Source organism: Vicia villosa, linkage group LG4, assembly GCF_029867415.1.
Source record: "Vicia villosa cultivar HV-30 ecotype Madison, WI linkage group LG4, Vvil1.0, whole genome shotgun sequence".
Classification (NCBI taxonomy): Eukaryota; Viridiplantae; Streptophyta; class Magnoliopsida; order Fabales; family Fabaceae; genus Vicia; species Vicia villosa.
Genome location: NC_081183.1, coordinates 186,270,782 through 186,414,960, shown reverse-complemented (window position 1 = coordinate 186,414,960; position 144,179 = coordinate 186,270,782). Strand labels below are relative to the sequence as shown.

Genomic DNA, 144,179 nt, shown 5'->3' with positions numbered 1-144,179 from the left:
AATTAACTATCATTTAAACAAATGTTAATGTGACTAGTCTGGTAAGAGAATTTCTGCAAATATCAACCAGCTAAAACAAAATAGTGTACTTCATTAAATATCAAGATAGAGATAGCAGCACGTGTGGAAGACAAATTGACGGCATGGCACTCATAACTAACAAGCTTATTGCTTATATAAGTTACTATATGGATACACTTTTCAATTCGTGCGTTTGATACAATGAGATGTGATTTGACTTAAAAGTACCATGTTTAGTTTCAACTTTCAATGCTACTGAATTGATTCAACCCTCAAACTCAAGTTCAACTTTAAGCTAATATTCCAAACTATACTACGGTCAACCAAAATCAATTCTCAGATTTTATTTTGCAAGAGATACAAAGGATTGAATTTAAGCCTTTTTTTTCTTCTTACTATTTTTAATTATAAGCTTGAACATGCATGTATATGCTTTTTTAATTACTGTTTGTGCACAATATTGAACTTTTTATATTATACTAATTTTTACTATGTTTATTTTAAGTTTAAATTTTTAACTGGGAAAAGTATAATATTTAAGTAAGATAAAATTAAGGATCGTTTTATAGTTGTGTTTGAGTAATTAACTTTGATATTAATAATTCAAAATTATAAAATTAAATATTTACTATTAAACTAAAACTCTCAAGTGTAGTCTAATGTTTTCACATTCAAATATCAATGTGTAATTTTTGCAAAACATAATCTAATGTATTGTGCTTTTACTTTTAAAAGTTTCATATTCTATAAACAAATTAAATTTAATAATACAACATAAATGTTTATAGTTATATTAAAGAAAAATAAAACGTAATATATATATATATATATATATATATATATATATATATATATATATATATATATATATATATAAAATATTTATTTCAAGAGAAATTTAAAAGATTTATTCCAAATTTTATTAAGTTTAATCTAACGGTCTAAATTAAATACTCAATTGAGATTATTGATATTATTTTAATTTAATTTTTTTACATTCTCTTTCTAAAATAGATCTTAGAAAACATTTATATTATTTTCTATATCAAAAAAGTATTTTTTTTCTAGAATTTTTAAATATTGCATAATACAAATTTTAATTTTAATTATAATTTTTTTTGATAAAAGGTAATATGTATTAAAAATAGATTAATATAAAAAAAAAAGGGACTAGACCAAAAACTCACTCAAAAGTAAATCTGTAGGCAACTAAAATTATTTTTTTACATAGTCACTTCTAATTTAGATTATTAAATTTAATCCTTAAACTAAAAAATATTGAATCATTCCAATTTTTTTTATAAAGAGAATCATTCGTTCAACCTTTTTAACCATATAGATTACTAAAATAAATAAATAAATTCATAAGTATAAAAAATAAAATAAAATTATGTTTTCAAAAATAAAATAAATAATATTTTGAAATATAAAATAAATAAATAAGAAAAAATGGTAGTAATTAAAAATTAAAGTATCGCCAAAAAAGTTGTAGAGTAAAAACTTTGTTGGAATTAATTAAATTTTATTGTTAACAAATATAAATAGAATTTAAATTAAACTTTGTATATAAAAAATATAATATATAATTTTAATTGATAGAAAAATTTATAATTAAAACAATTATTCATTTTAAATTGATAGAAAATGTAACATGTAATTTAAGTTAAACGGGACAAAGTTTTGATTCTCCAATTTATTTGGGGAATTTATTTTATTTTAGATATCAAAAAATAATCTATTGCATTTTTATATGCTTGCAATTTTTTTTATCTTAATAACTAAATTCTATCGTTAAAGAGGTTAATGAGTGGTTCTTTTCAAGAAATAAAAAGTGGAACGATTCAAAAATTTAGAGAAAACATATTTTTTATATAGAAAAAAATAAAAAATAAAAAAAATTTCTATGATTTATTTTAGAAAGAGTATCTAAAAGAATAAAATGAAAAAAATATATTTATAATTTCAAATTAATATTTAATTTAGACCGTTGAATTAAATTAAAATAAATGATCAAGATTTTGAATAACTCTTTTAAATTACTAAGTAAATATTCATTGTGTGGATATATATAATGAATTTAATTGGAATACACTGACGGTGTAAAGAAGTTTTACACCGTCAGTGAATCACAACCGTTCATTTATTGAAAGTGTTTGACTTTTATTTTAATTTTTTTAAAAGTAATATAATTGAGTGGTTGTGATGTATTGATAGTGTAAAAAGTTTTACACAGACGGTGCATAATAATTAAACTCATATATAATTCAATTTTAGTAATTAAAACTAAAAGAAATCAAGATTCAAACTATGCAATCAATTTGAAGTGGCATATAAGTGTTTTAATAAAGAAATTGCTCTATCTTATTTTAAAAAATGTTGTTACATAATACATAAAATAATTCCAATATATTCTCATTTCATAACTTTTTTAAAATCAGTAAAACTAGTAACAATTTTAATTTATGTCATACTTACTTAAATAATTTAGATTGTAAAAAAAAAAAAATATCTAAAATATAATGCGTGTTTAGGTCTGCAGTGCTAAAAATTAATTTTAATTGAACTAATTCTAATTAAATTTGAGTTGAACGTAAAATTATTTATATTTAAATATTAATCTTAAGAGTAAAAATTATTTATAGAACTAAAAGCATAAATTTTTAACTTATTGTGTGTGAGAATCTATTCTAAAAAATGTTAATTGTACTCAAGAATAATTGAACATGCCATATCCATTTTATTTCCTCTAAATGTAGAACCAAGCATATGCATATTAATATACCCTATTCCTTTTTAAATGAATGAACGTGTCTAAAAAAAATTATACACAAATAAAATTTTTCTAAAGCGACATTCATTGTAAAGAGACTAGTAAAGATACTAAAAAAATATCTATAACAAAAAGGAAATAAGAATGTGGTTTGGTGAGCACCAAGCAAGCAGCACTAAGGAAGTAGCAGCAGCCAGCATAGGATAAAGCAATAATAGTTTGTCGCTATATATGTTGATGTTGTGCGCATTTTGTGTCTTTTGTTTGTCTTTTTTTTTAACAAGGAGGAAAATAAGATAGGGAAAACAATTGGCAGTGGAGACAGGTAAGGAACATAGTGGTCAGACAGCTCACCAGGCAGTAACCAGTACGCACCAAGCACGCTTGCTCTTGATACATCCATATGCTCCATTTTTGTTACATACTCATCAATGGTTTTATTGTTAAAAGTATGTTCTTTTATTTTAAAATTGTTCATTTATATTGTGTTTGCCATTAAGCATATTCTTATAAATCCTTTGAATATTTGAAGAATCAGATAAAAAGTGAACTATGTAGCGATAACATATTCGGGTGACCCAATCAATCTAATTGACTTAGTGACACTCAATTTCAATTTTATTATTATTTTTTTAAGTTAAGATTTAATATGAACCCATCTATTTCAACCCAACAAGTGAACTACGGATAATAGATTCGTGTGACCCAATCAATCTAATGACTCAATCACACTCGACTCCTATTTTATTGTTATATGTTTACGTTAAGTTTTAATACGAATCAATCCGTTTCAACCCAATAAGTGAACTATGAATAACATATTTACGTGACCCGATCAATTTAATGACTTAATCACACCATATTTAAACAAACTTCTTGTGGAAGGCTCCCCTTGGCCTCCTCATTGTTGTTCTCAGGGACTTTCATTTTCTCAATCTCATGAGTTTTTTTTTGTGGAACTCCTTTCGCTTGCGAGGGAATTGTGGTTGCTCGATTTCAGAAACTCTAGATCGACTATGGAGTTTATCTATGAGCCAACTACATGAAAAGAAGGTGTCGAGGCAGAAGGAACTATATGTGATGCTCTTAGGTTTGGGGTTGGAGCTTCAAGTTGATATGCTTGTTTTTGAAAGTCCATTTCCAAGCTTGCCTTTTCGGCCAACAAACACTTCAAATCTCTATCAACACGAATCAAATATGTAGACAAGTTGATCCTTCACCCGTTGGCCGGCTTTAAATTCTTGTCTAACCCTAACGTCCACTATTTCCATAGATTTTCAAGTAAGTGTGTCAATATTCCATGATCCAAAGTGAATCCTCCTCTCATAAACTAATTTAATTATCCATACCTGTTCATTACAATATGGGAACCCTTGCTTATTTTTCACTACATCCTGAAGACGATGCAACGACTCTTGCTCTTTTGAAACTATACTCTAGCCACACAACGCGTTGCTTACAGGAAACGACCTAACATTCACATAATTTCGTAGTTGATCCATGTCAAAGAGATTCGACAAAGTTTTACATTGGCTGTCGGGTGTCTAACACAACCCTCTCCTTTAATTTAGGCTTGAGACCGACTATGTATAACAAAGCTAATCTAGGCAGAATTATCTGCACAAATAATATTAATCTGTAATTTAATGACAAAAAGAAAAGAAAGTTAGGAAAGTCAACTGACCAAATAAAAAGAATGCATCTTGGTAATGCAAATTAGTTAGCAAAGTCGAGGTATCCATAGAACCCTTGACTTTCATAATATCAACGGACTTCCCATATTTAAGATCCATTTTGTTCAAATAATCGACGAACTTATTCATTACATCTAGATAAGCTAAGTTCAACCCAGATAGGTTTACATCCTCAAAGTTATAATCTGACAGGATCTCCCAAAATGATCCCTAAACCATCATTGAGGGAGCCTTGGCTCGTAGGGAAAAACATGTTACAAACAAAGCTTTAAGACTCAGGTCGAACACAAACTGTCTCTTTGGATGTCGATGTTAAAGGTCTGACAATTACATACCAATACTTGAACTCTGGAAAGGTAATAGATAATAGTTTGAAGACTTTCAAGGGTCTATGAAACGAAGCCAAACCCTGACAATGCTCGTATATTGGTCCTTTGACGAGCTTTTGAATTCTCGTGTGTTGTTTGTTGGATCTGACCCATTAAAATTCTTCGTCTTGTTACTTAACATATATAAAAGAGGATTGTATTTCTTCCTTTGTCTTTTTCATCGCTCAAACTTGCCAGTCTCATGAGTTTCTCTTCTAAAGCTAAGTCTTTTATCATGCTATGATTTATTAATTCCATTGATTATACGTCGTATGTCATCATTGTCATAAATCATAACCATCAAAGAGTCATCATCGTAAAGGTTTTAAGAACATCATTAAAAACATAATACTACTAAAACAACCAAACTTTATCCCACTAAGTGTGAGGTCGGCTACATGAATTAACTCTCGACATAATGTTTTATTCAGGACCGTGCTTCTATCCAAATCATTAATCATGAGATATTTCTTAATATTTTTTCTAGATTTTCTTTCTTTACATTTCGATGTTTGACTTCTCTATATATGATCTACTCTCCATAGCACATAATCTATGAGTCTTCTCTTTATATGTCAAAACCACATAATTATATTTCCACCATTTTTTTCTACTATATCCGCTACCCCAACACTTTCTATAATATTGCCATTTATAATTTTAACATGTTTAGTCTTACCACATAACTAAAACATTATCATAATTTTTGTCGTATTTATTTTATTTTCATGTTAATTCTTAACCCTCCAATATTTTATCTCGTGTAACATCGTATATCTTACATTAAAACATTAGAGCAGTGTGATAAAATTTTTCTCTTCAATAGCTAATTAAACTAAATAGAAATATACTGATTCAATTAATTATAAGTTCTCTATCTTAAATAGATTCTAATTACTCCCTCAGTTAAAATTAGATTTCTTTTAAAAAAAACTCCAATCAAAAGAAGGTTTGACTTAGCATTGAGATCCTATATTTGCTCCATTGACTTAATGGAGACACACAGTAAAAGTTCATCTAGATAGAAATTTGCATAAAAGTTTTCGAAAATGATTCTGGGGCCATCCTATAAAGTTAATCACCCTTTAGATAAACCACACTTTGTGGGTATATCTATTGAAAGGACTATGCACTCTCTGTCACCTCATTACCAAGAAAAAGAACATCTCATTACATTTATATTTAACGGATTACCTTTCTATTTTTTTATTTATTTAATGAATTTACAATAACTATTCAATAAATATGCGCACATTGTAAAGGTTTGGATTCAAATCCAAAGTAATAATTTCAGGATAATAGTAAATATCTTTAATATAATGTATGAGATCCAAACACAGAAAAAATAATTTTTTTAAATTATTTATATTATTAAAATTTTTATTTTAAATTTTTTTTTTAATTTAAAATACAATATTTTTCAAGAAAATGTATGAAAAAATAAGTTATATATATTAGTGTAAATAAAAGCAATATATATATATATATATATATATATATATATATATATATATATATATATATATATATATATATATATATATATGGAAAATATATGTTTTTTATTAATTAATTTAAAATATTTTTTAAATTAATGAGTGAATCTTAATATATTTTATCAAATAGAATAACTTTTTTATTGAATTAATTTTTTTATAAATAATGTCAAAATGGAATTAATAATTACATACGAAAAAATATACGGGTAATTCAACTATTTTTGTATATGGAAAAATTATATGTATAATCCAAATATAAATAAAAATATATATTTCATTTAAAAATATATAATCCTTTTGTTTACGCAAATTTATTTTTATTTATTTTTATTACAAATGTGCACAACACATTATTACCTGTACGAACGCACGAATATCCCACTAATTACATTTATATTTAACAGATTTTCTTTTAAATTTTTTTATTAAACGAATTTGCTATAACTATTCAAAAAAATATGGGCACATTGTAAAATTTTGGATTCTAATCCAAAGTAATATATTCTGTATAATAGTATTGATATTTATCTATTAAATTTAATTTTTCAAACCATTATCTCTATTTAAATTAAGAGATCATAGGAATCAACTTACTCTAGATGTATCCATGAAATATTAGTTTTATATATTCAGTATAATAGTTTGATATTTGTCTGTTAAATTTTATTATTTAGATGAGTATATCTCTATTTAAATTAAGGGATAATAGGAATTAGCTTATTCCATAATTATTCATGAGATATTATTTTAATATATTTAGAATAATAACATTGATATTTGTTTATTAAACTCCATTTTTCTTACGGTTATCTCTCTATTTAAATTAAGGAATTATATAAATCAACTTACTCCATTAGTATTTATGAGATATTAATTTAATATGTTAAATATAATAGTATTAATATTTGTCTATATTTTTCTGAGATTATCTCTATTTATAGTAGGAATCAACTTACTCTATAAATAGTCAGGAGATATTAGTTTAATATATTTAGTATAAAAATACTAATATTTGTCTATTAAATTTTATTCTTAGATGAATATTATCTTCTATTTAAATTAAGGGATAATATGTGAATTGAGTAACTCAATTGAAATATCTTAATTAAGTTAAATTAGTTAATTTTTTGATTTAGAGTTCAACTCTAACTACAACATTTACTTATATTTATATATAATTTATAAATAAATATGTCATATGTATAAATCAAAATTTTTTTTAAGAAAATAATATCAATATTTGCTTATTAAACTACATTTTAAAAACAATTATCTCTTATTTAAATTAAAGAATAATAAGAATCTATTATAAATTGAATAATTATATATGTCTATTAATGATTGCATTCTATATTGATTCTTCATTCATTAGATTAGGGGTGTTTAAAATATGATGAGTTTTGTTGTTATTTGGTAGTGTATGAATGACTCAATAAAATATTATAAAAAACCTAACCAACCAAACCGAACCCAACCGCATTGGTTTGGTTTGATTTGGTTCAGTTTTTTTCTAAAAGCCAACTGAACCAAACCAAACCACACGTTTTTTCTCTAGCGGTTCGGATGACTTTTAGCGTCAAAACCGTCAAGACCGCACCGCAAACACCCCTACATTACATATATCATTTAAATAAGACTTATATTGTATTTGACTTATAATGAGAATAATTCAATATACTTCTTCTTCTCTTTTTCTCGGCTCTATTATTTTGTTTAGTTTCATAATACGTTATCAACACGAAACTCTATCAAATTTAAAAATGACAAAAATTAAAGCTATTACTATTGAAGGTAATATTGATCTTTTATTATTTTATTTTACATTACTCATTTTGAATTTTGATATTATATTATATCTTATTAAATTATCAAGTATCCTTGAAGTATACGAATGTAATACTGATCTTTTATTCTTTTATTTTACATTACTTGTTTTAAATTTTAATATTATATTATATCTTATTAAATTATCAAGTATCTCTGAAGGATAAAAACTTTATACTATTTTTGAAAAACATATGAAGCATCCTTGAAAGATACAAAATAATGATTTTCTTATATAGTTTCTAAAGAACTTATAAAACATCTCTCAAGAATAGCAAAATAATAAATTTCTTATTTAGTTCCTGAAGAACATATAAAATACCCTAAAGAATAGAAAAATAATAAATTTGTTATATAGTTTCTGAAGAACTTATCAAACATCCTTGAAAAATTGTAAATATTATTATTTTTATCAATAAAAAGATTTGTAATTGAGTTTCTAAAGAATTTCATAAAAATATTGTGAATGAGTTCACAAAGAATCACAAAAAAAAATTATGATTGAGTTCTTGAAGAACTACACAAAAAATTGTTATTGAATTCATGAAAAATTAGGCCTTTATACCCTACATTAGTTTCTATGAATATTTTAAAATATTCTAGAAGGATTGTACAATGAATAATATTTTAAATCATGAATTATAAAGAACATGTATGAAAAAAATCATAATAAAAATAATATTTAAGCATTCTGAAGAATTACATATATTCACGAAGGATTAATTTGTCAATAATTATATTTTTATTGTGATTCATTTATATGTTTAAAGAAGTTTGTCTATTCTTGAATAATTCCTGAAGAATTCATAGGATTGTGCAAATTATGATGTTTTAATTTTGATTTATTAGATTATATAGTTCTTGTAGAACTACATAAAAAATACAAAAATAAAAAATTCCTAAAGAATGACGATGAAAAAAAATTAAAAGATAATATATAGAACGAAATTTTTGATATCTTTTTTGCATAATAAATGTATAATTTTTGAAAAACTATTAATTTGATATGAAACATCCGTATATGATTTTAAAAATGTATTAAAATATATCAATGTGGTTTTATACACCAATTATGTTGACCATTTAAATATTTTTATGATATTAATTGTTGCATCGATTAAAAGATCATGCATACATTTGTTGTCTACTCACAATTAGAAATTTGTGAACTTGTTTTCTCAACTAAAAGATCACAAATATGTATCATGAAGCGAAAAATAGTATTGAAGAATCAGGAATTTATTCAATCCAATAAATTTTGTGTGTTTCTAAAGGAAATTAAAAATATGAGAAATTGAGTTTTTTATGACATTAATTATTGTATCGACTAACATATCATACAAATGTTTATTATCTAATCACAACCAAAAGTTTGTGAAATTGTTTTCTCAGACTAAGATTTCAATTTATGAAATTTTCAAAACTTTCTTGATAAGTATCACATATATTTTTAAACTTGATACTGAATATCTTGTAGCATAATTTCTTTAAAAAAATGGACTTGAAGATAAATTCTTTGGACGTCTAAAGTTAATTGTATGATTGATACTTTTGAACATTATTATCTGTTTCTCCTCCCTTGATGTATCATTTAATTTAGGTTAATTACTTGATACTTCTCTTCTAAGTGAACTTCTGAATATGTTGTGTATTTTCCAATTGCTCCAATTTTTTACACTAAGACGAGTCTTGGAAGAATATTGGAAAAACATATTTGATTTGAATTTCATTTTTGAGATGTAATTTGAGAAAATAATTAGATACTTGATTGCAGTCCGGTAGGTTGATTGTTGATTAATTTTTTTTTTCAATATTAGGGGGGTGATTAAGCGGCTGAATAGTGAATCAGAAATTCAAATGAACAATTTAAAATAAATTTTTATCTTGATCCTCGTATAAACGTATATGAACTAGAAGTTCAATATATTTGTCATTTGCAAGGTTAAAAAAAAAAAACTAGTTATTAGCTGCTATTACTCCAATCAAAGTAGATTCTCTTGTTGGATAATCTAATATTGCAAATGAGTTGAAACTGCAAATGAAGCGTGTTAGAAAATTTGGTTCTAATATTAACATTCCTTCACAAGAAAAAGAGATGATTTAGAGATTACTCAAGTGAGGATATGAAAATTTTAAGAGTACTTTTACATAATTTATTTTTGAGTTTTAGAAGAACTAACTAGGTACCTTGAATTTATGAAAATAAAGAGATCTCGATATATTATGCCTTGATTGGAATATGATGGAACTAAAATAAAGTCGAATTAAACTCACTTTACATGCGACTCACTTTTGGACCTGTAGTCTGGACACCTTAAGGTATGAAACCAATTGGATATAAATGAGGTTTTATGAAAAAGCAAAATATGAATGGTGAAATTGTGAAATACAGAACTGGATTTGTTGCTCAATGAATTTCGCAAGGGCCGGATTGATTTTGACGATATATATATATATATATATATATATATATATATATATATATATATATATATATATATATATATATATATATATATATATATATATATATATATATATATCCCTGTAGTGAAAGCAATTCAATTTTTAATATTTAAATATCCTAGTAGCACATGAAAGACTTAATTTGAGTATGATGGATGTTGTAATAACTTATTTGTATGACTCACTTGATAGTTACATTTACATAAAACTCTACAAAGGGTTTAATATATCAAAGATACATGGTTTTGGATCTCGAGAAAACTACTCTATCAAATTGAAAAAGTATTTCTATGAGATGAAACAATATGGACACATTTGATATAGTAGTCTAAGTGAATATTTGCTAATAGGGCGATAACAAATAACTCCATATATCCTTGTATTTTTATGAAAAGATCTAGAAAAGAATTTGCTATAATAGTTATTTATGTGGATGATTTTGCTCTAATTTAATCTAGTTTATTCAGTATGATATTTGCTCGTTTTGAGTTGATTTGATACAAATTAATTTGATTTGATATAATTTATTGATTTAGTTTCGTTTGACTCTTTAAATACTCGTTCTCTCGGTATGTTTATTTCTTTTTTATTTGGTTGCTGTTCCTCTATGATAATTCTTCTTATTGGTTGCTATTTTCATTGATTATGATATTAGTTAGTTTGTTTCAATCTCTGTTTTTTTTTTAGAATTAATTTGTGAAAAGTTTAAAGTTTAACAAATTTTAACTTAATTAAAATATTAGAGTTTCAAATTTATATCTTTTATTATTGAGTATGCTTTTGTTTGTCAAACTCCAAATGTTTAATGTTAATGCATAGAGAATGAAATGATTTTTTTATTTATTTTAAAAGTTGCATAATATGTAATGCTCTATGGACTATGATATATATATATATATATATATATATATATATATATATATATATATATATATATATATATATATATATATATATATATATATATATATATATATATATATATATATATATATATATATATATATATATATATATATAATGTAATAGTTGAATCTTATATTGGATTTTGTTATATTAGGCGTATGAGGAGAAATATTCTTACTCCAAGAGTAAATCTTAAGATTTTTGGTGGAGACTCGTACATGTGAGAAAATGATCTATGTACATAATATTTTGATATTTTTGGTGGAGATGTGAAACTTCTCTTTTGTGGTCCTGAAACATTTGGTCTGTAGTTGCTCTTGACTTCTTAAGTTTCTTTAATATTTAAAATTAGAGTTTTTTATTCGATCTGAATATAGAGTTGTTAATATACTTTATGGTTACACAATTGTCTAACATTCAATATATATATATATATATATATATATATATATATATATATATATATATATATATATATATATCATGTTACTCATTCAAAAAGTCACTACAAAAAATGTTCTCTCCAGCGACGTGATTCCCACGCCACAAAAAGGAATATCACGTCACCCCACATAATTTGCGACGTGAAAGAATACGTCGCAGGGGGAAAGGTGGTAAACTAGTAGTGTCATGGCATTCACGTCACTATTCAGTAACATGTAATTCACGTCGCTATATCCTACACACAATCCAACTCACAATTCTGGCACAGCAGACATGTAGCAGGTTTGCAGGGATGGCACAAGTAACGGAGAAAGTTTGTGGCGTGTTTTTCATGCCACTGATTAGTGACGTGGGAAACATGCCACTACAAAACAAACTTTTTTTTTTTAATATGCATCTAGCGACGTGATAAGCATGTCACAAATATAGTGACATGTATATCACGTCACAAAGCATAATTCTTTTTAATAATTTTTTTTTAATTATTATTATTAAAAAAGGTTTTTATTATTAATAATGAATTATAATTAATATAATAAAATATAAAATATAATTAATAAATAATTTGAATATTAATATTAATAAAATATATTTATTGAATAATATAATAAAATTTAAAATATAAGTAATAAACAAAATATAAATTAAAATTTATCATACATCAATTAAAATTTAATATGTTTCATACATTAAAATTAAAATTAAAATTAAAATTAAAACTAAAACTAAAATATAATTAATATTACATAATAATTAAGTATCTCCTGGATCGGGAAAATCATCAAGGTTTAAATCTTCATCATTATCTTGTTGATTTGTCGAGGCACCACCAACTCCAACGTTTCCACCAAACATTTGATTACCGCTTCCCTGGAATTGCATAAATAGCCGCATTTGCTCCTCCATCTCCGCTTGCCTCTTGGCCATTCTCTCTATTAGGCTTTGTTGCCCCTCCATCTCCGTTTGCCTCTTCGTCATTGCCTCTATTTGCCGTTGTTGCTCCTCTAATTGGGCTTTTAACGCCATCTCACGTTGCTCTGACTCGCGTCTCGCCTCACTTACCGCCAATTGTCTTATTGTTTCCATCATTTGCGGGGACAATTGTGCTGGGCGTGACGTTCCTTCCCCATCTCTTACTCTTTCAAATAAATTTCTATCACCACTTCTCAAGCATCTCGCCATACTTCCACCACCAAAAAAACATCCATTAGGACCTTTTCCGCCAATGACTTCATTCCAAATATGAAAATCAACATCTGGATGAAGCGGCTGTCCTTCTCTAGGAGTAAATTGCGGATTAGTGACCAAAAATCGTACAAGCCTTTCTTGATAATCCTCCTACACATACAATAAAAATATTAAATATAAAACTTAAATTAAATTAACTTAAATAAAATAAAAATCAGTTGTCACGTGATTCTCATGCCACAACCTCAGTTGCCACATGTAAATCATGCTGCAACTTCTTAGTTGCCACATGAAAATCACGTCACAAAGTTGTCATTAAAATTAAAAAAAATATTCATAATGTAAATTGAATAACTTACCAAAGCTTGCCGTGTACGCTCATCAACATACTCTCCCGACTTTTTCGTTCGAGTCTCCTTAACTAACTCAACCATGAGTGGTTTTCTCCCCAACCTCTTTTCCTAAATAATAAAATGAACTTTATTTAAATACATATATAATAATTAATCAAAACATAACTTCAATATATAAGTGGTAGTAATTACCATGCGTCGCATATGTTCGTAGGTGCTTATACTTCCACCAGCATTAACGTGCCCACCTTTTTCAGATGCCCTCATTTTTTTGCCACTTTCAGATTTAGCTTTAAATTGAGGTGAATCCCAATAGACCAGAAGTTTATCAAGAGTGTCTTTGCCCATCCAAGCGGGATAACTACTATCACGTTCCCAACGCTTTCTAACACGTCGTAAGGTGTCAGAAAGTCTTTTTGATGCTCTAGTAAAAAAGACTTTCTTAACAGCCTTCTCGCTCAAAACATCCCATGTGCACTTTTCCTGTTGACATTAAGATAAACAGTTAGAAAATTATAATATTTTTTTAAATAAATAATAATTCAAAAACAAATTAATTATACCTTAAATTTTTTAAACCAATCATCCCTATTTGGAACTTCTCCAAATCTCGTCCAAGCATCTTTATACATTTGCTGAATCACATAGCTCACACACTTTGCAGCTGTCCGACTCGGAGTAAAACTAAACAACAATAATTTGAATTAGCATGCGTTAAATATAAATTTATATTAATAAAAAATTTATATTAATTAAAAAATTATAAATAAGATACTTACTTATGTCCGACAGGCGTAAGTAGACATCAATTCCAGCTTTTGGACTCGACGGGCCTGGAATGATACATGTCAGAAACATGTATGGTTTTGTCATGCACATCTCGGGAGGGAGGTTGTAAGGGGTTACAATAACTGGCCAACAAGAATATACAGTTCCCGACCCTTGGACATACGGAGTAAATCCATCAGAGCATAATCCCAGCCTGACATTTCTAGGTTCTGCGGCAAAATCAGGATGCATCCGATCAAAGTGCTTCCATGCCTCGCCATCAGATGTATGTCGCATAATGCCTGGAATTGTTTTGTTTGTATGATGCCACGTCATATGACTTGCACTATGCATTGAAGCAAACATTCTTTTTAACCTTGGTATAATCGGGAGATAAAACATGGACCTCACTGCTACACGTGTTTGTTGACGGTTAATGGCTTTACTTTGGACTTGATATCTTGGACTTTCACAGAACTTACATTCCTCCAACAATCCATCATTAGTACCAAACTCATTGTCATAAAACAACATGCAACCATTAGTGCAACAATCAATTTTTCTTGCACTTAAACCCAACCTCGACACTAACTTCTTTGCTTCATAAAAAGTTTTAGGCAAGTTGTCTTTCGTTGCAGTTGAGTCCAACATCATTTTTATGAAGAATTCCAAACACCTATCAGGGACATTCCAATTTGCCTTGGCAGCCAATAATCTCACACACATTGATAACTTTGAATCTGACGACCCCTCAAACAACGGTATATTCATCTCATTCAACAACTGATAAAATCTTTGTGCTTCCTCATTCGGCAACTCTTCCCCATCAAAATCTTCAGGTTGATCATAGGTCACGTTCACACCGAAAGCATCCTCAACCATGTCACCAATCAGATTAAAATTTTCCTCGTATTCCATAGTCGGACGACTGCTTGAAGCATGCGTATTGCTAGTCTCTGGCACATTCATCGGCAGTTGTTCACCATTAGACGTCCAAACCCAATAATTCTCAATGAAACCTCTTCTATACAAATGACGTTCTACTTCCTCTGGGTTACTAATTATACATCTACAGTCACATTTAAGACAAGGGCACCTAACTCCCCCTTCGCTTCGACAACATTCCTGAGCAAACGCCCACTTTATAAACCCATTAACTCCTTCTATAAAATTGGGTTTAAGTCCACTTCTTCCTGGATACAATCTATCGTACATCCAACTACGATAGTACAAATAATATTCCATACTGCACATATTCAATCATTATCTTTTTAGTAACTATAATTAAAATTTAACTATATTAAATCATTCAACCTACTACATCACATCATGTAACTAAACAAATTTTAAAACAATATCATTTTAAAAGAAGATAGGTATTAAAAAAAAATACTACATCACATTGTTTACATCTATTAAAATTTGTATTATTTATTTGATTACATCTCTAGTTTACATAGATATTAATTATTATAAAAAACATTTCATTTTTAATAATTATTAAAATTTTAATACATATTAATTATTATAAAAAACATTTCATTTTTTAAATATAAATACTTTTTAGTAAAAAAAAAAGTAACAAATAAATAACCTTTTAAAAAGAAAGTTCCTTATTTATTTTTAAATATAATAACAGCTTAAAAAAAAGTAACATATAATATTCAGCTTTTTATTTATAATTCTTTAAAAAAACTTATTTTTTTAAGACATATAATATTGTGTTATATATATATATAATAAATTTTTTAATACATATAGACAATTTTTAAGTAAAATTATATATAACAATCAATTTTAAAAATATTTCAACATAAATTAAGATTTTATAATCTATTACTATAAAATCTTTCAACATGTTTTTTTTACTCATGTTAAATAACTAATCTATTTATATAAATATCTTTTTCAAAATAATTTAATTTCTAACTTTTTTTAATTTTTTAATAGATATTAATTATTATAATAAACATTTCATTTTTTAAATATAAATACTTTTTAGTAAAAAAAAAGTAACAAATAAATAACCTTTTAAAAAGAAAGTTCCTTATTTATTTTTAAATATAATAACAGTTTAAAAACCTTTAACCTCATTCATTGTATATATATATTCTGTTTTTATTAAAACCAATATTTTTTTTCAATAAAATATATATATATTATTTTAAAAATTATATTTACAAATTATTTCTATCTTCCTAATAACACATACAAAATATCTAACAGATTTAATAAAAAATAACAAAACAACAATTAATACCCACAAATACAAAACAAATAAAATGTATAACAAATTTAATGTATATTTTATTAAACTGTATAATAAAACAAATAATACCTACAAATACAAAAACTATAGCTAATACCAATTAAATTAAAAGTAAATGCTAAAAATACCTCTATCTTCCTCTATTATTCCTTCAAAAGTTCCTCTAGAAGCTCCTCCAAACACAGTAAAAATACCTACAACAAACAGATTTTTATTAACAAAATTATAGCAAAACAAATTTTATTAAATGAGGTAAGAAATTAAAAGGGTTTGGAGAAATACCTTATGAAATTATAGAAATGAAATGGGGAAGAAATGAAATGGGGAAGGAGTTTGGGAGAAATGAAATGGAGAAGGAGTTTGGGAGAAATGAAATGGTGAAGGGTTTGGCAAGACGAAGCAAATGAAATGGTGAAGGGATTCTGGAAAACATATAATAGAACCAGCGACATGAATGCCACGTCGCTAATTTGCCAAATGCAAATCACGTCGCTAGTTTGCCAACGGTCACCTGCTCTGCAAAACGCTGCAAATGTCTGCCAATCAGAGGCGTGTATTTCACGTCGCTAGTTTCACACGTGGAATACACGTCGCTAGTCAGCCAACGGTCAACAACAGACTGCACAATGTCTGTTTGAGTCAGGCTACTTTATTAGCGACGTGAATATCATGTCTCTAGTTTGAATTTGAAAATTTTCAAACTCCCCCCATTTGAAATCCACCGCCCATTTTTATTTTATTTTATTTTTTCAAGTAGCGACGTGATGATAATGCCACTATTTTTTTTTTTAAATTAAATATGCTGACACACCCATTTAATATGTAACTTGTAATACTTTACTAATATATTATGTAGTGACGTGATTATCACGTCGGAACAGCCATTATTATAACACGTGATAATCACGTCACTATATTAAGTAGCTAGGGAGTTTGTTTCTTGTAGTGAGTGACGTAAAACTTAACTATTGACAATTGAATCCATCATTACTTTGAATAGAATAATTAGCATCAATTTTTTTTGACATATTTGATTGTATAAGATTTTATAAAATAAAATATAAATATGACTTCATATAAGTCAATATTATACGGAAAAAAAGTTTTAATTGTTGTTTTAGATTTTCTATTTTACCTTATTCATGCCATTAGTCTCAATATTTTAAATTCAAATAATTTTAGTTCTTCTCTCATTTTTTTATATTTAAAATTGATGATGTGTCCATTTTTAACTTATATTTTTTATATATAAAATTCCACAAAAAATTCATTTATAATAATTTGTCACATTTAACAAGTGACATGTCATTTAAAAATGGACACGTAGTTGATTTTAAGTTGAAAAATATGAAAACGAGATCAAATTACTTATATTTAAAATAGAGAGATTAATTATATGAATCCGGTAAAATATTTCAATGACCTATTAATGTATTAATTTATTTAAAAACGAGTGAAAATTCTTTGACACTTGAACTAATTATGAGATATATTATTTTACTTTTTAAGTCTTTATAAACAATTAATTTAACTAATCTAACCGTCAAAGTAAAAAAATCTCATCGAATATATTAACTCCAAAATTTTTATAAAATTAATTGATATTGCATTAAATAATTTCAAATGTTTGTATAATTTTTTTAAAAACATATCAATGGTTAAATTGCCTAGCTATTAATTGTTATATTTATTATAAAATTGTATATGTTTGGTCATTAATTTATTATTAAAGAAAATAATTCATCTCAAAGTTAGTCTTAGAATAAACAAGTCTTCACTCATTTTATACACATCACAATAAAATAGTTAATGTATTAAATTTGTTATTTTCTATATAGATCTTCACATTAATGTTTCAGTTTTAAAATACTACCAAGAAATGAGTACTCGGAAAAAATTATTATTAAATTTAAATTAATTACAATTGTATAAATATTTTCAAAAACATTTGAATTATATATCTTAAAATTATAGTGTGAACATTAAACTAATCTCTCATGAATATTTATCATGCAAGTTGATTCCTATTAGCTTTTTTTAGGAATTAACCTTCACTATTTGTTGCTGTACAATTAATCTTCACTATTGATTCCACAATATCCCACACTTTCTACCACTATTTACAAAACGTGTACAAGAGAGATTCTTCAAATATATGATATTCAAAGATAATAATAATCAATTGAAATATGAGAACCACTAGATAAAGAAGGAAGTCACGTATCATCTTTTTCCTTCTCGTGTGTATCTCCTTTTAATTAACAAAATCAAGGTAAATAAAAAGAATTGCTATTCATCATGAAGAATAAGGACACTACAGAAGTGAGTAAGTAAACACTATGACATGCAAATTTAAAGAGTGGATTCTCCACAAAATTCTTTAGTGGAGTTAACCCACGCTCAACTCAACCACAAAAGTTTTTCCTTCCTCAATTTGCAACTCCAACAATTTCATGGCCCCACACATGATACATTTCATGCTCATTTTTAACATTGATGGATAATTCTCACATACGTAAACAAGTATACTACTTTATATGCCCATATTGTTACTTTCCAATTCAATGATTAATAATTTGTTTAGTTGGAATTTCTATTTTCATTGCGATCCATCTCTAGTCACCTAACTTGAAGTATTTAGGGTGTGTTTGTTTCAAGTTATAAAATTACATTCTTTGGAATTATATTTCCGGGATTATTATTCCTAGGAAAAAGATTCCTATGTATGTGTTTGGCCAAAAGTTAGATTTCCAAGGAATGTTTATAAATTTAATTTAATTAAAAATTTATAAAAAATAAATATTAAATTAAATGTGAGTGTTAGTGAGAAGTTAGAGTTAGTTGGACTTTATTTCCATGGGAATGTTGGATTCCCACCATTTGACATGGGAATAAGTAAGGAAGAAATCATGTGTAAAATAAGTTTCTGGGAATAAAAAATACCCAGGAATAATTTTCAAAAATTTGAAACAAACATGGGATTATTACATTTCCAAAATCATATTCCCAGAAATCTTATCTTATTTTGTAACTTGAAACAAACACACCCTTAGTTTATTTTTATTACATTGTTCGACATTTTTATTGTGTTAGTCTCACATTATTTTAAAATATAATTCTTATTATGTTTATAATGAGAGTCACCTTATAAGTTAGTTTTTTAAAACATATTCTAATACATAGTATCTCAAAATTATTCTTTTTCTCATCCTACTTCAAACTTCAATGGCAATTGAGAGTGTCTTGCTTTTGGATTGGATCACAATGAATTATGTTATAGTATATACATAGATCAATTTATAATTTAATTATAAGTTGTCATATAAAATAATCTATAATTATCATAATTATAAGCTTTAATGACTCTAAGATTAGAAGTTTGTGATTACTGACTTCGTGCCGCTGCAACATCTTCTTCAAAGCAATTATCCCTAAAGAAGGTTCGAGTATTATAAAACTTAAGGTAGATCTTCCCTATAAAACCTAAGATAAATTTTCCCTAAAAGACCACCTGATAAGTGAAGAGATCATCTTCTTCATCAACTCAATCATCATTAATGGAGTAAATTTTATTTTATAAATCTTTATTTATTTTTGCATGTTTTATTAACAAACTCAGTTTTTGTTTTTATGTTTTTCAGTTTCACTCTTCACCGATGTTTACTTTCGCTCATTCATCTTTCGGATCTAAAACGACTTATGGTGGAAGCACTAGATCTCAAATCCGAATCCACTGGATTTGAAATCAAAAAGGTCTGCTGATTATATATTTTGAGTTTCGATTTTCATACAGGTTTTATGCTATTTATGGAAGATATTGTTCATCTTCTTCATCCAACTTTAAAAGGTATTTTTAACTTCTTGGTAAAAATCACTTCTTATTGTTATATACTAGTCAAATCTTGTCTTTATTTTCTCTTTTTCACCTTATTTTGAACTTAATTTTCCTCTTATTTTATTTTAGGCGGTGAACAGAACTGGAGATTTGAAAAACAAAATGGGTCTTGAAAATCTGAAGTTTAGGACAAGTTTAGTATTTATGACATATGTTGTTCTTCTTATGGAGGATATTGTTCATCTTCTTCATCCAACTCCGAGAGATATGTTTATATTTTTTTATAAAAAATCACATCTTTTTGTTTTATATTAGTCAAATCTTGTATTTAAAAGTTGTTCTATGGTTAATTTATAAAAGATAAAAATAGGGTTTACACATTTAGTTAAATGTTTTTCTTTCTGGATTCACATAAAAGTGTTAATTTTTTTTTTTTATTTTTTCACCATCCTCTGTATTTTGATGCTATTTTTTAATGTTATTTTTTATGGATTTACATATAATTTTAATTTTTTTCCTAATCTATTGAAGGTTCATCCATGGAGGTTTGTTTGAAAAGCGAGAAGAAAGACAAATAAATTGATAGTTTCCTACTTTTTCTCTGAATTTTTTCCAACACAGGACATTACACATCTATTCCAACCTGTATGAAGTTTGATAACCTGACAAAAAAATTAATAGCTGCTTGCTTTTTTGAAAATTCTGCAAACAAGGGTTAAATTATAATTAAATGTGTCATGCTACCTTTATCAGCTATGACAGTCTTCTGCTGCTTTTTGCACGATTTGAGGTCTGTTTCACGACAATTGAGGACTGTTTTGCTACAGGACATGATGTAAAGCAACAATACCAAAAGTCACTCTTAAATTGTTTATAGTCTTCCTTCTAATATGTAAATATTTAGTTCAACTATTCCTTGGAGGTAGCAGGTAGAACATGTAAAAGTCTTTTTTATAGTTTAAGAAAGTTCTACGTGCAATTCATATAAAAAAAAGTTCTTTGTGTAATTTAAATTTAAAATATGTCGTCTAAAATTTCCTTTTTTTCACTTAATGATCTTAATGATTTGTGTAAGTATTGTCTTTAATGTATTCCCTATTAGTATAAAATAATTATCTTATTATTAAAAGACTAAATTAATAATTATTTAATACAACATTAAATAATTTTTAATTACTCTACTCATTTCCATTTATTTAAGGTGAATTCTTATCTACCCAACTCAAAAAGTTGGGTAAGATTACCTCCAGTGTAAAATGCCTTGAAAACAAAAATCAATTGTAATATTTAATAAATAATTATTGTGTTAAAATTAAATGGCATTATATGATTAGTTGAATGTACACTACCCAACTTTTAGTGATGGGCAAAGAAGTTGTCCCCTTTATTTAATTTCATTGAATGATGTTTCATGTATTTGTAGTGGAGTATTTTGTACGTTACTTTTCATGAGATAAGAGAAGACAATATTTTCACTTTTCAAAGCATTGAAGAGACAATTTTTGTTAATAGTTGATTGATTTTAAAAGATCACACCTTATCAATCCAATGATGCCTAGGTTGAACCTACAGCTATTTATTTATTTTAATTTTAATTATTTTTTACATCATTAAACTTTTAAAAATATTATCTCTACAAATTGAATTAAAAAATTGCAATTAAATCGCTGAAGTAATATTTTTTTTTATATTAATTAATAGTTCTTAATTTAAATATATAATTTAATACCTATACTTTTATTCCTACAAAGATTAACAAATATATGACTAACACATGTACTCTATTTTTTTTAAAATCTAATATATTAATTACAATAACATATATGAATACATATTAAAATATAATTAATGATATGAAAATTTGAAATTATGGTAAGTTAATAATTTTATGATTGGAAACTATTTATATATGTTACAATATAAAAAAAAAATGGTGTTTGTTTAATTTTTTTTAGTTAAGTTAAACATTTACGATAGTAACTTCACAAATTACTACAATAAATTCACTTTTATGTTATACCAACAAAGGAGAGAAAAATTTATATTTAAATTTATCCCCATATCGAGTTCGACTCCTGGTGGGAATAATACTTGGCCAGAGTCATGACCTCTCGACACGAACTCTAGATTATTATGTATAGAAATTAATTATTAATGTTTGTATAATTGATGTATATATAAAAAATGTACACTTCATATATAGTTAAACGTGCTTATAAAAATATATGTTATTTTAGTTAATTTTCTAAGTTTTTTATCTATAAAATTATCTTATAGATCTAAATATTTTTACGGGTGCCAGACATTTTTCTACACATTCAATTATTAATTTTTCACGGGTGCCAGACATTTTTCTATACATTCTATTATTAATTTTTCACGGGTATCAGACATTTTTCTATACATTCAATTATTATTTTTTGACGGGTACCAGACATTTTTCTATACATTCAATTATTATTTTTTTCACAGGTACCAGACATTTTTCTACCAGACATTTTTCTATACATTCAATTATTTTTTTTTTACGGATATCAAACATTTTTTATTAAAAAATATATATCTGAAACAAATGCACGTCCCATACCAGAACCCGTGCGAACGCACGAGTTTGTTACTAATTTTCCCTAAAAGATCACCTGATAAGAGTAGTCATAAGACGAATAACCACCAGATTTACTTGTAAGAGTTCTGACATTTGTCTTCTCATACAATAGCTTTAAGAAGCAGATGAGCTAAATGACTCTGAAAACCTTATAAACCCCTATTTAAAAACTAACAAAGTTCCCATACTCAAGTAGACACTATTATATCCCTCAATACCTCTCACTTTCAATCGTCATCAACTCAGACTAAAGTATTTGCAAATACCTAATTGGACCGAAGCATCAAGATGTAGAAACACACAACCTAGTTTTCATCTGAATCTTGGTTCACCTTGTCACTTGTGTAATAGATATATATTTTCAAGATCAATTTGAGCCATATGTGGGAACACTTTTCAACCTTCCCACGACATTACTTAAAAACAAGATCTAGGAGAAAAAGATTAAAATGGTGTCGCTGACTAGGCCACAATGTTTCTAGCCAGTGAGATCGTCAAAATCACTCATGAGCCATTAAATTTGACAAAAATAATCTTAGTCACCTCAAAGAATATTAACTTCACCACCCCCACCATCAATGACTTCAAAGTTTTTATAAATTCCTTTACTAGTCGAGGAAATTACGCGTCTAGTGATTTCTTTTCTAATCAAGGAATTTTAACAACCACCTCCAAATATAGATAAACGATTATATTCCACAATCATCAACTCCCACATCCAAATAAAATATTTTGTATGGGTTTATGTGAAGTGAAATGTGTTTAATGAAAATGAAAAGTCACACACAAAAAGAAAAATTATGAAAGGGCGAATTAAGGACTTGTGATTCGAATCAAGTGATTCAAATTTAATTCAAAACACACTCTAATCCGAATCAAATAAGGGAACGATCCGAATCAAATTTCCAGTGGCTAATTCAAATATAATATTGCCAAGCTTGATTCGAGTCAAAGGTCTTGTGATTCGAATAGCAAATCAAATTGTAAAAGAAAATTGATAATAAAAAAGTTTAATGCATGTAACTCGTGATAATTTTTAATGATAAAACATTTTAATGTATATGCAAAAAGATTAATGCCAATTGAAAAACAATCTTAATGATGCATAAATGAATTAAAAATGTTATGCACAGATGAAAGGAAAATATCTATACACTAATGAATAAGAATAATATGATGCATGATATGCTCAGATCAATTATTTATATTATGCACATGAGAATATAAAACATATTTCAAACAAACAACACACCAAGTACATACCAAACACGTAAAATTAAGTACACTACAAGAAGATAAAGGAGATTGGAAAAATCATACCAATTTTAATCATCTAGGTGTTAACTTGTTGCACACAAAAAGATTAGTAAATGGAAATAATAATATCAAAAGTAAATTATGATCAATCATTGATGATTGGATACAATTCCATTTGTACATATGGAAATTATCATCAATCACTCATTCACAAGATATCAGATGACTTGAAATGACAAATGTTCTGATTATTTGTGAGGTGAAGGATAATATGGTGAAGTTAAGTTATTTCTCCATCATGGAGAACAACTAAAATAACCATAGATTTAATAATAAACAAATTCAATGGTTAAGATTTGTTATGGGTGACCTACTATTCAAGTAGTGTAAAGAAACAACTATTTACACTTTCATATTAACATATATTTTTAACTAGACCCTAATATTTATCACAAATTATATTTATAATTCCATTAATTAAAATTTTCAAATATCATATATAGTTAATTGATACAAACAAGTTTTGTAAAACTGTTAATTTTTAAATTTTAAGGATAATAGTCCCTTGTAAGTTGTAACTCTCTTTAAGGATAATAGTTAATTGATACAAATATCATATATATCACTCTCTTTTGCAAAGCCAAATGCTAATGTAAGGATAATAGTCCCTTGTAAGTTGTAACTGCTATTTAATTAATAAGTCAACTCAATCTATCAATCTAAACAGATGTCCAGCAAAATAAAAAGTGGAACTTTATGAATAATAAAAATAAAGGTAAGTTATCTCTTTTAAGATGCACAACAAAAGAATCAACCAAAACAACAAAACATGATTATTCATTAAAAAGTACCATATTTATGAATAGATAAAATAATGAATGAATGTAAAAAAAAATTATAATACTCATTTAGACAAATAAATAATTTTATAACTTTTGGGGTGTTTATGTAAATTATAGAAAATGCAAATGTAATTATTGAATCTATTGGCTAATTGTAGAAATTACTAGAAAACTTACTAACCTATTATAATATGTATTTTAATTGTTCATCATGATGGACTAGAAAGTTAACTTCACCATGTTAACCTTCACCTATTTGTGATCATCCTAATATTAAGTAGATGATTAGTTACTTCATTGCTTTATGTGTGTATTGATAATTTAAGATAATTGATTCAAGAATTTCACAATGATATGGTCTATCAAAACATGATGCTTTAAACTTCTTAGATGTTTGTTGAACGATAAGTGAATATGCCAATCTTCATGAAACTATCTTTGCCTTTTTTTATGATGATCTTGAAGAGTTGGTCAACAAGGAGATGCTTCTTCTTCCTTTCCACAATTCTTTCACAAAAATCAAACATGTACACACGATATGGTGAAATTCATTATCTTTACGTAATCATGAAATAGGAACAAACATTTTAAGTTATACTATTAAGTTTCTGATTACCTGGATGCAACTCAAAACTTTGTTAGCTTAATCCTATATGGATCTAATTTAAAAGAAATTTTAACTCACAATTAAAGACTAATTAGCACACTAGTAGTGGATTACTTCAGATATTTGTAGGTCATTCAAATAATGAAGTAAATCAAACACTCAAATGACAATGAATCATATTGAATCCGCTTAAAGGAGAAAAAACTCTTTTCAAATAAAAATACCCTTTAGATAAAATTACCCATATCCTCAACTTTTATAGTTGCTTAAACTTAATTAAAAAACCAGTCTCAGATACCAATTATTAGGCTAGAATATGGGGATGAGACTGTCTAGAAAAAGCATATGGGGGGAGTTGAATAAGCATTCCCCTTAAACCATTTTCAAAAACTTTTTCATTTACGAAATAAGATTTTAAAGCTCGGAAGCAATATATGATAGGAAGAAGAGAAAATACAATGGATGGATTCAAAATCTATATGTTTCATTGAATTTCAAAAGAAGAATGATTCAATCAATATCACAAATAACTAGAGAAAAAGAAGTTTCTTTGATAAGAAATTTAAATCCAACAACTTAGGTACAATCAATTCTTGATTGAAGTAGAAAATTTCAATGAATTATAGGCATCTCACGCCTAAACTTATATGATAAACACTATAAGCACGATCTAAATTTAGATGACATTTTAATGATGAATAATATCTAACATACAAGATAATATATAGAAAATTAAAAGAGATTGAGAAACAAAATTGTACATCGAATATATAGTGGTTCGACATTTAGTCCTTGATATTCCTACTCCATTCTTCAATAGTTTTTACCATTGGAAATTGTAATGTCTCCCACTAATTTTAAAGTTTAAGATACAAGTATTTTGGTACTATGAATTGTCATCAACCTGAAAACTAACAACCTAATAATTTAGCCAACACAGTTTGAAAATGATAATTCGTTCTACTGATGCATATTACTCAACTTATAATACTCAATATCTTCAATAATCTTGATCCATTAAACTTGATAGACACAATAATCTTTCTCTATGCTTCAGTTCTGCAACACCCTTTACTCAAATCTGACGAAGACTTGTCTGAACGATTGTTATCACAAAGAATGATTGGTCAAATCCCAAATATTTTCTACGGAAATATTTAATTTGATCCACCAAAGTCTTCCTTGGAGTATTGATAAAACTCTTCCCTTGCTAGATAAGCACCAATCGATAATTTGAACAAGAAGCAAGCCTTTTCTCTGGTACACACAATAAAACTTCAAAAAAAAATGAGATTCCTTAATGTACCCTTAATCTACCTCTCACACCCAGTCTTTAAAAATGAGCACCACAATAATAAGTTCTTTGTATAAGGTTGAAAATGATGAATAATATCTAAAGGATATCACACAATACAGTTTCAAAATTCTCACAATCTCAACATTCTAGGAAGTTTTTTACAGGGTTGATTCAAGGAGGTACTGTGTTTATGAATGAAGAAACTCACATGGTTTTTCTCAATATTCTTGTCAAAGAAGTATTGGGTTCTTTGATGAATATCATGGGTTCTTACCCTGGATGATTTAATAGTTTATCAAAAGAGTTATCTTTAAACATCACTTCAATGAATGAACTAATGAATTATTTTTGTTAGTGAGACAAGGAGAAGATTTAAATAGGTGCTAGATATAAGGCACAAAAGGTAGGGAAAATACAACATGATTTAAGTCAAATCATTAGTTTGTGATTTGAATCAAATAAAGAATGAATTGAATCAAAGGTAGTAAAGTGAAGAATTTATTATTTTTCATTTGAATAACGCGTCTCTAGTTGTGATTTGAGTCACGCAAAGTATGATTCAAATCATAGTTCATTTTGAAGAGCATTTTAAGTTTCATGTTTCGAATCATATTACGTGTGATTCAAATCAAAAAGTGTTGTGATTCAAATCACGCACTTTCATTATTCGACTCAGGTTGGTATTGGCAAATTCAAAACTTCCAAGCAAATGTTTGATTCGAATCATAACTTGTCTTAATCGAATCAAGCCTCATAAAAACCTTAATTTAAGTATTCTAACTTCTAATTTAATCTCCACTCGATATTTTAATTTGTATAAAATTACAATGCTAAAAAAACACATTATCATGGGTTCAAATATAATATATTAAATGTATAGGTGTTTCAAGGTACATGTCTAAGCAAATGAAGCGATAAAATTACAATCATATTACATATAAATTACACATTCGCGATAAATCAAATTACACACACATCAAATATGAACAAAGCATCAAAATAAAATGATACCCACTACAATGCAATTTTTGTTTAACCTTGGAGCGGTTGTAGAGAAGGTTGAGAGGTTGGAAGATTTTGGAAGGTACATTGCCTAACTATTAGATGTGCTAAATTTGCAGTGTATAAATTATAGGAGAAGTGACTAAGACCGGGACATCTTCAGTTGATGGAGGAAGTGAAACTTCCCTTAATGGATCAATAACATTGGTTGCAACAATAGTTCTACATTGGCATTGCATGCGATGATTGAACCAGTGGCTTTCATTGCATCTATGGTAGTAGGAATGAGTTCAACAGTTTGGAGGAGGAAAGATCAATGACTTGAACGAGAGATAGTGCATCTTCGTGGAGATTCAAATCACGAATGACGTAATTGTTCCAAACGGGAAGCATAAATTGGTAGAGGTCGAATGGAATGGAATTATGGTGTGGTGGAACAACTTTTTGGTACAATAGAGCGGAGGTGGATCTGCAAAGTTAGCAGTCCAACACCTAAATCAGTGAGTGAGAAAGTAGTATAAGTGTATGAATGAGAAAATACCTGAAACGATACACGTTGGACTTTTTATAGTGTGTGCGGTTAAAACTTTCGTCGTAAGATGCGGCGCCTCACATGGATTATCGTCTTATCAAATCTTACGATAAGAAATACGTTGAAAGCCAAAATCACATACTTCTTTCTATGTGATTCTTATAGTTAGGTCTTCCACTATAGATTTGATGAATGACATATAATATTGTTTACCTTGAAAATTGGTAAACAAGCGCTAGTCTTCCAAAATAAATTGTTTTTAGGTTACTCACAGGATTGAATAGATTGATCCTAGGACATGTGTTTTTTATTTTAAATTTTGTTCTTGAGAATGAAGAACATTTCGACAATGATTATGTTCTTATGATAACATTTGTTTTGATCTAAATGATTCTTAAAAGTGATATCATAAAGCATTATTACCATTTTTGTCCCCTGCCATATGGACGAATTTTGGTTTACCTCCCTGTAATTTTTTGTAAAACTAACCTTGCTAAATGAAGATTTTGTCTTTTAGACCTTTCCAGAAAATGGCAGATGCCATTTGCTTATGTGACGCGCTGATTGTGTATTCTTAAAAAATTTTAATTCAAATATGCTGATGTGGCTTTATTATACTTATTTTGAATTATTTTAATTGTCACGTAGACATTTTATTTATTATTATTTTAAGTTTTCAAAATTTAAAAGATGGAAACTATAAAATTTTGTGGCCAGTGGGTGTTGAGCCCAAGACCTCCCCACACCAAGTAGAAGGCACTACTACAAGGACACCTTGTTCTATATGATTTGTATTGCTGCTGAAATGTGTATATTACATATTTGATATATTTCATATTTCCATTCTAATTTTTGTTTAAACTAATTAATTTTACATGTAAATAATAAAGTAATATGAAATATATATATATATATATATATATATATATATATATATATATATATATGTATTAATAATAATAATAATAATAATGTAATTCATAATGAACAATTTAGAATATTAATAAATATGAATTATTACAATTCTCAAATATTAATTATTAACAACATAATATATACTGAAATTAAAATAAATAGCATAATTTATTATTAAAATGTATCAAATAATAAAAAAAATTATTTTAAGAAAATATTAAAATTAAATTTTTTTTTAAAATAAACTGGACATTTTAATATTTTAAAATATTATATATACATTTATTAATAACTTATTTTAAGATAATATTTATCCCTCAGTAACTTATTTTTGAAAACACATTTATTTGTTAAAATCAATTGTATTATTTTAAAATTTAATACATTTTAATAGATATTAATTTTATTTGAAAAATTATTATTACAATATATCAAATATTAATTAATAACAACATAATATATACTTAAATTAAAATTAACATCATAACTTATTGTTAAAATGTATCAAATAATAAATTTTTAATGTATCTTATAATTAAATTTTAATGTATCAAATAATTTTTTTAATAAAATATTAAAATTATTTTTTTTTAGAATAAACAGGAAATTTTTAAGTTTTTATAACATAATATATTCATTTATTAATAATTTATTTTAAAATAATATTGATCTATTAGTAACTTATTTTTAAAAACACGTTTATTTTTTGATTCAACGTAATTTTAATATATTTATCATTATATATATATATATATATATATATATATATATATATATATATATATATATATCATATTACTTTATATTAACATCTAAAATTAATATTCAATGTTACAAATAATTAATTAAAAATTTTAAGGTTGAATAAAAAATATTAAATAAAATATAAAATAATATTCATAGAAAATAGTTTAAACAAAAAGTATAATGGAAATATAAAATATAGCAAATATGTAATATATACATTTGCGTAGCAATAGTGATAGTCCTTCTACTTAGTGTGGAGAAGTCATGGGTTCAACACCCACTATCCACAAAATTTCAGAATTTCTATCTTTTAAATTTTTAAAACTTAAAATAAAAGCAATTGAAAGTAAATTGCAAAAAATAAAATTTTGGAAATAATGTTACAAAATTGTAAAAATAAAAATGGTGTTTACACGTACATTTTCAAGAGACTATTTTCTCTTCACGCAGATACTTTGAGTTTTAAATGAGATTTTGCACAAATGGATGAACTTACTGAATCCTAACACTAAGACTCCTATGTATACTACTTCGAAATAACCGTTTTCAACGGCCTTTCATTTAGAACACGCCACGTTTCGCTTGGCATGTCTTCCTTTTGCCCGGAAGCTTCACGCGTCCTCTGGAGAAAAGAATAAGGACGAAAGTCAGTTATCCTTTATTCAACTTCAAACTTCCTCGTCGAATATCGCTCCCCATTGTCGAACCCATATAAATCTTAGCAAATATTTCTAAGTCCATGTCCAACACTTTCTCCTTACCAAGAGAGACTTCGACGGGATTTCAACATACATGCTATTTTGTCGAAAAGTTTACAATATCTTAAAAAATATTTTCCTTCCTTTATTAATAACTTGGCGTCGAAAACTTCAGCTAACAAATATAATCAATACTCTTTTATTATATAATATGGTTCTTTTGGATTGAGTATACCAAAAATTTACAAAATAAAAATATAATGAACTCAGAAAGAATTTTTAAAAAAATAATAATTTAATACCCTTATTACAAAGAATCTTCAAAATATTCATTAAAAATTCTTTCTTTTTGAAGATTGATGATAAATGGATTCTTATAAGAAATAGTAGATCCATATCCACTTTGACTACCCCCACAGACAGCACAAGAACACATTGTAGGTGGCATTATCAAAGATTGGCTTGACAACAACCTAGTAAAAGATATGTTAATGGGTGGTCTCCCAAATAATAATAATAAAATAAAATTGCCAAACATGATAAATGGATAAAAGTCCCCACCATATAGTATTTTTCATTGAAAACAATAAAAAACAACTCTACAATAACAACAACTTTTTATGCCCTCATTTACGTGTCACCACAACCCCAACTTTCCGCGCGTGCTTGTAGTCACGAAAAAAAACTTTTATCCTACTCATTAAATAAATAACTAAATGATTAGAGATAAAGAACTCTCATTAGATTTATAATGGTCAAATACATCACAATTTATTCATAAACAATGTCAATTTATATTCTTTAAATAGTTAATATTTATTAATAATTGACCATAATTTAAATTTATAATTTAAATTTATAATAAATTACTATTATCAATCTATAATTAATTTAATAAGTAATTAAACTAACATTCTTTCACTTAGGCTATGTTCGTGAGTTTGGAGGGGAAGAGAGAGGAGAGCTTGGGAAAATAGGAGGAATTTAGTGAAAAGAATAAAAAGATTTTGGGTAGGAGAATTTTTGGAGAGTTTGATTTTATTCATAACACCAAAAATCCTATAAAATGGAGGAACTCAAAAATTATACTGTAGGAAGGTTTTGGAGGGCTTACATAAATTTTCTAAACATCTTTTAGATTGTCATACTATTCTGAAAATTAAAAATTTTGTAATGATATTGACTCTTTTATCATTTTAAACAAAATCATTTTTTTTTAAATGTCAAATATTTTCTAATATTTTTTAAAAAAATTATTTTCGAAATCCTTCCTTTTTTTTCTTCCCTCCAAACTGACAAACATAACCTAGACAACCATACTCAATTACTAAAGAATTATGAATTCGATACAGCATGAATTATGGTCAAAATATTTGTCTTTAAAGAGAGACAATTTCAATACTCCAAAATTTGTATTCAATGGAGAAAATAACTCATGTGTCGAAAAATATATTTAATATAAATAGTAATATAATGTATTTAAATTTAGAGAGATTTGTTATTAAAAGATGACATACTATAAAACTGTTTTAATAAACTAATCTACCAAAAAATCTCAAAAAACAACAAATAAGAGTTATTGTAGGTTAGGAATAGCAAAACGGGTCGGGGTTGGGTCTCTCGGGCCGGCCCACACACCTGCCAAAAATAATAGATTAGATTTAAATTTTGAACTCACCAACCGTTAAAGTCCGCCACTCGCCAAACTCAACTTCGTCTATCCATTCAACTCGTCCTATCTTAAGCCCACATTTTTTAGTCAATTCTAATTATTCTAATTTTTTATAGTTTTATTTTTTATATTTATCTATGAATATTTGTAATATTTTTTTAAGTAAAATTTGTTAAAAAGATGTTTTATAAACAAAATTTTTAAAAATAAGTAAAAATTTAATTTAAATGAAAATAATTTGTCTATGAATCAATTAAAAAAATGAAAAAAAAAAAAAAAACAGACATGCTCGCTGCACGTCAATCCGTTATCTTGACAAAGTGGACTAAATTTTAATACCTATTTTTATTTGACATATTTGTCCATCGCTTTTTTTTTTTTTTGAACTAACTTAAAGGTTAAAATATTTTTTTTGTGATTTTTGATAGGAACTGGTTGGTGTATACTTTAAAGAATTTAAAACGTGCTTTTTAAATTCTTGGAACTTAGATCATTTAGCTTGTATTTTCAGAGCTTGTAATTCTTTACGTAATGGTTAAAGTATTCTTTGTACTCTCTTAATTTCAATTTGCTTATAGAAAAAGTACGTTTAAAAAAACATAAGTTTTTGATAATAAATTTCGAAATTCATAAAAATCATACAACATACACACACCCATAATATTGTTAGATAAAAGGTATGATAATCCTGGATATCTTCAAGAATCGTGTTCGTTCACTTTCCGAACAAAGTATTTCGACCCTATACTTGTCTGGGTTCACGAAATCTTTGCGGGGATAATTCTTGAAGAATCAATCTGTTTCTGACAATGGAGAACAGATCAGAATGTAGAGGAAGTATATGATTTCGTATTCCAAATCGAGACCAAAAGACTCCTTATATAGGAGACCAATAATAGAAACGAACAGACGCACCTTTTCGGAAAACAGTTATGTCTGTTGGAATGGGTGCAACTATTTAAACGAATCGTTATGTCCGTTGGGAACGGGTGCAACTATTCAAACGAAACGTTATGCTCGTCTCTATTATTCATATTCAACTACGCGTTTGGCTCGACGAGCGTGCACTCCGCACTACCCTAACTCGTTTCAAACTTAACGCATAATTGCATTGGCCTATAGCAAATCACATTACTACCAAAATGCATTGATGATACTAAAATCACCAACAAACTCCCCCCATTTTAGTATAATCCTTGATTTACTTTACAAGTATAACGATCAAACAAATGCATAGAAGAAAATGTCTTACGATTGAATTTTCATCTTAGTACAAATACACATTCCAAATATTCGAAAATCGGGGTGTCATAATGATTGAACCCGTCAATCCATTTGAATATCTAAAGATATAGTACACATATGTTTCTTACAATACTCTACTATTCATACTTGACACTTTACAAGCCATGTGTCCTTATCCATTAATAAGCATATAGGAAGCCAAGTCCAAGCTTCTTGAAGCGGCAAAACTTCATGCTCACATAGGTGATCCTTTTAATCTTGCACCTGCATTAGCAATTTTTCAAAAGAACCATTAAGAAGATATACTTCAACCTAGCCATCACTTGCAGGTCTGAGCACATACCTTGGGAAGATAAACACAATTGCTCCAATCTTTAACTATGATCTTTCCACATTGAATTCTGCTTCTAACGTTGTATTAGAAGGGAATTGGGTATACCATAGTTAATGGATTTAAATGGACTTTAATCCCATCTCAATTACCGACTTCTTCACTAAGTCTCTAGCTAACCCCTTCGTCAAGTGGTCAGCTAAGTTTTGTTGCGACCGAACAAACTCAATAGATATCACCCCATTCATGATTAATTCCCTAATCATACTATGTCTAATACCCAAATGTCTAGACTTTCCATTGTATATTTGACTATATGATTTAGCCAGTGTGGCACTACTATCACAACGGATAGAAATTGGTGATATCAGTTTAGGTCATATCGGAATCTCATATACCAAGTTCCTTAGTCATTCTGCTTCTTTACCAGCAGCACCTAATGCTACAAACTCAGATTCCATTGTGGAACTAGTTATACATGTTTGCTTCTTGGAAGCCCATGAGATGGCACCTCCCCCAAGCAAGAACACACATCCACTTGTAGAGGATGAATCTTCAAAATTATTTATCTAACTAGCATCCAAATAACCCTCTAACACCGAAGGAAATCCCATATATGACAATCCATAATTCATAGTACCCTTCAAGTACTTGAATACCCTAGTTGTCGCATGCCAATGATGTCTACTAGGATTACTAGTAAATCTGCTCAACTTTCCAACCGCATAAGCAATATCCGGTCTAGTGCTAAGCATAGCATACATCAAAGAGCCTATAGCTCTTGAGTATTCGAGTTGATCCACAAGTTTACCTGTATTTGGCATAAGCTTTTCTCCCGGATCCATAGGAGTACTTACTGGAAAACAATTTTCATAATTGAACTTCTTGAGTATTTTCTCAATGTAATGAGATTGCGTAATTACAATCCCCTTATTCTCCCGTTTAATCTTAATACCAAGAATAACGTCCGCTTCTCCCATATCTTTCATGGAGAGCTTTGATGACAAGAAATTCTTTGTTTTATCAACTTGATTTTGGTCGGTGCCAAAGATCCTTAGCCTTTCAGACTTTCTGCTTATTCTAAGTTCGATTTGTTTTTCAACAATCATTGACGAACTTTCGATTTATTTTTCAATAAATCCGTAGAGAACCTTCCTCACGAGGTTTTAATTTGTGGGAATCTTGAATTCCTTATCTTCCGCGATAAGATTCTCAAATTCCACATCTCGGAATTCAATAGTTATATTCAACTCCACATTCATATATAAGTCATGATCCATTTTTATATGTCTTACAATAATAAATCTCATTGAACACAAACATGTTATTCACATAAAATCCAAATCAAAACTCAATTGTAAAGTTTTCTACCATACAAACAAGTCATCACCATGCAAATTTCTTATTGTGAACAATGCAACTAATTTTCTATGTGCAAAGAATTTATACCTTTCAAATAGATATGAAGAGTACATGATGATGATACCTTTTCAAAATATATGCTCCTGTTTTATGCTGTAATATGATATAACCTCATATCATAGTTATGTAAATATGTTAATTAATAGAGCAAAACAACCGTAGTTGATTTATAAGTCTGCAATTTTATGGTTCAATATTGCTGTGATGTAATAAGTCTGAAGTTACAGTATAACATGCATATTGAAAAGAACCCGCACAATATCAATATCAATATCATATTAATTTATAGAATTGTTACATCATTTTCTGCTCGTACCGTATATCCATTAAAGTACCAACCGGTATAAGACAATTACATATTTTAATATATCCATACCACCGTTTCAACATTTGTAAAAGACAAATATTATACACAGCATCTGAGACTACTAAAACACTGTATACAATTTAGACTTTTTAGGGTAACAATAGATTTAAATTCACAATATGGAATTCAGTTTTAATTTGGATGCTGTTTGTGAATCTTTAATTCTAATTATATAAAATCATGCAATGAACGACAATTAATAAAATAACATGACACATTATAACGTTTTACATATTCATAGTACAATTCAGTAAAATATATATATATGATTCATTCTTTTTGTCAATATTCAACACAAATATATATACATCAAACTCGTATCAAAATATTTACCCAAAAATCGTAATATCAATAACCAACAATTTAATACTAATTGTTAGAAAATTTCATGTTGTGGATCAAAATTTCATAATTTTTACGGAGCTTTAATTTTTATAAGAAATAATAAGGCGTACCCGGTTTATGATGTAAATTTTTCGTGTGTTCACCATATGTAAATTGTCCTTGAAACTTGTCCAATTTTTTCGAAACTTTTAGTCATCTCCTTGACGGTGCTTCCTCCTCCAGCCATGATTATCAGAAAGAATACTTTGTTCGTTTGTTAGATAAAAGGTATGATAATCCTGGATATCTTCAAGAATCGTGTTCGTTCACTTTCCGAACAAAGTATTTCGACCCTATACTTGTCTGGGTTCACGAAATCTTTGCGGGGATAATTCTTGAAGAATCAATCTGTTTCTGACAATGGAGAACAGATCAGAATGTAGAGGAAGTATATGATTTCGTATTCCAAATCGAGACCAAAAGACTCCTTATATAGGAGACCAATAATAGAAACGAACAGACGCACCTTTTCGGAAAACAGTTATGTCTGTTGGAATGGGTGCAACTATTTAAACGAATCGTTATGTCCGTTGGGAACGGGTGCAACTATTCAAACGAAACGTTATGCTCGTCTCTATTATTCATATTCAACTACGCGTTTGGCTCGACGAGCGTGCACTCCGCACTACCCTAACTCGTTTCAAACTTAACGCATAATTGCATTGGCCTATAGCAAATCACATTACTACCAAAATGCATTGATGATACTAAAATCACCAACAAATATCACTACAAAAATAATTATATTGAAAACATAATATCATATTCGACATGAATATTAATATTACAATTATATTTGCATGCTTATAACTTCACAAAATATGAAAAGATAGTAAAAGAGTAGCACAATAAAATTGCATTCTATAGAATTTGTGAAGGCTTAGTGAAGCATGCAATCGTTGTAAAATTTTTTCTTCCATAAAATTAAAAATAGCAGGTATTTTATTTTGTTCATAACACACAGAAGTGCCCTAACGAACGAGACGACAAGCCCAAGTTCACTCGACCGCCTCCACCTTATCCTCTCCACCCACTTTCTTTTCTCGGTTCTGCTCCCTGCTAATACTCTTTCTTAAAATATGATGGAGAACAACGACTGCCTTCTCTCTCTCTTGTTGGAGACAATTCGAGATGGGGTCAACGAGGGAGCACACCACATATTCACCCAAAAGTATTAAAGAGGCTCATGATACCACTGTCTGAAAATATGAATGGAGAACAACGTCTGTCTTCTCTCTCTCTCTTGTTGGAGACAACTCGGGATGGGGTCAACGAGGGAACACACCACATATTCATCCAAAAGTGTTAAAGAGGCTCATGATACCACTGTCTGAAAATATGAATGGAGAACAACGCCTGCCTTCTCTCTCTCTTGTTGGAGACAACTCGGGATGGGGTCAATGAGGGAGCACACCACATATTCACCCAAAAGTGTTACAGTTGGGGCACACTTTGTGAGAGACACACCACATATTCACCCAAAACTTAAGGTGATACGTGTGTGGGTTCTCTCACTTATAAAGTGTTAATTCTTCTCTTTTCTAACCAATGTGAAACTTTTTCCTCACACTTGATTCTCAACATCACTCGTTTTTTTATAAATTAATTTTATATAAAAATAGTTTTTGGAGACTGATTTTATTTTGTGATCGATTTAGTGACATCTAAAACTTTACTCAAAGATATTAAATTTTGGTTGTTAATTCGGTGGTCATAAGTCTTGTCAATAACCCAGTGCTCCATGAAAGAAGCAAGCACATTGACACGAAGTTCCATTTTCTGCACAATTAGGTTAAGAATGGAATGATTGAAGTTGTTCATTGTAGCACTCAGAAGCAATTTACAGATGTGTTGACCAAAACTATCAAGACTAAACACTTTATCCACTTGAGAGATATAATTGGTGTTGCCGATTTTAGTCTTGAATGTGTATTAAGGGATGATGTTGAAGTGTAATCTAAATTCAACACATTATTAGATTTTTATTTTAGTTTAATTTAAATTGCATTTAAGCTTGGTAATATAAATACTGAACTTTAAGTTTCAATTAAAAAAAAAGAATTAGTTTGTAGCCGTTTTCTGTTTTGAGTAAGAAAATTAGTTAGAATTTTCTCTCTCTGCCTATATTTTCATCTTCATCTTCAACTTTATGCATGTAACACTTAGAAAATAACAAACTTATTGATGCATGTAACACTTAGAAAATAACAAACTTATTGATATGGTCATCTTGCAGCTCACCTAGGCAAGCCAAATGAGAAGCTTAATGATCTGGCATGTAGGCAAAGCACTGTAATATAATAGAAAATTATTTTTGAGATATCAAATTACATAGGTGTGATGAAAATTTTAGCAATTATTCATGTTTTTGATGATATTGATTCATCAAAGAGATTAAGTTTTGGTGTTAGATAAAGGGGACTTTGAGCAAATAAATTTATATTTGTCTATTTTGCTAAATTATTATAATCAAAGGTTATTCCAATATTATGATTAGAACAACTATTATGAAGTAGTGACGAATAGGAGATTTAAAAGTTTTAATCCCTATTTCATATAAACAATTCTAGTGAGTTTACATTCAATTTTGCAAACTCAATCATATGAAAATTTCCCTATTTGTGGAGGAAGTTTTTTATTATTTGACGATAATTTGGTATACTTTAGAAATATCCATCAAATTTTTGACAAAGCAAATATCCATCTAAAGAAAAAAGTTGAAATATAAATGTTTTTAATAACTTATTATCCATCCTAACTTAAATGTTGAGATGTTAAGTTAATGATTTAAAATAGTTTTTTTTATAAGGTACAACTCATTGGAGTAGTTTATCTTACTTAATTTTAATAGATAAATGATAATAGACGTGTTATATTTTAAATTAGTTCTTATTAATTATTTTTTGTGTGGGCTTTTGAGTCCTTTGTATTTGTATTTGTTTACGATCAAATAAATGGAAATGAGTTGTGCTTGAAATTTTTATTCTTATACTTTGTGATATTCCTTCTATTAAGTGTGCTTTCCTCTTTTGATAAATAGTTGATTTCAAAATTAAGAAGTAATCTTAGGAAGTGGAAGTTAGTTTGTGTTGTCTTGAAAGTTCAAAAAGACCTAATTGAAGTGTAAGTGAGAGGGATCATTCACAATACATTTACAACTCATCTCTTAGACATCCCAACCGATAATTTAATTCTCTTACTTTGTGAATATACATATATATACTAGTGTTTATCCTTCATACTCTTATTGATTAATTGATTGAAAATTTTACACTCACTAATGCAATTTTATTGGTTCCTAGAGGCTTTTCAAGTTCTATTATATCCTTTAACATACCCATTTCAGCCTTAATCTTTTCTTTTCCAATAAATAGTCATATTTTAATTCATTGGCTTAATATCTTGATTTTCCACCTATTTGAAGTTAGATAAAATTTAATCTCTTGATCATAAAAAATGTTTAAATTTGAGGTTATTCTTCGTATTAACAAATTATTGTGCTGATGTGTTAGCTAATATATATAGAAGTCATAAAAAATATAAAATTAGAAATTTATAATTTGTATCCTAGAGATGCATATAAATTGATTGTTAAGGATATTTTAGATTACTCGGTTGAATAATGTGTTTTGAGTTAGACCCTCTTGCATTATGAAAAAAAATTATAACTTTAAGTGAGAGTAAAAGAAACTCAAATTATTCTTTATCAAATATTTAAAAAAAATATTAATCTAAAATAAAAAAAAAAATTAGTACATGAATATAAATAAATATTATCGTTAGATATTGAATATTGACCAACCATTTATATTTATTTAAATCAATTAGCACATAGTAATTGAGTTATCTGATTTAAGTGGTAGTTATGGCATATTACACTCATACAAAAAGAAAAAAAAAAGAAACAAAATAACTCAATAACTTCATTAGCTCAATAACTTCATTTCAAAAAAAAATTTAATCAATTGTTGGATTGAAACATAATACTGTATCATATAGATCATATCTATAAAATTTGAGATTAATCTATAATGATTTATTATACCATCAACAAATCTGAAGATTAACCTCAAAATGATCTTTCATATAATAATATATTTAATTCTAACAATTAAGGAGATATTTTTTTGGATTTGTTATGGAATTGTTGGATTTTGCCTATTATAAATATGTATCTCTTCTGATATTATAGTGTGACAATCTTAGAGCTTATAGCGACAAGTGAGAATAAGTGTTTAGGGAATTCCAAGGGAAAACTTAGAAAGGCAAAGGTTTTTGTGAAACCTATGGAGTTATCTTAGGGTATTGAGAAATACTTCTAAACACCTTGGGTTTTAGTGATTCTTATATTGAGAGTTATAGAGGTTGGGAAACACTTGGGTAGAAAATAGGGTTTGTTCTTTGAGAGCTTTGAAGGCTATTTTCTTGTAACTCATCTAATCTCTTGTAAAAACTTTCTAAGTATAGTGAATTGGAGAGTTGTTCTCTCTCCTAGAGTAGATCGTTTGATCGAACTGGGTAAACAAATCTTCATGTTTTTCTCGCATTATTTTGTTATATGATCGGTGTACGAATTATTATTGTTGTAAACCATTTATTTTGGTTGCTACTATTCTATATTTCACAAATTGATATTGAATTTTGTTGTAATTCACAATAATAAAATATCTTTGTTCTTTAGAGACAATGGTATGAAGGATGACAAGACATTGACGTTCTAAGAGTAAGTTTATTAGTCAGCAAGATTCGGAAACAATATTATCAACACCCTATGTTAGGATGCAAATTCAAGAACCCTAACAAAGCTAATAAAAGCTCTAAAACTACAAGAAAAATAAAACTAAGTCAAGAAAATAAAGATAAAACATAACTTTTGATTTCATTGATTCCTTCCAAATGTCTCTATGAGACTACATTATATAATACTCTTAATGGGTAATAAACTAAGGGCCCAAATATTAATAAGAGCCCACTAAATAACAATACATAAAAATATCAATATAAATACTAAATTAACTTAAATAATATAATTCTACTCTCTATCATTACTCATCCCTTAAAGAACAACCTTGTCCTCAAGGTTGTAGACAACTAACATCCTTAAATAAAGGATATTAGCAAAATACTGCACTGCCAACTTCCATTCTGATTGCAGCTAGCTCAAAGTTCCTTACTAACACCTTGTAAAATTCCATGAAACTGTGTAGGAAATGTGATATTTCAGCTTGCACTTGTGGCACTAGAGGTTCCACTTTCTCAATATGCTGATGTTTAGCCACTAGAGCTACCTGAACATGTCCTTTAGGAGGAACAAGAATACTAATTCTAGTAGTAGGATTTGCATTTGATTGTTGGATTTTCCTCCTTTCTTCAAAAGTATTCTCTACATCATAATTATGCCCAACTCTTTCAACAGATTTTTGCCATTGTGAATGACTTTTCTCTTCTGGCAGTCTAGAAGGTGATGTTGGCTTAGTATCCTTTGCAGCCCATCTCTTGTCTTTATACTTTGCACGAATGAAGTTATCAATACCAACTCTGTCATAATTTGAAGGTAATTCTACTTCCCAATAACTATTTGCTTTCTCATTTCCCATAGATTAAATAAATGCTACCTGCTCTGGGAGCCAAGTGTCGCCAATTTTGTATGCAGCTCTTAAAGTCGTCATGGCTTCATCATGTTGCCAAAAGTAGTGAGCAGAAACATCATCATCCATAAGAAAATATCTGGTAGCATTACTTTCATCACAGTTTTGAAGCTCATTTGCAAATGAATTCAGCATATCGACTAACCGAGCAATACAATGCAATCGGTTCTCATCAGGATACTCTTTAAATTCACCCATCAGAATAGTCTTTCTTAGAGAATCTCTTGAAAGAGAAACAATTTGCAAAAAAACAGACCTTGCATCAGCCAATAAGGACAAATAAGCAGGCAAATTTTCCATCTCGCGTAAACTATAAACAAGCTTCTCATTGATGCTCTTAATAATTTTAGGCAAAGTTTTTGAAATTATCATAGCTTCAACCTGAACAAGATTTTGAGCCAATATAGGAATTCCAACAATAGACTTGTCTATTTTGGACAGAAGTGAATGAGGCCCAAACAACTTATGCTCTTCATCTCTGGCCTCTTCATAAGAGGCATCGCCGCTTCGATTCCTTACACAAACATAACCAAGACCTATGTTAACATCATCTACAGTAACCTTCTCCAACAAACCTGCAGGAGATTTATCAGATTTTGTCACAATAACAAGTGTTCTCAAACTGGTTTTATCAACAGTTTGTGACATCCTAATGGGCTCACAAGTAGTAAAATCAACATTAGCATGAATAACATTCAAAACAGTATTCATGAGAAGGTATCCTTTTGTATACAAGGCCTTCCTTGAAAGTGCCACTTCAACCATTTCTTGATTGTAAAATGAATAAACAATCTTGTCAATTGCATTTCTGAAAATCGAATCCAAATTACTCACCAGTAACTCCTCAAGTTTAGTCGCCATAGAATCCTTCCAATCCTCAACCTCGAACACACGTAAATACGGCTCATCTATAGAACAATCTAAATTCAATTCCGAAGAATCAAATTCATGGAAGTCAGGTAGATTTGTAAATTCATAAAGAGGAAAATCACCATCGACATCCGACAAACGGTCATCTAGAACCATAGAGTACTCATGATTTAACTTTATCTTGCAATTACTACCTTGTTCATAATCAAAGGAAATTAAAATAAATTCAAGTTCCCGAGCAAAAAATGTATCAAAAGCTCCATAAACTTCCTCTTTGACATTTGAAAGTTCCTTAATAGACTTGACAAGCTTAACAGCCTTGGAAAAGGTTGGAAGGGGTATTTCAACAAACACATTGTGGGTAACATATGAGAGTCCAATTTCATTAGATTTTCTTGACTCACCTATTGCATAATACAAAGACCCAAAACCAATCGGATCTGGTGGTTTCGGAGGAATCGCAAAATCGAACCAAGAAAGGGATTGATTATTATTTTGTGCCGGAATGGACAATGATGAAGGATCGTTGTATCCCCCTGATTCATTCAGAATGAGTTTCTTTGATTGTTTTTCTGATTTTACTCGTGGGGTTTCTTCAACAATAACCGATATATTGTTTACAGAGCTATCAAGGAAAAAAGTTACCTCTTTGGACTTCAATGATTCATCTTTCGTATCTAACACCGAGTCATCAATCTCTCTGAGAATATGATGATTAACAGCAGCCTTAACATTAATTTCCTCACCTTCATAACTCCTTTCAAACATTATTATCTGTTGTCCAGGACTATCAATTGTCTTAAACAGAAAATTACTCAGAACCTCCTCAGCATCGCCGAATTCATCCATTTCCTGAGCACATGTGATTTCTGATTCAATGACACGAAGAAGATTCTCATCGGAGGAAGGCTTTATTTTGACATCTATGGAAGAAACGTTGGACCTAGGAACAAAGGAATCGTCGAACCTGTTGACGGCGGCGGAGAGAGCGGCGCGATGACCCGGTTGGGTTTTTCTGATTAATTGACCCACAGAAGCAAAAGTCTTCAAGAAAGTGATCGACTTGTTGCAAAGAATTGAATTGAACACCGTTTTTGCTTGGTTTCGAGAAAACAACAGAGAAATGGTTTTACTAGGGTTTTGGAAAGAGCGTTTCTTAAAACCAGGATGAGAGACTTGCAAATGCTTCTCAAAATCTCTTCTATTATTAGAGTGGTTTTGATATTTATGATTAATTGTGAAGGTATTTGTTGGTTGGAGTTGTTGGTGATAATTGTTGTGGTGGTATGAATAATGAGATGTTGAATAGGATGAATATGAGTTAGAATTAGGTGTATGGGGTGAATATCCATGATTTAGATACAAATTTGGTGATGATGATCCATGAATGTAACAAGGTGTAAAAAGTTCTCATGGAAATGATGGAAAGGATGGCGTGGTAGGAGTGGTGTCTATGGTGGAGTAGTATAGAAATGAAGGTGTGTGATAAGAATAATTCATAGGAGGATTTGAGTACATGGATGAAAGCACCAATTGTTAGGATGCAAATTCAAGAACCCTAACAAAGCTAGAGAAAGGCTCTAAAACTACAAGACAAATAAAACTAAGCTAAGAAAAATAAAGATAAGCATAACTTTTGATTTCATTGATTTCTTTGATTGATTTTCACTTTCTCAATAAGAGTACATATATAGTGATAACAATAGTGGGTAGTAAAATAAAGGCCCAATAACTAAAATACCAACTAAATAATATCTAAGACAAGTCCAACTAACATAAATTATTTTAAATAACTTAAAGCTCAATTTCATACTCTATCACCCTAACACTATGATTCAACACTAGAATGAGATAAAATTGGTTATCATTTTGTAGATCAAAAAATTAACTTATCCGCATACATGTACCTTCTAGTGTTCAATGATAGATTTGATACTTATGTAACATGTGTCGAGGATGTAGAGAAATGCTAAATATAGTTTTAATTTCTAAATGTGTTAGACGTTTAGAAGCGACAATTAGACTCACTAACTCTATATATATATATATATATATATATATATATATATATATATATATATATATATATATATATATATATATATATATATATATATATATATATATATATATATATATATATATATATAGGGGACGACTCAAGTGAGAACACTTGGTTATTATGAGAAATGAGAACAATGAATCACGATCATTAAATTTTGATTTTGTTGATTTTAATAGACTGGATTGGTTTCTCTTTCTATGTTGATTTAAAATAAATACTAAGGATCATAGAAAAAGAAACCATCCATTCAAGAGGATTATCGTACATCATAAGGGTCACAACATGGCTTTTAAGTTTTTTACTTGAGAATTTCTCAACCAACCCCGTGTCTCTTTTACGTACCACCGAATTGTTCATTTTACCCTCATGCTTCCGTAGATGCATCTCCGGAAGCACCCCTTTTTTTTGTTTAACGTTGTTCTATTCTGTAGATGCACCAATGGAAACTCCAAATTTCAAACTTCACATTTATTTCTCCTGAGCTCGGCCTACATTGTCAACATCAAGTATCAAGACATTCCATCAAGTTCAAATTTCTATTTAATCGGTAAGTTTTCGATATTTCGAGTTATTTTAGAGTATTTGTGAAATCGAATTAGAATTCGATATTTAGGTGTAGAAATGATTTGATAGGTTTAGAAATAGTGTTTATAGACAATGTAGGTAATGTTTTAGGTTTAAAACGTACGATCAAGTCACAAAAATGGTCATTTTGGTGATTGAACAGTGGAGTCACGCCATTGTTGCGTTTTCTGGTTTCAGTGGCTTCCGTAGATCCATCTACGGAAGAGATGAACGTAAGGGCATTCCGTAGATGCACCTACGGAAGCACCCAATGTTTTTGAAATAAAAGTACTTCCGTAGATGCATCTACGGAAGCACCCAGTGTTTTTGAAAATAAAGTACTTCCGTAGATGCATCTACAGAAGAGTAATTTTCTGTTTTTATTTTGATGTTTATTTATAAATACGCAGTATCTAACTCGAGCTTTTTTGTATCATAATGTAGACATCATGACCCACGGCCCGGATAGAGACAATCATGGGAGGACCGCACAACACACATCCGTCCGACCAGAACGGATCCGTGTAGCATCTCAGGTCACTGATGGAGCATCTATTCCACCTGAGGGTTCCTCACAGATGCCACCACCCCACAGACGTTGTCGTGGCACTACTTCTACTTCTACTCTTGTGCCTGTGGCAGTACGCGTAATGCAGGATCTGTTGTGCCACTTACGCAGGAGGAGTCGGTGCCGGAGTCTATTTGATACCCTGGGGATCCTGTAGACACATCTCTTTTAACAGGGTATGACGAGCATGCAACTAGACGTATATGGGATGGAGAGGTACATTTTATCTATTAATTACTTTTCATTTGCGTTATTTTTTACCTTGCTTATTACTAACCGTTTGAATTTTTAAAAAATTTCAGAGTAGGGATCCTCAAAAGTTCTACAACCATAGGCGGAAGATTAAAGATCTCGTGCAGCCTGACGAGCCATGGTTTCAGGAGGTACTGGCAGCTTTAGGCACGAGGGACCTCTGTATGCTCGGCTACGATACCATACATAATGGTATGCTTGCAGCCTTTGCGGAGAGATGGTATCCTAAGACATCCTCATTTCATCTACCCCACGGTGAGATTACCATCACCCTAGATAATGTGGCATGCCTATTTCATCTACCTATCAGGGGTACCCTCATTTGTCACAGCAGGCTGACGAAGGCGGAAGCTCAGGAGGCACGGGCAACGCTAGCAGAGCACGACTGAAGCTGTGCCGAGTGGTACATCACATGGTACTATAGAGTCTCACATCCATACATGCTTCCAGCTGCAGAGGGAGATCCTCCCAGACCAGCCCACGAGGAGATTCTCCATGCGCATCGGGCTCAATTGGACCACACTCAGGATCTTCTTCCTTTGTGTCGTCAGATAGCTGACAGGGGCATCAGAGCCATTGTAAAGGGTTTATTCCCTGAGGGGACAGGCTTATGCTGGATGATATGATCAGAATGGCAGAGAGTGCATTTCTGTACCGTCGACATCGTGCCAGGATCCGTGGGACACTTGATGTTAGGGATAGAGCCAGCAGATCCCTTCGTGGTACGCAGGAGGACGCCCGACATACTTAGTAGTTATATTTGATGATGTATTTATATTTTATTTTTGTTTGTATTTGATGATGTGCTCGACACTTTGATCGACATTATTTATATATTGTATTTTTATTGGTCTATCTATTGTTTTCTTTAAATTGCATTACTGAATTAAAAAATGCATGTCTTTAAAAATGGAGTTTTGTCATGAAAATGACATGAATTCAAAATAAAAAAAGCAGAGTGTTCCATAGATGCATCTACGGAACACTCTATTTTCACTACATTCCGTGGATGCATCTACGGATGTATTTTTAAAATAAAAATAAGATGAAATTAACTGTGTTTTCTTTTATTTTATACGCTTCCGTGTATGCATCTACGGAAGAAATCAATTTTTTTTTAAAAATATGGTGCTTTCGGATGTGCATCTACGGAAGCAGAGACAAAAATGAAAATTTGCGTGATGTATAAGAGACCTATAAGATGCGTTGAGAAAGTTTATTTTACTTTGTCATCCTCTATATAATATATTTTTTATAATAGTGGGGACTATCTTGGTATTATCAACAATATTTCCAAAAACTATACTATTCCTATAATGCCAAACACTATATATAGCCTCAACCGCCATCAATTTAAGGAGGTCGACACGCCATCCTTTTCCTTTTGTTTTCTCAATTAATCTAGCCAACTCCTCCTCCCATTGCTTTGGTTCATGAGTTTCCTCCACCCACTACAGGATTTCACACCAGATGGGCTTAGTTTTTTCACCGCAGAACTATAAGAAACCTTCAAATGAAAATAGATTAATTGATAAAAAGTAAAAGCAACAAAAGAGAGAAAAAGTTAAAAAAAAAAAATATTTTTTATATAACTTTAGAAAACCATTGTTGTTAAAAAAAAGTATTTAATAGATATATCTTTTTTTAAAAAATCATAAAAGTTAAATAAAATAAATTGTGATAATTTTTTTAAAATATTTAAATTAATTTTGTGGATAAATATTCTTTAAAAAATTATTAATGGATGAATTATTTTATACTTAATTGATAAATTGTGTGGATTTTATTTTGATGTATAGTTCAAAAATAACAAGTTAAACACGTCAGTTCATTGAGCCATGTCTAATTTACCGTCCTACTATTTTATCACCTCTAACGACGATATAGTTACTATAAAATATATCAAAATTATAAATATATTTTTAAATGCTTGCATTTTTAGAAATATTAATATGTTGATTAACGAAAAATTTATTTAATGACTAAAAACTCACTTTGGATCCGCTCTTTAGAAAAAAGGGATATAAATGAAAAAAAAATAGAAGGAGAGATGCAAGTCACTCAAAACTACTTTTTAATCTCAATTTTTAATTTTTCTAGGTTTGAATATACATATTAAAAAATAATAAAGTTATATCAACTTATATCCTTTTGTCTTTAATTTATTTGTTACAAGTAAAATTAACTTAAAATGTTTTAAATTATTTTTAAGGATACAATGAAAAACAACATAATTGTTTTTCGATTTTCAAAAACTTTTGAGATAAAAGTAAAAAAAGGTTAAAGAACAAAATTAGGGGCATAAGTATCTAATTAAAAATAAATTTAAATGCACTTTTTATTTTTTATTTTAATTTTATTACTAATATATTAGTTCTCTTTTAAATAAAATTTGCTTTTTAGTTCCTCTATTTAATATTTATGATTTTTTTATCTCTCGTCACATTTGATTAGTCGATTCTTTATTTTAAGACGTGACATTGATTTGACAGTATCTATGTGGCGTCACGTCAAATAATTTTATCATGTCATATTAATTTTTTTATTATTTTTAAATATAAGAATACATATTATAATTAAATAATATGATAAATTAATTTTTTATTTTTTAAATATATAACATGACAAAATTATATGATACGGTGCTACATGAGCTCTATCGACTTAATGCTATCTTAAAACAAGATGTCAACTAGTCAAATATAAAGAAGAATAATAAACAAATTATAAAATATTGAATAGAGGGACTACTAAAATTGATTTTTTAGAGTGGATAAAATATTAACAAAATTAAAATAAAGTGATAAAAAATACATTTAAACCTTAAAAATATATTTTAGAAAAAAAAGACATTTATATATATTTTTTTAATTTTGTAATTTTAGATTTTCAAGACAATAAAATACCATTGTAGTAGAGTTTTTTTAAGACTAAACGACAATTTATTCAATAAAACTAACATGTCATATTATCCTTATCAATTGTACATAATTCGATCATTAACAATAATATTTATTTATTTATACATAAATATTATTGTTTTTATTCTTTTATTTTACTACAATTATAAAAATAGTCATTATATTTTAAATTCAAGTTATTTTAATCTTATTATCATATTTTTGCATTGAAAACATATACCGTTTTCATTTTTTAATTACATCTATTTATATTTTTCATCTTTAAAGATTCTTAAAAGATTTTTTATTTTCTTCTCACATTTTTAAATAATAATTAATGACATTTATTTTTTAATTTTAATTTTATAAAAATTTATATTGGATAATTTGTCATGTTAAACCATTTTTAAAGTGACTCGTTACATGGATTGGAAAATATAAGATAATATTAAGAGACCAAAATTATTATTGAACCAAAACTAAAAGTAAATAATCAATATAAGACTTTTTAAATGAATATACTTCCCTTTATAAATTATCAATTTTGCTTAAAATTTTATTTTTACTTATTTATTATTTTAAAAGTTTGATAAAAGAATAATTATCAATTTTTCATTATTATTCTTAGATTTTATTTGCTAGTTTAAAAGAGAGAGAAATAGGCTTTGGATGGATAAGAATAGATAAAAAAAGTTAAATTATTTTATAGAGAAGAATAAATTTTAATTAAACTCAATTGATATTTGTTACCTAAATTAAATAAATGTGAATTGTTAATCTAATTTTAACTCTAGACAGACAGTACTTTCTTTCTCTCTCTTTTTTTCTTCTTCTTATTATATCATATAATGAAATAGTTGTTGATATATATTGGGTGTGTTTGATTTGCTAAAAAACGAGGTACTGGACAAGACAACTATTTTTGTACTCTGTTTGATGCAGAAACTAATCATGGTATTGGACAAAAAATATCACAAGGTACTGGACAAAATCATAATTTCTTGTCCCCCACTAAATCATGGGACAACTTTTTGTCCCAAGCACTAATTATCAACAAAAGATCAAAAAATTAATTTTTACTCTCTTTCTTATTATTTAATATTTTTATTCATAAATATAATATTAATATGTTATATATCAAAAAAATGTTATAATAAAAATTATACTATTTTTATTCGGTTCATTGACATGTCAAATAAAGTAGAGAAAAAAAAACTCAATTTATTATTTTTCTTCTCTTCTCATTATTTAATATTATATTTAATATTTAATTCAAAAATATTAATAAAAAAATATTATATAAAAAATTATATTATTTTGTCTGCTGCATAAACACATTAAACAAAGTAGAGTAAACAAATTATTTCTTCATCTTTTTTCCTCCTTATTATTTAATATTTTGATTTATAAATATTATATTTTATATATCAATAAATAATATTATATTAAAAATTATATTATTTTGTCTGGTGCATGGACATATCAAGCAAAATCGAGAAAATAGTTGTCCAGTTCAATAACCATCAAACACAGTACAATACAAAAAGTTGTCTTGTATTGTTCTGTACTGTCTAGTACTGTTCTGTCCAATACTTCATAATTTACAAATCAAACGCACCCATCAATCAATATTTTTTTAGAAAAAAATTACCAAAAAAAAATATAAAAGAAATTATTAATTTTAATGGATATGTGTATGTGTAAAGAGTAAAAAAATACTAAAATTAAAATAGATATTATCCACTTTTGATTTTCCCTGTTGCTATAAAAGCAAGTGCTACCCACTCTTGCCACAATCCACACTGCACTTCCTCATTTGTTTCTCTCATTCATTCATTCATCTTTCTTTTATTTTCCAACCATGGGAGTGGTTTTTTCAAAGACAAAAACCATGGGAGAACTAAAACAAAACCATGTCAACAACAACAACAACGTTGTTGATCATGATGATGATGATTCCACATGGTACGAGGAAGTTATTGATGAAGATCTCAAATGGTCTTTTAAACTCAACAGGTTCAACACATTCTTTTCAATTAATTTCCTCTGTTTTTATATATATTTTTTTTAATCACATCAATTAATTAATTTCATTTTCATTTATTTTATTTTATTTTCAACAGTGTGCTGCATAAAGCTATTAGTGAATACCAGGACATTGCTCTGATAGATACAAAGCGTTTTGGAAAGGTTTGCAAGTACTAAAATATGAACAAAAATAAAATACCATAGAAAATTAAAGTGGCCCACTAAATATGAAAAAAAATGCCATAGAAAACTAAAGTGGCCACTAAATATGAAATTGGTCTGAATTTTTCTATTAAATTTGTGAAATTGTGTTATATGATTTGTTATTTATAGGCTTTGATGCTTGATGGGAAGATGCAGAGTTCTGAAGCTGATGAATTTATTTATCATGAATGCTTGATTCATCCTCCTCTTTTATGTCATCCCAAGTAAGTTTCAATATAACAGAGGAAGACATTATAAGAAAATTTATATTTAAAAAGAACAATTTTAATTAGTATCTTTTGGTTCACCAACCAACTGGAACCAAAGTCGGTCGAGTTAAGATTTTAAACCTCAAAATTTAATCAGTGTCTTTTTTTTTTTTTTTGAATTAATAACTTTCATTAAATCAAAAAACGGTTATAAACATGGCGATCAACGATCCAGCTCATCATAAGAAACTTACATCATCAAAAAAGCTACGTGTGCTCTAAACATCTTACTATACCAGCCTCTATACGTGATTGTGTCTATAATATTTTTGACTATAGTATCTCTATTCTGTCGAGCCCCTAAACAAGCATCATTATTGTGCCGCCACACACCATATTTTTTGAATTTAATCAGTGTCTTTGACTTTAACAAAATTTAACTTTTTAAATTTATTTTTTAAAAAAATTCTTAAATTTTTCAATATGTTTACACTCTTTATAACTATTTTAAATATATTTTTACATTTATTTATTTATTTTTATATAAAATTGATATGGCCTCACATTTTAGAAATGGATTCGCATAGAATGGTAGAAATTATATGAATTTCATCTAATAAAAATGTTAAGAAGATAGTGTTTTTAAAATATTCCATACAATAATTTATGTGTACATATTCAAATTCCTTTTTCTTTATTTTATGCACTCTCTTATTCCTTGATGTAATATTCTCTTCTCTTTTTTTAATTTTTTATTTCTGGTTCTTTATAGCATTATAATATCTTGTAACAAGGAAATAAACAATCAACCACTTCAATCATTTTATAATTCAAGTGTATTTTTGGAATATACTCATTAGTTAACCAATATTTAACAACTCATATAAAAACTACATTGTTATACTCCTTAATATTTTTTATTTACTTTTTTAATGAAATTTATTTTTTTAATAGTAAAATTCATGAAAGTTTATTTTTTTATAGAGTTGGTTGAAAATTTATTTGGTGAAACTTTTAACTAATATGAAGAGGTAATAAAATGGCAGCCCCAAAATAGTGTATATTATGGGAGGTGGTGAAGGTTCTTCAGCTAGGGAAGCTCTGAAACACAAGTCAATGGAGAAAGTGGTTATGTGTGATATTGACAAGGTTAGACTATTAATATTTGTAACTCATATTTTTTTTAGCCGTCCCTCAAATTGAAAAAATAATAATTTCAAGGTTTATATTGGCAGTGTATTTTTTAATTAAAAAACAAAGTCACTCTTTTTTTTTTTTCCGAAATAAACAAGGACAATTCTCTAAAAAAATATATAAACAAGGATACTCAACTATATAATATTAATGTTGACTGTCAACTTCATAATAAATTTTAGAATTTTATAAAAAAGAGGTTACAATTTACAATTCATATTATAGTTGATTCTTAAATATTTTACAAATTACATAGTACGATATGATTAGATAAATGTCTAAAATATTTTATATTTATAGTGCATAAAAATTAAATTATTACTAAAAAATATAGAAGTTTGACATTAATTTTTGTCTCATTTGATTTGTTATTTTTAAAGTTATGATATATTAATTTTTGAACTTTTTATAGCCTTATAATATACTTTTGAGTATATTTTATTTTTTATAAAAAAATATATTTGAACTCGGATCACTGAATTTATCTTGGTCTTAGACCAAATTTTTCAAAGTAAAAAAATTTGTATACATTAATTATAAAAGTGTAGATTATAATATTTAGAAAAATATTATGTATTTTCCAAATATTATCTTTACATCTCTCAAATTATCTTTTTATTCTTGCAGGAAGTGGTAGATTTCTGTAAAAAATACCTTGTTGCAAATAGGGAGGCATTTGCTGACAATAAGCTTGATCTTGTCATCAATTGTGCCAAGTAAGAAACTACTTCCTCTTCTATTGTTCTTTATTTATTATGAATTAAGTAAATTATTTTAAGTAAAACTTCATCTTTTAAAATTAATATGTTAAACTACTAAAACTATTTTTGTTGTTGTTGTTGTTGAAGAGCTGAGTTGGAGAAGAGAAATGAAAAGTATGATGTAATTGTTGGAGATTTGGCTGACCCACTTGAAGATGGGCCTTGCTATCAACTCTATACTAAGGACTTTTATGAGAATGTGGTGAAGCCCAAACTCAATAAAAATGGAATTTTTGTGACTCAGGTAGACTTCTAAATAACACTTACTCATGTTCAACCCTAATTTGGAGGTGGTAAAACGAATCCGGTTCACCCGACATTTCATTTTTTTTCATATTTTTTCTCAAGACAGATCAAAATTTTTGAAATGTATTTTCTAATATGTCTGCTTCGCTCCATTTTTTTACAAATTTTAGTCTTCATAAATGCAATATTTGCATGCCCGCTCAGTGTCGCCCTCATTTTTAGTCATTAACAAATAATTGTGATGTAGGCTGGACCAGCAGGTATCTTCTCACACAAAGAGGTCTTCACCTCTATTCATAACACCATAAAACAGGTCTTCAAATGTAAGAATATATCTAATTTATTCTAAAATTCTCACTTTAATCAATTTTGATGTTTATATTTTGAGATATATAGACTCTTTAATTTGACTAAGTATTTTATGACATATAGAGACTGTTTAATTTGACTAAGATATGTTTTTCTTATGTGTAGATGTGGTGGCATATTCAACTCATGTACCATCATTTGCTGATTCATGGGGATGGGTTATGGTATGCCAAAAATCACATACGTTCTTTATTTATTGCACTTATATTTTGAATTCTTTTTATTTTATATAAATTTCTATGCTTTGAGTTTAGGCTTCAGACCAACCAATATTGATTGATGCTGTGGAAATGGACAAAAGAATTGAAACAAGAATCAATGGAAAATTGCTCTATTTAGATGGTGTTTGGTTCCATTCATCTACCATCATGAATAAGACCGTCTCCAAATCGTAAGTACTCTCATTTCAAAAAAACTTTATCTATAGACGAAATGACAATAATCACTATGAATTAATACACACAATTTTGAGGTCTTAAATTCAAATCGGAAATGTTGAACTTAACAATATCAACATATGTAGTTGAACTGTGTTTTGCTGAATCTCACAATCTCACATACACATTCAATTTTAAAGCCGAAATTTCCACATAAATTAATTCAAATCCAATTCATAGAATTTGACATCAATTTTTTTTTTTCAGGCTGCAGAATGAAACTCATGTGTACACTGAAGATAATGCTAGATTTATTCCTGGACATGGCATAGCTGTTCGTAACTAAAAGAAATGAAATCACTCTTGCATGCTCTCACCTCAAAAGTGTTGCACAACATCATAGTACAGATTTGACTCTAAAGTTTAATCTGTAGGATGATTCAGTTTATGTAATACATGCATGTTTTCTTTAATTTGCATATGGTGTCAGAGTGTGTGTATATGAATTTTCTGTACAGTTCAGACTCAATAAAGCATGACTACATAGTTAGATTGCTATATCAAGTAATTAATAAAATAGTTCCCAATTGTTTCATCAACTTGGCTTCAATTTGCTTTATTTAATTCTCATGGATTCAAAGTGTTATGTTTTAAAAATCGAACCCTACATATTTATTTGAATGGCGAACCCTACATTAAACCGATTAAACTTCCTAACCACTCCAATTAGTTTAAATTCAACCTTAGTAATGAAACTTTTGAATCACTTCAAGTAGCTTAATAGAATCCTACTAATAAAATTTTTTAGTCACTCCAACTAGTTTAAATCGAACCTACCTATGAAACTTTCGAATCACTCCAACTAGTTTAAATCAAACCTTACCGATGAAATTTCCAAGTACCTCTAACTAGTTTAAAATAAACCTTTTACAGATGAAACTTTTGAGTCACTCCAACGTTTAAATGAAACTCTGCTTTTGAACTTACAAACAATGTGGTTAATAGGTTCAAATTTTATACCACCAACACTTTTGATAGAATATGTGTTTGACACATGTTAATGTTCGACATCGACACATTTGATTGCGTCCAATTCATTTATTTTTTAAATTTTTTTTTACCAATGTTAACGTATTCATATATGTATCAATACTTCGTAATTAATGATAGTGCTCGTAAGAAGCCCCCTATATATTGGTAAAGTTTTGAAAAAATGGATGAATTAAATGGAATATACATGTGTCGTGGTATTGGTGTCTCAAACGCGAGACATGTCTTCAATCAAAAGTGTTAGCAAGACGTGTTTTCAATCAGAAGTGTTAAAGACAATTAATTTGTGAAATACATATATAATGAATTTAAGTAGAAACAATTACACAACTATGGTGGGTATGATTCTTCTTGTATTAGAAACAATTACACATAAATTACAAGAAGCACAAAATGTAAATTTTAAGATTGAGACAACATAGTTGAATTAATTAAGTTCTCTTAACAGGATCAAAGTTGGAAACACCAATAACAGCACCTAAAATAGCTGTAAGAACAACACCACCAGCAGCAATGCTAAGTAAAAAGTTCTTAAGAGAAGGTGAAAAGTCATTTCCAGCTGCATGGGCAACATCTGGAATGACCATAGAAGCTGTCAACGCAAAAGCTGTTAGACCCTTCACTGTTTGGTCTTTCAATGATGCTTGAATTCCAACAAGATTGGATTTTGAAGTTGAATTGTTGACTAGTGTCTTCTTTGCTTGTGGAAAGGGTAAGGGTTTTGAGAAGGGTGTTGTGAGGTTTTTGTGTGTGGCTTGGGGTAGTGGTAAAGACATTGAAATTGAAGATGTAGCCATTGTTAATTATTGGTTTGGTTTAGGATTTGGTTTTGTTTGAAATAAGTGTTGGTGATGAAGGGTTGAATATATGAGGGTTGGATATTAGTGGTTGAAGAAATTGGATGTGAGGTGGAAAATGGAGATTTTCTTGATGATGTGGTAGATATTCTACTTGTGATTGGAGATAAGGTTATCCTACAGAAAAATGTGGTACATGATATTTAATTTCTTTGAATCCACTGAAAGTTTTAAGGTTTTAGTGTATGGTTGATATTGCTTGTGTTTTCTCCATTTGGTGCCTAAATGTGTACCACAATTATATGTTATTTATTCATGATTCTTATTATTAATAATTTTAAAAGAAATTAACAATTTATAAATATTAACAAGTTATTCATATAAAATATTATTAAAAAAATATAAAGAAATGTCGTCATGTATAAACTAACATGCTATATACCACTAGCATTTGGTAGGTATTTACAATACAATTACTTCAAAAATTATATTATTTTGACACATAATTATAATATTAAATATTGATATTTAATTGTCTCGTTGATAGTTGTACTGAGATATTAGATAAATTTCACTTATTTATTCTTAAAAAAATAAATTTCAGTCACATTTAATTAAACAGTTAACTCGGTTTGAATAAAAATTTTAATTTCATAAATCACATTTTTTTAGATATATTTAAACACCTAAAAATTATTGAACGGCATTTAAAATTAGAGTTAGTTATATTCAATTGATAATTAACAAATTCTTTTATTTTATTATATTAATTATTTTGCATATGAACATGGTTGACCACATATTTGAATTGTCATGTTAATCAATTTTCTGTGTAAAAATGTCAATTATCTTACTTGAATAATAATTATCATAAAAAATTGAGTATTATACCTTTAATCAATCATCTAATAATATTAATTTAATTATATTTAATTATTTATTAAATAATATAAATTTTATCATTTTCAAAACATTTATTTTAAAGATAGTTGTATCCAACTTTTTTTTTTGGCTTTATACCACCGGTTTAGTCCGGTTCGGGGGTAAGTTTCTGACATCAAGTGGTTTCATCCCCCTCCCGATCGCAGTTGCGGGGGATCGAACCGTGGTTCTCCCTACCAAGTCCAGCGCCAATCACCACTGAGCCAACTAACGATTGGTTGTTGTATCCAACTTTTTATACTGAGTAAATAAGAATTCACCTTTTTAAGAAAGAAAAAAAAGTTAAAACAAATACAATTGTAATTAAAACAAATGGAAACCTATTAATGAGCACCTAATGATTAATGATATTGTGGGATGTGACTCACAAGTCACTTATATAAGGTAAATTGGGCTTTTACTATCTAGTTTGGGCTTTCTTTCTGATACTCTTTTGGAAAATTTTCCTCTAGATCTTCATATTTTGATTTTTCACCTCCACAATAAATGTTAAACCCAAACTACCTATAAATTTGAAAATATGCAGAATGTAAAATAAATATTATAAGTATAAAAAAACAAGCTGGAGGATTGCAGCATTCCATTTTTAAAATTTTAAAAATGCAAGAATTTTTCATATTTTAAAAATATTGGAGATTTTGTTTTGAAATACACATAACACTTTTTAAATTATGGTATAATGATGGTGAATTATTCGAATTACATGTAGATTTTATTTAGGTGTTCAGTACGTTGATGGGAAAATCCTATTTTGATTGAATTTGGGTTTGGGTTTAGATTTTTTTCGATTAAATAAATCGGAGACAGGTCAGGTAATGGGCACAGTAGTATCCACTCCAAATCCGCCCTGTTTATTTCAATATGTATATTATTATTTATTTTTGATAATTTAGAATATTAAATAAGTGGCCTATGTTTTGATATTTTGATTTGTATTTATTATTTAAAATATTTGAAATGTATATATGAAATTTTTTGAAATTGCTTTATTTTATTTTTATAATGTAATTTGATTTTGGAAAAAAATAAGTATTTCTATTAAAAATAATTGATTTCACTAAATGGATGGTGGCAGGGCAGGGATATCCGAACTCAACCCGAACTCATTTGAGTTTTAATTCTTCATCCACGTTTAGGTTTGGGGCAGGGAACGAGGATTGTTTGGAAATTTAGGTTGGGGAGATAATAATCGTCCCCGACCCGCCCTGTTGCCATGCCTAGCTAGTGAAAGATGTATTACTATAAGCATAAATAGTTAAAAAACAATATGAAATTATCATTGTTATTTTACTCAGTTGCTTGAAAAAAATAATGAAAAACAATAATATTGGGGGTGTAAAAAGGCCGAAATTATAAAAGTAATAAGAGTTTGGAATGGGATGATTTTTATTGGTCCTAAAATGGGACAATCCATAAAAGTTTGGAATGTCATGATTTTTATGGGAATTTTGTAATGCCTCCCATGACTTTCTATCGCACCGCTCGAAAATATTGAAATGCCTCTAGATTTTAAAGATGTATCTTCGGACGAACCAAACATTTACTAAAACACCAATTATTTCGGAGATGGATATCCGAAATAATGTCGGATCACTATTTTTGGAATTTTGTGTAGCAGAAGACTGGAAAACACCAACTTGACAAAATCAAAATATCAAAGTATTTATAAATAGACTAAAATTGATGTATTACATTATCATTTTATATGACTTTTTTTATAAATAGACTAAAATTGATGTATTTTAAAAGTGAAGACCAATTTCATAAAAGAGTAAAAGATAAAAGGAACAAAGTGCGATTAAATCTTGATTATTTCACTACTAATAAAAGCTGCTGCTTTTATTTTAACGGTAAAAAAAGAAAAGAAAAAAAGTGTTGCTATAGACCCAAAACGTTGGAATCTGAATACAAAATATCTTTAATCATGGCAATGATCATAGTTTGATCACTTGTTCTTTCCTCTAGTTCTAGTTGTAGGATATAAAGTAAAAGTGGATCCATAATTTATGTTGGAAACTATTATTATTGGGATCACCAATGACCATAACAAAGCTAAAGATTGTGTGAGACTTTAATGAGGACCACATAAACAAGCTAGTAGAACATTAGAGACCCCAAATGTCCTTCATTCAACCCAATATTTTCATTCTTTTTTTGTGTCGAGTCTTTGAGAGACCTACTTATCCCATGGATAGTTATGACTAACCAAGACTCTTCAAAGTACAAAAGCTTCATACAAGTTTCCCAATTTGCTTTATCTTTCAAAAGAAGGGTGTCCCTAATATGCACTCCAAAAAGAGCTTAATATGGGACTCTTGAATTTCATATGCTAGAGCAACTTAAATGATATTTTCATTAAAATAAACTCAATATAAATTTTAAAAAAATAATATGATTTGAATTTTTTGAAGAGTTAAACTTAAACAAACTTAAGAGTTAAACTTAAACAAGCTTATCTCAATTTAGCCTAAAAAGGGGATAAGGTGATTTTTATATTAAATGAAGCAAAGATTTATTTAATATAAATTTTAAGAGTTTGTTTGATGCGTAAAATATGATATAAACATGATACAATTACAAGTTCTTATCAAAAATAAATAAATAATAAGATGAATAAGAATATGATATAATAATAATAAAATAGATATATCATATATGTGTTTGGTTTACATAAGCAAATAAATATAATATTATTATTTTATTACATTTTTAGATTAATCGGATTTTTTTATCTTTTATTTTTAGTCTTTTAACATAATAATACTTTTTTAGAATATCCTTTTTATATGAAGTTGCAATCTTCCTATTCATATTTGAAGAATAAAACATAAAAGTATTTTTTATTCTCTAATATGGTATTCAAGAGCTTTGGTTAGGGTTTTTAATAATTAATAAGAATACTTACCATTATCCTACAATAACATGTTAAAATATTTACAACTATACAACGATAATTTGGAAAATTTTACTTCCTACCCCTATATTTGCCCTTCTACCCCAACAATCATATTTTTTTGAAGAAATTACCCTTACATAAATAGGAAATTTTTTTCTCATTTTTCACTTTTTACTGATCTTGAACAAACACTCTCCTTTTATCTGTACGAAACACAAACCGGAACACCTTGGAAAACTCTTCCGGTTCATTAACTTTCCAAACCGGAACACATTTGGTAAGTGGTCCGGTTCAGAAAAATACTTCACGGAACACTTTTGGTTTCTGTTCCGGTGCGTTCGCTTCCAAACCGGAACACAATTTGGAACTCTTCCGGTTTGTTGCCTATGATACCGGAACGCTTTTGAAATCTGTTCCGGTTTGTTTTCATCTCCACCGGAACCCTTTTGAAAACTGTTCCGGTTTAGCTCAGTTGCAAACCGGAACCCTTTTTGGAACTGTTCCGGTTTGGTTTTTTTTTATTTTTTTTTTAATTTTTTTTTTTTTAATTTTTTTTTCAGGAAAATGCGTACACTTGGACCAGACGGGAGACCACATACCCGCCGCCGCCGCGACGAAGCTGGTTCCTCTAACCCACCACCACAGCCAGTTGGATATCCTGGTGGACCATCAGATTTATCTTTACTTGTTCGATATCAAGACCATGTTGCTCGCCGGTTATGGTACGGAGAGGTAAGTAAAAATTATTTGATTTATTTTAAATAGAATTTATTATTATATCTTCTAATGTGGTTTTTTTATTTATTTTCAGGAAAGAGGCTCTAAAAAGGAGCTTAAAGTTGCTGGGCACGGGACGAAGCTCCAGGAGAGAGTGCCTCAGCAGCTCCCACCTGAGATTGAGGCTATCGTGTCTAGGTCAGGTCTGGCTTCTCTTCAGAGAACTAGCCTGACCAAGATAGACGTTAATCTCGTCTCAGCATTTGTGGAGAGGTGGCATGTTGAGACTTCGTCGTTTCACATGCCATTTGGTGAAATGACGATTACTTTAGATGATGTTGCGTGCCTGCTCCATTTGCCTATCAATGGTATGTTCTGGTATCCTGATGAGCATGTCACAGAGCAGGTGGCTGTTGATCTTGGCTGTGAGTTATTGGGAGTGGATAGACATGCCATGGCTGTACATGTGTGTTCTTGCAGGGGAGCTTATTACTCACTGCAGTGGCTGTATGACAGATTCGTGCAGTACCGTGCTGCTGGTAGTTGGACTTACGCGACCAGGGCATATCTGATGATGTTGGTAGGTTCTACCATTTTTGCGGATAAGACATTTACCCTGGTTGAGGCCCGATATTTGCTATTGTTTAGAGATCTACGTGGGCTTGGTTCATACAGTTGGGCATCAGCGGCACTGGCCACTCTTTATCGCCACCTTGGGGATGCATCTATGTTTAGTTGCAAGCAACTCGGTGGATATCCTACTCTTCTACAGGTATTTATGTTATTTTTAATTAATTATATGTTTATTCATATATTATAATTTATATTATTTTATATATATATATATATATATAAACATTGGTATTAATGAATATCATTTAATTTATTTGTTAACAGTGTTGGATACATGAGTACTTTCCTACTCTGGGAAGGAAAGGAGAAAATTGGCGGTCAGACAACCAAGGGCTTCCGAGGGCGATGAGATGGTTCTACAGACAGGGGGCCATCAAGGTGGATGCATATAGACCGATATTGGATCAGCTGACACCTACAGACGTCATATGGCGTCCATTCGAGGATCATCGACCTCATATTGCTTTTAACGAGCTATCTTTATACAGAGGTTTCCTTGTTTGGGGTGACATACATGTGTTGTACTTACCCGATAGGTGTCTTCGCCAGTTTGGTATTCGCCAGTATATCCCGCCTGCACCTCCTGCTGATACGCTCAGCAACGATGAGATTGCTGTGGAGTGGATTGGTTATCACCAGAGCGTGACAGATGTGATTAGAGGTACGGAGGCGGTGGGATACCCTCATGAGACGGTGGATGGATATTTAGAGTGGTATTACCGTGTGTCTCATCCTCAGGTTGTGCCGCCCCCACCTAGTGAGCGTAGAGAGGTTCCAGTTCCTGTCTTTGATGCAGGACCAGCTGATCCAGATTGGGCTCGTGCCTCCACACTGGTTCGCCGTTATCTCCGGCAGGTAGAGGCCGAGGAGGATGATGTCGCGTATGCTGACTTATTTGAGGTGTTGCGCATCGCCGATGAGCATTGACTATGTTATATTTTATTTTAGATATTACATTTTGGATAATTTTATGGTGCATTCTGGATTATATTTTGGATTCTATAGTTGATTTTAGTCTTTTGTTTTATTCTATATTTTATTGTATATTTTGGATTATATTTTATTCTATAGTTTATATTATTTGGATAAGATATCTTATTTGGATAAGATATTATGTGGATAAGATATTGTGCGGATAAGATTGCCCTCATGGCCTATAAATAGGACCTCCTAGTGTTGACACAAAATATCATATTTTTCAGAATGTCTCTTGGTAATTTTATGGTTGACACAATTGTTTTCTATACTGGAACTAAGGAACCCATGAAGCTTTCAATACCTAACGATTGCGGGAGACTCGAGTCACTTAAAAGTTGGGTGAAAGAAGAGTTGCCAGAAACTGATAACCGAGTGGTGACTAAAATCTGGTATCGTGAAAATTGGAACATGGATGTTGATGGAAGGATAAGTTATAATATTGTGGAGTTGAAATGTGATGGTGATATGAAAGACATGTGGAAATCACACCGCCGTAAGATAACAAAGGGACCGATCGAGTTTGAGGTAAACCTAACAAGGTCTGCTGAGGATGTTCTGAAGATGCTGGTGCGCCCAGAATCGTCTGCAAGAGTCTAATGCTTTAATGTTTTATGTTATTGTTATCATGTTCTATGTTTTAATGTTCTATGTTATTGTTATCATGTTTTAATATTCTATGTTATTGTTATCATGTTTTAATGTTCTATATTCAATGTTATAATAATTTAGTGTTTTTTTGTAAATAAAATAAAAACTTCTAAGATGTAAATAAAATAACTCAATCTAAGACGTTTTTAGTTAAAATATTACATATAAATTAAAGTCACTTAATTAATCTATATTAACACGTGATGGTAACATAGGCGTAAGATGATGCCAATGTTGAAGACGTCCAGCAAATCCTAACATCCAAGATGTCGCCACTTGAAGACGAAACTTCATCCAATCTACCGTGACGGGTGGCAGCGGGAAGCCTTCTTTCATATTAACCTGATTTCATGACATAAAAATAATTAACAAAGTAATTAAATAAGTAATTATATAAGTAATTAAATAAGTAATTAAATAAGTAATTATATAAGTAATTAAATAAAATATATATAAAGGTTACCCGAAGATAATGATTCCTGTTGACAAGGCCAATGCAATATGTAGGAGCACTTGGAGAAAATGTTGTTGTCATAGGAAAAAAGGTCAAGCAAGGGTTACCAAGCAGCACAAGAATAATGTTATACCGATTCGCTATCAAATAACCCATCTCTGGTAGTGTCAACCATTTCTCCGGTGGTTGAAAACCAACATGATCTATCAACAATCCATTTCTCACTTCGGATAAACTTAGACCGAACAATCTCGGTAATATATGGCCTAATATGACAAGGAAACTGAAGAGTGAAATCCTCATCCTTTGCTTGTGATTGCTTCTTTGATTGTGATTGCTTCCTGGAAGTTTGTGATGCTTGCGATTGTTTTTGTGAACATTGAGACGCCAGATCAGCATACTCAAAACCTGAAGGATCCCTATAAACATCATACCCAACTGGTTTCTTCCCTTTCCTCTTCACTCCGCCTTTAGTTTTTATTTTCTCAGGTGGTGGACACAATGAAGTTGTTGTGGGATATGCAATTTCACAAACCCTACTTTTCAATGCTCTTTTTCCAACAACATCTAGTGATTTAAACCTTCTCCACAATTCATCAATTGCATTATTCATATCAACCTCCGAACCAGCTTCCTCATCTAAAGGCAAGTCACCTTCCATAGATAGTATCCTCCATTGAAGATGAACACTTTCTATTTGTAATGGGATTCCAACAACAATCGATCTTCCCATCTCACAAGCACAAGGTAGCCCATAACTTGTTCTCATAGTATAACCACATGTTTCCCTACTATTTAACACATAATCAAGCCTCGATAACTCTTCTGCAATGCGTCTCAAAGCAGCTCTCGATACTGAACCACGCAAATTATCATAAAATGGACTAATGTGTGCGTGCTCAACCTCATAAAAACTTTTTTGAAACGAAGCTCGAATGTTACCTATTTGGATTTTTAGGTTAGAATTCATAGCTTCCCAAACTTTGACCATGTCACCAAGGCTGTTTCCTAACATCTGCTTTAGCTTCCAATGTGCAGATTCAACCCTAAAATAAACAAAGAATGTATAAACATATAATATTCCAAAAATTAATACTAAATAAATATTTTAAGAATTATGACATACCGATTTGTCGTGGTGTTACCAAAATGAAGCACTAGATTAATCCATGCGCCTACAAATCTTTGCCTATGTGGGATCAACCAAGTGTTCTTCACGTAATCGAGGAAGTTAGTACAAGCAAAGCATGCTTGTTCAAGATATTGCAACCGTACACCATACTCAACCTCATTACTAGCCCATACAACATCTTTCCACAATGTGCCTATCGTCTCTCGCATGTCTTTCATCACATATTCCTTGTATTTCATCCCAACATTTTGGTTAATATGAAAGCGACATAGCAAGTTATGCGTCGTAGGAAAAACAACTTCAACTGCTTTCATCAAAGCAAGATCTCTATCCGTCAAAATCACTTGTGGAACCACATCTTTCTTCACAAACAATTGCTTCAGCTTATCCAAGACCCAAATATAACTCTCTGTCTGCTCACACTCCATATAAGCAAATGCAACCGCAAATGTCAACTCGGTCGATGTCATACCAACTATTTCAAACAGAGGTTGTCTATATTTGTTGGTCTTATAAGTGGCGTCCATAATCAAGACAGTAGGAAAAAGATTCAGCAACTTTACCGAATCTGGATGAGCCCAAAAAATATCTCTCACAACTTCACAATCATCCCGTTTCCTACTCCAATAAACATAGTTCGCCTCCTCTATAAGCTTAAGCAAATGTTGTATCTCACTTCTTGGACCTCTTATCTCCGCTTCAATCACACTTTTATGCTTGTATATTTGCGTGATCCGAGTGACGTTCTCAGGATCTCGCTCTTGCAAGGAAGTCAATATGTGTCTAGGCGGAACATGTCTCTTTGTCAAATCAGCAACATGCTGCTTCTCATCTGTTGTCAACCTACCAACAAATGAATGGCCTTCTAATCTATCTGGTAAACCATGATTATGAACTCCACATTTTACATCAACCTTCCATCCAGACCCATCTTTTGCCGGAGTCGATCTGATTTTGAATGGACATCCACATCTCTTAGTAGCACTTTGAGTCTCACTTTTATCCTTATATTTTCCACCTTTATCGCACGCAAATATAACTTTGTTACTTCTTCCTCTTTTGCCTGTTTCAGTGTCTGAACGCGCTATGATAACAGTCACTTTATTGTTGATTCCGGTCTCTTTAACCCAGCGGATAACTTCTTCCCGTGTGACAAATCTCTGTGAAGTTGTGAAAACATCAGTGGTATCTATAGCTGTCTCGTTTTTCCGACAAATTTGGAGCGGAACTTCCATACCTACAAAAAAAAAACCAAAAATTTAAAAATACAAAATGCGTTCCGGAACAGTTTTCCAATCTGTTCCGGTTTGATATCAAGTTCACCGGATCACTTTTCAAAACCGTTCCGGTTTGATTACAAATGCACCGGAACACTTTGCTTATCTGTTCCGGTTTGATTTTCGTATTACCGGAACAGTTTTAGAATATCTTCCGGGAAGAAAAAAAAGCAAACCGGATGACTTGTATAATGTGTTCCGGTTTGTTAATTTGTGAACCGGATGACTTACCAGAAGTGTTCCGAATTGAAGGTGCGTAGGGGTGCAGATTTGAATTTTTTTGACTTTTTAGATGAATGGTAAAAAGTAAAATGGTAAAATGGTTATTAACTATTGAGGGTAAAGTTGGCATTTTTACAAAATTGTAGGGGTAGAAGGGCAATTGTAGGGGTACGAAGTAAAATTTTCGATAATTTGTACTATAAATTGACTTCTTATGACCCAACCCAATTCAATGACGTATATTCTATTTGATGGCCACTAACCCTGACTAGTTCGACTATAAGCAATGGTGACGACGTTTTTCACTAATTAGCATCAGTCGTGGAAGAGGTCCCGATAATGTCAATGGTAGAGGCCACGACAATGTCAGTGAAAGAGACTGCGATAACGACAATGACGGAGGTTGTAACAACAACAATGATAGAAAACATTGCAATGGTAACAACAACAACAATGGTGCCTACATTGACCTTAATGATGGATGCAAAATTGATGGTGATGATAAAGAATCCGACACATGTTGCAATTTGTGACATGGTTCTTCAATCTCCAATATTCTAAAAAATAAATGGTAAAAATTACAAAAAATAGCCAGAACCGTCACTTTGATAATGGACGTCAAAGGGAAGCTTGATTTTTAATAGGTGCATTAGTGGAACCACCCATATAAAATCATCATTACAATAAATAGAATTTAAAAAAACTCTGTACTTAAAAAATATATATAGTACAATTATGAAAAGAATAGAGAAATACATCAGAAAAAAATTGAAAGTACTAAATGAGATTAGAAATAAAAAATTGCACTAGAGTATGGAGATTTATTATAAATCAACGTAAATTATTTTGGTATATTCTAGTCCTCAAGAATTTTTTCTTGAAATTTCTATTAAAATACTAAAATATGTTTTTTTTCTCAACTTTTTTTTCTCATATTTTCAATCTCTTTTATCACACTCACAAAACCACAAGTAGATGATCTAAATCATTTTTTCACCACTAAAAAAAGGTGTTGATATTGACCCAAACCAAAATGTTGGAATGTGAAAATAAAAAATCTTTAATCAAGGCAATGATAACAGTTTGATCACTTGTTCTTTCTAGTTCTAGGGATCACCAATGTCCATGACTTTGTCTTTTCCAGCATAACATAGACAAAGATTGTTTGAGAACTTTAGTGTGGACCACATAAACAAACCACAAACAACATTAGCAACCCAATGTTTTCTTTCATTCAACCCAATTTTCCACTTTTTTGTGCAGTCTTCGAGAGACCTACTAATCACATGGATACTTATAACTAACCAAAACCCTTCCAACAACAAAAGCTTCTTACGAGTTTCCCAAAGAAGGGTGTCCCTAATATTGCATACACAAGAGAGTGAGTGGTAGCTCAATCTTCAAGTTTAGAGGAATATGTGAATTTCAAAATAGTATAAAGTTTTACTACACTAGTACAAAAATGTTAATTTACACCCGTTTTTTATTAAATTTACACCCATTATTTTTAATAAAAATCGGGTGTATATCCACAGGGTGAGAAATGTCTAACGCATTTACACCCGTTTAAAACGGGTGTAAAACGGGTGTAAATACGTTCGTAATTACTCCCTATTTTAAGAATATCGGGTGTAAATATGTTCTACGTTACACCTTATTTTAACAAAAATCGGGTGTAATTACGTTTTTAATTACACCCTATTTTAATAAAAATCGGGTGTAATTACGTTTTTAATTACACCCTGTTTTAATAAAAATCGGGTGTAATTAGGTGTAATTACTTTTTAATTACACCCTGTTTTAATAAAAATCGGGTGTAATTGAGCGTAACTACGTTTTAATTACACCCTGTTTTAATAAAAATCGGGTGTAATTGGGTGTAACTACGTTTTAATTACACCCTGTTTTAATAAAAATCGGGTGTAATTGGGCGTAATTACGTTTTAATTACACCTTGTTTTAATTAAAATTGGGTGTAGATACTTTCTTAATTACACCCTATTTTAATAAAAATCGGGTGTAAATACGTCATTTATGAATGAACAATTATATTATATTTAAATCTATTTACACCCTATTTCATATACACCATTTAGTTATATTTCATTTTCAGTCATAATATTGCAAATACTATAAAATCATACACATAAAAATCATATTTTAACTAAGTTAAAATATTTTTAATATTAACCAAAAAGTATACAAAATCATGTGCATTCATAATATTTCAAGTACTATAAAATCATACACATAAAAATTATATTTTAACCAAGTCATAACACTTTCTTCATATATAATTTTACGCCATACTTGACGGTTAGCTTCGGTGTTCTCTAGTCCAATTGAATTCAACCGCTTTCCACATGTAGCATTGGATTCATCCATGGCCAAAATACCACGCCCTGGAGAAGCAATTGCTTTCCACAATTCGATCCGGAGGAAAACCTTCTACATTCGTGTACACCGACTTCATCTTCTCAAGCAAAGTCTACAAAATTATTCATTATATAGCAATTCAGAGCCACACAACAAACCTCTAATTTCTTAAAAAATGTTAACAAAGGTTTTAGTCTTAAACCACCGATATCACAATTCCTATAGGCTTAAACATGGAAACAAAAACAGGCCCTGTCTGGTGCAAACACCAAGTAGTCACACCAACTTGAAATGCAGAGCCAAACACTCCCTGGAAATATTTAACAGTGAAGTTTCAGATTCCAAAACAAATACAATACATAGTTAGTTAGCAACCTTAGCTTGGGTTCCAAGCTCCAAGCATTGACGTCTCTTTTCACAACCAAACAGGTCACGGAAGATAGAATGGCCACAAAGAAAGAATAAAAGAATACAACAATCAACCCTGCTGGATATTTCTAGCATGAATATGAGTCGTATATGACGCAAAAAGACACTTGATAATAGAATAGAAAATAAATTATAGGTGAAGTGTAGACAAGAGAGGAGAAAGATTTCGATTAAGGCTCCTTTGGGTACACCCCGACTCTAACTGCATTTGTTTTCACATACAACAATATATTAAATAGAGTTTTAATTTTATACATTTTTAGTGTAAAAATATTCAAATCAAATTCACCTCATTCACGCATACGTCCATTCACAATCATAATCTAAGTTTAAATGTGATTTTTAATTGTTCAATATAAGAATATTGAATTTAAAATTTTAAACTAATAATCGTATGTGTAATTTTATGTAGTCATAATTAAAATTTTAAAAAATTATATAGTAAAATATATTTTTAGGCTCAAAGCCCTTGTTTTATTGGCTTGGCCTTAGACCGGCCTAGATGATTAGTTTATAATGTAAAAAATTTGATGAATTAAATTCTAAAACATTATGTATTTGACTTGACATAGAATGCATGAAAATGTAAGAAAAGTGAATAAGACAAACTCAAAATTCACCTGAAAAACAATGTTTGGCTAACAATTAGGGCCAGAGAATGAAATTGGTTTTACAAGAAAAACAGAACCAGATGGAACAACCATTGTTGAAGCCTCAATCTTACAAGCAGCTGCCCATGCATCTTCAAAAGCCTGTCATTTTGTAAAACAAAAATGAGAATAGTTCTAAGTAATTGAGTATCTATATGATTAAAAATACTCATAAACATTAATAAATTTCAAGTGTATATCGGATAATCGTGTTAGAATCCTCTACAACTATTTTACGGTACAATAGTCGTAGAAACCGTTAGGTTAACACTTTTCACCCTCACATTAAACAACAGTCAGATAGACAGAGAAATAAATAGACAAACATACTAGTCTTATTTTCAGTCACCTTTCTGTCGTCGGCGCGTCCATCACCTTTCGCCCCAAAATCTAACACATTAAATGTAGAAGAGGCAGCTTTGAGTTTTCTCCAACGGTTGATTTTTGTGGCACTACAACTTTCAAAACTAGAATACATGATCACCTCATATAGTGTAAACAACTACCTTCATATAGGGAAGAGACCTTCTGAAATATGGCAGCAGCAAGGGTTGTCTTTCCTATGCCTCCCATGCCCCATATTCCAATTATTTTAACTTCTCCTGAATCATATTTTACTAATGACTCAATGCTTGAATAGTTTTCATCTGGTAAGAACAAGCATCAGAGTTCATTTGTATACTTGTGACTCAATTTTAGTAAAACTGTTTTGATAATCTCTTCGATCAAATCCGATTCAGTCCTAAAATATATATACAGGTAATATTTTAGTATTAAGAATCAAGCTAAGCATGTAAAAATGCAAAAAAGAGAGTGAAGAAGAAAGATAGGTTGCAGAATTTTCATTACTCATCATCATCCTTTCATACAGGTGAATATGGTTACTTATATAGCAAGTAACTTGTACATGAAAGCTTTAATATAATCACCAATCCAACATATCTGAATAAGTTGGTTTACTTTTCAATCCAGTGACGATACATGATTTATCGTACAAAATGAAAAGATACTATTTTGCATTTGACACCACATACAAAAATTTAGGAGAAATCGGAATGACTCGACCGAGAATTTCTTAGAAAACTCCAATCAACATATACACAAACAAGAATTATCAAAATCCCAACAGGCTAGTACATCATGATCATGTTAACAAACTATAATATCCCACAGAGAAAGATAACACCATAAAATCAATTTTCTAGAAGCAAAGGTTGAACTTGAATATACCTTAGGTGAGGAGAGCCCTTGATCGGCTTCTGCCCGTACTTCCTCCACGAGTAATCATCAGGAGGGATATCAGCAAGTTTGTTGCTGATAGCAGGCGCCTTAATTGATATCTTCACTCTATGCTTCCTGTGAATAAAGACATATAAAGTTATTAATGTCATATTATAAGAGATTCTTGAAACTCTAAAGTCTAAATTTATGAACTCAACAAACACAAGCCAAATTTGGATGCGAGAAAAGACCATATTAGCTTTTATAGCAAAATTGTTATGAATACGAGTGTTAAAGAGAGCGAAAGTTTGAACAATAAAGAAATAACAAAACATTCATTTTTCACTTAACTTCACTCACAGTCATTTCACGAAATTAGATTTGTGTCATTCAACAATCATCTATTTAAAAAGGTGATTTTTTTATCTAAGACATCTTTCATATGTAAAAAAACAATCTTTTTGTTTTACCTTTACGTTTAATTTACTCCTTGGGAACTTAAATTTCAGCCTAACTAAAGTGGTTAATTAGACTTACAAACATTATATTATAGTTCTATTATGAGATTATAAATCAGCATACAAAACCACATTTTCATATCATTTTATAAACATCTAGCACGAACTGAAAAAATGTGGAAAGGGGTGATTTCTGTCATGTTGATTCACAGGTTAATTTGCTTGCTAAATTTCAAGAAAAAAATGGTGAGAATGAAAAAGAGAAGCAGAAAGAGTACATGAGTTGAAAATTTTACTTTATTTTTAAATAGCAAGCAGAGATCTGTGGCAAGGAAATTTCTCCATTCCTGAATAACAAGGTCAATGCAATGCTTTAGGATCCATAGAAATAAATAACTTATGATTTATAAGATCAATAGAATAGAGATTGCATATAGAAAGGTAACTTACTGGTCTTCTGAAGCAACTAAAGTAAACCAAATAGGACTGTTTTTCCGGTTGCACCTGCTCCCTGTTGCATCTAACACGAGTTGTGCTGAGGCAGACATCTCAGATGCAGCTGTTCTCTTCTGATTAGCAGGACGCATCCTTTTCCGCTTCACTGGTCCTGAAGGCAAGGTGTTTCCATCCTTGTCATCTCCGAACTTGGTTTTATGTCCATTGCTCTTGTTCTTGGTTTTAGGCATGTGTAATTCACTCTAAACAATTAGTGTGTGGAAGAAAGATAGTCGTCACAAGTACAGAGTTATGCCTGAAATACCCAAATATATTGAATATCCTTCAATTATAAACATGTTTTGAGGAAGCGGAACAAAGTGAAGGAAAAAAGAAGAAAAGCTTCTTAAATTAAGAAATTCTTCAGATTGAACTAGGTGAAAAGAAAGAAGAAAAAAGTGGAAAACTGAACCTTTCCAATGGCAGCAGTTGTGTTTCCTGCAGCATCAAGAGCATCGGTTCTTTCACGAATTCTGTGACTCATTCCAGCCATCTCAGCAATACCTTCGGCATTGTCACTGATTGGACCGTATGCATCAATGGCTAATCCGGTTGCTATGGTACTCAACATTCCAAGAGCGGCAACAGCAACACCATACATGGCAGCAAAACTAAAACTAACAAAAATACTAATTGCAATGGCAAAAATTGGAATGATAACAAACTTGTATCCCAAGGCAAGGCCAAAGATAACATTGGTAGCAGCACCAGTCCTGCAGGAATCAGCAACATCTTGCACAGGGCTGCAAAAACCAGAAAGAAAATGCAAGTCCTGTTAGTATCTAACCAATTGGATGAATGAAGGTGAAATTGCAAAATAGGATTCATAATTGCTTACCTGTATGCATTACTGGTATAGTATTCAGTAACAAATCCAATGATAAGACCTGCCCAAAGACCAACAGATACACACAAGAATAGCTGCCTGCAAGAGCCAAAACCAATCCATTAAGTACCAAGACTGTTCAAAATTTATCATTTAAATCATTATTTAGTAAATGAAGAAGCTTCAGAGTATCATGAAGAAGGTAACCTTAATATTATGTCTAGTATAAACAGTAAGAGATGCTAACACTATACTAGTGGGTAGACATTGTGTAGGAGCATTAAAACAAAAACCATCTGACATTCAAGGTTTCTGCAGGACAAACAGAAAATTCCAGCCCACCGTCAAGCCTAGTTCCCATTAGAGTCAAAATCCACGGACACCACCCCAATGGAAAAGCGAAATTGGAACAACATGAAAGCTCACAATTCTACCAGATTCAGTTGAAGATCTTTTCAGAGTAGCAGGTATGAGTATAACTAGCTACATTCAAAATGCATTGCATGGCTCGAAAATTATCCGAGTGGTTTCGCAGTTGATTAATATTGAAAAAATAATAACATATACCTAAAAAGATTCGATAGTATACAATATTCAGATTACATAGTAAAGAGTAATGCAATTCATCAAACCTTAGAGCAAATGATTAGAATTATAGAGATACAAGTGGGTCAACTAATGTTATTAATTCAACATCCTTAAAGAATATTAGTAACTGATACCTAAGATAGTGAACAAATAAATGGATGATATAATGAGCAGCTTACCCAAACATAGTAAATATGAAGAGGTCCTTCAAAGTTCAAACATACATTTTTACAAACACTTTCCATGAATCTGATGCATCTCACACTTGAAAGTTCAAATTTACCTATTAATTTTACATTTAGCATAAACAAATTGTTGAGAAATTACAAGAAAAAAGAATCATAAAATTCGGAGTTAAATATGCAAGAGGAACAGTGAGAACTTACTTGGGTGTGATACACGCACGCGAGAAAACTAACACTTGATTAGTAATCAGATAGAATCTCAACCTCGTTTTGATGGTGAGAATTAGGGTGGCTTTGGTTTTGGTTAAAAATGAGCGAAAATATCATCGGAGAAGTGTCCTGAATCGTTATTGCTGATTGAATCAGATAATGATGATCGATGACGTTGCTGCATTGAGCTCAGCTGCGTTCTCGAATCGTTGCAGTTGTGTGTGTCAGTTTCCGCCGATGATGATGATGTGGTCTGTGAGGTGAAGCTCGCGTTGAAGATCAGAGGAAATCAGTGCTGAAAGTTGATATTAAAGACGGAGGATCTGTCGATGTGCTGCAGATGGATGATGGGTTTTGTGTGTTGCTTTGCTGCGATCTGAATAGTTGTATGTTGGAACGAATGTTTGAAGATCGTGATATGTCCATTTGTGGTGTGAAATTGAGTTATAAAATTAATTAACTTTTTAAGCAAAATTTACACCCGTTTTAAATTAAATGGGAGTAATTGAGATAGGATTATAATAATATTTTTAATTTACACCCGATTTTTAATAAATAGAGTGTAATTTATTACATGTTAATACTTAAAATAAAATTTTATTTATAAAATTGCTATCAAATTTCTTATTTACACCCGTTTTTAGAATATTGGGTGTAAATTTTAAAATTATATTGTTCTTTTTGTACTAGTGCTAGTAAGTAAGAAGAACTTAAAATGAAAGAAATTTTGTTTTTTTTATAAAGAAAGAGATAAATTAAAGCAAAAGCTTTATTAGTCTTAGATGACTTTATCTATTCCGATGGATGAAGATCTGCCTTTGCCTTTACCATCAGCATCAAAACCCTTTCACTCAGTTTGCTTGTGATTGCAATCTCGAATCTCTCGTTTTTCCCTCTTCTTTTTCTTCCTTTTCCCTTAAACCTATTCTCTCACTAAGTTTCCATTGAAAATGCTTTATCATGAGAGATCATCCAAAATTAACGTATCCCCACAACACTTTTTCACAAGTATCCCATTCACTCTTCTTTACATCATATTCTTGATCATTTCAAAAAATACAGCAGATTCTATGACAGCTACAACAATATTACACATACACCAAAACATGTTACAAGATTTTAAAGATCGGTCTCTTACTGCGGCAAAACTGTATCAAAAGGAGTTAATAATGATACTGCAATTTATTATTTTTGTGATAGAGAATAAATTATGATTAATTCATATTGTGACGACCGTAATCAATGTCGAAACAATTGTACTTATCGAAGTCACGAAATTTTTTACGCGGTTGCAACCGTTAAACCATCAAGTTACAAAATTAGTTTATCATTCTTTGCCAACTTTAATCATGAAAACATAAGGAACTTAAAGAAAACAACCAAACATATATCAAAATGGTTCTTCTATTCGTATTTAATCATACAAATATAGTTAAGAAAACAACCAAACAAATATCAAAATGGTTCTGTTATTCCTATATCTATGACAGACTTCTAGATTATAATGACTCCATCATTAACAATAATTTATTAGTACTAATAACATCATTAGTACTAATAACATGATTAGTACTAATTAATTAACATTTAACACGAGTTGTTCCATACACAGGAAGCTCCTCACAATACCTACCATCTCCCAACACACCCAAATGATCCAACTCAAACAAATCAGAACTCGCACAACTCGCCACGTCATCATCATCTTCATCATCATTCTGATTAACACGCAAATCCTTTAACAAAACTAAATCATTATTCTTCTTGTTGTAGCTATTACAACGATACTCATTCAAAAACTTTCTAGTAGCTTCCTCCACTTTAACCCTACCTTCTTCCACGCCACAAAAACGCACCGTTTTGTAGTTATCTCTATGACAAAACGACGCCGTTTTACTCAAACAAGACCGTGAAAACGAAGAAGCAGAAGAACACGTAGTGGAAGCTACTTTTTTTCGTTCGTCTTTACAACAAGAAGAACCTTTAGTTTTCTTCTCATTATTGTTATTATTGTTATGAAACAGAGAGTTAAGAAAACTCGTGAGTCTTCCTCCTGGTGAAATCGGTTGCTTCACTTTCTTCAAATTGTTGTAAATCTTAACCGCTCTTGATTTGCTTTTTATTAAAATCGCTTCCTCGCCGCGATTTTCTGTGCGCTGTTTGGTTTCTGAACTTCGATGAAAACAGTCGATAACGTGATTCCTCTGTTTCTCGCCTTCGAATCGGAACGACGCGCTTGTTCTTACGGGTTTAGGTCTCGGTGGAATGAAGGTACGTGATAGGGAGTCTGTGTCGGAGGAGAATCCGGCGGAGCTAGAATCGGAGGAAATGGAAGTGGAACTGAAGAACAGAGCATCTTGTTCGTGATCGCGGTGATGGAATTTTCTGCTGTCGGGTTTTTTCACGACAGGGATGGCTTTTTCGGTTTTTGGTTTGTTGTAGTTTTGTTTTCTATCGGTTGTTACTAGTTTGTTGATAACCGTTGGCTTTTGTTCTCTGTAAAATGTGGTTGGTGTTGTTTCTCCATCGTCGATGGAACGGTAAATTTGGTCTAGGAGAGTGGAAGAGAATGAAGGGTTTAGGAACCTGTCGTGTTTTGTAGATGTTTTTTCCAATTTGTACATTTTGGCCATGCAATGAATTTGGTGGGAAAATAAGAGCAACTAGGAATTGATGAGGTAGGGTGAAAAGAGAAGGATATGGTAGTTAGGGAGGTGTTGAAATCAATTGAAGTTGTATGAGAATTGTATGAGAAAAGGAGAAGAGATGGTATGGGTTGTGAGAGGAGTTTGAATGAAGGGTAGAAGGGGAGAGGGTGAGTTTATAAAGGGTAGAAAGAGTGAGTAAGTGAGTGTCATGTTGTACATATGCTGATGTGGCAAAAGTGGTGTGGTATGCCATATTGAGTTAGTGAGGAGAGCTTTCCCAATACGGAAATATATCATCCTCCTCATGTGTAAAAATTATAATGGAGAGAATATTGTACTAGTTAATAAATTATTGTTAATACTTAATAGTAGTACTAATTATGATCAATAGTTATTATATATTAATTATTTATGAATTGTTTGATTGATTTATGTTTTTAATATATTATGATGAGTTGAATTATTTTGGTTAAGTTTAATGACATGCCTCTTGTTAAACCGTACACATAAATATAAGAGAGAGATTTAGACGATCAAGATCGTAGTTCATCGGATAATAATGTTATTTTTATATTAATGTATTTTAAGTCCTAAAAAATATATTATAGTTATAATTGTGTATACATGATTGCAATTAAATATTTGTACAAGTTATCTGTGAAGTTTATGTAATAATTTTTTGAGGTGTTGAGTTATAAGAAATTGATGTTCATTAAATACTAGTTTTAAGAAATAATTGGATTGTTGTATCTCTTTTTAATCACTTCCTTCTAATAAGCTTTGTGTTTGGAGGGTTATGAACTATTTGATAAATATGCTTTTGGGGTATAAATATGCTCTGGGTGTATAAATATGTGAGGACAACCTCACTTCTTGAACTAGTTTTTGGGGTTGAGATCCAATCATATTTATCACTATTATGTTTATTGTGGCTTAAGTTCACGTGAGATTAACAACCTAGGTCCATTCACCGATGACAACATGACATGAGAAAAGAGAAATTAAATGAGACTCGATGATATGAACATGTGATTTGGCATTAAGGTCATCTCACCAGATCTTGTTGTATTCTAGGTGATGAGTCAACAACCACACTTCTTGATAGAGTGGGGTCTTGTGAGTCAAAAATGAGAATGTAGTCGCAAGAATCTACGCATTTTACTTGGTCACAAAAGGTATGTATCTACCTCAAAGGCTAGGTCTGATGATCACTTTTTCATATCACGAACTAAATACATTCGATTGGCTTATCTTAGACATGGTCTCTACTATTGTACTCACAACAAGTACAGTGAACGCCTACCGTGTGACTCAATTAAAAAACTCATGGACCGCACCTTTTCAAGATTTTTGTTAACCTCGTCATCGTTTCACAATGGTGGCCACACGAGTTTCATTCAGTATTGGCGGCCAAGAGGTTCTTCCAAATATGGAGGTCGTTAGGGGTGGTAAAACGGGGTTACCTCGTCAGACATACACATTTTGCCCACACTTTTTCACGGGACCGGCCAAGATTTTAGGTTTGCATCCTCTATTAAGCTTGTCCCACCCGTCCCATTTTTCGTAGACTTTTGTGGACGCAAAAATTATTATAAACTTTTTCAATTTTTAAGCTTTAGAGGTATAGTGTCCGCAAGTCCGCTCTGCACCACCCTCACTTTTTGCAGGGAGGGTCAAGGTTTTAACCTGTACCCTTAACTATATTCGCTCCACCCGTCCTATTTTTTGCAAGCTTTTGTGAAGCGGGCCTAAATAGGGAGTGCATGCCCGTTTACCACCCTTAGAGGTCGTTATGAATGAATTGCATTTCTAGAACCAAACCCCACACACCACTGTCCAAATCATCCAACAACAACGATGACAAGACGACGAAGACCAGCAAGAAGGCATAGAAGTTTTGGATATCCAACCGCACTTTGGTGACATTTGATATAAAGAAGATCCTCAAGAGCACGTCACTATCTTCAATACACAAATGATGATTATAGGTGTCGTGGATTCACTCAAGTGTTAGCTTCTCTTCAGAACCTTGAAGGAGGTGGTCTTGTGCTAGTATATGAACCCTATCAATTCTCTATAATCAGCTATTACAACTTGTCCAAGAAACTGATCCATCCGTTTTCAGCGAGTAAGTATCATAAGGTGTCCATTCAAGTTATTCAATGTACTTCGAAGGCATTTAGAGTCCTTGCACAAATACCTGACACATTTCAATGAATCTGCCATTAAGGTGGTAAATCCTAACTAGACTATATTAATGGTGGCCTTTCAGAATGAATTCAAGGTCAAACACTTCAACGAATTCCTCGTTCAAAAACCTGCAGACTCAATGAAAGAGATAATGGTGATGGGGGAATGTTACATAAAAGACATGGAAAACAAAGCATAGAAGAGAGAAAGAGACGCAAAAGAATGCATATACAGAGGATCTAACTCCCTCATCCAAAGGAGAAACAATTATCTTGTCAATCAGGAAAATGAGAACCTTTTAGACCTTCATACGACCTTTGGCGAATCCATGCCCTTGAGTACCACACGAAAACATATACGGCGAGAAGTTTTTCACACTAGAGACTTATACGAAACCTCAACCCCCAAAATAATAGGTTATGTGATATAGAGTAAAATTTTTCCAAAGATGTTAGCTCTTGCTCGAGCTTGGTAAAAACTCCATCACAGTACATATTCAAAACAATACTAGTTAATAAATATTTTGTAAGTATATAAACTTAAGGTCACATGGACTTTTGTCATGACAAAAACGAAACACCTTGCTCCACACAAAGAAAAATGTCTAAATCGGTTATTTGTCATGTAACTATCTATATGAAACCCCTCCAACTGACAAATTTAATGAAATCAAATTATTGTGCGCATGGGTATGATCAAATAATACACAAATTTCACATTCATTACCATTACAATTGCTTGCTACAGTCATTGATTAATTTCACAAGGTGACCAAGTATCAACTATATCAAAATCAAAACTCCATCATTAACCCAATTGAGAATGATATATTGGACTTACACTAAGATCCATCAAACCCCACCATAGCTATTATATCCAAGAAAATCAACGATTTGCCCCCAAAACACTTGTCATCACCACATGCTTCAAATATTTGGTTTCCTCTATGTTGATGAATTTCAAGACATAAACTATGATATATACAACCATGATGACCCATATGTACCCTTAGTTGAAGGAAATGAAAAAACGTGACATAGAAAGGTCATTGAATTGGTCTTTGAATTCAAGTGCATGTAATGTGATGAATAATTAGAAAATGAGAAAATGTGAGGCTGGATTCCACCAACAATTCGACAATGATCTAATGTACTTTCGATTTCTTATGGTTAATTGATCTTCAACGGAATTTAATACTTGGTAGGGTCGGTGCTTGAGGTATTGTGTGGTCAAGGATTGGATCCGGAGTCAAATATAGAACATTTCGTTACATTAATGCAATATTTGATATGTGAGCAAAGGAGGAGTTTTAGTTGGTAGGGTAAAAGGAAAACATAGATGTTTTTAGCATGAGACCCACACAACCCCAATCATATATTTTTCTTTTAGAAATTGCCAAGAAATGGCCAAAAAGAAATCTTGAGGTAAATAGCTCTATTTCTTGTTCTTGTATAGAGAGACTTTCTTTGAAGATAAAGCTAATCACTAGTACAGAAAATAGTTTTTACATCGGGCGAAAAAGACTTTTTACATCGGTTTTATGCCCGATGTAAACACAGGCGATGTAAAAAGTCTAAGACATTTTACATCGGGTCAGAGCCCGATGTGAAAGTTATCATACCACATCGGTTGATTTCATAGGTCTGATGTGAAAAACAATAAAAAAATTAATTAAAAAAAAATACGCGACCTTTTACATCGGTTTCTAAACGTGGCCGATGTAATAGACTGCTTTTCACATCGGTTTAGGGAAAATGTCTGATGTGAAAAATATTGAAATTTTTTATTTGAAAAACATAAGCCACATTTTACATCGGTTATAACTCTGCACCGATGTAATAGATAGCTTTTTACATCGGTTTTAGTAAAACTCGATGTAAAATGTCTTATGTTTTTTACCACATAATGGTTGTTTTTCCTATTTTCCTGTTTTAACTTGTAATTTTTTCTGTACCTAATTTTCAATATAAGATGCATATACCACACAGACCAAAGAGCTATATATTTTATACTCACAACACACAGACCAAATAGCTAAGATGCATATATATGTTCGTCAAAATATACAAAAATATTAATCTAGAATAAACAAGTGTTCAAAATGATAAGAAAGGTTTACACACGATTTTCTATTACAAGATAATTATCTCAAAGAAACATAAAGTACTTTCGCGCACTTGAAAAACCAACACGCATCCACGAGAAACATAAAGTTATCCTTTATATAACTCAAAGAAACATTTTGTCCAACGGAGTCGCAAATCATACAAATCTTCTTGTGTCAATTCTGTAGGATAATTAAATACCTACAATACGTAAATAACAATAGAGTTATTCTTTGAAAATTCCTATTAAGTTGCAAAACGCAAAGTAAATAACAAATTAGAGTTATTTTATTACCTGCATCCAAGATTCAGTTATATTGGCAGAGACAATATCCAACATATTTTTCATCACATAGTATCCACAATCAGTATTGTTATGTTGTTTCCTTGACTACAAAATGAAAGACATAATTAATGAATAATTATCATAAAATTAAATATAGAATTATAATTTACATCACACTTACATTGGGCTTAACCCATGTAATAGTCTTTTTTCTATTGCCATTTGATGTAGTTATTTTAACTATTTTTCATCGCAATATAATATACTATCAAATGAAATCCACAATTCACACAACTAATATCAATTCTTATTAGTGACCTAAGTACTTGAAATTTAAATACAAATTTATATATTGTCATGGTATCATAGCAAGCAATCCCCACCTATCATTAAACACAGCATTACAAACTTCTTTTGACATCTAATAAAAAGTCATTAAACTTAACATTATATTTCAATTGGTTCAGCGTCTTTACTTGTAACAAGAGAAAAGCTGAAGCTCAAATGAATACCTTCATTGAGATATTAATCCCTAATCAAACTCAGACTCATAAACATAACTATGCACATATTGTTAATAATTATACTAATCAAAGAAATATAAATGCCAGCAGATATAATAAGGAAAGTATGAGAGATGCTGAGTACGAACCTAACAAATCAGTTGCGGTGCATCAATCACAAGAAGTATAGGAATACTCCAATACTCAAAACAATAAGAAAAAAAATAATTAATTGGAATCAAAAGGAAATAATTATAGTAGAATCAATTCTAATCAAAATAAGATAGAAAAATGTAGTATATATGTCCTCTCACTTGTATTAAGAACATTAATATATGACATCCTAATTTGTTTTATGCACCTAAAACCCAATTATAACAATGATTGTATCAATAGCAATTAAGATTACCTTGAATCATATTTGGAAGAGATTCAATAGCCAAATCTCCATCATTTCAAACCACGCATATGTTTTCCTCCACACTTAGCTAAAAGACAAATGATTTAACCCCGAAAATTGGAGTCTGTAGCAAGCCACCTTTGCATGAGGAAAAACTTCCTGTACCTGAACCAACAGAAAAACAAGCTGAGATGTACCACTAAAATTCTTGAGATTTAGGTGTGTTGTAAATTGTAATGAAAACTCATATGCACATATAACTTAAAGAGTTCTCGGATTAAATCAACTAAAGAGTTTCATTGATATCCATCAATTGTTGTTCATATAAATATAATATTTGAAAAGCATAAAATACAGAGGACTCAAACAAGAACATGGAAGAGTACAAGAACTAGGAGTCAGTACCTTCCTAGTATGAAGAGCTACTCTATAGACAAAGGGCTAAAATAACAAATAGTTGAAATGTTAAGCAAATATTTTGGCCATGAAATTTTTTGGATCATATAATAGTAGCTAGTTGAAATCAGTTATACTATTAGTCAATCAAATTTCAATTTCTAGCTTGATGTAAAAAACTTTTACATTGAAACTGGCAAAGAAGCAAACTAGTGAAATATACTAAAAAAAGAAGAAAAAAAATTAGAACATCTAGGAACACAATATCACAACATGATACAATCATGCAGAATAGTAAAGACATACTTCACATCAACAATAATCATAATGTTGTTACTTTTTAGTGGAGTCTCACTGAATCAAAATATTAGGAGTCTCTCACTCCAAAGACAATATTACACGAGTAGTTAGGTAAAGCAACAAGTTTTGCTTAAGTTTTGAGGACATATATGAAACCATTTGTCTGCATGACTGCATCCATGTTACTTGAACCAGCCTCCAGAAGTGCACCATAAAATATATTATAATAAACTAAAAGATCAACCATAATAGTTAAAAAATAACTTGATTCTTATTGCCATAAGAAATTGAGAATATATCCCAGCCTGAAATGATGTACAAGGTTAGAAACCAAGCTTTAATCAACTCAGAATATTTTTGCGGTTTTATCAAAACAGATACATGAAACCATATTGAAACTCCATTTAAAACACAACTTGGTCTGAGTTTTGATAGCTAGACTATGTGTGTCTTACCTTTGGTTGAAAAGAGTCTAGTTCTCCAAATATCCAGTTTGCACTTGCAATGAGGTGTGGTACGTGAACAATAATGTATATTCAAAAACATTGCAGAATCAACCCAATAAGTTCATCGGCTAGAAACTCAGGAAAAAAACAATTAATGTATAACAATTTATATAAAAAATCCAATCTTAGATTAATATTGAAAATAAAAACTTCTCATTGGACAAATATCAACCACAACACAATAACATATATACACAAACACATACACCCTTACACGTTCGGAGGCCACGCGACAGATAGACACAGGAGTGTCAAGGAGAATTTGTGGCGCGGTGGTTCCCAAGAAACAATTCAGCGGTGGTGTGCAGGGAACGGTACTACGGCCTTGGAAAACCCTTCAATCTCGACAACAAAATAGGATACGATGCCATTGAAAAATAAAAATTGTTCTTATGTTAAAAATTATCAATAAAACCATAGCCATGGGAAGAGGAATCAACTTCAAAAATAAAATAAATTGAACTAACCTTGTTGAAATTAAACCCCGATGAAACTTGAAAATGAAAAATTGAAGAACCACCTTGAAATTGAACCTCGTTGGAATCCAAAGATGAAGAAATTTAATGACACCTAGTTGAAATTGAACGTCCTTGAAATCTAAAAATGAAGAACTTCAATGTAATTGAAACTAGTTGAAATCTAAAAATGAACAAAGCTTGATTGTTGAAATCGAACTCATATGAAATGGGATTTTCTAATATTCTGTTTGTGAAAAGAGAGAAATTAGGGATTTGAAATTTTAAAAGAAAAATATTTTGAGATTTAGATTTTAGTGCGTTCTGAGTTAGAAAGCGGGATATGGAAAAAGTGAAGCCCTAGTTTACCAAACAGCTCACCATAGTGGCAACGGTTGGCCTAAGTGTCGCAGGCATAAAAGAAAGGCAGTTCTATAGTAACCTTCACATTATGTTAGTTATTGTGTACATAGAACCTACGACGGTTTGTCTTAACTGCCTTGACAACCGTGGAAAATAAAGAAGGACGACAATTTTGTGGGAACTGTCGCAATGCATCTGTCGCCAATCTCCTTTTTTCTTGTAGTGATACCTTGTTGACGGCGACGGCTGAAATCGTGGGGGTTGGGCGAGACGGCGTCGCGGGAACGAGTGCAGCGGCGGAAATCGTGCTCCAAACGAGACGGCGTCGCGGGAACGAGAGTGGGAGGCCAGCGTTGGGAGGGCTGGAACGAGATGCAGTGGCGGGAGTGGGAGGCCGGCGTTGGAGTTGTAGTGTTGGGAGATGCAGCGGCGTTGGAGTTGTAGTGTTGGAATATCGCGTGAAGATGAAAATGAAAATGTGTTTGCTGTTTTGAAAGGGGCTAGGGTTTAATGAAAAAAGCTACTTTTCCCATCGGTTTAGAAAACGGGCCGAAGGAAAATCCAGGAGAGCCCATTACTTTTCCCATCGGGCGGAGAATGGGCTGATGTAAAAGTCCAACCGTCCAAGTTTGCCACAGATTTTCCATCGGTTTTGCTATGGCCCGATGGGAAAGCCCTTATAATCCAATTTCATTTTATTTACAAGTTTGCCACCGCATTTGTTTTTCCATCATTTGAATAAATTACCTGATGTAAAATAACTAAATTCAATTTTTTTTCCCATCAATTAGTTATTTAAGCTGATGTAAAATCATTTAATAAATATTTCTCACATCATATATTTATATACCTGATGTAAAAACTGTTTATCAAATGTCAAATTTGTAGTAGTGAATCTTGTGTAAAGACTATCTTTATAGATAGTAACTTCAATCAAATGGTTGAATTTAAGTAGTTAATATGCTTCAATCAAAGTTGAGAAATTAGTAGATAAGTTGAAAGAGAGTTATTTTGTTTGAGTAAACAACTCATTTATATGTTATAGTATTAGAATTAATGATGAGAATAGTAAAGAAATAATATCTTTGACTATCTCATAAAATTTTGAGTTGATATTGAATGTATTTTACAATATAACTTTAGAAAGAAACCCCAATAAATTTAAATACAATGAAAAATCCTACAAATTCACCTTAAAAATGTGAATAGTTAACTAATTATGCACTAATAAAGATGAATAAATATAAAAGAGTGGAATAAATTATTTTATTTCTATCTTTGTTACTCTCCACAAGTTGGATGGTGTATCAATGAGGCTAAGTTTGAACAGGAGTTTCATTAACACAGATTTAGTAAGGGGTTTTGTAAACATGTATATAATTTAGATGGTAGAAAGAAATGAAAAAAAAACAAGTTTGATGATGCCAAGTTCTATCTGTTAGAACATTTAATCATAAAATTGATAAACAATGGAGGGTTTGAGTATATGGAGAAAGAGAGAGAGAGAGAATATAGTTAGTTAGAGAGTGATAACTGAGGGTGAGAATTTTTCTATTTTATTCATTGTACATTACAAACATACATCTAAGATATATATACAAGTGATTAGGATACAAAAACATCAAGTCAAATAAGAGAAAAAAACAAAAAGCCGGCCCCGTAACTGATTATACAAAATCTGTAACCGATTACAGGTAAAAAACAATAGAAAAACATTATCAGATGTAACCGGTTACTGTGAATGCGTGGCTGATTACAACAACTCCAAAAGCAATTTTCCAAGCTTATTTGACTTATTTTTTATGCCTGTAACCGGTTACACCCCCGTGTTAACCGGTTACAACACTTGAAATACTCAAAATCTCTTAACATACCACCTTATTTCAAGTGATCCAAGTCTTCCACACCAATGCTCATCTTTAACCTTTTGAACACATCATTTGCGACCCCTTAGTCAACTAATCAGCCACTTGGTCTTCACTTCTACAATATTTCAATCTCAAATTTCCTTCACTAACAAGTTCCCTTAAGTAGTGAAACCCCATCTCTATATGCTTTCTCCTCCGATGTGCAATTGGGTTCTTAGCAAGATCAATATCAGAAATATTATCAACCAGGAGTGTAATAGTTTCACACTCACTGCTGCCCAACTACTTCAATAAGTTCATTAGCCACACAGCTTGACACACACATAATGAAGCGACAATATACTCGGCCTCACAAGACGAGAGTGATGCCATCAGTTCCTTCTTCGAACACCATGAGATTGGTGTTCCACCAAACATAAAGATGTATCCAACTGTAGACTTACAATAATCTTTATCTCCGCATCAATTGGAATCATAGATTTAAGTTTTGTCCTATTAAAGTCATTTATGATAAATTCTTGAAGAGCAACTTCATGCTCATCTAGAGATTTATCAGACATCTTTTTCACTTGAGCAATATGATTTTTTTCTAAAACTTTATTTCTTATTTGAAAAGATTTTAATTCATTTGTCACTAGCTTTATCTTGACAATGACCCATAAGGTGTTGAATAAGAATAATTAAATCAGAACGAGATAATTTAGAAAATACCTTTTCTTCTTCTTCAAAATCTGAACCAGAGTCTGAGTCATATTCAGTGTCTAAAGATGTTAGAACCATCAGACCTAAATTGGCCTCTTCCTCATCTTTATCATATTCTTGTTCTTTATGAAGTTCATCCCATATTGTCATGGGACTCTTCTTGACTTTGTTTCTGAAGTTGTCATTATGATAACTTCTTTTCTTTAACTTGTCCTTCTGCAACTCTAGACAGTCAGCAATAAATTTACCAGGCTTCTTACAGTTGAAGCATCAATTTTGGTCATATTTCTTATCTCTAGAACATGATCCCCTAAATTCATTGCTTCTTCCTGAGGACCTTCTATTCTTCTTAGCCAGATATTGAATCTTCTTGATTATAAATGTCATCTCTTCATCTTCTAATCTTTCTTCAGAACCTCCTGCATGAGCAGCTTCTTCAGGTTCCCATACTTGAGGAGACTTATCAGATTGATCAACAGATTTTAAGGCAAGAGACTTAGATTTCTTTGCAGGTTCATCTCCCATGAGCTTTATCTCATGACTCTGGAGATTGCTTATCAAACTTCCAAGACTTATTCTGTTCAAATTCTTAACTTCTTGGATGGTTGTCACCTTTGGTCTATATTTGACAAGAAGACTCCTAAGAATCTTCTTGACATGATCATAAGTTGTATAGCTTTTGTTCGGAACTTGAAGTCCATATACTAGAACTTTAAACTTTGAGAACATGGTTTCAATATCTCCATCTTCCTTCATTATGAACAATTCACACTGCTGGACCAAAAGATTAGCCTTTGCCTCTTTCACTTGTTTATTGCCTTTATAGTTAACACATAAGGATTCAAAGCTAGTTTTTGCAGTAGACTTGTCAATTATCTTGAGGTACTTAGAGTAAGGTAGACATCTACCAAAATGTCATTCACTCTATGATGTTTTCTATGGATCTTATTTTGAGCAGGTGTGAGACTTTTTCTATCAACAACCATTCTTACTCCATCATCTGGAATATCAATGACATCTTTAAGAATGTCCTAGAACTCTTTATCAACGCTTATAATGTGAGTGTACATTTTACTTTTCCACCATTCAAACTTTGTAGAATCTCCATTGAAGGTTGGAGGTTTAGTAGTATATTTGTTCTTCTCAGAAGCACTAGAATTATAGTTCTTAACATTTTTACTACCATTACCACCAGAGTTATCAGTAGACATGTTTTTAATCTCAGAATCATTTCTAGTGTTTAGAGCACAAACTAGGGGCTGATGCCAAGTGAAGGTGAGAAAAACAAAACAAGGGGGTAAACTTTTATTAGCGTTTTCTTTCTTATGTACAAATCTCTTATCAAATTTTGAACTCAAAGTCTATAATTTGATCTAGAGGCAAGACTTTTGCAGTGGATAAAAATAGTCAGAGATAGAGAGTGAAACAAAGAGAGACACAAGCAAGTTTATACTAGTTCCTCCCACAAAATGAAAGTATTCCAGTCCCCTTGCACTTCTAGGGGATTTCACTATAATCACAAATGAATACAAATGCTCAAGCATACAAGCAAGAAAATTTCAATGCTCAAACACACAAGTAAGAGACTTCTGATGTTAAAGCACACAAGAAAGAGACTACAGATGCTCAAGCGCATAAGCAAGATGTAAGAATAAGATTGGTTCTACATCTGGCCTTGAGTTTTGATGATAACTTTACTTATTATCTTAAAGAATAATTGTGTACTTGAATGGTTTCTGTCTAGTGTAGATTTTGCTAAACAAGTTCTGACTCTAGTAAGAAGGCATGTGACGTCATCATATTTTGAACTCAACACTCTGGAAGAATAACTATGTGTGTTACAAAGGAAGTCAAGATTCTGAATGTTACTTCTGCAATAGTTCTAAGGAATGTTAGTACAAGTGCTTTTGATCATGACTTTAGCAAGGAAACTTTAAAGGCCTTCTAACGCTTTGCTTCTGTTTTCCCAAGTTTTGAAGATGCCGAAGACAAAGCTTAACTGATCAGGTTCTAAAGATATTAAGACATTACTTCTGAAGACTAGGTGCTAAAGACTCTGAAGACAAGGATCTGCTGAATAGGTTCTAAAGGTTCAAAGAGTTAGGTTCTGAAGACTCAAGTTCTGATCCTTCTACAACATACTTCAATCAACATAAAGACCGAAATCTCTAAAGACATAAAAGACCAAGATCAAGAATGGCTTGTGTGTGATGGTGAGAATTGTAAGTATCAGATATGCCTAAGAGGGGGGTGAATTAGGTTTTCAAAAAATAATCGGTTTTATGAGAATACTTCTAATAATTTTTGGTTAAGTGTTTGAAGGTTGTTGAATGGTTCTTTTCTTTTCTTGGTAATAGTGATGAAAGCGATAAAATGCGGAAAGGTAAAGAACGCAAGGATATATACTGGTTCCCTTCACAATCCGAGAGTACTCCAGTCCCCTTTCAAACACGAAAGAGATTTCACTATAGTTAGAATTATTATACAAGCCTATGCTTACTATCTAACCTATAGGGTGATCAAAGGTTCTTAACACCTTTAAGATCAAACAACATTAATGTGAATGAAGAACAATCCTCTTTAAACACAACACTTACTTCCAACAATCCTGGATAGTAAGGAGAAATAATCTTTTGAATTTATACAAGAGTTTATGATGAAAGATGGAGAGCAATATCAATCTTAGATTGATCTTCTTCTTCAAGTAAACAATTCTCAATAAATATATAAGTGTTCACAAATGAATGTATGCAACTTGTAAATATTTCTCAATCAAAATGTGTATGATAAGTTTCACCAAAAATTCTGGTTTATATGAACACTTGAAGATTTTGAAAGATGGAGAATTTTAATGCTTATGAATTGTTAATGAAGAAAGTGATTTTTTAATATGAAAGTTGCAGAATATATAGTGTGTAAAACACCCTTTGGAAAGGTTATATTTCCATGACACAATGCAATGGTTATGTGAAAATAATACAATTTCGTTTGGGTTCAAATATGCAAAGATAAGACACACTGGTTCAGTAGGAACCGGTTCCTGCCTGGGACAACCTGGTTCCTGCTGAACGTTACAGCAGAAATTTGAAAACACATGGGAACCGGTTCCCAGAGGGGTACAACCCGGTTCCTAGTAGTAAAAACCAGAACCTTAATTTTGCTGAATGCTGGAACCCGGTTCCCAGCTAGGGAGGAACCGGTTCCTGGAACCTTTCCTTAGAATTTTGCTTTTGAAAAAGGTTTCAAATGTTTACTAAGGTATGAAACTTTTATAGTATGATATGAAATGCATGTAGAATATATTTGTGAACATTTATATATTAAAGTGAGAATTATTTATACCTTTGACGCTTTAGCTTGATTTAAATCTTCACAATTCTTCAAGACTTGAAATGGTGTGAATTTGCTAAAGCTTGATATTCTTTTTGCACATCCTTTATGAAGGTTTGATATCCAAATTGTCTTCATCAAAACCAAGTATGATTGAGAAGCTTGCAATTACAAGCATAAAAGTACAAACGCAAATTGTGACCTCTACTCTTATAGGGTGGCGTAATGGCACTCTTATCTGTACTTGTTACGTACCATTCCCACCATGACCGTTGGGGACTTTATAGTTGGATTTGTATTTCCTATTCTACCCTCCAACGAATCTATCTTTCTTTATAAAGGAAACCTTGACAAGAATTTGAAATTAACTAATTAGTTCTACAAAACTAAACCAAGAGCTGCACAAACTCTTCTAAGATATTCTTTGTATAGTTTTAATTTTTGCAAGGAGCTTTTGTCCATATCTTGCTTTTAACACTTTTGTGTTGTTGTACTTAAATATTGTGTAATCTGCTTATTATAAACATCTTTGTATACACGACTTTGTAAATCAATGGTGGTTGATAGATTTCATGGGAGACTAAGTGATAGTCAGAATTCTCAAGAACACAGTGACTACAATCATTGTGGTTTGCCAATAAGGATCAACTGAACTTTTTGGGGTTGTCAACAAGGTTGATCGTACTTATTATGGTTGTCTGTAATCGGTTGGATTATAGTAGATTAAGCCCTTGTTGATAAGGCAAATCACCTTGGGGAGATTGGAGTAACTTCGTTAATAGTGAACCAGGATAAAAATAACCGTGTCATTTTTTTATTCACGTGTTAAATTTATATTTGAGTTGCAAAAAGATTATATTGGTTGCAACCTAATTCAAACGCCCATTTCTGATGTTTCTCGCACCTTCACAAGATACTTCTAACAATCTAACTTAAAGAAATAAAATATTATTTGAATATTACACTTGATATACAATCAAAGGCATAAACATAGTACTATTCAAAAAGACTTATGAATTTGTAAGATATACAAATGATAAAAAATGACAAGTTAAACTTGTGCTTTTGATTTGACATATTAACAACTCTTTTTATTGTCAAAGATTCGTTATTTTTCTTTAAGTCTCCAGCTCTTTATATTGAGAGACAGAAAAACATCGTTGAAGAAAAAAGCTTGCACAAGTGAGTCTTGGAGAAGCTTAATCATAGACGTTAGAATGTTTCTTAATATGGTTAATGTCGTTGAAAAGACTTTTGAATTCCCTTTGTTTCAAGAGGAATTATTTGTTACATCCTAGTTGTCTTAGCTGATTTTTGTTTGCATATGCACTTGATCAGAAGAAGACAAAATGATCTCTGAATCTGATCGTGACATATCAGAGTTTTCTTTAACCTTATATTGACCTTTTTAAGAGTCTGAGAACTTCAAAGGAAGTTGACCTCCTCTAGAGTCTAGATCTCAGGTTATGATCCTTTAGAGGAAGTTGACCTCCTCCAGAATTTGGATCTTTTAGCTCTTTTTTAATGTTCATTTTCAGTGCCAGTACTTAGTTTATATCATAAATTTTAGTCTATGGTCCTGCACACTTAAACATACATCACTATATCCAATTATTCTTTAAATACTTTGTTATCATCAAAACTTTTGAGATATGGTACAAACCAATTTTGTTCCAACATCCTTCACTGAAAAACCATTCAAGCCTGACATAGGCTTTGCCCATGTCAAACTTCAGCCCCACATACCCTTTGTTTAGTACTATTCTTCTTATGAAGAGAGTGAAAGACTTCACCAACAGAGACGAAACAAGGGCCTAACTGAGGAAAAAATAGAGCAATACAAAACTAAAATAAGCTAATAGAAAGGAAGATGATGGAAATAAACTTTGACCTTACAAGAGTAACCAACGGAACGCCGATCGCCAAGAACCACATGAAAAGAGAGAACCATATGAAAAGAGAGATTACCTCCACACCAGAAAACAGAAGCATAACCTCCATCGAAAAATCTCGACACTCACTCAAAAAAAGGAGGAGACTACATATATCACCACAAAGACTTCCAAGATCTAAAACGAAACGAGAAGAAAACACTATCCATAAAAAAAGCACTGAGATGAGACAAGACGAGGCAAGAGGAATAAAATAATAAAAATTAAAAGAATCAATCTGAAGAGATGTTTGAAGCGAATCTTGGAGGGCGTGTCTAAATTTGAAAACAATATGTTTGTCACTAAACCTCTAATCTCAATTTTTTTTTCTCATCCTTATTATCAACAAAGACCCTAAAACAAAATTTATAGGAAATAAATAAAAATATATTTTTTAAACTTATATTTAAAAATAGTTTTTTTAAAAGGAAGGTGAAATTGGTACTAGGATACCAAATTTTCTTATTAAAAAAAAAAAACAATTATATACACCGTAACCAGGTTGACGGACTTAATGGGCTTTTATAAAATCCAGTTAACAAAATCCAGTTCTTTTCGATTCAAATCCGCTGAATTACCACAAAACCCCACTCTCTTTCAAACCCTCTTCTTCCCCCACACAAGAAACAGAAACAAGGGTTATATACTTTTTTTTTTTTCCCTCCACAAACTCAATCTCTCTCTCCACTTTCACTTCCAAAACAACACAACCATGGACGGACTAAATATTCCTTACAACCCTCGTACTGTCGATGAAGTCTTTCGGGATTTCAAAGGTCGCAGAACTGCATTAGTCAAAGCCCTATCTACTGGTCAGTCTTTACCTTCCCACTATTTTTTTTTTTCAATTTTTTGAAATAATTTTTCTCTTTTTTTGTGTAAAAAATCAAAACCTAATTTAGTTTTTTTGTTTGTGTTCTTCACCAGATGTCGATGAATTCTTCCGGCAGTGTGATCCCGGTAACATTTACGTTCTTATAATGTTTGTGTTTTTTTGTTGTTTAATTTCGTAAAAAAAACCGTTACAGACGTAGGTTTTTTAATTTATGTTTTAAATTTGTTTATTCTATTTTGTTTCTTTCACGTTTCACGGTTTTTTTCTTCTGTCACGCCTTTTTGTATTTCCGTTTTTATTTTTTCACAGCTGCATGAGATGTTTTCCTTAATATGTAGTCAAATTGTGGCTTTAGCTGTCTATATCACTGTTGCATGTGGAATTTGAACCTATTTAGCTCGGAGGACTTGGACACAGCACGCGACGGAGACACTCTGACACCGATAATATAAACACAAAATTTTGTCTGTAATGCTTATCTGAATTGTCTGACATATGTGATATGTGGTACGAGTGTTAGACACTGATTCAAAGAGTGCCCAAGCAAAAGAGAAACCAAATATTTGGGGACACTTCTTTGACTATTTCTACACTTGTTTGATTTTTCCAACACTTGTTTGACTTTTTCACACTTGTCTACGGGTGTCATACAAGTATCAAATACCGCGACAATCCTACTTCATAGAGGTGTCCGTGCTTCATATATTTGAAGAAACTTCAATTTTCCATGTTCTGTGTTTGATAATACTGTGATGAATACAATAGTTTTCTTTAGAGTTTTTATTTTTCTCTGTATCTAATGCGGCATCTAGTCTGATTTTTTCCGCGTTGTTTTGATTAGTGTCATCCATACTGTCATAGTTCCATAGTTGAAATAGCAGAATGTGTTTTGTGTTTTTGGTTAATGTAAGTTAGTTAATTTACATGATCTTTTTGATACAGATAAGGAAAACCTTTGTCTTTATGGATCTCCCAGTGAGCAGTGGGAGGTGAATCTGCCAGCTGAGGAAGTGCCGCCTGAGATTCCAGAGCCAGCATTGGGTATTAACTTTGCGAGAGATGGGATGCAAGAAAAGGATTGGTTGTCTTTGGTTGCTGTACACAGTGATGCTTGGTTAATGTCTGTGGCTTTTTATTTCGGTGCTCGGTTTGGATTCAGTAAAGCTGATAGGTATTTGTTTTCCTTAACCTTTTACAGTGATTGTTTGCCTTCTTCTCAAGATGGTGATTAATTTGAGTTGTTATCTTGCAGGAAGAAACTATTTGATATGATAAATGATCTTCCAACCGTCTTTGAAACTATTGCAGGGGTTGTCAAGAAACAAGGAAAGGAAAAGTCGTCATCGGTTTCTAATAATAGCAGTACCAAATCTAAAGCAAACCCCAAGGTAAGCAAGCTTGAAAATCAAACTAATCACTGTCCACCAGCAGTTATAATTTTCTAGTTTCATAGGCTTTAGTAGTGTATTGTGTTGAGTTCATGTAATCAAACTTGGATCGGGTTCTCCCGTGATTCGGCCTTAATTAAAAGTTTAAAACTCATTATCCACTTGAGACCAACCACTTGGTTAATTTGAAAGTGTAGTCTGCGTGATTGTGTCACATGCATAAACCCTGATCGCAAGGGACCCAAATCCTGCATTTTGGAGCGCGAAGGTCTCCTATAATTTGAGGCGCTATCTGGTCTACGATTAGTATACACTCCTATATCTTTTTGGAGCGAGAAATTCTATATTTTTGTATTTTAAAACGACAATTGGTTTATGATTGATGTGATATTTAATAATTTAAGGTTGTTAATTCTTTTGGGTTTACATATGCAGCAAGGTTCTGAACCTCAGGCAAAATTTTCAAAACCAATGGCAATGCAAATGCAAATGCAATCAAAGGAAAATGAAGAGGATGGTCTAGGTGTGGACGAGGAAGATGAGGAAGATGAGGAAGTTGTGGAAGATGACGAAGAGAACGGAGAGACTTTTTGTGGGGCATGCGGAGAGAGCTATGAAACTAACCAGTTCTGGATTTGCTGTGACATTTGTGAGGTGTGGTTTCATGGAAAATGCGTGAAGATTACTCAAGCAAGAGCAGATCATATCAAACAGTACAAATGTCCATCTTGCAGCAGCAAGAGAGCTCGCCCTAGTAGTTTGATATAGGAGTTAGTGTAGATTGGTGACTCTAATTTTTCTCGCTTTTATGACTACTAATTTGTTCAGTTGATCAGGCTCATAAAACTTGCCTTTAATTTTAAGGTATGTTAGTTATATTAGGTACATATGCTACTATCGAACTATTCAGAATCAGGATATTTATTGCAGAAACAGAATTTGACATAATGTTCTGTCTCGTGTTTTCTTAGATTTTAATGTTCTGTACTTGGTGTTTATACTTTAGTAAATTTCATGTTATCTCTCAGAGTCTTTGAGTTGTGCATGCAACAAGATCTTGTTTTACTCAGCATAGAAGTGGAAGGAGTCCTTTTCAAGTTTATGAGTTGTGCGATTTGGTACGGTGTGCTGCAATCTCACCATGAAATTGATTCGAGATTTTCTTGAAGCCTCCCAAAACCACCTGAAATTCTACATCCTTTTCATCTTCATCTCAATTTGTATACCACCATTATCAAATGGCTCCGGTGCCTTCTGCTAGTGGGATTGGGTCTCCACCATTGCAAGAACAGTCATATAATAATCGTTCTTAAGAATATTTGAACTTAGCATCTTAAATATCTGACAGTCTTAATTTTAAAATAACATAATTATGCAACTCAACCCACTCGCTCATCATCGAAGTTGAATTGGTTTGTATTTGATGTGAGAAATACAAAATTTTGACCAAATTCAAACAATAAAATGTATTTCTCTCAGCTTGTGGAAACTGATAAGTGGGGTGGATGATCTGTGATAAGTGGGGTGGATGACCTGTGGTGTACAAGGTTCTAATTTCTAAGCTTTGGAAGGATATATCAAGGCTAGTGCCTGATTGTGCTTAACTACGTCTACGTCTGATGGTGTATTGGAGATGGCAAAGAGATAGAACTTTGAAATGATTGTTGGATAGAGTCTGGATTGGTGATCAAGGACATGAATGTGCAGATTCCTCGACAGCTGAACATGGTTACACTGATTGATCTGGCGGGGAACAATGGTGAATGGAACTGGCAGCTTCTAGATTAGTGGCTGCCGGATTTAATCATCCAGAAAATTAAAGCGCAGCCACCACCAAATATAGATTATGAAAGATATGACTAGTCAGTTTAGGTACCAGAAACAGCTGCGGTAAAAGAGATGTATGTAAACTTGGTTAGAAGAGAGGATATGAATGAAATCTGGGAGTTGAACATGTAAAAGTGCATCAAGAGTTTTCTATGACTATTAGGATATGATAAATTATTAATGAATCTTCAAAAAAGCTTGAGAGGATTAGGTGGTGCGGCGTGTATGTTGTGTTGTTGCGCCTGGTAATTGATGTTGTATGTTTTTAGAGACTGCCAAAAAGCTAAATAGTTTTGGGTGAATAGAATTCAAGATAACATTCTGATGGATTTTTTCACTATGGACTACAAGGAGTGGTTCCAACTGAACCTTGGCCAAACGAAGAAGTGAAGTCGGTGATGGATTTTTTCACTATGGACTACAAGGAGTGGTTCCAACTGAACCTTGGCCAAACGAAGAAGTGAAGTCGGTTTTGACAGTGGAATGTAAATGGTTGGTTATTTTCAAAAACCAAATCATAACTATTTTAAAACCATTTAAATGGTTTGGATTTATAACCATAACCACATTTTAATCAAAATTGGTTATAAAATCGGTTATGATTATATAACCAGTTTTTTTAAAAAAATCCAGTTTTAAAATTTTTTTTTCTGAAAATATTTTTTTTCAAAAAAAAATTAAAATTTTGAGAATTAAAATATTTAGATTTGGATTATAACCGAATCCAAAATAATTTAACCGGTTAATAACCATTTAATTATATCCGGATTATATGAATGGATAACCAAACCATTAATAACTAAACCGGTTAATAACCATTCAATTATATTTGGATATTTAAAAATGGTTTAGGTTTGGTTATGGATTTGAACATCAAAACCAGATATTTTGCACACCTCTATATGTCATTGTTTATGGTATTGACACAAACTGGAGCTACACGAGGATAGTTTGAAAGACCTCTTGTTGGGTAGTTAGCTCACGAGGATAGTTTGAAAGACCTCTTGTTGGGTAGTTATGTGCAGAGGAAGATATAATAGTATGATGAAGCTAAGAGAAATAAAGATATAGCCAGGGGAAAAGTATCATCATGGTGGGGTGAAAAGCGTTAGTGGAAGGAAAATTGGTTTAAGTTTAATATGGATGGAGCTATCAATATTAATAACAAAGTGGGGCATGGAGGAATTTTTCCTGACAATAGGAAAAGGTGCAAAGGCGGTTTCTTCATTGGCGTTGGAGTTTGTAGTACCTTTAGGGCGGAGCTTTGGGAAGTTTTGGAAGGATTAAATCTTACTAGACGACTAGGTATCAGAAAAGTGGAGCTCACAGTGGACTCGTTATCGCTTAATAAAACATTAGAGTCGAGCGTGTCTAGAGACATGGAAGGGTACACTTTGGTCAAGCAAATCCATAATCTCTTGAAGATGCAAGAAAATGTGAGGGGAATAGTTTGAAAAACCTGTTGTTTGGGCAGAGGAAGATACAAGAGTATGATGAAGCTAAGAGAAATAAAGATATAGCGACCGGAAAACTATCATCATGGTGGGGGGTGGAAAACGTTAAAGGAGAATCGATTTAAGCTCAATATGGATGAAGCTAGCAATATTAGTATCAAAGTGGGGCGTGGAGGAATTATTCCTAACAATAGGGAAGGGTGCAAAGGCAGCTTCTTCATAGGCGTTGGAGTTTGTAATACCTTTAGGGCAGAGCGTTAGGAAGTTTTTGTAGAATTAAGTCTTACTAGGCGACTAGGTATCAAAAAAGTGGAGCTCAAAGTAGACTCGTTATCGCTTGTTAAAACATTAGAGTCGGGCGTGTCTAGAGACATGGAAGGGTACATTTTGGTCAAGCAAATCCATAATCTCTTTAAGATGCATGAAAACGTGAGGGTGGTGCATTCTTATAGAGAAGCAAACTCATGTGCGAACACTCTTGCTAAAGCAGAGATTAATAGTATGCAAAAAGTAGTTTTTCGAGAAAAGGCGCCAAATTTCATCAATTCTTTGATTGAAAGGGATGCAAGGGGTACCGTTTTTCCTAGGATGGTGGGGTAGTTTCTATTTAGTTTTGGACTTAGGCCTTCTTTATAACCAAATAAATGTAATTGTGTCAGATTACTGATTGGACTAAAATTGACCAAATTCAACCCATGAACACTCCTAAAAATAAGCATAATAATAATAATGAAAGAACTTAATTAATATTTTAGTTGTGTTATTTAAATATAAAATACCACTTTAGACCCTCTTTTTAATTTTTCTTACTCCCACTTCTTACTCGTAATCTCTTTCTCTTATGGATATGTTCATGCAAGAATTTATTTGATAACTCTACCGATACTTGTTGGTAAGAGTCGCAATGGATGTTATTCTATCAAAAAGTTAAGTCTGTCTTATTTGGTTTGATGTGTACCTCTTTTATACTCTCATTTCTCCCGTTTGATCCAAGACAAAGGCTTTTAATACCATTCATTAGTATAATGAGAATTTATAATCATTTATTCGATAACCATTATGTGGGGGACATTGTGTGAACACATTTATAATTGCTCATAAATATTTGTTCGTGGATATCCTTCTGGAGTCTTGCTACAAGTCACATTGGAGAAGCTTTCTTAGGTCGAACAAGAGGTAACATTGCCAAGGGAAGCTATCCAGAAGCTCAAGAAAAACCTTGCGTATGAGCGTATGAATGACTTTCTGTTCGGGGACTAAGGTTTTGAAAGATCCAAAGAACATGCTTTATGCCTCTTACTTAATCTCGACCTATATGAACTGGATTATTTCAAGGAGGTGGTGGATGGATGCCTGGTAGAAGAAGTTGACCTTAAGCCAACCCCCGACTCTGATCCTTCTTCAAAAGCTGGAATCGTCGCCAAAGATCAGCCTCTCGAGAAGACTAATGCTGAGGTGATTCAAGATCTTCAAGGCGATAATAATGTTGCACCTCTTCTGAGGAAGTCTCTTTTTTTTTCTTTGTTGTTTATTTAACCCTTTGAGGTTCTTATGTACTCCCTCCGTCTCATATTATTTGTCACATTTGGTCATTTCACACAGATTAAGAAACAATAATAAATAGAAGAGGGAGAATAACGACTTAACCAAATTATTCTAATTAACTATTAGTGTATTCAAATTAGCATTAATGTTAAGTGAGAAAATAATAAATTAAGAGTATTTATTAGAGGGTACAATTGAAAGATTTAGAGCTCGTTTGGCCCAACTTTTTTAAGTCTTAAAAGTTACTTTAAAGTTAGAGTTAAAAATAAGAGCTTTCAAAATAAAGTTAAAGTTATTTGGTTATGATTATTTTTTAAACTTTAAAATTATTTTTAATTTAAAAATTGTTTCGGAATATATATATATATATATATATATATATATATATATATATATATATATATATATATATATATATATATATATATATATATATATATATATATATATATATATATGGCATATCTTATGAGAATGCCATATTTATATGAGAATGTGAGAATGAATCTGAACCGTTGGATTTTAAAATAGATGGTGGAGATTATGAGTGAATAGTTTTTTTCTCTCTCCTACTTCATTTATTTCAAGATGCAGAAGAGAGAAAAAAAAGATTCACTCATAATCTCCACCATTTATTTTAAAATCCAACGGTTCAGATTCATTCTCACATTCTCATATAAATATGACATTCTCATATGATATGCCCTATATATATATATATATATATATATATATATATATATATATATATATATATATATATATATATATATATATATATATATATATATATATATATATATATATGAGTCATGATCAAATGACACCAATGTATAAAATTTAGTAACTTGACATCTCTAGTAACTCTTTACCACATAACTTTATAACAAAATTCATCATTAGATTAAAAATTATTATGATATAGATCATGCATATAGAATTTAACATCAATCGGAGATCGTTTGATATGTGTACGAGATGCATAATATATATATATATATATATATATATATATATATATATATATATATATATATATATATATATATATATATATTGCGTATTGATTAATTGTTGTATTTACATATATAATTTAGTGTATATGTATAAGAAATTAATAATATTATTATTGAAAATCACTATACAATAAAAAATATATAATATACAAAATAAATAAAAGTTAAAAAAATACGAGTATCTATAAAAATTTAATGTAAACAGAAAAAGATAAAAAAAAAGAATAAATAAAATATAACATGTTATGAACCATAGAAAAAATTGAAAAACTTACACTTTATTGTATTAGTGCCATTTTTTTAATAAAAAGTGTTTTCAATGGGATTCGAACCGCGTCCACATGTTTTAAGCTCCGAAAAAGTTGGTTTCAACTCCTTTTTTACAAGCTCCTTTTATTCAATTTTTTCTCTTTAAAAAAAAGCTACTTTTTTTCATAAGAGCTTTCTAAAAAATGTGTTTGGCCCTCCATTTCCTTATAAGGAGAATAAAAGTAGATAAAAAGTTGGGCCAAACAGACTCTATATAAAATTGTCTTGGTAATCTAAAGTGACAAGTATTTTGGAACAATATTTTTGTTTAAATGTGATAATTATTTTTAGACGGAGAGAATAATAATTATCTTGTGCTATTTTAATTTAAGTTTTCAATTTTTTTTTAATAAATTACGATGCATAAGGCATAACGATTCTTTTTCCTTTTGTTTCTTCAACCATTGTTTCAAGAATTTGTTTATTTAAAGTCGTATTTTTGAGTTTTAAGGATTTATTTATAAATTCAAATTTTTGAATTCTGTTCTTGGACTTCTTTTGAAAACTTTCTATGCACAAAAATATTATTAACCTAAATAATAATATTATAGAAAAACTCAATTCTATTCGAATGATGAGAATAATAAAATATAATTTTTTTTAATAAAAAAATTTCATATTCCTTCCGTCTCAAAATATAGAAAAAAAATCATTTTTCTTGTCTCGAGAAAAAAATCATCTTAAGGTAAAATTAAATGCAAATTGCATTTAACTTACATTCTCTTTCATCATTTCTATAAGACTAGTTACAATGAGGAGTTGAATAAAATTATTAAGTAGTTGAGTGAGTGTAATGGGGTGTTGAATAAGGTGTTAAAATGATGTGGATTAATTGGTGTTAAATTTATTCAACATGTTGAATGAGAAAGGTGTAGGACCATGGAACAATTGGCAAAATGTGATTGGTTGTTGGGATTTTTATATGATTTTAATTATTTAGGGTCAATTATTTCATAGTAAATTAATTTTTTTCACCAAAATTCATCATTTTTTCCTCTATAAATAGAAACTTGGTTCATTTCATTTGGACAAAGAAAAATAATCAAAAATTTTCTCTCTAATTTTTCTATTTAGTCTTCAATAACTTATTAATTTAAAATAAATTAAAATAAATTATTTAAAATTTAATTATTTTAATTTAATTTAAATTAGTAATTATTATTAATATATAACCGCATAAAAAAACATAAAAGAAAATAAAAATATGAAATAAAATTGGTGGGATCGGGTGTTGAATTTTATTAAACAAAACCATTGTAGTGAGTAAAAATTAAATAAGTGTTGAATTATTAGGTGGGAGAGAGAAGATGATGTGGACTATAAAAAGTGGAAAAAGAGGGTGTTGAATAATTCAACCATTGTTGATAGTCTAACCAACAACGAAGTAAATTTTTTTTTACATCTTCAAAAGCACTTTATTTCAAGAAAACCATAAGTCAAATGATTGTGTTTTTACTTTTTTTAATAAACATGATTTTATTTTTTTCTCTTATAATTTGGAACGGAGCAAGTATATTATAAATATTTTTTATTTTATTTTATTTCATTTATACTCAATTATAAAAATACATATTTATTTAAACAGGATAAATAAAAATCAATTAAGAAAATATATTTTATAAGAAATTTATATTTATTATAAAGACGTTAATTTTTATCATTCAATATTTATGTCTAATATATAAAATCAACAGCATTGTATTGTTTTTGTATTTTTTAGAATTAGTATATCTATTATTTTTAATAAAATATAAAAAAATGTGATAAATATATATCAATCATATGATTTATTTTCAAAATTACATATTTTAAAGATATATATTGATAAATAGATAAATAAGAATAAATGATTGAAAATATATATTAGGATAATAAATATTACAAATAAAATGGAATATCTAAAATTAATTGATAAGTATCATTGAAATAAAGATAAATAAAGATAAAAAACAATTACAAAAAAAAAAAAGAAACACATAAAAGGTTTAGGAAGCTACTAGAAGTAAACAGAATGGTAAATCAAATTAATGTTCTCCTTTCTAACTTGAAACTACCAGAGGTTTCAAGTAACACCGTTTTTTCTCTGTGCTGTTTCATTTTTCTTGAACCTTCTACTTTCTTCTTCCTTTTCACCCTTTAAATACTCCAATTCATCACCACCTTTATCATCACACAAAACATCAAAAATCATTTCATCAAAGTAGATACAAAATTCAGAGGAAGCCTGCGAATATGGATTTCAGATTGATGGGTTTGGATGCTCCAGTATTGCATGCTCTGCATCAAATGATGGACCTTTCTGACGACAATTCTTCCGACAAGTCATCATTACACAATGCTCCTACAAGATCCTATGTGAGAGACGCCAAGGCGATGGCTGCAACTCCGGCAGACGTGAAGGAATATTCGAATTCATACGTGTTCGTGATCGACATGCCAGGATTGAAATCCGGTGACATAAAGGTTCAGGTTGAAGATGATAACGTGCTTGTGATAAGTGGTGAAAGGAAGAGAGAAGAAGAGAAAGAAGGTGCTAAGTATTTGAGAATGGAGCGAAGGGTTGGAAAATTCATGCGCAAATTTGTTCTTCCTGAGAATGCTAATACTGATGCAGTTTCAGCTGTGTGTCAAGATGGGGTTCTCAGTGTTACGGTTGAGAAATTGCCTCCGCCTCAGCCTAAGAAACCTCGAACTATTGAGGTTAAGATTGCTTGAAATTGAAACCTTGTTTTGAATTATCATGATCTTTGGGGCAGAGGAATACTATGTGGTTTTTTCTTTTTCTTATGTTTTGTTGTTGGAATTATTGCTGGAGTTAGTTTGGTTTGATGCATTGGGAGGATGTTTAGATTGTTGTACGGAATCAGCTGTAACTTTGATTTGTAATGCAATGAAGTGGTTCTGTTTTGGATTCACTCTGTTTTTTCTTGCATTTCTTTTCCAGAATGAGTTCTTGATGACAAATTAATTGATAACGTGTAAATTAAACTGTTCATATTATAAAGACCTATGATTGGATATTGTATCTGAAAATTACCATGGTGATAAGCAGTTCCATTGTTTGAAAGAATCTAGAATGTATTGAGAGGCAGTATATAAAAGGAGCGACATACTAGAGAGTTTCTATCTCTTTTTACTGTTACCCTAGGATTTCGACTTACTAAATAAATGAGAAACTAAGACCCAAAATTGGCAATTGGGCCTCAATTTGGTAAAAAAGGCCCTAAATTGGTTAATTGGGCCTCAAGTTAATATCTACACTACCAGTTGGGTCGAAGCGTTTCGACCAAATAACGTTTAGTAGTCGAAGCTGTTCGAATAGGAAGATCGTCTGAGGTTTTAGCGTTCGACCAGACCAAAAAGATGCGAAGACTTAAGGGTTTTTGGCTGCAGAAAGCGAAGTAGAGGTCGAGAGGCAGTAGAAGTTAAGAGGCAGTTCCAGGCAGTTTTTCTGGCAGTTCTCACAGGACGCGTGGAAGTCTCACAATTGAAGATCTTGCATGTCGAAGACACGTGTTGACTGATAGTCAGTCGACCGTTAGTAGTAGTTATTTTATTTTTCTATTTAAGCAAGTTTCATAGGAATAGTTAAGGGTCCGCATTTTCTACATAAACACAAGTAAACTCAAATCTCTGCGCAATGAGTAACGAGTGCAACTTTGGAATGTACCTATGCGTACCAGTTTAATTAAATGCAATCATTTTACACTACATTTTATCTTTCAGTGCACATTTACTGTCTTTCTTTTTTATTGCTTTGATTTACTTTAAAGACTTTAATTTCAGTGCTTACTTTTACGTTAAAGTCACTATTTTACATTTAATACAAATCAGATACACATAACATAACAAAATAAAACAATCAGTCCTGGAGTATTCTAGTTGACTCCGCAAAGTAACCTTTAAAAAGGAAACAAACGCTTGTTTACCAGTTTTCTGGGTAAACAGTTACACAAATAAATTCTGAGTTCAAGAATTAGTCATATAACTTAACTAGATTGCTTAAGAAACTTATATCTTTTTTGTCAAGGAAATCTACACAAGCATTACTTTATCAGAGAATGTGATAAAGAGAAGTATCGCAATCTAAATTCGTATATTTCTTTAATAATGACTTTTGACATACTAGAATAATGGTGGAACTTGGAAATCCACTGTGCATCATATAAACCACATGCTGGGAATTAGAGAAATGCCCTAATAAAAATATCTTTCAATAGTTGTGTTAATTGGGATTTTATTTTCAATAAGCTATTTATACATACATTCAGTATAGAATGTTAATTGTGATATTGTTTTTAGTTGTCAAATCAAGAGATTTAATTGCAATTTAAGTCTCTTTATTATTATTATTTTTTTAAAATTTTGATTTTTTTATTTTAAAAATTACAATTTTAGTTTTCTTTTAAAGTTTTTTTGTGTAATTTTTGTCTCTATATTTTTTTTTCCTATAAAATTAGTTCTTATTTTAGTCACATTTTCATCAGAAAATTCAAAAGGGGATCAAAATTGTGATTTTAAAAATGGGGGACGAGAATCTAAAATAAAATAAATTATGGAGACCAAAATTGTAATTAAACCTATATAATAATTACTGACTTGAGCATGAATTATATGCAACTATTACCCCGACCAAATCAATCGACTAGTTCAAAAAAATCAATCTCGATGACGACTAACATTTGATCATCTTTTAAAAGAAGCTTCCTTGCACGAAGGAACATTAGTGTCGTCTATACTCCACTGCTTCATCTTTTGGCCTATAATACTAGATCCAACAACCTTAGACGGTTGGCGCTCTTGCACCTCGTCTAATGGACGGGGAAATCCAAGCGCGTATAGTTTTTATTGTAGATCCACCTCAAAAAGGAAACATCCCACTTCACAACATATTCTCAGGTCAAGTTGCAAAAAATGAAACAAACACTTTGCAGAGAAACCTATTGATAATATTTAATCGACAATATATAGTTTTTGAACTTTAGAACGAACGACTTTGGGAGGATAAAGTTCTGAATCACCACCGTTTTCAAACTTCATGGCGTCACAATAACATGGTAACCAACCATAATGATGACTGGCCCATGCATCAAGGGTAGACAGTGTCATCGTAGGTAAAAAAAACACGGTCTCTCTGAACTAAGAGGGACTTCTCCGTATTCTCTCTGTCCTATATTTGTAAGCAAATGTCATTTTTAAGTTTACTGAATAATTAATGTATTTGATATATATGTAGATCAAATACATTAATTATTCAATGAACATAAATTTTTTTTTTGCTTATAATATGAGACAGAAGAGTACATTACAAACAAGAAAAAATATGCCTGAGGACTCATGATTGACATCATCAAAGAACCATTAATTCCTCTTCCTCTTGGAGAAGAAGAATTTCTAATTCAATTCTTTCACTAGGAGGATCAGTACCTTATCAATCGAGAACTTCCAAAAAGAAAAAAAGAAAATGAATACTTATGACAAAACAATTGAACTTGATAAGCACATGGAATTGATTGACATCCTTCTAAATTTTCAAAGTACAAGGGCCAAACTAATGTGAGTTGTTTTTCCTCTCCCTCAAGTTTGGAGCCATGATCTAGTTTAGGGGATTGAAGAAGAAATTTATCAACTTATAAAGTGAATTTCGTTGGCACTTTTCTAGATATTTTAGGATCTCTCAAGTCAATCAACCCAAACTCGCACCTTTAATTAAGTCCATAATGTCCTATTCTATTTTTTACGGACTTTTTTATATTAGGCTAAAAGAAGCGAATATGCCTATTTGTCACCTTTATCCATTCAGTTACACATTTAACTTATCTGAAAATAATCGTTATAGACAATGTTTATTCAACTTTGAGATAAAAATTAAATTAATACTTTGATATCTTTGAATTTAGCTCAGTATCAGTACTCTTAGCCAATCAAACAACATTTCAATACCTTTAAATTTAATTAAATTTAATTGAATATTATATCCTCATTCAATCAAACAATTTAATTTAATGTCAAGTCACTTTTATATTTAATTTAAGCTTAAAATAAATTAAAATTTTAAAATAATTTTAATTAAAGATAATAGTATCCTACTTAAACTAATGAGAACGAAAAAATTTACTTAAAACTTTTATTTAATTATTTCAATCTAATTTAAATTTTACACATCCATCAGCATAAATGTATTTATTTTTCAAAATAAAAGTATGAGATTAAAATATAATTTTTCAAATTATATGATACTAAACAATTTTAAAACTGAGCTATACGAATATGGAGAGGTGCATTAATGAATGTTAAAAAATTTGATTGAATTTATATTGAAAAAGAATGAAAAGATGAAAAAGTTTTTTTATTTGCTCAGACTATAGGAAAGGTTCGGGAAGATACTAGAAATAAAAAGAACTCTAAACAAAGAGAATATTAAGAAAAACAACATTGTCAAATGGTTCTCGAAGTTTCATAACACCGCATTTCTTCTTGTAATCATTTTTCTTGAACCTTCCAGTTTCTTCTTCCTTTTCACCCTTTAAATACTCCAATTCACCACTTCTATTACCACACAAGACATTGAAAATCATTTCATCAAAGTAGATAAAAAATTGAGAGGAAGTGTGCGAAGATGGATTTAAGATTGGTAGGTTTGGACGCTCCTGTATTGCATGCTCTGCACCAAATGATGGACCTTTCTGACGACAATTCTTCCGGCAAGTCATCATACAATGCTCCGACACGGTCGTATGTTAGAGATGCGAAGGCGATGGCTGCAACTCCAGCGGACGTGAAGGAATATCCAAATTCATACGTGTTTGTGATCGACATGCCAGGGTTGAAATCTGGTGACATAAAGGTTCAGGTTGAAGACGATAACGTGCTTGTGATAAGTGGTGAGAGGAAGAGGGAAGAAGAGAAAGAAGGTGTTAAGTATTTGAAAATGGAGAGAAGAGTTGGAAAATTCATGCGAAAATTTGTTCTTCCTGAGAATGCTAATACCGATGCTGTTTCTGCTGTATGTCAAGATGGGGTGCTGAGTGTTACTGTTGAGAAATTGCCTCCCCCTCAGCCTAAGAAGCCTAGAACTATTGAGGTTAAGGTTGCTTGAAACTTGGTTTTGAACAATGATATAATATAATGTGTTTGTGTGTTGGTGATATTTGGTACAGAGGAGTATAAGGTTGTATTTTAAGGTTGTTCTTTTTTATGTTTAGTATTTGGGATTTATTTTTGTAGTAAGTTTGATTTGATGTACTACAAGGATCTTTGGGATTTATTTTTGTAGTAAGTTTGATTTGGTGATATTTGTTTTTATGGTTTCTGTTGATTGGTTAAATCGTGCTTAGAAAGCAATTGCACTAAATATTCTATTAATTCATTAATTCATTATAGAGAGAATTTAATTATAAACTAACATAACAACTAATAGTAGAGTTTCTTTCTCAGCGCAATTCTTTGAAGAAAAGAGAACTATTATAAATACTATTCAAAACTACTAGATGCTATCTCCGCGAACTGTTAAATTCGACAACTGATATTATTTGACAACTCGAGGAGTAAAGCTTTTTATTCTCATAAAATGAATATTGACTATGGCTTGTTTAATTCATTCAATTAACACACTTTAAATTATTATGTGCATTCTCAAAAGGGTCTTATATTATAGGTAAATATTGGTATGGGTACATTATTCAACTATGGCTTATTAACTATGGCTTATATTATTCCAGATGGAACTCATTAGGAATGCATTCCTTATTCTGTATCCGCATTCTGTTTCTATGTATTTATATATGAATAATGAAGTTATTCTTTAGAATGCATCTGATCAACTTGAGGATGGCATGTTCTTGTTCTCCAAATATGATCTAAAAAGAGTAAACGCCTCGCGAGGCTTATGAAAAGCAACCTTATGTCCAGCTCCTCTTACTGTCACCAATGTTAGCCCTTTATAAACTTGACTCCATCCAGCAACCGTGCCACTGTCATACCAAGGATACCAATTGACGATGGTTGGAAGCTTCAATGCATTAATAGAACGTCGAGTGGCGGTTAGTGGAACTATAGCATCAGCGTCTCCACTACAACAAAAATATGAGAGTTAACAAGAGTTCCAGTTACGAAGAGAAGGCAAACAGGCAACAAGTTGCGCTATCACTAACGAGCAAATTTGATGAGCGTCAATGATTTCAAATGTCGTTTATAAAAACATGAAATGTCTTGTTAAGGTTGTTACCTGAATACCCATATCCTTAGACTAGCATTGATAAGTTCACGATATATAGGAAGCACAGACAACGCCGAATCACCCCAATTATTCCCAACAATATCACTGTCAAGAAATAAAATAAAAACAATTTAAATCAAAACTTTGATAGAATCACAGACCTCAATAGAACATGTTATAAATATCAATTAATTAAAACAACATACCTGCATCCCTTCCATGTATATGGAATCCCTGTTACATTGGCATGGAGTGCCTTCTGAACTTCCGGACGGTTGAAATACAAATCAGAATACGTTTGGAAACATGGATCATCTACTCTAGACATCCATGGTGATGATGTATTGTTACAAAGCGGAAAATAAATGCTATATAGATCGATGTTTCCTTGCTCAGCAGTTGCAACTTTACGAGCCTGAGTACATTGCGCTGATGGATGCAAAGAAGATCCAGAGTCACACGCAGTTCCTAGAAGTTTATACGTAGAATCTGAAATCAAACCATGTGTCCACCAGTACTCAAATGTTCCGACTAAATCATGGTAATCATCAATAACACCATTTCCAACCTGTGGCAACAAACAACTGATAAGCATATAGGTATTTTCCGAAAGCTGTAACGGTTCAGTTTTCTTCTTGAAGCGAATCATGAACTATCCTAATTGTGTCTATGTTAACATAAACGATTGAATAAATATATCATTTTTACATGAACCTAACAATCTTACCAAGAATCCCTTAAGATTGATAACTGGATTATTGATTCCTTTGTTTCTCTCGTAAACAATTTGAGCCAATTGAGGAACATAATAACCTGATAATCATTTAACTTTTAAGAAATTCTTCATTGTACAAAGCATTGAATTCATAAATAAAACCCAAAGTATAAAACTGATGTATCAATTATCAAACATAGGTTCACCTGCATAACTTATCCCACCAATGTAGAGTTCTCTATGCTTATACTGAGGAAATCTTTCCAACCAATTAACAAGAAAAATATATGAATCCTCAGCTGCAAGATATCAGATATACGTTAAAATGTAAAATTTCATTACTAGAAAAAATTAGTACTACTAATTAAATTCAATAATGTTAGCAGTCTTTGAGTTCGACTCTCGGTAACTTTACCGTTTTTCTTGTCACCAAATGTGTACAGATCTGATGTTTTATTAGAATAAGAAAAACCAACACCAGCAGGAGACTCAAGGAACAATATATTTGCCACTGCAACATCCAAAAGAATAAATAGGCATCAATACTAGGAAAAAATATATTTTTTTAAACGAATCGAAACGACAAGGGCTTCAATCACACAATTTAACTTACGTTTGTTCCAAGCATAAGGATTTGAGTAAAGTGTTTTGCCATCAGGCTTAATATGAAAAGGGCCAATTTCTTCAGCAGCACCATAAGAAATAGCGGAACAACCAGGACCATTGCTAAGCCATAGAAGTAGTGGCTTTGATTCGGGTTCACTACTCTGTGGTGCTTCAGTCAACCAGTAAAAAAGTGCTCTTCCATTCGGTTCATTCACAGTTACATAACCTGAATACTGATCAAATCCAACATTCTTTGGTTGCCCTGGCAACCAACTTATCTTATCTCTCTTTTGATCTTCAGTTGAAGAAGCCAAAGAAATTTGAATGGATAAAAACAAAACAACACACAATATGGAATAATTATAATAATAGTAACCCATTATTCTATCAATCAACAGTTTTGCAAAACCAAAATAAAAAAGAAGAGAACCAATCAATTTATAAGCTTTTGTATTTATTAACAAGAATGAGCATGAATTTATGTTTGTGACAAGGAGTTCTTACCATTTGGTCATTGAAATCAATTGTGCATGGTTTGAGTTTTCTGGACTCACTGTTGCATGTTGACCGGAGACCGAATTTTTTATTTAAAAAATAAAAAATTCCAATACCGCGGTGATACGTCGCGATACGCTAGAGACACGTCTTCACTGCAATGCGTATACGGCTAGTTAACCATATCTGTTATGACTATTCATATTTCTATAATTTTATTCAATCTTTCTCATTCTAAATTTTCTTTTATCAACTTTAATTAGCTCAACATTTTCATTTTTTCTATTACAACAATCAAAATTTTCTTTAATTACTTTTTTATGAACTTTAACGATATTTTTTTCCTCATAATTCCTTTATAAATTATTATCAAATTTTGCAAGTTCAATTGACTTCTTATACAATCATTTAATTAATGTTGAATTTTAACTTTTTATATATTTATTGTATCATTGAATTTTCAATGACTTCTGAATTCCCGTATCAAATTCATATCGTATCTAATATCTTTATTGTGTCCGTGTTTCATTAAGTTGAGTAGATGAAATTTCTCAAGTTTCCGTCTTTGTTGGGGATAAGATGTATTTTTTTTTTTGGTGAGGTAATAACATCATTAATGACATTTCAATTTGTGATTGTGTCGTTATCATAGTCAATGGTAATTTTTTTCAGTAGTTACACAACAACACTATAGAAACTTTAAGTCGGGAGGACTTTAATACATGATAAAATTGTTATTCCAAAAATTTAGGAGTTATTTCTTTCATCATTAGGGGTGCTCCCTCACCATGGTGAAAAAGATACAAATTCATACACATCATTAATTCAAAATTCAATGGGTGGTATGGATATTTATTTCGTATACTCGCATCAAACATTTCCCTTCCCTCTTCCTCCTTCCTTTTCTAAAAAGTACTAAAAAAAAGACCATTTCAGCTCCCACATCCATTCAAGGTTCAGATCCGTTCAAGCTTCTACCAATGGAGCTCTTTCTCGTTCATTCAAGTTTTTCATCCATTCAAGCTTTTCTTTCATCCATTTGATTTGATAAGTTTTTCAAACTACTTTCTTTCTTTGTGGGGTTAGGACAGTAGCCTAAATGGACATGGATTGACATTTGTTTGAAGGGTTAGGACAGTAGTTGTGTTTCTGTCATTGCGGAGAAAATTGCAACTTTATCTAGAGATGCATCTCCGATTTTTGTCTAAAATATTTCGAAGATACATATTCGAATTTGTCTGACTGAATTTTGGATAAATTTGTGATGTGACTGTTTATTTGAAACATAGGTGCAATGATTGAAAAAACCTTTGCAGAATTACGCTCGACCGCGTGTCCCAAACCGCTTCTGCACGACTTGAGAGGGCTGCCCAAAGGACCACAAGTTCCCAAATTATGAAGCAGCACGTGAAGTCCCTAACGCCTCTAAAGCCCAGGAATCCGCTGCTAATGCCCCTTTAAAGAGTTATCTATGAGGCCTATATGACACCTTCTTGCTTCTTCTTTATGCAAACCACGCTGCTAGACATGTCTAAGAATGAGAGGTATATTCATTTACTTTTGCAATACATCTATTTTAAACTAATAAAATAGTGACTGATGGTGATATTTTTTTTACAAGATCGTCCATGTTTGAAATCGATAAACCACAATAGGAAGATATTGGAGTTTGTACAACCCAATGCTGATTGGTTTAGGGATGTTATCCGATATTCTAGTCTTGTCGATTTATGTGATGCTGCATACATGACCATAAACCATGACATGTAGATGGAAATTGTTGAGAAATGGAATTCAGAGACGTCATTTTCCACCTTCCTATTTGTAAGATGAACATCACCCTAGATGATGTCTCGTGCCTCATGCATCTTCTAATCAGGGGAAAATTACTGGGCCACTGAAGGCTCAGTAGAGAAGAAGTCGTCAAAATGATGGTCACTCATTTTGGAGCTGACCCAGCTAAGCCTGCAAATTAGGTTGCTACCAAGGGTGCTCATGCTAGGTTTAAATTTATGTAAGAGCTCTATAAAGACCACATTTGGTGTATTGTGGAGGCCGATGGCGATGATATGCAGGTTGAGTACCACCAGAATCGTGCATTGAGGTTTTACCTCTTGTTTCAGGTTTTCATGTCCATTTTAGTGGAAAAAGTGCAACCTACGTCGATGTGGTTTATCTTAAGTACTTCATCAGCTTAAAGAAGATTCAAGAGTAAAACTGGGGACCGTCTATTTGGTCTTCCTCGAAGCTGAGTGTTGTCTTTGGAAGACAAAGTAGATGACAGGAAACTGCACACTGCTTACGGTAATTTACTATTACTAATACTTTTGTAATTCATTGTTACTTTTATTATTAATATTGTATCTGAACACTTTTCAGGGATGTATTCTCACTCACTTCCCTCGCATCAATGGGTCGGAAGTTAAGCCTAGCTACACTGAGGATTGGCCACGTGCTGTCGTGTTTACCTCATACATGGGGAATAATGAGATCAAGCCATTTAGAGTGTATTTTTAACGTCATGTACCGGATGATATTTCCTTCTTTCCATATGGCGGTCACCGCGAGATGGGTCAACTGGGCGTAATATCCTTATATTCCGGATGACTGACATATATGTCAACTCTGATGCATCCTTATATTTACTAGCAAGTGATGCGCCAGTTTGGCTATTTGTAAATTATTTGGAGACCCCCTTTGAGTTTGTTCCTCCTTCCGTCCACCACAGATATATTGATGCAATACTTAATGATTTCGAGAGTTATTTGATACTATAGGAGTATCGCTGGGTTCCAGTTCCTATATATTATGCTTATGCAGAATGCTTCATGAAATGGTTCTATAGGGTGTCACACCATATCATATCACCAGACGCGTCTAGAAGACCACATAGACAAGCTAATACAGAGGTACTTGAGTCTAGGGATGGCCACACTGAGGATGTGTCGGTGGTCTGTCGGCATATTGTGAAGATAAGAATATCAGGCATAGAGGCAAGACTCTTTAAGGAAGACAGTCCCCAGTTGACCCTCGTAGAAGGCATGATTATCAAGGAACAGAATGCCTTGCAGTACAAGCGGAGGAGGAGCTGGGGGTTCGATAGAACCAATATATAATGTTTGGTTGTATTTTATTGTTTTTCAGAATAAGTTATGTATTTATTGCTCATTTCAATTTTACTTTAATTAATGTACGACTCTTTTAATGCATGTTTGACTCAATTAGTATATCCATTATTTAAAATATGAGTTGTTAAAAAATATCAATATAAGGACGATGTTGCTGCCTTGAATGCATTCCGGAGATGCATCTTCGAAATATCTCATGTCTTGTGATAAGTGGTGAGTGGAAGAGGGAAGAAGAGAAAGAAGGTGTTAAGTATTTGAGAATGGAGAGAAGAGTTGGAAAATTCATGCAACAATTTGTTCTTCCTGAAAATGCTTATACTGATGCTGTTTCTGATGTATGTCAAGATGGGGTGCTGAGTGTTACTGTTGAGAAATTGCCTCCTCCTCAACCGAAGAAGCCCATAACTATTGAGGTTAAGGTTGCTTCAAACCTAGTTTTGAATAATGATATAATATAATGTGTTTGTGTGGTGATGATCGTTGGGACTGAGAAGTACAAGGTTGTTCTTTTTTATGTTTAGTATTTGTGATTTGTTTTTGTAGTAAATTTGATTTGATGTACTACTACATGGATCTTTGGGGAGTTGAGTGTAACTTTTATTTGTAATACAATTTAGGAATTTTGTTTTTTTTGTTCAATTTTGGATGTAGTGTTCACTCTGTCTTACATCTTTTCCATGAATAAGTTTGCACTAACAAAATAAATTGATATGTTGACAATGGCAAGCAGTTTCATTGTAGAAGAAATCTATAATATTGATAGGCAGCACAAAAGAAAATATAAGGCTGGAGAAAGATTGAAGTTTTTCTAACCACAAAGTGAGAGAACCTCCTCTATTAGATAAACTATTTTTTCTTTAAAAAAAAGGCAAAAGAAGCAAATTAGTTAAAATAAAGTTGCCATAATTCACAAAAAGGAGCTTCTATGACGAAGTTGTAAATATGAGAATTTTAAAAAAGTTATTTAGGAACGAATTATGTGTTATAGGAGGGTGTGTAATTCTCATTCTTTGGATTAATCAAAAGTTGAGCTTATTATTTATATTTTATTTATAATAAAAAAATATTAATCAATATCTTCAACTTTTAGTCGGTCACTTCAACCCGATTGCATCTCATGAACAAAAAATTTAAATATCACCAAATCAATTAATTAATTCACAAATTGTATACCGCTGGAACCGGAATTTCACTATGATTTCAATGGTGTAATTAACATTGCAAAATAAGCGTTGAATTTGACAAATCGAAGCAAAAAAAGTGGTGTGATCCTCAAACACAAACACGTTCGATTCGACTTGATTATGAGGTTTTATGAAAAACTAATTATAAAATCGAGTTCGCGGTGAAATTATGCTTTTAATGGTGTATTCATTTGTTTGAAACAAGTAAGAATAATGATTTTGTCATTTTTGTGTTCTTGATTTCATGAGAGTTTTTGAACAAAAAATTTGAAAATCAACAAATTAATTCAAAAATCATATACCGTTGGAACCATAATTCATATTTGTTGACTAAGTCAATACTGCTTTTTGATTGGTCAAACTTATGACTTCATCAAAAAAGTTAATTTGATGACTTCACCTTAGAATTTTCCTTCACAAAAACCTTAAAATATAACTGCAACCAGCGTTTTAAATGTTGTGGTCTGTACGAGGCTAGACTACAGAGTGCCTACAAAGTGAGCCATGTAAGTAGGTATATGGGCAATTATGGAAAGGTATACTGACAAACTTTGAAGTGGACTCTGAGATAGATAAAATGATCCATGAGTAGGGGGCCTAGTTTATGGTGGAGTAACTGATGGCGGAGCCAAAGTTTAATGATTTGTCGACTTTAACTATGCAGGATGTATGGATATCTGAAAACTCTTTCTGAATATGTTTTCACTATGTTTGGTACAATAATCTGTTGAAAAACTTCTCTTCAAAAGATTTTTGCGTTATCAACCTTTGAAGCTGAATATTTTGCCTTCACTGAAGCTTTGAAAGATGCATTGTAGTTTGGAGGGTTTGTCAAGAAACTGAAATTTCAAGGTCAAGTTATCACTATTAAATGCGATAGTCAAAATGCTATCTATCCATTTGTCGAAGAATTCAACCTATCATGCGAGAACAAAGCACATTACTGTTATGATGCATTTCGTTAGGGAGAAAATTGAAAGTGGATAAGTTAAAGTGATGAAGGTGTCGACATATCAGAATGCTATCAATATGATCATCATGTAGCAAGTTCTGCAGTTGATAAAGCTACATAATGAAAGCTGGTTTATTTCCTTCATGTTGTAGAGTTTGTTCCAAGGTGGAGAATTATGGTATACTGGATCGAACTCTAGACACGATATGAATAACTTAATGGTTCGACAAGGATAAATGCATGTTGTAGTCAAAGTTTGTTCAAGCATGCAGGTGTCGAAGGTGTGCATGCTGTAGTTGAAGTGTGTTCTAGCATGCAATTGTATAAGTTAGGTTGTTGCTTAAGTTAGCTTAGGGTTTAAGTTAGGTTGTAGTCTATAAATAGACTGCTCTCTCAGGTTGTGAAAAAGAGTTAAGATTAGTTGATATTTGCTTCAAATTAATTTTCCTTAATTGAGAAAGTAAATAGTAAAACGGTTTTAACCAATCCTGATTTTTTGTTATTCTTCTTTCCTTTTCTCTCTCTTCTAAACCGAAGGGTTTCTTGCGTTTGTTAAAAAAACTCAATCTTTCTCATAGTCTTTTTTCGTTCCTGGTGTGGCGATTGTCACAATAATTTCCTTCAAGCATCTAGTTGTAAATTGAATTTGATTAATTAACATATTTTTCGATAGTAATTTCATCAATCTAATTTCATCAATCTAACTTCAAGCATCTGTTCATTAAATAAATCGTGCATAGAAAGCAATTGAACTAAAAATTCTATTAATTCATTAGAGAGAATTTAATTATAAAGTAACATAACAACCGTAATGAATTAGGCCCAAATCTATAAGTCCTTTATGATTAATAGTGTTTAGTCACTATCTTTTAAAATAATCTAGATAGTAGTAAGTAATTGGTGTATGTCAATGTTATAAATAAGTGATTGGTGAATGTATTTATCGTCAATGAAATGAATGAAAAAGTTAATTTTAGAGTTGTTGACATTTTTTAGTGTATTTTCTCTCTATTTCTCTTAGCCTAAAAAAATATGTTCATAACAACAACTAAATGAATAGTAACTAACTAAGATTCTGTAAAAAAAAAAAAAACTAGGACTCAGTCAAACCCAAAAGTCAAATATGATTATATGACAAACTTTTAATATGATTTAATAGTTAAATAATTCACAATTGAATAGTAGAGTTTCTTTCTAGGCGCAATTGTTTGAGGAAAAGAGAACTACTATTTAATGGACTTTGTAAATTCTATAGGTTTATTCTCGAGGAGTAAAACTTTTTATTCTCATAAGATGAATATTAACAATGGCTTGTTTAATTCATTCAATTAACGCACTTTAAATTATTATGTGCATTCTCAAAAAGGTCTTATATTATAGGTAAATATTGGTATGGGTACATTTATTCAAGATGGGACTCATTAGGAATGCATTCCTTATTCTGTTTCCGCATTCTGTTTCTATGTATTTATATATGAATAATGAAGTTATTCTTTAGAATGCATCTGATCAACTTGAGGATGGCATGTTCTTGTTCTCCAAATATGATCTAAAAAGAGTAAACGCCTCGCGAGGCTTATGAAAAGCAACCTTATGTCCAGCTCCTCTTACTGTCACCAATGTTAGCCCTTTATAAACTTGACTCCATCCAGCAACCTTGCCACTGTCATACCAAGGATACCAATTCACGATGGTTGGAAGCTTCAATGCATTAATAGAACGTCGAGTGGCGGTTAGTGGTACTATAGCATCAGCGTCTCCACTACAACAAAAATATGAGAGTTAACAAGTGTTCCAGTTACGAAGAGAAGGCAAACAGGCAACAAGTTGCGCTATCTATCACTAACGGTGATAATGATCGCGTTGAAGAACAACTTTGATGAGTCTCAATGATTTAAAATATCATTTATAAAAACATGAAATATTTTGTTAAGGTTGTTACCTGAATACCCATATCCTTAGACTAGCATTGATAAGTTCACGATATATAGGAAGCACAGACAATGCCGAATCAGCCCAATTATTCATAACAATATCACTGTCAAGAAATACAATAAAAACATTTCAAATCAAAACTTTGATAGAATTATAGACCTCAATAGAACATGTTATAAATATCAATTAATTAAAACAACATACCTGCATCCCTTCCATGTATATGGAATCCCTGTTACATTGGCATGGAGTGCCTTCTGAACTTCCGGACGGTTGAAATACAAATCAGAATACGTTTGGAAACATGGATCATCTACTCTAGACATCCATGGCTGTGTCATTTTAGAAGATCAAAATGAGTTTCACAATAGATTAGCCAATTCAATGTGTTGATAGTATATGTAGGCTTACATAACAACCATTCAAGCTGCGATTAATCGATGATGTATTGTTACAAAGCGGAAAGTAAATGCTATATGGATCAATGTTTCCTTGCTCAGCAGTTGCAACTTTACGAGCCTGCGTACATTGCGCTGATGGATGCAAAGAAGATCCAGAGTCACACGCAGTTCCTAGAAGTTTATACGTAGAATCTGAAATCAAACCATGTGTCCACCAGTACTCAAATGTTCCGACTAAATCATGATAATCATCAATAACACCATTTCCAACCTGTGTCAACAAACAGCTCATAAGCATATAGGTCTTCTTGAAGTGAATCATGAACGATCTTAATTGTGTCTATGTTGACATAAAAGATTGAATAAGTATATCATTTTTACATGAACTAACAATCTTACCAAAAATCCCTTAAGATTGATAACTGGATTATTGATTCCCTTGTTTCTCTCGTAAACAATTTGAGCCAATTGAGGAACATAATGACCTGATAATCATTTAACTTTTAAGAAATCGAATAATTCTTCATTGTACAAAGCACTGAATTCATAAATAAAGTGCAAAGTAGAAAACTGATGTATGAATTATCAAACATAGGTTCACCTGCATAACTTATCCCACCAATGTAGAGTTCTCTATGCTTATACTGAGGAAATCTTTCCAACCAATTAACAAGAAAAATATATGAATCCTCAGCTGCAGTATTCCGGATACACATTAAAATATAAAATCTCATTACTAAAAAAAAATTGGACTACTAATTAAATTCAATAATGTTAGCGGTCTTTGAGTTCGACACTCAATAACTTTACCGTTTTTCTGGTCACCAACTGTGTACAAATCTGATGTTTTATTAGAATAAGAAAAACCAACGCCAGCAGGAGACTCAAGGAATAATATATTTGCCACTGCAACATCCAAAATAATAAATATGCATAAAATTATTATTTTTTAAACGAATCGAAACGACAAGAGTTAAAATCAGACAATTTAACTTACGTTTGTTCCAAGCATAAGGATTCGAGTAAAGTGTTTTGCCATCAGGCTTAATATGAAAAGGGCCAATTTCTTCGGCAGCACCATAAGAAATAGCAGAACAACCAGCACCATTACTAAGCCATAGAACTAGTGGCTTTGAATCGGGTTCACTACTCAGTGGTGCTTCCGTCAACCAGTAAAACAGTGCTCTTCCATTCGGTTCATTCACAGTTATATAACCTGAATACTGATCAAATCCAACGTTCTTTGGTTGCCCTGGTAACTCAGTTATCTTATCTCTCTTTTGATCTTCAGTTGAAGAAGCCAAAGAAATTTGAATGGATAAAAACAAAACAACACACAATAAGGAATAATAATAATAGTAACCCATTATTCTATCAATCAATAGTTTTGCAAAAACCAAAATAAAAAAGAAGAGAACCTGAACCAATGCAATTTATAAGGTGTTGTATTTATGAACAAGAATGAGCATGAATTTATGTTTGTGACAATGAGTTGTTACCGAATTAGCAACAACCATACATTTGGTCTTTGAAATCAATTTTGCATGGTTTGAGTTTTCTTTGCTGTTTCTCGACTCACTGTTGCATGTTGACTGGAGACCGCGGTGATACCTCGCGATACGCTAGAGACAAATTTTTATACGGCTTGTTAACCATGAAAAATACTTGCATGGATACAAACATAACAAGTGGCTATACAAACAACCAATCACAATTTTTTATTAATTAAAAAATAAAAATATTTTTTTCTCTCTCCTACTCAATCACAACCACCCCCATGAATCCAATTAAAAAAGAAATTAAATTTTAAATAAATTAAAAAATCTCTCTTTTCTTATTGGTTGTTCCTAACACTCATGATTTATGTTTGTATCCATGCAAGTTTTTCTCGTTAACCATATCTTATGACTATTCATATTTCTATAATATTAATCAATCTTTCTCATACTTAATTCTTCTTTTCTCAACTTAATTAGCTCATCACTTTCATTTTTTCTATTACAAGAATCAAATTTTCTTTTAATTACTTTTCTATGAACTTTAACTATATATATTTTTTTCATAATTCTTTCTTTTCTCATAATTCCTTTATCAATTATTATCAAATTTTACAAGTTGAATTGACTTTTCTTAAAGAATCATTTAATTAATGTTGAATTTTAACTTTTTATATACTTATTGTATCATTGAATTTTCAATGACTTTTAACTTTTTATAAACTTATTGTATCATTGAATTTTCAATCACTTACGCATCCCCGTATTCGTATAAATATCACGCCGTATCGTATCCGTGTTTCATTGAGTTGAGCAGATGGAATCTCCCAAGTTTTCGTCTTTGTTGTAGATAAAATGGATCTCTTATTTTGTGGAGAGTTAATAACATCATATTGACATTTCAACTTGTGATTGTGTCATTATCATAGTCAATGATAGTTTTTTTTCTTCCAGTGCCTACACAACAGCACTATAGAAACTTCAACTCGGGATGACTATAATACACGGTAAAACTTTTTCGTCAAAAATTTAGGGCGTTATTCCTTTTCATCTTTAGGGGTGTTCCTTCACCGCTATGAAAAGTCTCAACTGCGTTTGGAGATGCATCTTCGAAAACATTTTTTTTTAGATACCTCTCATTACAAGTTGATGAGGTACCATAATTTTACCAAAATTTAATCTTGAGATGTATTTCCGTATGCGTAAAAGGTGAGTCCGGAGATACATCTCCGTACACACCATTACTTCAAAATTCAGTGGATGGTATGGAGATTTATGTCATATAATCACATCAAACCTTTCACTACTTCCCCCTTCCTTTTATAAAAAGTATTAAAAAAAGACCATTTCAGCTCTCACATCCATTCAAGTTCTGATCCGTTCAAGTTTCTACCATTGAAGCTCTTTCTCATTCATTTAAGATTTTTTTCATCCATTTGATTTGGTAAATTTTTCAAAATTCTTTCTTTCTTTATGGTTGAATTGATGCTTTAGAAAAAATAAATTGTTTTAGCTACATTTAGATAGTAGAAGAGTTGAAAATAGGTAGCCTAAATGGACATACATTGACATTTATTTGCAGTGTAATGACAGTAGTTGCATTGCTGTCATAGCAGAGAAAATCACGACTTTATCCAGAGATGCATCTCCGGATTCTGTCTAAACTATTTTTGGAGATGCATCTCCAAATTTATGTGTGGCTGAATTCTGGATAAATTTGTGATGTGACTGTCTGTTTGTAACGCATGTGCAATGAGTGAAAAATAACCTTGGCAGAATTAGGCTCGGTCATGTGTCCTAAACTGCGTTTGCACCACGTCAGAGGGCCGCCAGAAAGACCACGAGCTCCCAGATGATGAAGCAGTACATGAAGTCCTTGATGCCTCTGAAGCCCAGAAAGAATCTGTTGTTGATGCCCCTTTAAAGAGTAATCCAGGAGGCACATATGACACCTCCTTGCTTCGTCGCTATGCAGACCATGCTGCTGGACATGTATGGGAATGAGAGGTATATTTATTTAATTTTGCAATAGATTTGTTTTAAACTAATTGAATCACGACTGATGGTGATATTATTTTTACAGAATCGTCCGTGTTTGAAATCGATAAACCACGATAGGAAGATATTTGAGTTGGTACAACCCAATTTTGATTGGTTTAGGGATCTTATTCGCTATTCCGGTCTTGTCGATTTATGTGATGCTGCATACATGACAATAAACGATGACATGTATATGGCATTTGCGGAGAAATGACATTCATAGATGTCATCTTCTACCTTCCTATTGATGAGATGAACATCACCCTGGATGATGATGTCTCGTGCCTACTGCATCTTCCTGTCAGGGGAAAATTTATGGGCCACTGTTGAATCGGTAAAGCGGCAAGCAACAAAAATTTTGAAAATATTATTCCGGGAATTTATCATGTCCACAGGGATTAGTGCTATCGAACTTCTGTTCGACGGATTCTTAGTTCTTAAGTTTGGATTAAATTGGTTTTAAGTAAAAACGAAAAATAAATACATTCTTGATAGAGATTAACTTATCTGGTTTGAATCTAAACTACTACTCACAAACTTAGATTTATCACTCCGCCGCACTCAATCTACAATACTCATCAGAATCACCACATATCCTTCATATCAATGTCCATTTCTGCAACACCGACGAGAGTTCAACTATATTGCTCTTTCGATGATGTCTCAACCGATAGAACAATACAGAAGCATTAAACTCCGATATTATGTGGATGTTAACCCCAAACCCTATGTCTAGAATCTAGAACTAACAGGTATTCTCCTAATCAAGATTCACGAAGCATATTTCTATAACAACATAAATCCGAAGCGATTAAGAAAAAAGATCAAAAAAACACCGATTAAGATTTGTAAAGCAAACTTTATACAACTAGTAGAAAGAGTAACAAACATCCATGGGTTTAGAGTAATTTACATACAAACTCAAAAAAAGAGAAATACAAAGAGAAGAGAAGAAGAAGAACCAACATTTCTTGGTTTGTCAACACTAATCGATGAGAAATTTGACCTCCGATCATCAAGATGTAACCCCCAATTGATGTTTCCAAGCTCTCCCTACTCAAAAATGGTTGTGATGACTTTGGGAACAAATACCCCAAAGCATAACCCTAAAAAATATGATTTTTTTTCTTATTTAATGACTTTCCAAACCGCTCAGAGCGCGCGTCGCGCGCTAAGACCGCTTAGCGTGCTACACCAGATTTTGAAATCTTATTTTGGGCATAACTTGAGAACCGTAAGTTCGATTTGTGCCTGGTTCGAAGCGTTGGAAAGCTTATTTAATTTCCTATCTAATAATGAATAAATATAAAAAATTGATGAATTTTCTCATATTTGTTTTGAGCCTTATCTGTTGACGAGCTGCTCAAAATCGCGCGTTCGAAGCCGTGTCTTCGACACTTTATTGCTCGTGCTCCAAATACGCATCCATACCTACAAAATGAATAGAAAACTATCAAATATTATAAAAGTATATGAAAATACAACTATTCATAAAGTATACGGATTTACAAACAAAACGGGGAATTATTCAAACGGTATTAACAAAAAGTATCGATAAGTGCAACAAATTATATACACAAAATAATGATATTTTTGCACTTATCAACCACAAAAGGCACAGTAGAGAGGAAGCCACCGAGATGACGGTCACTCATTTTGAAGCTGACCCAATTAAGGCTGCAAATTAGGTAGCTACCAGAGGTGCTCATGCCAGGTTTAAATTTTTGGAAGAGCTCTATAAAGACCACCTGTTGTGTGTTGTGGAAGTCGATGGTGATGATATGCATGTTGAGTACCACCAGACTTGTGCATTAAGGTATTACCTTTCGTTTCAGATTTTCACGTCCACTTTTTGTGGACAAAAGTGAAACCTACGTTGATGTGGTTTACCTTAAGTACTTCATCGACTTGACGGTGGTTCTTGAGTACAACTGGAGCCCGTCTATTTGGTCTACATCGAAGTTGTGCGAGCGTTGTCTTTTGAAGACAAAGTAGATGACAGGAAGTTGCACATTGCTTACGGTAATTTACCATTACTAATATTTTTATAATTCATTTGTTACTTTTGCTTTTAATATTGTACCTGGACCCTTTTCAGGGATGGATTATCTCCCACTTCACTCGCATCATCGGATCAGAAGTTGTGCCCACCTACACTGAAGATTGGCCACGTGATGTCATGTTTACCTCGTACAGGGGGAATAATGTGATCAAGTCATTTAGAGTGTATCTACCGTCATGTACTAGATGATATTTCCTTTTTTTCCATACGTCGGTCACCGCGAGACGCGTCAGCCGGACATAATCTCCTATACTTCAGATGGGTGGCATGTGGGTCAAATCTAATGTATCCTTATATGTCTGAACAAGTGATGCGCCAGTTTCGGTTGTAAAACCCAATCTAATGCATGAAAAAAGTTTCTTTGACCCCACTATAACGAGTAGATTATCTATCCGTGACGAGTTCTTGATACTCTTGAGCGTGCTCTTGATACGTGAGTCTTTGGTGCTTTGGGTGAACCCTTGGTACTTTGGCGGACTCTGAATACTTCGCCTTACATCCCAAGTTCCCAACCTAGCTTCGATTTCTGCTTTTTATGGGGATATCGAAGTCCCTTCGTTTAAAATAAGCTTAGTCCTCAAGTATTCAGAATCTTAATGAGAAAGTAGACATGTAAAATAAGATGACAGTACAAGAAATTGAGAAACAAATAAGATATTGATTAAGGGTTAAAAATTAAAAATTACAAATATCATTGTTCTATTTTTATATGTAAAATAAAAAGACTAATCTCTTCCATAAAAAATCTACCATGAATAGATCATCGAATATCATATCACATGTTTAAGAAATCTAACTATATATTTTAGTGTACTACGTGTTTTATTTATTTATATTTTTTTATACAATGTTGATACAAAGTTTATTCAGTAACTAAACTAGTAATGACTAATATTTTCTCTAGAGCCATGTAAACTACCTGAATTGACCAGTCGTTTCTATTCACAATAACTATGGAGTTCAAAATCTTAATCAAAGATTCTAAGTTCAGTTTCACTCAAACCAAAGTTAAGTTGATTTTCTCTCTCACCATTCATAAATTTATTAATTCATTAATCAGTTAAAGTGAAGTTTGTTACTAACCGAATAAAATAACTGTCTAACTAACTCACTATAACCAACTAACTATATTTAACCAACTAACAGAAATTGGTTATAGTCTAATAATCTTTTCATGAAGCTTTAGGGTATACAAAAAAAATACTAACATGAGTGGAGGAGAGAATTGTATGAAGGAAATTTGGGAGAGACCAGTTGTAGTCAAAACAATGTCAGAGATTGAAATACTTGATGATGGTTACAGATGGAGAAAGTATGCGCAGAGAGTCATCAACACCGGTATTACCAGGTAAATATACCAATTGCAATATTAAATACCTTATGATTAATTTATAATATAGTTTTATATATCATTATGTGTATGATTGCAGGAGATATTTTAGGTGTAAAGTGAAGGAGTGTTATGTTAAAAAGAGAGTTGAGAGGGATCAAGATGATTCAAGATATGTCATTACAACCTACGAAGGCAAGCACACACACCCATAGCAGGGGGAGCATTCGGTTATGGTTCTTGAAAGATTACTTGTGTTCTATCTGTTAGCCTGGATTTTCTTTTGGGAAATTTTGTTCTTGGTTGAATCTTTATTTTCTAGATTGTTCAATTTAGTTGTTATTGTTATTGGTTCTATTCTCTTTTTTTTTTTTTATGAACTCAATACATTTTATGATTGAGTTAGAAAGATATGGTGTGTTGCACAGATGTAAAGAAAAATGTATATGAAGTATTTTCTGAGTTTTTAGGTCCAGAAATTGTGTAAGAGAGAAGACACAATTGCATCATGCTTTTTGTTCAAGCTAGCAAAACCATTATCTTTGTTCAGTTTAGAGAAGTCAGTAATGTGGATTGGCTTGAGGATTAACTAGAGAAGAATTAGGTAGAAGGGAGACAATGATATGGTGTCCTCTCGCTCCGGCCTTTGTTTTGGAGAGAGTTGGCCCAGATGTTGTAGAGTGCACACAATTAGAGAATTCCTTTTGGTCATTCCGTGACTCAATCCAGATTTCTGTTTTTTGCATTTAGTTATTTGTCTATAAGTTCTTTGTTCATTCATATGCCATTTTGATTGTTGAGAGATCTAAAACTATTGGTTTTTGTTTTAAGAGGGATTCATTTGAAGTTAAGAGCTTGGTAGAATGATGACATTTAAAGATTACCTATTTTAAAGCAAATTTTATATTAATTTTAAGTACTTTTAATTTTTTTCTGAGTTATAGGATTTTAATAAATCAGCACTTTATATTATTTTGAGTTCTTTTACTTTGATTACTTTTTGGTATTAATGTGAAAGGATCGGTTTTGTGTTGGTTGAGAATTTTGTTCATTGCAATCTAGGTTATCTTTCAAGCTAACATGTGCTCCAAGGGAACAAGTTAATAAGTTATTTATAGAAATATTTTTTTGGAACACGTGCATTCAATGTATCGAAACTTTAAATATTACTTAATTACATTTAATTACATTTAATTTTTTCTAATTATAGTATCATTAACATGTGCCCTTAGGGCACATGTTAGCATGATCCTTAAAGTATTTAGGGCTTATGATGGGCGTGAATTTGAGGAAGGAGATAACTTGGGAGCCTCTGGTCAAGCTTTTTATTAAAAGACTTACTTCGTGGAGAAATAGGGTTTTCAGCCTTTGCGAGATAGTTATCCTTCTCAACTTGGTTATGAATGTTATTTCTATCTTCTTTTTCTCTTCAAGTATATTTGAATTTTAGTTTAGGGGAAGATGGTTGGTCTGCACAGGATATTTCTCCATGGTGGTGTTAAATGGATGTAAAGATTGTTTGGGTTAGGTGGGAGGATGTATATAAGGCTAAGGTGTTAGGGGGCCTAGGGGTTCAACACTACAAAAAAAACTCAGTTTTACCAGGTGAAAGCCACCCCGCAAATACCAATATCACCCAGCAACGCAACATTTGCGAGGTGGGCTAGCCACCCCGCAAAAACGTTAGTCGCAACTTTTTGCAAGGGGATAGGCACCCCGCAAATTTGCCAGGTGTTTTTCACCCCGCAACATTGCAAGGTACAAAGCACCCCGCAAACACGCTTTCCAAGTGGTCCAGGCGCCTTTGTTCAGTTGAGTCAGAGCAGGTGACACAGGTGATTCTGCATTGTGCTTTTCACCCCGCAACTTTGCTAGGTGTATAGCACCCCGCAAACACGCTTTCCAATAAGTTCTGCCAACTTCGTACATTGTGACAGAGAGTGTGTTAGGCAACTTGCGGGGTGAGATGCATTCAGCAATAGTTGAATATTTAATATTTGCAGGGTGGATTTCACCTGGCAATTATTTTGACATACCTTGTTTAATTCACGTCGCAAGTAGTAACATATATAGTAAAAAAATATATTTATATTATTCTAAATATTTAGAATAATATAAATATAATAAATAATTAAAATTCATTTTTTTAAAACAATACTAAATTTATAGTTAATTCTAAATATTTAATTTCATACTTAATATAAAGAAATTCATAATTAATATAAAGAAATGCATAATTAATATAAAGAAATGCATATTTAATATAAAGAAATTCATGATTATCCAAAATATTTAAATTCAAAATAATATTCACAAAGGATCCGGGTCGTCCGCATTATTTTCGTTTTGTTCATCATTCTCGTCTACTACTCTTTGGTTACCACCCGCTCCAAATCCACCACCACCATATTGTTGTCGAAAGAATTGTTGCATTTGTTGCATTTGTTGTTGCATTTGTTGTTGTATTTGTTGTTGCACTTGTTGTTGAATTTGTTGTTGAGTAAGCATCATTTGCTCTTGTGAAAGTCTCAATGCTTCCTCCAACTCCATTTGTTTTTTTCTCAATGTTTCATTTTCACGTGCTGCTTCACTCTGAGCTAGTTGTTTAATTGTTTCAGTTATTTCAGGGGTTAATGTCGGAGGACGTGAAGATCCTTCCCCGTCTGCAATTCTCCTAAATAAAGAATACCTATCCCCTTTTTTGTAGTTGCTAGCTAAAGGCCCTGCAGCATAAATTTTTCCATTTCTCTTCTTTCCCTTACTTGCTTGCAACCACAAATACTGATCAATAGCCGGATCAAGAGGATATCGTCCACGTGGACCGCCTAACTCAGGATGTTTAGCTAAAAACTCCTTCTTCAACCTTTGGTACTCCGCCTACACATACATAAATAAATACATTAAATGCATACATAAAAAATATAGAAAAGAAAACTAAATGTCATTCCATAAAAAAGAAAACTAAATATAACCTTTAATATGAAGCCATCAAACTAAACTTCAAGAAACCTTAAATATGCACTTATTGGATCACATGAGAAAAATAGAGGCAGCATCAAAACTTAATAAATAGCATGGGGTTCTATGAAGAGATACACATAAACCAACAAGTCATCACACAATTTTATTCAAACATCAACAACAAGGATATCATCATATATTAAAAAATTTAGTTAGCAATTAACATGCTTGTATTAAAAAAAGAATCAGATATAAATACAACAAAAACATATAGTCTAAAAAAATCGGAGAGATGAAATTGTGAGATTAAAATTATGATACCAAAATTGAGCGTAAAATTGAAAAACAAAGATGAAATCATAAAAGAAAAATTAAAAGCAAAGAGATGAAATAGTAAAAGAAACATACTGCTACCTACCAAAACTGAACACAACACAATCTCTCCCCTCCACCACTCAACGCAAGATACATACTGCTACCTACCAAATACAAACTGAATTCAACATGTCCATGGCTACAACAACCTCGTCGCGGTTACTTTTGGAAACCTTGGCCTCTCAGCTACCTCCGGATACCATTCAATAGATGGGTCTAAACTACTTCCAGGTTCTTACTAGTAAAACTCCTTACATGGTTCAAACTATTTGGTTATTGTTCATATGAAAAATAGTTAAGTTCAATGGCAGGTCCTAAAATAACTGATCCCATATCAGAATCAGATATAAATACAACAAAAACATATCCAGAATCCAGAATACTAATAGGAATAACCCTTCCCTAAAGGAAAATAAGCATGTATGTCAGTGGTTGTTGCTTGTTCACCGGTGAGTTCATATTGGAAGTTATTATATAACCTATATCGAAACACATTAAAACTAAGTTAGAAGGTAATAAGTTAAAACCCAATATGTTCAAAATAAATATTCACTTGGTATACTCACTCAATGTATGGTTTAACTTCAACGCAATTAATCAATACATGAACATGAGCAGATTGCAATTCCTTTTCGGTCAGCCAGTGCACATTCGTCTTTCCAGAACTACGACCAGGAAGTCCGAAGATGGATAAGGTGAATTGACTTCTTTCTGTAACATTAACTTCATTCCTTGTGATTCTTGGAATTAACATCATGTGATTGAAATAATGAGAGCAAAAATGAGATGTTTCCCGATGCAAATAATGTGCACATATCGAACCCTCCACTTTAGCCTTATTTTTCACAGATCTCTTTGAATCACCCATGAATCTTTCAAAAGGATACATCCACCTATATTGAACAGGTCCACCCAGAAAAGCTTCATATGCAAGATGCACAGGAAGATGTTCCATTGAATCGAAAAAACCAGGTGGAAAAATTTGTTCCAACTTGCATAGAATGAGAGGAATGTCTTGGTCCAACTTAATTAGGTCATCGACTCTTAAAATTGATGCACAAATATCTCTAAAAAACTGACTAATTTCAGTTAGTGGATTGAGCACTTGTGTTGGCAATGAGCTGAAGGCAATTGGAAGAAGTCGTTCCATGAAAACATGGCAATCATGACTTTTCATTCCAGTCACCTTGCCAGTGCTGGCGTTGGCACATCTTGCCAAGTTAGAGGCATAACCATCGGGCATTCTCAATTCAGTTAACCATCGGCAAACAAGCTTGGCTTCTTGTGGAGTTAGACTATAAGTAGCTTTGGGTTTTAATAGCTTCCCATTTGGTAGAGTCTTCAACTCTAAATCTTTTCGATTACAATATAGTTCCATGTCTTTTCTAGCATTCTCATTATCTTTTGTCTTGCCTTGGACATCCATCACTGTATTAAATACATTATCAAAAAAATTCTTCTCTATGTGCATAACATCAAGATTATGTCGCAATAAACTATCTTTCCAATATGGGAGGTCCCAAAAAATACTTCTTTTAGTCCAATTGTGTTTGTCCCCGTATCCTGGAATTCTGATCGCTTTTCCATTGTCTGTGAATTTTGGTAGATCACGTACCATGTTCCATACTTCAACTGATGAAAAACGGGGGGGAGGAAAATCTGTTACTTTTATACCTTTTCTGAAATCATTCATGTTTTTTCTAAGTATGTGGTTTTTTGGTAGGAATCTACGATGACAGTCAAACCACGAACTTTTTCCTCCTTTATCCAATGTAAACGCCTTCGTCTTATCCATGCAATGAGGACATCCCATTTTACCATGTGTACCCCAACCAGACAACATGGCATATGCAGGAAAATCGTTAATAGTCCACATCAAAACAGCTCGCATGTTGAAGTTTTGTTTACGAGATATGTCATAAGTACATTCTCCAATCCACAACCTCTTTAAGTCATCAACTAAAGGCTGTAAATACACGTCAATTCCTGCTTTTGGACTCGACGGCCCTGGAATGAGGCAAGTCAAAAACATGTAAGGCTTTGTCATGCACATCTCAGGGGGGAGGTTGTAAGGAGTAACAATAACCGGCCAACAAGAATATCCAGTTCCCGACTGTTGGACATATGGAGTAAAACCATCTGAGCATAATCCAAGTCTGACATTTCTAGGTTCTGCGGCAAAATCAGGATGCATCCGATCAAAGTGCTTCCATGCTTCACCATCAGATGGATGTCGCATAGTGCTTGTACTTGTTTTGTTTGTATGATGCCAGGTCATTTGACTTGCACTGTGCATTGAAGCAAACAATCTCTGCAACCTTGGTATTATCGGTAGATAAAACATTGATTTCACTGCTATGCGTTTTTTCTTATGATCAATGGTTTTAGTGCGAACTACATACCTTGGACTGTTACAAAACTTACATTCCTCTAACGCTCCATCGTTTGTACCAAACTCATTGTCATAAAACAACATGCAACCTCTAATGCAACAATCAATCTTCGTTACTTCTAATCCCAACTTCATAACCAACTTCTTCGCGTCATAATAACTTCTAGGCAAATTGTCTTTCGTAGGAGTCGCATCCAACATCATTTGACAAAAGAATTCCAGACACTGATCAGGAACATTCCAGTTTGATTTTGCAGCCAACAATCTCACACACATAGACAATTTAGAGTCTGACGAACCCTCAAACAATGGCGTGTTTATTTCTTTCAACAACTCGTAAAATTTTTGAGATTTCTCATTCGGCAACTCTTCCTCATCGCCACTATCTTGTTGTTCATCGTAGGCCACGTTAACCCCTAAAGCATCGCCAATCATGTCATCGTGTAGATTAAACTGTTCTTCATATTCCATCTGTGATCGACTACTTGAGCCATGTTGGAAATTACTAGTCTCTGGCATATTTATCGGCATTTCTTCCCCATTTGATGTCCAAACCCAATAATTTTCCTTAAATCCCTTTCTCTTCAAATGAGTTTCTACTTCTTTCGGATCACTTATTATACGTCTACATCCACATTTAAGACACGGACATCTCACTCCTCCCTCTTCCCGACAACATTCTTGATCAAATGCCCATGTAATAAACAATTTAACTCCTTCCTCAAAAAGTGGTTTAAGTCCACGTCTCCCAGCATACATACGATCGTACATCCAACTACGATAGAACTTGTAATTTTCCATACTGCACGTTTACAATATCATATCCATTATAATAATCGCAAAACATATTAATCAATTAACCAATTCGGGAATTTTGGTCAATTATATAATTTTATGTTTAAACATAGTAATCATATTAGACTATAATATCAATTATATAATTCTATGTTTAAACATGAGAGACTATCCATAAATGCCATATCCATCAAAAAAAAAAAGGAGATGTCAAGTTATTATTTAAAAAAAAAAAAGTATGTGTTTTTATTTTAGATAGTTTACTTATATCAAAGAAAAAATTAATTTAACACTTGAACTGATTAAAGATAGTTTGAATCTTTTTCCCAAATGACCAAAAGCATGCATGTAACTAAAGTCATGAAGCAAATATAGCTACATTTTCTTCTTCAACTTTCTTTTCAATCTTTCATATTCACATCATTTCATTTGGAAATAACATAGTAATGTTACACCCTCTTGCATTCTACCTACTGTCATTTCATGTTTGTTCTTCATCACATATCTTACAATTACTTTACTACAAATATGTTGCTTTCATCTTCATAACTATATCTCAAACTTTAATATTAGCTTCACTATAAAGAAAATTATAAAAAAAAAATAAAAGTCTTCCTTAGCAATGCAATGCAACAAAGGTTAAGTAATATATGAAGTCTCTCAGGTTTTGGGGTAAAATATAATTACTAATGCCTGACCATCTACAGTATCAACAATAATATATTCTCTCACTCACAATATATATATATATATATATATATATATATATATATATATATATATATATATATATATATATATATATATATATATATATATATATATATATATATATATATATATATATATATATATATATATATATATATATATATATATATATATATATATATATATATATATATATATATATATATATATATATATATATATATATATAGTAATTATTAGTGGATTTTGAGTCTCTGTTATAGTAAGAAGAGAGTTATTACTTCTGTGATGCAATAGTGCATGAAACAATAATTTGATGTTGGTATTTCGTTTTTACTGAGAGATTTATTTATTCTGGCAGTGGCACTATTACCTAGTTCTACTGGTACCAGACATCAGAAGGAGAAAGATGTATTATAGTATATAGATATAGATACATAATATATATATATATATATATATATATATATATATATATATATATATATATATATATATATATATATATATATATATATATATATATATATATATATATAAGATGGTGAATTAATAAAAATTTATTAGGTGTAATTTTGTATGTGGTGGAATTGAAATGAATGGTTGTGTGTAGGGCTGGACAAGAACCCGAAAACCGGCCCAATCCGCGTCAACCGTTTGTAAAAAACCAAATTGGGTCGGATGTACACGGATTGTCGGTTTCACGGGTCCAATAGACAGTTTCGTACGGGTTCAATAGGGCGGGTGCGGTTCAACAAATTGAAATCGTGGGTAACCATACCAGCCCGGCTGTAAAAATATACTCCTTAAACGTAACATTTTTATTATCAGAGCCTTACTAATGCTGAAATCACTTTATTATACTACCCTTACAAAGAGGAACCAACCTCACAATCACCATCAATCGGTGGAGTTCCCAATTTACAAAGTGCAACCCCAATTTTTCAGAGTTGCTGAGGAGAAGGTGTTTCTGCAAATGGGTGGTCATGGACAGGGTACAGGAGCGAAAAATGCCATGGATATATCTGGAGAAGGGGTGGGAGAGTCAACAATGTTTTATAGCCTGAACTGCACTATAAAAACAACATTGTGTGTGTCTACCAAATAGCCTGAACCCCACTTTCAACTCACTCAGACTTAGATCAACTCTAAAATGAAAACTTTGAGATCACTCCTTTGCATCCCTCGTTCTCACGTATTGTCTCAAAAAGTACACACATAGGAACCTAGCTTCCCTGTAGTAACGGAAATCATTCCTAACTGTTTAATCTTAATCCAACCATCTAAATTCAATCTTAGATAGATAGATAACCTAAGTGACGTGGTAGTGTGAGGAGCACAACTCTCCTTCACCGACACCATATTCTCTCATAGTATTTTCTTCAACCATTTTTCAATAAAAACAGAGTCCAAGAACATCAACTATCAAGTAAACCCAATAATTTCATCAACAAAATTACATATCCTAATTTCATAACTTCTTAAACAAAATTATCATATCCTAATTTCTAATTAGAAAACCCTAAATTAAATTAGTGATAATATTTGAACCTTTTAACATATTTATAAACAAAAATCATACAAATTTCATCAATAAAAATAATAATTTAAACTACTTCATACAATCAATTGCAAATAAATCAGTTCATATGTGTACCTTAATAATGGGTTGGATGAAGAAAATGAGAAGAAACACAACGCCTAATAGAGTTAAAACGCAGCAACAGAAATATATTTTGAACCCAGCAACTTTACAATGAGTCTTGATGTGTTGATTTGGAGAAAAAATGTGATTTTTAGGGTTTTTGGTGAGGTTTGCGGTGAGTATTTTTTGGTGAAACGAGAGAGAGAGAGAGAGAGAGAGAGAGAGAGGAAGAAATGGTTCTAATGTCTGAGACTGAAACTGGGGAAATGGAAGGGATACGTGTGATTATTAGGAAAAGTTTGCGGGGTGGAAAACTCCCAGCCAATATTTCTGACACATGTCCCCACTACTATGTACCACCATTAATTTCCAGATTTAATTTTCCCCCCAATTTTATTAGGAAACTTGCCAGGTGCATCCCACCTCGCAACTTTTGTGTCTGACGAAGCACTCCTATTGCTATGTATCATCATTAATAACCCAATTTATTTTTTTCCCAAATTTTCATAAAATCTTGCGAAGTGATTTACACCCCGCAACGCACAAAAGCGTTGAGACTTGCGAGGTGTATTGCACTCCGCAACTTTTGTGTCAGTAAATTCATCAACTGCTCACCTGCCACCCTGACTTTTCAATAAATATAATACTTGATTTTTCAATAATTTTTTTAGAACATTATTGCGGGGTGGTTAACATTCTGCAACATTTTTTTTCAAAATTTCAACCTTCCCTCCACACTTTGCGAGATGGAAAAACATTTATATATATTTTTTTAAAAAAAACTAGGTTGAGAGGTGATACGCACCCCGCAACTGCAATAATTTGTAAGGTGTATATCACCTGGCAAACTCACCCAGCAAATCAGCTTTTTTCTTGTAGTGCAAGATTTGGGGCAGGTCAACCTTCTTTTTTGAGTAAGTGGCATTGAAGGCTTCTAGTGGAAGATCATTCCCTATAAAGTGATATTATTTCTACTATGTATGATTCCCTAGTTTCTATATCTCCTTTTCGTGGTTGAATTAGGGGTCTTAGGAGAATTTCTCCTTGGCGGAAAGATGTTTACCTAGTTGGATCCAAAGGGAATGAGGTGTGTGGTTAGTTTTCTAATAGTATCAATAAGGTGGCGGGTAATGGTTTGCAAACCTACCTTTGGAAACATGCGTGGAAGGATATGTGCTTGCTTAGTGAGAATTTCAAAAGAGTTTTCCTTATTTTTTTAGTAGAAGAATCAGGTGGTTGGGCTTACGGGGCCTTGAGTTAAGGATTGTTTGGTGTGATACTTCAAGTGGAAGCACATCCTATTTGCTTGGGAGAAAGATCTTATGGATCGTCTGGTTGTCTCTTTGACTGGTCTGGTTAAACCAAGAGGAACTCCAAGTTTAGAATCTTGATAAGAAATGAAGGTTCTAAATGAGGTATTGTTATGAACTCTTCTTTAACCGTGATGTAGGGGAAGAATGCAAGTGAGTATGGGTGATACAAATTTTAAGCATAGGTTGGAGGAGTTGGGCGCCTTCTAAAGTAGTAACAGCTTTCTTCTAGCAGGTTTTATGGGATAGAATCTCATCTAGACAAAATCTTCTTATGGGTTGAATTTTACATGATCCAAGTGAAGTGTGGTGCGTCTTGTATTTGAGTCAGGTGGATTTGGTGCATCATTTGTTTGTTCTTTGTGACTTTACGTCTACTATTTGGTATAGAGATTTTATGTTGGTGCATAAAGTTGTGACTATTCTCTAGTCGGTCGTTATAGACATATCTCAAGTTTTTGAGGGCTTTGGTAAGGGTAAGTAAAATGTTTTAGGTTTGATTTTTTATGTGGCATGTGTTAACTTAGACTATCTAGAAAGCATGTAATAATGTTTTTTTTATAAAAGCTCTAACTTAGACTATCTAGAAAGCATGTAATAATGTTTTTTTTATAAAAGCTCTTATGTGAATCATATGGTGACCTAAATTATTTTTTATTTTATTATGTTCAATCTCAGTTTTTGGCATCTCTTTCTCTCATAAATACAAGGGTGTGTTAGGTTGTCAGATCGCCTCTTTGACTTTTTTCATGATATCTCTCTAGCTAGCCTTTCGTGAACTTGTTCTTTTTATGGAGGTCTTCGATTATTTGTTCTTGATCTTTTTTCAAAAGGGGTTTCTGTTCAAGTTTGGTGGTTTGTTGTTAATGTTTCTTTGATTTTTTTTTTTAAGTTTTCATTTCGACTTCTTTTGTGAGTTAATGCTCGGATGTACTATTATATATTGATTTTACAACTCTTTTGTTTTGAATATATATATATATATATATATATATATATATATATATATATATATATATATACATATATATATATATATATACATATATATATATATATACATATATATATATATATACATATATATATATATATACATATATATATATATATACATATATATATATATATACATATATATATATATATATATATATATATATATATATATATATATATATATATAAACAACAATTTGATTGACTAAGTGTGGTAGATATATACAAAAAGTTGAGTATGAATGCAATGTGTATAGTTAAATATCAAATATATCTTTGTTAAAACAAATGGTTGAATACTTTTATTTTCTTCTTTCGAATTGACAAGGATTGAATACTTTAGCAATAATTGATGTTTTGGTTTCACATAGGACTAATAAGAGGAGAGATAAGTCAATTTCCAATATTTAAATATTGAATTGTTACATCCATGAGACAATCAATTATACTTACACCTTTAATATTATTTTTTTTAGAAATTAAATTAAATCAATTTGACTGTTGAATTATCTAAAATTATCATCTTGATCATAGAAATTTCAAATAATTTATATATTCTAGTAGTTGATATTTATATATATTTTAAATAATTTATTATACGTTAAAATAAATTAATGTGATAGAACTATTTAAAATTTATATGGAATTTCATATTGCCTAGTTTCTCAAATGGATAAATGTATATAACATTTAAAAAATTAACCACAAATATGCTATTAAGTAAGTGTGATAAGTATATAAAAAGTATATTATATCTTTGTTAAAAACAAATGGTTGAATACTTTTCTTTTCATCTTTTGAAATGACAAGGGTTGAATACTCTAGCAATAATTGATGTTTTGGTTGAATACTCTACCAGAGTTGATTTTCTTTATTTCAATATGACTAGTGAATTCTATTATGGTGAATTCTTATCTACCCAACTCAAAAAGTAGGGTAAGGTTACCTCCTTTGTAAAATGCTTTGAAAATGACAAATATTTGTAGTATTTTAATAAATAATTAAATGTATTAAATGAGATGGAATCATGTAATTGGTTGGAGGTACACTATCCATCTTATTGTGATGGGTAGAGAAGTTGTCCCCCTCTATTATACATAAATTGAAGTGTTACATTTATGAGACAATAAATGACGATGAAACATGATGTCATATTACTATAACGAGGAATGAAAGTTCCTAGAAAATACGATGAAAATTCAAACTTTTTCACAATCTTTACCTCCACTTCAAATACTCTAGAAAGCTTAGCCACAAAGAAAAGGAGCAACTTTAACTTGTGGTTCTTTGAAACTTAGTTCCATTAGACAAACAAAAATCACTGTCACTTTTGACTTGCACAGCCTTATGGATTAGAGAGATTCGTCGGACTCTAACGGCAAGACTTGTTGTTGCTTTGCTAGTTATAACAATAATACTTGAATATTGAAAATCTTCCCTTAATAATCCTTAATATGCCCACTCATTTTTAACAATAGTATTCCCAATTGAAGAAAAAAACAAACTAAAATATATAGAATCACTGATATTTTTATAAGAAAAAAAGTTGTAATAAAGTTTTATAAAATAATTATGTATAATAGTAGATATGTACCTATTTCAATTTTAGAATATCGTGTTTATTTTATTTTTTTATTAAAAAATATTTTCTATTAAAAGAAATATAATAATCAAGACTAGAGACAGTTTATAAATATAATTAACACTCTTCAACTTACCAATTGTCTTTTACAAATAATAAAATGTTAATCACGTACACAAAATCTCATAGCTGCAATATTGTGGACTCAAGGTCAGGACTTTGACGCACTAGGTATGGGTCAAACATATTTAACTTAGAGGGCTAGCTGGAGACTTGAGGTTGGAGTAGTGGTGTATCAAATAAGAGTCGAACCTATGTCACACTCGCGGTCTAGAGCCTTTAGTCTCATAGTCATGATTGAGATTTGAGTTCAACAGTATTTCAGAATTGAGACTAAGGGTAATTCATAAACAACACTTGCACTTTTCAATTAAACAAGACATTTTTTTACCCATAAGTCTTTGAATGATCACACACAAAAATTTAAAACGAACAATACCTTATTGACGGAGTGTTGTCACTACTAGAGAAAAGTTGAAGTAACAAAAATAATTTGAGATGAAAAATAAAAAATTGGTCATATAAAATTTTGTCCCTAAGACTTAGCAAAAATTTAAAGACGGATTTTATTTTAGTTTTGTCTATAAATTCCTGTAGTAATTTCAACTTTTATGAGTAATGTGAATTTAAAGTGGGAACATTGTCACACTAGGTTGAGGTTGAACCTATTCCTCGCTCGAGAGGCAGATCCTGTAAACCTTTAATGTCTACAAAGGGGATAGCTATGAAGTTGATACCGAAACATTGACTTGAAAGGTATGGGTTGAATCTATGTTACGCTCCAGGGTCATACCCTTTAGCCTCGACTTGAGGTTATTGTTCTAGTACATCAAAAAGTCCAACATTTCATAGGAATTGAGCTAAAGATAATTTTTAAACAACACTCACTCTTTTCAATCTAATGAGACATCTTTTACAAAGATAAGATCACGAGAGATCACTAAAAAGAAAAATAAGGTGGACAATATCTCGTAAATACAGTGATGTATACTTGATATCACAATAAAAAATACAACGTAGACTTATACATCAAAATAAAGTTTCGAGAAAAAGGAATAGATATAAAGCGATAATATTATGTTGAACACTTTTAAAAAATTATTGGGCCTAGGGTTTTCTTGAGATTGATAACCGCTCACTCAGTCAATGGTGAATTATTGAGGAGACGTGGGTCAGTCGCTTGACAGTAACTTCTCTCAGACCAAGGATCGTCTTTTCCCACATTTCACACAACGATGAGAGTGAGAGGCACTTTGGAGAGGAGATTTCTACTAAAAGGCAGCATATGGTCATCGTTCCTCCTAAGGGCTACAGACCCCCGCCTTTACAAGACCCCTTACAAATATATCACTACAACAAGGAATAAAATCCATGTTACTGCTGAGTTGTCATTAAATTTCTAGGGTAATGTTAGTGTCAAAATAACTTACCTTGTCGGCATGTGTTCATTCACAAGAATAAATTTTCAAACACCTACGATAGTTTGTAGTAGCAAACATGAAAACACGTCTTATTTGAATATCTCCAAAGCATTGCCTATGGGGCAAATCAAGCTACTTCAACTTTATTGAAAATTTATGGACTGTGTCATCAATGAATGGATATTCAAGAGGTGGGGAGCATATAATTTCTTGGGATTATAACCTAGATGAACGAAGTTCATCAATCGCATATGTATTAATTTCAGTGAGTTCCGTCAAAGAAATAAAAATAAAGAATTGGGGATTAAGCTTTTAAAAACTATGACAAAGAAGACTTGGTTTGTGATGGAGTTTACTGTAACATGATCTCATTTAAATATTTAGTCATTTGTGTTAGTATTTTTATAATTGAGATTGGTGGTAGTTGAGCTAAGGATATTAGTACAAGGGTAGAGTCTAAGTCAATGGTTAGTTAATTATTGGAATTATAATGAGAAAATAATAATAATAATAATAATAATAATAATAATAATAATGGGATATTGTTAATAGATAATATAAGTTATATTATTAATTTTTTGTGCAGATAAGTTATATTATTAGTGATAATATTATTATTATTATTATTTATATTATTATTATTACTATTATTTTAATTATTAGTATTATTGGGATAATTAATAATTAAAATAATGAGGAATTAGGGAATATAGGAGATAATAGAGAATTAGGGAATCAAGGGAATCAAGCTTGGAATTGAGGTAAGGGAGGGAATGAGTTCATCTAATGGGGTTTGAACATGAGAGGGTATTGAGAGTTCATTTCCCTCTTAAGTTATGTGTATTTTCTATGTTTGCCTTGAATTTGAAATGTGTGTGTGCGCGCATAGATTGTGATTGAAATAGGTAATTGAATCTATGTGTATTATTATGGTGATGATAACCTCATAATATGTTTAATGGTTGTTGTGGAAATTCTGCTTTGATGAGTTCTTGATGAACAATGCATTGGTGATGAAATATGAGATTGTGGACATGTTAATTGATGTGAAAATATCAGTTTGTTGATAGATAAATGATATAGAATAGGTGTAGGTTGATACGATATAAATTAGATACTGTTTAGATATATTTTAGGAGCTAACAAGTGCTCTAATGGAGAAAAAATCGCACTAATGCGATATGATGCAAATCTGGAAATTTTTCTGTCACAGAGTGCCCATACGTGTAAGGGGAGGCCTTACCCGTATGAGGGGACTTCCCAATGGAATTTCACATATGCTACGCGCCCTGTCCCCATGGCAGCACGGCCCTCTTCCAGTACGCGTAAGAGGAGAAGGCATTACACGTATGGCAAGGTAATTACGCGTATGGGGAGTTGTGAAAGGAGTTTTGGAGGAAAAACTGTCTCTGGGCATTCGTGTAAGGGGTTGCACGTTACGCGTAAGAGCAGGCGAGGGAGCAAGGCAATACGCGTATGGGGCAAGGCCAAATGCGTATGAGCAGTTCTGTGTGGAATTTTCCTATTTTCGTAATTTCTTTCTCGGCTTCGCATGCGATATGGATTCCAAGGAACCTAGAGAGTAAAAATGACTTAGATAATTCGAGAATGATTTAGGTCAGTGTCGAATAAGTAAAATATGTGAGTTTTGCTACAACTTAGAGTGGATGTGAGGCTTGTATGCCAATGTTGTAAAATTCTTACTGATGTGTATTCTAGTACGAATGATGTAATTCTGAGAGGGAATTACGGAGAGTATATGGCACACGTGTGATCAATGTGGATCGTGGTATGTACGATATTATATTGAACTGTGCATAATTGTATGTCATGCATCATCATCTCGTGTCATGTGGAGATGAGCCTAGGTGAGAATCCATGATGGGTGCCTAGTCTCATCCGGACTCTCGAGGTAGAGTCGTGTGGAGATAAGTCGCATATCAGGGGAACGCTTAAGACTTATATGTATCGTCAAGAATCAGGTTCATATAATTGAACCGTACTGTTTGTGTTGGTACTGCATGCATAAAGTCGTGATGGATGAATCACTTGCATACATAATAGAAATATGAATTGTGCATAGTGAATGTGAAGGATGTTATGTGAATTGTTTGTACATATTATTGTTATGCTTTTTGAGAATACTACTTCTTAGCATGAGATATTCATCAATGATTATTTTGAATGGAATTCTCACCCCTTTTTTGTTGGTGTGTGTGGGCTTCTTCGGAAGTACAGATAACTAGGTACTTGAGTGAAGCATGGAGCTTGTGTTGCTCGGGTGAGTCTTAGGAGTCGCTCTGATACGTAACACGGGGAAATTGGGATTATTTCTATTTGTGTGATTTTAATTGTTTCATTTGTTACGTATCTTGATTCTTGGATGATGTACAACCACGAGTTGGTGGAGTTATTTCAGTTAAGGCCTTAGAGCCATTTAAGTGAATTATTAATGAACTTCCGCAATATGATTTAATTGTTGAACAATAAAGGATGAAGTGACTTGATACTTCATGAGTTTTTACGGGATGTGATATTCCTACTTGTGTGAACTATGATTACTTCGTAAAAATTATTCGGTTATTTATATAATTAATCAATGAGGAAAGTAGGGTGTTACATTTACTACTATGAATACTATTAGTAGTGAAGAAACGATTACAAAGACTCGTGATTATCATTTGACTCGTGGTAAGGTAAATACGAAGGTTGTACCATCTCAAAGGGACGATAATGATGGCTTGGGGTGTTATACTTTGAATATGGTTGAAGAATTGTGAAACTGATAAACAAGAATCTATAGGGAGGCACTCAAAATAAAAGAGTCAAATATGGTTAAAGAACAATGTGTGTGGCTTGTTAGATCTAATCAAAAAAATGTGATTAGAAGATAGTGTATGCAAGTGGCGAGATGAAGGTTCAAGTAAGGTTTGCACTTGATAAAAGTTGTTGAATGGTGATTCAACATGGTAGAGAGAAGGAAAGTGGTTGATGAATAAATTGGCATCCCTACGATTTCAAGTGAAGGCAGAGATTGTTGAAATATGTCTTAAAACCTTGAGTGATGAAGAGAACGAAAACACATTTTTAGGTATTGCTATCTTTTGGTCAAAAGTCAACGGATGATCAATAATTTACAACTAACTTGGTCAACAGTCAACAACTAACTTCGTCAACGCTTGATTTGGTCAACGTTCAATGGTTGACTTAGTCAATGGTCAACGGTTCAGGTAGTCTATGAATGACTTGGACGGATCATAAGTATCATACTTGGTCGTTTCGGTTCGCGAATCCATTCATTAATGTTAGAATATTATAAATATATTTTTATATTAATTTAGAGATACTCTAAGATATTTAGAGATACTTGAAAATACAAAAATATACTCTAAAATACTCTAAAATTATTATAAAATCATTTTTATTCTAACTTAATAAGTGTTTTGGGTTTATTAAAGATTTACGGAACTTTAACACTTACAAAGATATATCTCTATTATGCTTTCAGAAATAACCTTTAGTTGTTGGAACGACTAGTTCTTCACAGCGGCGCTCAGCATGACAACTCGGCCTCAGAGTGAACCTCACTTCGGTTTTCTTAGGGGTGTTAAAAACCAAACCAACCCAATAGAAAACCACAAACTAAACCAAATCAAAACCGCAAATAACCGCATTTGGTTCGGATTTGTTTGAGTCATCTTTTAACAAAACTACACGGCTCGATTCGGTTTGCGGTTTGTATTTTGTAAACCAAACCAAACCAAACCAAATCAAGCCGCATTATGTTACAACCTCACTTTTACTTAAGTCACATCCAACCCAAACTTAAACCTATTATACCTTAGTCTTATGATTTCGAACAATTTTCTCATCCTTACACATATGATTTCAGTCCCGATCTTCTCAAATCTCTAATAGCATTATTGTGCCCTCTTTGCCACATACATCCTCCATCTTTTTCTCTAATCTCTTAAATTCTTTCTTCTTCACCTTCTCATTTTTATGAAAATGTTCTCTATTTCAGTTTCGTTTTTATCGCACATCTTTTTCTCTAATCTCTCAACTCCTTTTGTTTTTTCTTTTTCATCTTCACTAATTTCTCGTCTCTTCTATTTTTGTTTCATTATTAATAATTTTTATATTGTTTTATGCTATTATTTTATGTTTATTATTTCATTTTTGTCTAATTTAATTTCTACATATTAAATGGAAAGTTGTTGTCAAAATATGACGAGTTTTGTTGTTATTTGATAGTGTATGAATGTCTAAATACAAAGTTATGTTGTCATCTATATGTATATGTATGGGTCGATAAAATATTTGTAGAAAACCGAACCAACCGAACCAAACCAAACCGCATTGGTTTGGTTTGGCTTGGTTCAGTTTTTTTCTAAAAGCCAACCGAACCAAATCAAACCACATGATTTTTTCTCTTGCGGTTCGAATGATTTTTTTGTCAAAATCGTCCAAACCGCACCGCGAACACCCCTAGAATCTCCACCATCAACTTGAAGTCCTCAATGTTCGATTTTTCAAATTAATGAGTTGGAGACAACAGTTATAGATAGGGGCAAAGCCACTTGAAAATTTGTAACAGTCAGTATAAAATTGAGTTGGAATGACACCTCCTACATAGAATAAGATTGTAGAGTCCATTATTGCTCATATTGTGCTTCATAACTATTGTCTCCGTAAAACAAATATAAAAAACCTTTAAATCAAACCTTTTTTTTAGTAGATTCCTTTAAATCAAACCTTAAATTACATGATTTATATTCTATTATCTCTTATTTATTCTTTTTATTGACATGTGCGTTAGAATATTTATAGATTCAACTCCTAACTGGTTGCAAACAATCTAAAGGCTCTGTTTGGGAAGCCATGTTTTCGAGCTTATAGCTTATGTCTTATGTCTTATAAGCTCATATGATAATTTAGACCCGTTTGATAACGGTCTTTTCGTCACGAGCTTATAGCTTATTTTACTAGCTTATAGCTTATTTTCCAGACGCTATTTCTAATAGCGTTTTAGCTTATGTCTTATAGCATATCATTTTTTCTTCCTTTTTTATCCTTATTATTTTAATTAAAATCCATTTTTAACCCTTATAATTTATTTTAATTTAAAATAAAATAAATATATATTAAATATCTTTTATGTCATTTTACATTTATAAGTTAATTGAACCGCTAATTTTACCAAACACTTCAATTAGCTTATAAGCTATCAGTCTCAACCATCC

General features: G+C 31.4%; 14 protein-coding genes and 2 long non-coding RNA genes across 24 annotated transcripts; 7 read left to right on the top strand and 9 right to left on the bottom strand.

The window, feature by feature from the left end:
- The first annotated feature begins 19,766 nt into the window (after window positions 1–19,766).
- Window positions 19,767–21,435, top strand: LOC131600546 (uncharacterized). 2 transcript variants are annotated; one of them, XR_009283183.1, is made up of 3 exons: window positions 19,767–20,033; window positions 20,212–20,417; window positions 20,535–21,435. It is a non-coding gene; the product is annotated as an uncharacterized LOC131600546 (long non-coding RNA). The 2 variants fall into 2 exon arrangements; XR_009283184.1 differs by having other exon boundaries at window positions 20,012–20,132.
- A 29,549-nt stretch (window positions 21,436–50,984) lies between these two features.
- Window positions 50,985–55,182, top strand: LOC131596378 (thermospermine synthase ACAULIS5). The gene is made up of 10 exons (XM_058869012.1): window positions 50,985–51,211; window positions 51,319–51,385; window positions 51,557–51,651; window positions 52,683–52,785; window positions 53,458–53,546; window positions 53,679–53,835; window positions 54,085–54,160; window positions 54,312–54,370; window positions 54,461–54,597; window positions 54,851–55,182. The coding sequence occupies exons 1-10, from the start codon at window positions 51,057–51,059 to the stop codon at window positions 54,927–54,929; spliced, it is 1,017 nt and encodes a 338-aa protein (XP_058724995.1). The 5' UTR covers window positions 50,985–51,056; the 3' UTR covers window positions 54,930–55,182.
- Window positions 55,183–55,955: 773 nt separating this feature from the next.
- LOC131596380 (uncharacterized) lies at window positions 55,956–56,523 on the bottom strand. Its single transcript, XM_058869013.1, has one exon. The coding sequence runs from the start codon at window positions 56,428–56,430 to the stop codon at window positions 56,065–56,067; it is 366 nt and encodes a 121-aa protein (XP_058724996.1). The 5' UTR covers window positions 56,431–56,523; the 3' UTR covers window positions 55,956–56,064.
- A 3,883-nt stretch (window positions 56,524–60,406) lies between these two features.
- On the top strand, window positions 60,407–62,545 carry LOC131598527 (protein MAIN-LIKE 1-like). Its single transcript, XM_058871116.1, has 3 exons — window positions 60,407–61,000; window positions 61,080–61,757; window positions 61,883–62,545. The coding sequence occupies exons 1-3, from the start codon at window positions 60,833–60,835 to the stop codon at window positions 62,543–62,545; spliced, it is 1,509 nt and encodes a 502-aa protein (XP_058727099.1). The 5' UTR covers window positions 60,407–60,832.
- An 855-nt stretch (window positions 62,546–63,400) lies between these two features.
- LOC131598526 (PKS-NRPS hybrid synthetase cheA-like) lies at window positions 63,401–66,213 on the bottom strand. Its single transcript, XM_058871115.1, has 4 exons — window positions 64,825–66,213; window positions 64,077–64,744; window positions 63,708–63,964; window positions 63,401–63,586 (listed from the first exon to the last, which is right to left on the bottom strand). The coding sequence occupies exons 1-4, from the start codon at window positions 66,063–66,065 to the stop codon at window positions 63,428–63,430; spliced, it is 2,325 nt and encodes a 774-aa protein (XP_058727098.1). The 5' UTR covers window positions 66,066–66,213; the 3' UTR covers window positions 63,401–63,427.
- Window positions 66,214–68,527: 2,314 nt separating this feature from the next.
- LOC131600545 (probable WRKY transcription factor 21) lies at window positions 68,528–72,210 on the bottom strand. 5 transcript variants are annotated; one of them, XM_058872691.1, is made up of 6 exons: window positions 71,914–72,210; window positions 71,760–71,810; window positions 71,015–71,140; window positions 70,291–70,526; window positions 70,115–70,174; window positions 68,528–69,886 (listed from the first exon to the last, which is right to left on the bottom strand). In XM_058872691.1, the coding sequence occupies exons 1-4, from the start codon at window positions 72,147–72,149 to the stop codon at window positions 70,448–70,450; spliced, it is 492 nt and encodes a 163-aa protein (XP_058728674.1). In that variant the 5' UTR covers window positions 72,150–72,210; the 3' UTR covers window positions 68,528–69,886; window positions 70,115–70,174; window positions 70,291–70,447. The 5 variants fall into 5 exon arrangements, with proteins under 5 accessions (XP_058728674.1, XP_058728675.1, XP_058728672.1 ...); XM_058872692.1 differs by having other exon boundaries at window positions 70,134–70,174; XM_058872689.1 differs by having other exon boundaries at window positions 70,115–70,526.
- Window positions 72,211–72,331: 121 nt separating this feature from the next.
- LOC131598525 (pyrophosphate-energized vacuolar membrane proton pump 1-like) lies at window positions 72,332–73,145 on the bottom strand. Its single transcript, XM_058871114.1, has 3 exons — window positions 73,078–73,145; window positions 72,797–72,883; window positions 72,332–72,701 (listed from the first exon to the last, which is right to left on the bottom strand). The coding sequence occupies exons 1-3, from the start codon at window positions 73,143–73,145 to the stop codon at window positions 72,332–72,334; spliced, it is 525 nt and encodes a 174-aa protein (XP_058727097.1).
- A 2,008-nt stretch (window positions 73,146–75,153) lies between these two features.
- On the bottom strand, window positions 75,154–76,561 carry LOC131600544 (protein BIG GRAIN 1-like B). Its single transcript, XM_058872688.1, has one exon. It carries the CDS (start codon window positions 76,398–76,400, stop codon window positions 75,348–75,350), a length of 1,053 nt encoding a protein of 350 aa, XP_058728671.1. The 5' UTR covers window positions 76,401–76,561; the 3' UTR covers window positions 75,154–75,347.
- A 3,967-nt stretch (window positions 76,562–80,528) lies between these two features.
- Window positions 80,529–84,009, bottom strand: LOC131596377 (uncharacterized). 4 transcript variants are annotated; one of them, XR_009282300.1, is made up of 5 exons: window positions 83,051–84,001; window positions 81,909–82,064; window positions 81,649–81,694; window positions 81,006–81,101; window positions 80,529–80,911 (listed from the first exon to the last, which is right to left on the bottom strand). It is a non-coding gene; the product is annotated as an uncharacterized LOC131596377 (long non-coding RNA). The 4 variants fall into 4 exon arrangements; XR_009282299.1 differs by having other exon boundaries at window positions 81,649–82,064; window positions 83,051–83,436; window positions 83,569–84,000; XR_009282298.1 differs by having other exon boundaries at window positions 81,649–81,702; window positions 83,051–83,997.
- Window positions 84,010–92,322: 8,313 nt separating this feature from the next.
- Window positions 92,323–94,977, top strand: LOC131596376 (PHD finger protein ALFIN-LIKE 4-like). The gene is made up of 5 exons (XM_058869011.1): window positions 92,323–92,562; window positions 92,678–92,710; window positions 93,528–93,756; window positions 93,838–93,973; window positions 94,409–94,977. Exons 1-5 carry the CDS (start codon window positions 92,463–92,465, stop codon window positions 94,739–94,741), a joined length of 831 nt encoding a protein of 276 aa, XP_058724994.1. The 5' UTR covers window positions 92,323–92,462; the 3' UTR covers window positions 94,742–94,977.
- Window positions 94,978–102,201: 7,224 nt separating this feature from the next.
- LOC131600543 (17.9 kDa class II heat shock protein-like) lies at window positions 102,202–103,039 on the top strand. The gene has a single exon (XM_058872687.1). It carries the CDS (start codon window positions 102,357–102,359, stop codon window positions 102,837–102,839), a length of 483 nt encoding a protein of 160 aa, XP_058728670.1. The 5' UTR covers window positions 102,202–102,356; the 3' UTR covers window positions 102,840–103,039.
- Window positions 103,040–106,599: 3,560 nt separating this feature from the next.
- LOC131596375 (17.9 kDa class II heat shock protein-like) lies at window positions 106,600–107,346 on the top strand. Its single transcript, XM_058869010.1, has one exon. The coding sequence runs from the start codon at window positions 106,744–106,746 to the stop codon at window positions 107,221–107,223; it is 480 nt and encodes a 159-aa protein (XP_058724993.1). The 5' UTR covers window positions 106,600–106,743; the 3' UTR covers window positions 107,224–107,346.
- A 297-nt stretch (window positions 107,347–107,643) lies between these two features.
- Window positions 107,644–110,201, bottom strand: LOC131596374 (serine carboxypeptidase-like 27). The gene is made up of 7 exons (XM_058869009.1): window positions 109,671–110,201; window positions 109,473–109,568; window positions 109,264–109,356; window positions 109,070–109,155; window positions 108,549–108,910; window positions 108,352–108,447; window positions 107,644–108,196 (listed from the first exon to the last, which is right to left on the bottom strand). Exons 1-7 carry the CDS (start codon window positions 110,041–110,043, stop codon window positions 107,944–107,946), a joined length of 1,359 nt encoding a protein of 452 aa, XP_058724992.1. The 5' UTR covers window positions 110,044–110,201; the 3' UTR covers window positions 107,644–107,943.
- Window positions 110,202–116,723: 6,522 nt separating this feature from the next.
- LOC131600542 (serine carboxypeptidase-like 27) lies at window positions 116,724–119,170 on the bottom strand. Its single transcript, XM_058872686.1, has 8 exons — window positions 118,756–119,170; window positions 118,569–118,664; window positions 118,360–118,452; window positions 118,158–118,243; window positions 117,769–118,029; window positions 117,562–117,689; window positions 117,365–117,460; window positions 116,724–117,184 (listed from the first exon to the last, which is right to left on the bottom strand). Exons 1-8 carry the CDS (start codon window positions 119,123–119,125, stop codon window positions 116,932–116,934), a joined length of 1,383 nt encoding a protein of 460 aa, XP_058728669.1. The 5' UTR covers window positions 119,126–119,170; the 3' UTR covers window positions 116,724–116,931.
- Window positions 119,171–120,245: 1,075 nt separating this feature from the next.
- Window positions 120,246–121,508, top strand: LOC131598522 (uncharacterized). Its single transcript, XM_058871113.1, has 3 exons — window positions 120,246–120,261; window positions 121,077–121,246; window positions 121,338–121,508. The coding sequence occupies exons 1-3, from the start codon at window positions 120,246–120,248 to the stop codon at window positions 121,506–121,508; spliced, it is 357 nt and encodes a 118-aa protein (XP_058727096.1).
- Window positions 121,509–127,661: 6,153 nt separating this feature from the next.
- On the bottom strand, window positions 127,662–133,827 carry LOC131596373 (uncharacterized). Its single transcript, XM_058869008.1, has 3 exons — window positions 133,578–133,827; window positions 128,589–131,216; window positions 127,662–128,501 (listed from the first exon to the last, which is right to left on the bottom strand). Exons 2-3 carry the CDS (start codon window positions 131,213–131,215, stop codon window positions 128,405–128,407), a joined length of 2,724 nt encoding a protein of 907 aa, XP_058724991.1. The 5' UTR covers window position 131,216; window positions 133,578–133,827; the 3' UTR covers window positions 127,662–128,404.
- Window positions 133,828–144,179: the final 10,352 nt, after the last annotated feature.

Excerpts from the sequence above, each read along its gene's own strand:
- LOC131596378 (XM_058869012.1), top strand. The coding sequence starts at position 51,057 with ATGGGAGTGGTTTTTTCAAAGACAAAAACCATGGGAGAACTAAAACAA. Across the intron at positions 54,161-54,311 it reads CATAAAACAGGTCTTCAAAT|ATGTGGTGGCATATTCAACT; the intron begins GTAAGAATATAT and ends TCTTATGTGTAG. Across the intron at positions 54,371-54,460 it reads ATTCATGGGGATGGGTTATG|GCTTCAGACCAACCAATATT; the intron begins GTATGCCAAAAA and ends CTTTGAGTTTAG.
- LOC131596380 (XM_058869013.1), bottom strand. The coding sequence starts at position 56,430 with ATGGCTACATCTTCAATTTCAATGTCTTTACCACTACCCCAAGCCACA.
- LOC131598527 (XM_058871116.1), top strand. The coding sequence starts at position 60,833 with ATGCGTACACTTGGACCAGACGGGAGACCACATACCCGCCGCCGCCGC. Across the intron at positions 61,001-61,079 it reads GCCGGTTATGGTACGGAGAG|GAAAGAGGCTCTAAAAAGGA; the intron begins GTAAGTAAAAAT and ends ATTTATTTTCAG. Across the intron at positions 61,758-61,882 it reads GATATCCTACTCTTCTACAG|TGTTGGATACATGAGTACTT; the intron begins GTATTTATGTTA and ends ATTTGTTAACAG.
- LOC131598526 (XM_058871115.1), bottom strand. The coding sequence starts at position 66,065 with ATGGAAGTTCCGCTCCAAATTTGTCGGAAAAACGAGACAGCTATAGAT. Across the intron at positions 63,965-64,076 it reads TGCTGATCTGGCGTCTCAAT|GCCATATATTACCGAGATTG; the intron begins GTTCACAAAAAC and ends TTGTCATATTAG. Across the intron at positions 63,587-63,707 it reads ACAGGAATCATTATCTTCGG|GTTAATATGAAAGAAGGCTT; the intron begins GTAACCTTTATA and ends TCATGAAATCAG.
- LOC131600545 (XM_058872689.1), bottom strand. The coding sequence starts at position 72,149 with ATGCCTAAAACCAAGAACAAGAGCAATGGACATAAAACCAAGTTCGGA. Across the intron at positions 71,811-71,913 it reads TTAGTTGCTTCAGAAGACCA|GAATGGAGAAATTTCCTTGC; the intron begins GTAAGTTACCTT and ends CTTGTTATTCAG. Across the intron at positions 71,141-71,759 it reads GCTTGCTATTTAAAAATAAA|GAAGCATAGAGTGAAGATAT; the intron begins GTAAAATTTTCA and ends CTTTATTCACAG.
- LOC131598525 (XM_058871114.1), bottom strand. The coding sequence starts at position 73,145 with ATGGGAACTAGGCTTGACGGTGGGCTGGAATTTTCTGTTTGTCCTGCA. Across the intron at positions 72,884-73,077 it reads GAAACCTTGAATGTCAGATG|GCAGCTATTCTTGTGTGTAT; the intron begins GTTTTTGTTTTA and ends TGGCTCTTGCAG. Across the intron at positions 72,702-72,796 it reads TATACCAGTAATGCATACAG|CCCTGTGCAAGATGTTGCTG; the intron begins GTAAGCAATTAT and ends TGGTTTTTGCAG.
- LOC131600544 (XM_058872688.1), bottom strand. The coding sequence starts at position 76,400 with ATGGCCAAAATGTACAAATTGGAAAAAACATCTACAAAACACGACAGG.
- LOC131596376 (XM_058869011.1), top strand. The coding sequence starts at position 92,463 with ATGGACGGACTAAATATTCCTTACAACCCTCGTACTGTCGATGAAGTC. Across the intron at positions 92,711-93,527 it reads CTTCCGGCAGTGTGATCCCG|ATAAGGAAAACCTTTGTCTT; the intron begins GTAACATTTACG and ends TTTTTGATACAG. Across the intron at positions 93,757-93,837 it reads GGATTCAGTAAAGCTGATAG|GAAGAAACTATTTGATATGA; the intron begins GTATTTGTTTTC and ends GTTATCTTGCAG.
- LOC131600543 (XM_058872687.1), top strand. The coding sequence starts at position 102,357 with ATGGATTTCAGATTGATGGGTTTGGATGCTCCAGTATTGCATGCTCTG.
- LOC131596375 (XM_058869010.1), top strand. The coding sequence starts at position 106,744 with ATGGATTTAAGATTGGTAGGTTTGGACGCTCCTGTATTGCATGCTCTG.
- LOC131596374 (XM_058869009.1), bottom strand. The coding sequence starts at position 110,043 with ATGGGTTACTATTATTATAATTATTCCATATTGTGTGTTGTTTTGTTT. Across the intron at positions 108,448-108,548 it reads TATACATGGAAGGGATGCAG|TGATATTGTTGGGAATAATT; the intron begins GTATGTTGTTTT and ends ATTTCTTGACAG. Across the intron at positions 108,197-108,351 it reads CTAAGGATATGGGTATTCAG|TGGAGACGCTGATGCTATAG; the intron begins GTAACAACCTTA and ends TTTTTGTTGTAG.
- LOC131600542 (XM_058872686.1), bottom strand. The coding sequence starts at position 119,125 with ATGGGTTACTATTATTATTATTCCTTATTGTGTGTTGTTTTGTTTTTA. Across the intron at positions 118,244-118,359 it reads TGGTGGGATAAGTTATGCAG|GTCATTATGTTCCTCAATTG; the intron begins GTGAACCTATGT and ends AATGATTATCAG. Across the intron at positions 118,030-118,157 it reads TCAATCTTAAGGGATTTTTG|GTTGGAAATGGTGTTATTGA; the intron begins GTAAGATTGTTA and ends TTGTTGACACAG.
- LOC131598522 (XM_058871113.1), top strand. Across the intron at positions 121,247-121,337 it reads CAGACCATGCTGCTGGACAT|AATCGTCCGTGTTTGAAATC; the intron begins GTATGGGAATGA and ends TTATTTTTACAG.
- LOC131596373 (XM_058869008.1), bottom strand. The coding sequence starts at position 131,215 with ATGGAAAATTACAAGTTCTATCGTAGTTGGATGTACGATCGTATGTAT. Across the intron at positions 128,502-128,588 it reads GAAGTTAAACCATACATTGA|GTTATATAATAACTTCCAAT; the intron begins GTGAGTATACCA and ends GTTTCGATATAG.